At 49.6% G+C, this 128,453-nt stretch overlaps 40 protein-coding genes across 40 annotated transcripts; 17 read left to right on the forward strand and 23 right to left on the reverse strand.

Moving 5' to 3' along the window:
• Positions 1-367: 367 nt before the first annotated feature.
• KD926_000195 (uncharacterized protein) lies at positions 368-2,739 on the reverse strand (the record flags this gene model as incomplete). The annotated part of the gene is made up of 4 exons (XM_053104128.1): positions 368-730; positions 792-1,659; positions 1,725-2,161; positions 2,587-2,739. 4 exons carry the CDS (start codon positions 2,737-2,739, stop codon positions 368-370), a joined length of 1,821 nt encoding a protein of 606 aa, XP_052952528.1.
• Positions 2,740-4,477: 1,738 nt separating this feature from the next.
• Positions 4,478-4,879, forward strand: KD926_000196 (uncharacterized protein; the record flags this gene model as incomplete). The annotated part of the gene is made up of 1 exon (XM_053104129.1): positions 4,478-4,879. The coding sequence occupies one exon, from the start codon at positions 4,478-4,480 to the stop codon at positions 4,877-4,879; it is 402 nt and encodes a 133-aa protein (XP_052952529.1).
• Positions 4,880-4,982: 103 nt separating this feature from the next.
• KD926_000197 (uncharacterized protein) lies at positions 4,983-6,477 on the forward strand (the record flags this gene model as incomplete). The annotated part of the gene is made up of 4 exons (XM_053104130.1): positions 4,983-5,409; positions 5,469-5,716; positions 5,827-6,202; positions 6,275-6,477. 4 exons carry the CDS (start codon positions 4,983-4,985, stop codon positions 6,475-6,477), a joined length of 1,254 nt encoding a protein of 417 aa, XP_052952530.1.
• An 866-nt stretch (positions 6,478-7,343) lies between these two features.
• Positions 7,344-7,758, reverse strand: KD926_000198 (amino acid permease; the record flags this gene model as incomplete). The annotated part of the gene is made up of 3 exons (XM_053104131.1): positions 7,344-7,428; positions 7,481-7,551; positions 7,648-7,758. 3 exons carry the CDS (start codon positions 7,756-7,758, stop codon positions 7,344-7,346), a joined length of 267 nt encoding a protein of 88 aa, XP_052952531.1.
• Positions 7,759-8,812: 1,054 nt separating this feature from the next.
• Positions 8,813-9,317, forward strand: KD926_000199 (uncharacterized protein; the record flags this gene model as incomplete). The annotated part of the gene is made up of 2 exons (XM_053104132.1): positions 8,813-9,006; positions 9,068-9,317. 2 exons carry the CDS (start codon positions 8,813-8,815, stop codon positions 9,315-9,317), a joined length of 444 nt encoding a protein of 147 aa, XP_052952532.1.
• Positions 9,318-10,092: 775 nt separating this feature from the next.
• KD926_000200 (transcription factor domain-containing protein) lies at positions 10,093-14,131 on the reverse strand (the record flags this gene model as incomplete). Its single annotated transcript, XM_053104133.1, has 10 exons — positions 10,093-10,464; positions 10,516-10,861; positions 10,912-11,482; positions 11,535-12,109; positions 12,499-12,858; positions 12,918-13,302; positions 13,350-13,534; positions 13,579-13,799; positions 13,844-13,931; positions 13,980-14,131. The coding sequence occupies 10 exons, from the start codon at positions 14,129-14,131 to the stop codon at positions 10,093-10,095; spliced, it is 3,255 nt and encodes a 1,084-aa protein (XP_052952533.1).
• Positions 14,132-16,309: 2,178 nt separating this feature from the next.
• KD926_000201 (uncharacterized protein) lies at positions 16,310-16,957 on the reverse strand (the record flags this gene model as incomplete). The annotated part of the gene is made up of 3 exons (XM_053104134.1): positions 16,310-16,418; positions 16,502-16,722; positions 16,802-16,957. The coding sequence occupies 3 exons, from the start codon at positions 16,955-16,957 to the stop codon at positions 16,310-16,312; spliced, it is 486 nt and encodes a 161-aa protein (XP_052952534.1).
• A 2,513-nt stretch (positions 16,958-19,470) lies between these two features.
• Positions 19,471-20,898, reverse strand: KD926_000202 (Zn(II)2Cys6 transcription factor; the record flags this gene model as incomplete). Its single annotated transcript, XM_053104135.1, has 2 exons — positions 19,471-20,604; positions 20,749-20,898. The coding sequence occupies 2 exons, from the start codon at positions 20,896-20,898 to the stop codon at positions 19,471-19,473; spliced, it is 1,284 nt and encodes a 427-aa protein (XP_052952535.1).
• A 759-nt stretch (positions 20,899-21,657) lies between these two features.
• On the forward strand, positions 21,658-23,243 carry KD926_000203 (cytochrome P450 monooxygenase; the record flags this gene model as incomplete). The annotated part of the gene is made up of 5 exons (XM_053104136.1): positions 21,658-21,660; positions 21,711-21,873; positions 21,924-21,958; positions 22,024-22,686; positions 22,749-23,243. 5 exons carry the CDS (start codon positions 21,658-21,660, stop codon positions 23,241-23,243), a joined length of 1,359 nt encoding a protein of 452 aa, XP_052952536.1.
• A 625-nt stretch (positions 23,244-23,868) lies between these two features.
• On the reverse strand, positions 23,869-26,497 carry KD926_000204 (putative short-chain dehydrogenase; the record flags this gene model as incomplete). The annotated part of the gene is made up of 9 exons (XM_053104138.1): positions 23,869-24,106; positions 24,160-24,290; positions 24,364-24,674; positions 24,732-24,920; positions 25,068-25,204; positions 25,569-25,592; positions 25,651-25,981; positions 26,049-26,371; positions 26,424-26,497. 9 exons carry the CDS (start codon positions 26,495-26,497, stop codon positions 23,869-23,871), a joined length of 1,758 nt encoding a protein of 585 aa, XP_052952537.1.
• Positions 26,498-27,183: 686 nt separating this feature from the next.
• KD926_000205 (phytanoyl-CoA dioxygenase family protein) lies at positions 27,184-28,235 on the reverse strand (the record flags this gene model as incomplete). The annotated part of the gene is made up of 3 exons (XM_053104139.1): positions 27,184-27,535; positions 27,590-27,965; positions 28,031-28,235. 3 exons carry the CDS (start codon positions 28,233-28,235, stop codon positions 27,184-27,186), a joined length of 933 nt encoding a protein of 310 aa, XP_052952538.1.
• Positions 28,236-28,828: 593 nt separating this feature from the next.
• KD926_000206 (choline transporter) lies at positions 28,829-30,861 on the forward strand (the record flags this gene model as incomplete). The annotated part of the gene is made up of 5 exons (XM_053104140.1): positions 28,829-28,979; positions 29,636-29,869; positions 29,918-30,098; positions 30,154-30,212; positions 30,377-30,861. 5 exons carry the CDS (start codon positions 28,829-28,831, stop codon positions 30,859-30,861), a joined length of 1,110 nt encoding a protein of 369 aa, XP_052952539.1.
• Positions 30,862-32,584: 1,723 nt separating this feature from the next.
• Positions 32,585-33,207, reverse strand: KD926_000207 (serine hydrolase domain-containing protein; the record flags this gene model as incomplete). Its single annotated transcript, XM_053104141.1, has 2 exons — positions 32,585-32,754; positions 32,802-33,207. The coding sequence occupies 2 exons, from the start codon at positions 33,205-33,207 to the stop codon at positions 32,585-32,587; spliced, it is 576 nt and encodes a 191-aa protein (XP_052952540.1).
• Positions 33,208-34,005: 798 nt separating this feature from the next.
• KD926_000208 (uncharacterized protein) lies at positions 34,006-36,107 on the forward strand (the record flags this gene model as incomplete). The annotated part of the gene is made up of 3 exons (XM_053104142.1): positions 34,006-34,406; positions 34,454-35,880; positions 35,938-36,107. 3 exons carry the CDS (start codon positions 34,006-34,008, stop codon positions 36,105-36,107), a joined length of 1,998 nt encoding a protein of 665 aa, XP_052952541.1.
• Positions 36,108-36,242: 135 nt separating this feature from the next.
• Positions 36,243-38,696, reverse strand: KD926_000209 (Zn(II)2Cys6 transcription factor; the record flags this gene model as incomplete). The annotated part of the gene is made up of 7 exons (XM_053104143.1): positions 36,243-36,756; positions 36,802-36,960; positions 37,011-37,191; positions 37,242-37,431; positions 37,480-37,546; positions 37,596-38,441; positions 38,527-38,696. 7 exons carry the CDS (start codon positions 38,694-38,696, stop codon positions 36,243-36,245), a joined length of 2,127 nt encoding a protein of 708 aa, XP_052952542.1.
• Positions 38,697-39,115: 419 nt separating this feature from the next.
• On the reverse strand, positions 39,116-40,372 carry KD926_000210 (CaiB/BaiF CoA transferase family protein; the record flags this gene model as incomplete). Its single annotated transcript, XM_053104144.1, has 1 exon — positions 39,116-40,372. One exon carries the CDS (start codon positions 40,370-40,372, stop codon positions 39,116-39,118), a length of 1,257 nt encoding a protein of 418 aa, XP_052952543.1.
• Positions 40,373-40,631: 259 nt separating this feature from the next.
• On the forward strand, positions 40,632-42,027 carry KD926_000211 (acyl-CoA dehydrogenase family protein; the record flags this gene model as incomplete). The annotated part of the gene is made up of 2 exons (XM_053104145.1): positions 40,632-40,959; positions 41,018-42,027. The coding sequence occupies 2 exons, from the start codon at positions 40,632-40,634 to the stop codon at positions 42,025-42,027; spliced, it is 1,338 nt and encodes a 445-aa protein (XP_052952544.1).
• A 478-nt stretch (positions 42,028-42,505) lies between these two features.
• Positions 42,506-45,428, reverse strand: KD926_000212 (putative C6 and C2H2 transcription factor RegA-like; the record flags this gene model as incomplete). The annotated part of the gene is made up of 5 exons (XM_053104146.1): positions 42,506-43,792; positions 43,846-44,591; positions 44,648-44,857; positions 44,909-45,135; positions 45,382-45,428. 5 exons carry the CDS (start codon positions 45,426-45,428, stop codon positions 42,506-42,508), a joined length of 2,517 nt encoding a protein of 838 aa, XP_052952545.1.
• A 2,810-nt stretch (positions 45,429-48,238) lies between these two features.
• KD926_000213 (zincin) lies at positions 48,239-49,640 on the forward strand (the record flags this gene model as incomplete). The annotated part of the gene is made up of 3 exons (XM_053104147.1): positions 48,239-48,302; positions 48,364-49,450; positions 49,505-49,640. 3 exons carry the CDS (start codon positions 48,239-48,241, stop codon positions 49,638-49,640), a joined length of 1,287 nt encoding a protein of 428 aa, XP_052952546.1.
• Positions 49,641-49,644: 4 nt separating this feature from the next.
• KD926_000214 (zincin) lies at positions 49,645-50,579 on the reverse strand (the record flags this gene model as incomplete). The annotated part of the gene is made up of 3 exons (XM_053104149.1): positions 49,645-49,965; positions 50,018-50,122; positions 50,178-50,579. The coding sequence occupies 3 exons, from the start codon at positions 50,577-50,579 to the stop codon at positions 49,645-49,647; spliced, it is 828 nt and encodes a 275-aa protein (XP_052952547.1).
• A 548-nt stretch (positions 50,580-51,127) lies between these two features.
• KD926_000215 (putative xylosidase/glycosyl hydrolase) lies at positions 51,128-52,687 on the forward strand (the record flags this gene model as incomplete). Its single annotated transcript, XM_053104150.1, has 1 exon — positions 51,128-52,687. The coding sequence occupies one exon, from the start codon at positions 51,128-51,130 to the stop codon at positions 52,685-52,687; it is 1,560 nt and encodes a 519-aa protein (XP_052952548.1).
• Positions 52,688-52,966: 279 nt separating this feature from the next.
• KD926_000216 (lysophospholipase Plb1) lies at positions 52,967-57,828 on the reverse strand (the record flags this gene model as incomplete). The annotated part of the gene is made up of 12 exons (XM_053104151.1): positions 52,967-53,351; positions 53,420-53,629; positions 53,680-53,762; positions 53,809-53,971; positions 54,026-54,131; positions 54,199-54,309; positions 54,366-54,473; positions 54,524-54,672; positions 55,094-55,140; positions 55,781-56,966; positions 57,057-57,714; positions 57,777-57,828. 12 exons carry the CDS (start codon positions 57,826-57,828, stop codon positions 52,967-52,969), a joined length of 3,258 nt encoding a protein of 1,085 aa, XP_052952549.1.
• Positions 57,829-61,919: 4,091 nt separating this feature from the next.
• On the forward strand, positions 61,920-64,358 carry KD926_000217 (sugar porter family MFS transporter; the record flags this gene model as incomplete). Its single annotated transcript, XM_053104152.1, has 3 exons — positions 61,920-62,152; positions 62,412-63,085; positions 63,145-64,358. The coding sequence occupies 3 exons, from the start codon at positions 61,920-61,922 to the stop codon at positions 64,356-64,358; spliced, it is 2,121 nt and encodes a 706-aa protein (XP_052952550.1).
• A 2,017-nt stretch (positions 64,359-66,375) lies between these two features.
• On the reverse strand, positions 66,376-67,149 carry KD926_000218 (class I SAM-dependent methyltransferase; the record flags this gene model as incomplete). Its single annotated transcript, XM_053104153.1, has 1 exon — positions 66,376-67,149. One exon carries the CDS (start codon positions 67,147-67,149, stop codon positions 66,376-66,378), a length of 774 nt encoding a protein of 257 aa, XP_052952551.1.
• A 3,413-nt stretch (positions 67,150-70,562) lies between these two features.
• Positions 70,563-72,561, reverse strand: KD926_000219 (putative 3-hydroxyacyl-CoA dehydrogenase; the record flags this gene model as incomplete). The annotated part of the gene is made up of 3 exons (XM_053104154.1): positions 70,563-71,662; positions 71,786-72,421; positions 72,477-72,561. The coding sequence occupies 3 exons, from the start codon at positions 72,559-72,561 to the stop codon at positions 70,563-70,565; spliced, it is 1,821 nt and encodes a 606-aa protein (XP_052952552.1).
• Positions 72,562-73,650: 1,089 nt separating this feature from the next.
• Positions 73,651-75,104, reverse strand: KD926_000220 (cytochrome b5; the record flags this gene model as incomplete). The annotated part of the gene is made up of 2 exons (XM_053104155.1): positions 73,651-74,966; positions 75,020-75,104. The coding sequence occupies 2 exons, from the start codon at positions 75,102-75,104 to the stop codon at positions 73,651-73,653; spliced, it is 1,401 nt and encodes a 466-aa protein (XP_052952553.1).
• A 563-nt stretch (positions 75,105-75,667) lies between these two features.
• On the forward strand, positions 75,668-77,462 carry KD926_000221 (cytochrome P450; the record flags this gene model as incomplete). The annotated part of the gene is made up of 3 exons (XM_053104156.1): positions 75,668-75,800; positions 75,861-76,697; positions 76,765-77,462. The coding sequence occupies 3 exons, from the start codon at positions 75,668-75,670 to the stop codon at positions 77,460-77,462; spliced, it is 1,668 nt and encodes a 555-aa protein (XP_052952554.1).
• A 4,221-nt stretch (positions 77,463-81,683) lies between these two features.
• KD926_000222 (SEC14 family lipid-binding protein) lies at positions 81,684-83,031 on the reverse strand (the record flags this gene model as incomplete). The annotated part of the gene is made up of 4 exons (XM_053104157.1): positions 81,684-82,079; positions 82,148-82,513; positions 82,585-82,726; positions 82,787-83,031. 4 exons carry the CDS (start codon positions 83,029-83,031, stop codon positions 81,684-81,686), a joined length of 1,149 nt encoding a protein of 382 aa, XP_052952555.1.
• A 528-nt stretch (positions 83,032-83,559) lies between these two features.
• Positions 83,560-85,936, forward strand: KD926_000223 (Zn(II)2Cys6 transcription factor; the record flags this gene model as incomplete). The annotated part of the gene is made up of 7 exons (XM_053104158.1): positions 83,560-83,708; positions 83,772-84,049; positions 84,107-84,417; positions 84,471-84,551; positions 84,609-85,213; positions 85,274-85,456; positions 85,528-85,936. 7 exons carry the CDS (start codon positions 83,560-83,562, stop codon positions 85,934-85,936), a joined length of 2,016 nt encoding a protein of 671 aa, XP_052952556.1.
• Positions 85,937-86,102: 166 nt separating this feature from the next.
• Positions 86,103-90,997, reverse strand: KD926_000224 (putative cytochrome P450; the record flags this gene model as incomplete). The annotated part of the gene is made up of 17 exons (XM_053104160.1): positions 86,103-86,463; positions 86,522-86,663; positions 87,014-87,139; positions 87,244-87,403; positions 87,794-87,955; positions 88,246-88,754; positions 88,932-89,107; positions 89,163-89,418; positions 89,491-89,656; positions 89,736-89,852; positions 89,914-90,043; positions 90,112-90,208; positions 90,266-90,349; positions 90,401-90,587; positions 90,635-90,763; positions 90,821-90,928; positions 90,992-90,997. The coding sequence occupies 17 exons, from the start codon at positions 90,995-90,997 to the stop codon at positions 86,103-86,105; spliced, it is 2,916 nt and encodes a 971-aa protein (XP_052952557.1).
• A 1,664-nt stretch (positions 90,998-92,661) lies between these two features.
• KD926_000225 (putative SNARE-dependent exocytosis protein (Sro7)) lies at positions 92,662-96,022 on the forward strand (the record flags this gene model as incomplete). Its single annotated transcript, XM_053104161.1, has 7 exons — positions 92,662-92,748; positions 92,804-93,143; positions 93,201-94,781; positions 94,842-95,397; positions 95,461-95,582; positions 95,659-95,943; positions 95,997-96,022. The coding sequence occupies 7 exons, from the start codon at positions 92,662-92,664 to the stop codon at positions 96,020-96,022; spliced, it is 2,997 nt and encodes a 998-aa protein (XP_052952558.1).
• A 1,375-nt stretch (positions 96,023-97,397) lies between these two features.
• On the reverse strand, positions 97,398-98,491 carry asf1 (nucleosome assembly factor ASF1; the record flags this gene model as incomplete). The annotated part of the gene is made up of 4 exons (XM_053104162.1): positions 97,398-97,812; positions 97,911-98,219; positions 98,284-98,323; positions 98,383-98,491. The coding sequence occupies 4 exons, from the start codon at positions 98,489-98,491 to the stop codon at positions 97,398-97,400; spliced, it is 873 nt and encodes a 290-aa protein (XP_052952559.1).
• Positions 98,492-99,154: 663 nt separating this feature from the next.
• On the forward strand, positions 99,155-102,526 carry rna14 (cleavage polyadenylation factor subunit RNA14; the record flags this gene model as incomplete). Its single annotated transcript, XM_053104163.1, has 4 exons — positions 99,155-100,045; positions 100,124-100,555; positions 100,689-101,688; positions 101,754-102,526. 4 exons carry the CDS (start codon positions 99,155-99,157, stop codon positions 102,524-102,526), a joined length of 3,096 nt encoding a protein of 1,031 aa, XP_052952560.1.
• A 1,253-nt stretch (positions 102,527-103,779) lies between these two features.
• On the forward strand, positions 103,780-107,468 carry KD926_000228 (putative eukaryotic translation initiation factor eIF-2C4; the record flags this gene model as incomplete). Its single annotated transcript, XM_053104164.1, has 7 exons — positions 103,780-103,887; positions 104,505-104,690; positions 104,761-104,873; positions 104,931-105,124; positions 105,175-105,323; positions 105,374-107,210; positions 107,272-107,468. The coding sequence occupies 7 exons, from the start codon at positions 103,780-103,782 to the stop codon at positions 107,466-107,468; spliced, it is 2,784 nt and encodes a 927-aa protein (XP_052952561.1).
• A 1,642-nt stretch (positions 107,469-109,110) lies between these two features.
• KD926_000229 (SAGA histone acetyltransferase complex subunit SPT7) lies at positions 109,111-112,875 on the reverse strand (the record flags this gene model as incomplete). Its single annotated transcript, XM_053104165.1, has 4 exons — positions 109,111-109,744; positions 109,817-110,502; positions 110,569-111,710; positions 111,792-112,875. 4 exons carry the CDS (start codon positions 112,873-112,875, stop codon positions 109,111-109,113), a joined length of 3,546 nt encoding a protein of 1,181 aa, XP_052952562.1.
• A 668-nt stretch (positions 112,876-113,543) lies between these two features.
• KD926_000230 (VanZ family protein) lies at positions 113,544-114,328 on the forward strand (the record flags this gene model as incomplete). The annotated part of the gene is made up of 2 exons (XM_053104166.1): positions 113,544-113,568; positions 113,709-114,328. 2 exons carry the CDS (start codon positions 113,544-113,546, stop codon positions 114,326-114,328), a joined length of 645 nt encoding a protein of 214 aa, XP_052952563.1.
• Positions 114,329-115,641: 1,313 nt separating this feature from the next.
• Positions 115,642-117,333, reverse strand: ptpB (tyrosine protein phosphatase PTP1; the record flags this gene model as incomplete). Its single annotated transcript, XM_053104167.1, has 3 exons — positions 115,642-116,484; positions 116,545-116,810; positions 116,946-117,333. 3 exons carry the CDS (start codon positions 117,331-117,333, stop codon positions 115,642-115,644), a joined length of 1,497 nt encoding a protein of 498 aa, XP_052952564.1.
• Positions 117,334-119,188: 1,855 nt separating this feature from the next.
• Positions 119,189-120,432, reverse strand: KD926_000232 (putative transsulfuration enzyme family protein; the record flags this gene model as incomplete). The annotated part of the gene is made up of 2 exons (XM_053104168.1): positions 119,189-120,220; positions 120,277-120,432. 2 exons carry the CDS (start codon positions 120,430-120,432, stop codon positions 119,189-119,191), a joined length of 1,188 nt encoding a protein of 395 aa, XP_052952565.1.
• A 346-nt stretch (positions 120,433-120,778) lies between these two features.
• KD926_000233 (uncharacterized protein) lies at positions 120,779-122,307 on the reverse strand (the record flags this gene model as incomplete). Its single annotated transcript, XM_053104169.1, has 3 exons — positions 120,779-121,478; positions 121,537-122,014; positions 122,067-122,307. The coding sequence occupies 3 exons, from the start codon at positions 122,305-122,307 to the stop codon at positions 120,779-120,781; spliced, it is 1,419 nt and encodes a 472-aa protein (XP_052952566.1).
• Positions 122,308-123,553: 1,246 nt separating this feature from the next.
• Positions 123,554-125,225, forward strand: KD926_000234 (putative MFS multidrug transporter; the record flags this gene model as incomplete). The annotated part of the gene is made up of 2 exons (XM_053104172.1): positions 123,554-123,769; positions 123,840-125,225. The coding sequence occupies 2 exons, from the start codon at positions 123,554-123,556 to the stop codon at positions 125,223-125,225; spliced, it is 1,602 nt and encodes a 533-aa protein (XP_052952567.1).
• Positions 125,226-128,453: the final 3,228 nt, after the last annotated feature.

Consider the following 128,453-nt stretch of genomic DNA (forward strand, 5'->3'; position numbering starts at 1 on the left):
GCCTGCATAGCCTGTCGTTTCAATAGATAGGCTTCATCAGGTTAATAGAATTTTGATTGATTGATTGATTGATTGATCATATGAGATCCTGCAACTCTGGGGTATACCCCTATGAGTCGAAATCTTGTTTACTCTACAACCTCGAAGGTACATACTGGAAAGTTCCAACCTGATACTTTCTGTTGTGATTTCAGAAGGAAGCTTGATTTAATTTTTTCTCATCAGAAAAGAACAAGATATATATACACAGAGTGAAGCCCAAATGGATTCCCAATCAGTCTGGATTGAAACGGAATAAACGGAATCAATTCCGTATACGAGGCCTTATCATCTCTCATGTAGAGCCTCGATTCACAACACTTCCACCTCAATCAGTCGTGCTTCGACAGGCTCCAAATGCATCGCAGTACGAACGAAGATAGCCCGACGTTGACTGGATATATTTGAAACCAGAATAACCGTAGGCGTCCTTGGTCTCTGTATCCCTACAGTAAAATGTATCTTCGCAAAGGCTTCCAGACGGACTCTCGTCGAAGTGCCCTATAACGTGAAGGAAGGGCGGTCCTTCGGGTCCAAATACCCATGACATAAAAGAACAAAGAGAGGATGGAACATGACACCAGCCATGAGGGCCCAAACCATCGTCCCAGTCATCAAATCGCCATTCTGGAACTCGAAGGTGTAGCACTCGAATACTCCCCCTAATGTTGGGCGAGGACAAAAGGGCTTTCTGGGATTGGGGGTGTGGTTAGTGGGCAGCACGTGATGAAAACACAGTTTGTCTGGCGTACCAGTATATCAAAATCATTGCAGCAAATGCCGAGAAATTCAAGGTTTAGCCCAGCCAACGGATTGTGAGAAACATCAGCCGATAGTTTCTCCGCCTCTGATGGTGTAAATGCCATCACGGGATCGCCAAGGGGTTCACTATCATGGGATAATTGCTGATAGACAAGCCTCCGCAAGGATTTTTTATGGCGCAGTGCGGAATCCCAGATCGATAATGGGTTTGAGAAGCTCACTACCGAGACATACAACTCTTCAAGACCTTCGAACGCGTCGATGAAGCTAGAAAGCGCTCTCGCGCTTTCCGTGTCCGTGTTGTCCATATAGGGATCAGATTCGACCAACAAGGATTTCAAAGAAATGGTCGGACTAGAATCTCGAATGGCGTGCAAAAGCTCCTCCCAACCTTTGCAAAGGCGAAGACTCAAGGATCGAAGTGAACCAAAAGTAAAAGTAGAACAAAACTTTTCGTGCGTCAGGAGGAAATCCATGTTAGTGAAGCAAACATATTGAAGGGTAGGAAATGCGATTCCTGGATCTTTGTCACTGATATCTGCAATTTCATTCGCGAGAACCCGTTTCATGAGATTCATAGGCTTGTGATACCAGTTTGAGACACCAATATCCAAGCGAATAAGATGAGATGAGTTATACTTTAGGGCCGAGCATAACTCGCTGATATGATCCCGGTTATCCAGCTCGGGCCATGATATATTCTCCAAATATCGAAATCCTGATAATGAAATCTTCTCGTGATCAAAGCGACAAGAGCCACCAGTCCGGAGACTAATAGACTTGAGCGTTTTCTGCTTTTCTAGAAGAAGGCCAGAAGAACCAAGGAGCTCCTCGGGAACGCACATACCTAGACCCCAACTATTTCAAGAGTGCATTAGATCCTCTCTTCGCGGGGGATACTATTGGGCACATGGTACACTTACATGAAGCTCTCCAGCCTATCCGTCGTGCATCTGGCAATGACCTGCAACAGAATGTTGATGGGGTATCTAAGGCGCCCGTACTTCCTGCGGCCGACCTTAAGGATATGCTTTGATACATTGTCAGATTCGCCACTGAGACTACTGTCTGATTCACTGTCGGGTTCACTGTCGGGTTCACTGTCGGGTTCACTGTCGGGTTCACTGTCGGGTTCACTGTCGGGTTCACTGTCGGGTTCACTGTCGGATTCACTGTCGGATTCACTGTCGGACTTGGTGTCCAAATAGGGATCTCTGTGAAAGCAACCGTACGCAACACGAGCCCGTGATTTTATCTCAATTGTTCGTAGATGGATAAGGGGGTCGATTGGATGTGTGGGTGCTTGCAATATTGCATCAATGTTGCTCCAATCATCAAAGTCCTCATCCTCCTCATCGGTCTTCAGAGTGACGGATTTATATAGGAATGGAACTGTAACGGAGTAAAAATATTTTGAAGCTCGACATAAGCTGTTGAGCTCAGCACGTTCAAGATACTAGTTCGTGCACGTAGATAAATTAGCTGTGAACGAGAGATTGGGCGTCAATCTCCACACCTCAAGCGTAATATGGATTATTTCAATTGGGAGTTTCAAAAGCATCCTGCTAATGATGATATCCAGGTGATAGTGAAAATGGAGGGCAGATTTGCGGCCCACACAGAAGACGGCGCCTATTTGTATGCTGGCAGGTGCTGCCGGCCGATAATTATTGCGCCACCCTCGCTCGACCAGCTTGTTTGGGTTTGTGGGGCCCCACCTTTTTATCCATGCCCTTTCAACATTACTGTTCTGTTTCTCTTCGATGTTAGATTGCTCACGCTCACCCTAATCCTTGCCATTGTTATTTGCCGTGGAAGGCCTCCTCTGCTATGATTTGCCATAATGGCGAAATGAATGACTGCGGTGCGCTGCGGTCCGGGACCCACTCGCCGCAGCGCTTCAATCATAGTATCCTGCCCGCAACGGAACCCGCCCATTGCTGGCTGCCTCAAGCGCACATGATCACCACAAAAAGTGGCCACAGGCCACACCGGTAGCAGGTAAGTCGATGCCTTTCTGGAAGGACCAAGTAAGTCCAGGCAAGCGAACACATGGTGTAGGGGGACCAGTGCTTAGGCTATGTACCAATGCCTATTTCAGCGACCATGCGATGGAGTCTATGATTCTGAGCTGGTGTCGGAGCCACATTAATTTCCGGTGTCATGAGTGGCAGGGTTAGACAGTCTCAGTGCGGCCTGTTTGTTTACCTGACTCACTATCAAGCCGCAGCTCATTGGCCGCTTAGACCCACCTTCTCAGGAGGCGATCCCGCAGCCAATGAAAGTTACTTATGAAGTCTAGCTAATTGGCTGTTAGCTGGTAGAAATGTAGAGTTCTTACTGGGGCCCTCTTCAGAAAGGAACATTTTGCGAATGATTATCGCGCCCAAATAATTAATTCGTACACTCGGATTCGAAACCTGTTTCACCCCCGCAATAACAAAGCTTCTTCCCAAACCCTAATGCCAAGGCGCTAAAGTAGAAGCATATTTACATACAGAACATGATTTCTCAGCCTGTAATATATACTGTATCTGTCTCGTAACAGTATAATACAGTAGGTGAAAATTAGTACCAGTAATACTTGATATAGTTCATTATGTTTGATTGATTAGCATCTGTCAACCGAAATGACCGGATACCGGAAATATAAAGATCCGGATGATCAGCCATGGGTCCTGACGATCATAATTCAACTGTACGAAGTATTGTATGTTCAGGGGATACAGATGGAAATACTTAAGGAGCAAGAGATTGCAGATAGTCAAAGAATTCAGACCCTCATTCATTCGTTTTATGACCACCACCTTTGGTGTGTATGAGAAATACCGATTGTGTTTGACAGCATCTTAATTCTGGTGTCTGTGATCCACAGAACTCTCTCTTCTTCCCTTCTTGGCCTTTTTGGACCTCTTCTTCTTCTCTCCCTGTCGCCCATGATAGCATGATAGCGCTGGCTGGCCAAAATGCACAAGCCGCTACCTCGAGGTTCGAGCAGAGGATCCGCTGCTTGGCGGTGCATCACGTTACTTTACGTTGGGAACCTGGAGGTCTCAGAGGTGAAGTCGTCACACGTGATTCAATAAGGCTTGGCATCACACGAACCCCGCTCGCTCAGAACGTTCTGTGGCAGAAATATGTGGGTCTACCGAGAAGCGTTTATTCAACCAAGGAATATGATCGTTTTTCAACTGAATGAAGGTCTTGATTCAACTAACTATACGATAAAGAAGCCGATATTTATGCAATTTGGGAGGCTTCCTGATCGACAAAACAAACGATATATCACGATAATACTGTCCCGAAAAATGCCGTATAAATGCAATAAAACTGCAATAAAAACACAATGACAATGCAATATTTATGCAATGAATCAATCGGCCAAGAAAGGCGATGATATAAGCGGTTTAGTCATCTCCCGCGGCCACACGTTCTTTGGTGCCTGATCCAAATGTCCAAGTACATAACCATCCCTTGCAGTGTGTGCCCATATCTGCTCCCACGGTTCGATTGTTGGGAATTTTTCTCAGGTACCCAATGTATTTCTCAGATCTTCTGTCAAGTTATGGAAACAACAAGACTGACTCTTAGTCGCATGTTAGGAGATGGACTGGCTTTCCCCATGAATTTATACGTGGCTCGAGTGCAATAGATCTGTTTCCACTCTATTGACAAAATGAACTTCACTCACGGGGACTACACAGTCGCATGGATATGCGCATTATCTCTGGAACTGGAGACCGCAAAGTCTGTGTTAGACAAAGTTCACCTTCCTCTGCCTCCCGCAAAATCCGACGACAATAATTACACACTTGGCGAAATTGGTAATCATAATGTGGCAGTGGCTTGTTTGCGATCTGGTATATATGGAAAGGTATCCGCTTCAATGGTAGTATCGCAGATGCGTTCCACCTTCCCAAATATTCGTTTTGGCTTGATGGTTGGCATTGGAGGTGGAGTTCCCAGTACTGGGTCTGACATTCGCCTTGGTGATGTTGTGATCAGCAAGCCAACAGGCCGCTCAGGCGGTGTTATCCAATATGATTTTGGCAAAACTCACCGTGATGGAGAATCTTAACATAATGGCTCACTTGATAAACCCTGTCCCGAGTTGCTAACCGCTCTGACTCAGATACAGAGCGATGGCTTCTCACGAAAATACCAAGTCAGGGGTATAATCAATGCAGTACACCAAAGGTGCAAGCAGACAACAATATATCCGACCAAATGATGACTGGTTATTCAGAGCTACATATGAACATCCAAATGGCACACCAGATTGTACTACGTGCGACCGGAACCAGGTAGTAGACCGTAATCCCCGAGAAACCGATATACCTGAATTTCATTATGGGTTGATCGGTTCCGGTGATCAGGTCATGAAGAATGCCAATATTCGAGACTCTATTGCACAGGAGTTTAACTTGCTCTGCTTCGAAATGGAAACTGCTGGCTTGATGGATCAGCTACGGCCCCTAGTGATTCGAGGAATTTGTGACTACTGCGACTCCCATAAAAATAAAAAGTGGCAAGAGTATGCAGCTCTAGCTGCTGCTGCTTATGCCAAAATGTTTCTGTCGGGAATCCCTGCGGCCCCAACGATCAACAGTAGGGTTCCTTAATATTCTGTTCAGACTAATATAGGATGCTGCTAACTAATAGACCAGTTGATCTCAAATTACAGGAATACTATGAGAGGAACAATCGTCTAAAGATTAAGCGCCTCTCTGGAGACTTTCTAGACATGGAGCAATGCTACATCAATCTTTCAATAATCGAATACCGTCACAAGGACCGCAATACGAAGCTACAGGAAAAATTACTATCAAGCTTTTCACTACTCAGTCGCATAAAGATAATAGCCGATAGTCCTGAAAGGGAAGTCACATTCCCGACTTATTTCATGACCGAAAAGGTCCGGATGGCCAAATGATCCAGCCAAGGCGGATTCTAATCCGAGGACGCGCGGGTGTCGGGAAATCAACACTTTGCAAGAAGATTGTGCATGACTTCTATCGCCAACAGATGTGGTCGTATGATGGCTGCAGTGATGCTGCAATACTTAGTAAGTTGGCACGAAGGCAGGTGACATGCTGCGGGTGCTTCGCCATGCTTCAGGCGGGGAAATTTTTGTTTTCCCTGTCTCCCTCGCCCACCCTCCGCTCCCCTGTGTCTGCCTGGCTTCGATTTGGCTTCGAACGATGGAAACATGTGCAGGTTCCAACTGTGCAAAGGGGTTTGCACACCCTCTTCAGTCAGATCTCGTTCAGTCAAACCCTACTCAAGCGGATCTTCTTCAAGCGGGTCCTGTCCAAGCCGATCAAGTGGATCCTGCTGAAGAATCACCCAAGCTCCTATCAATACGGTGGGCTGTCGGCGAGCGATGGTGGTACGGCTCAAAGTAAGTCCCTTTCAAGACGTGGCAATAAATGCTGATCAATTAGTTACACGGGTTCTCTCCTTTTCAACACAGGCGCCTTCATCCTGCCAGCAATCTACGGCACACTCGTGAAGATCTGGGTCGCGAATATTGACGCCTCTCTAGTCGTCACAACGGATGTTTATACCTACATTGGAACCATCACGGAAGTCATCAATGAAGGTCTACCGCGCGCAGTATGGTCCACAATCGCCGACAAGGAAGCACGAACCATTTGCCTAGTGGAAGAAAATTAAGGTCAAGGGTTGAATAATGATTTGCCTTTGGAAGACGTTTTCGCTGTAGAATTCTGAGATATGAAAATATCAGAGATATCTGTTGGAACAATATTGTCAACCAGACCAGAGAGGTGGAGTATCCTGACCTAATCCACATACCGCACAGCACCTTGCTTGGCCTAGACTTGGCCTACCATTCCAAATGACATACCAAGGGATCAGGAATGCATAGGTGTAAACAAGTGGAACTATGAATAGCTAGGCAGATTGTAGTTTAGAAATGACACTTCACTTTTACCCACCGAGCATAGTTGAATCGATAGGATATCTGCTTAGGGCAATGACCAAGTCAACCGACAGGTACATTGTTCCTGTGATCAACCTATCTCATGTCATTAGATCATACAAGGCCGTGATCGACTCTAAGACACCTACATATGAGAACCATCGAGGCAGGGCCAACGCTGCAAAAACAACCAGGAAGATAATGAACATGATGATGTGAAGCACCCCAACCAAGAGTTCAATCCAAGGAATCGGCTAGAATGTGTACATATTCATGAGGGCCTCCACGACTAGCATGGCAAACATAATGAGCGTCAAGTGCCAGCGTTTGGGCTCGTAGTCTTCATAGTTGACAGTGGCCAGTCCGTGGATCATCGTAGCCATCGTGTTGGCGACACCAGCCAGTAACGATACCCACGCAAACTATGTGATCCACCCTAGGTCCTTTGTCTGTTGTCGACGCTTTGATAGCTGTAAACGATCCTACCCTGCATCCAAGTGATGAATCTTCTCTGATTTGGAGGCGCGAGATGATGTGTCCAGTGATACTGCGCTCCCGCAATGGGCTGCATCGAGGCCATTTCTGCTAAGGAAGCAGACTAAGCCATGGCGCCGAAGATCACAACCACCACACCCCAGGCTAGAGCCTCAGGGCCACCATTCGTGAGCACGGCATTCAGGTTCCTGGTCGCTGATTAGCCCGATGAGATAGAAAGAATGTTTTATCCCCACTCACAAAGCCTGGTTCTCCCAGCTTGACATGAACGTCAGGGAAAAGAAAAAGATTTGAGTGAAATTGAACAGTCGCTGAAATGGGTTTGGTTAGTCTCTTGCTGTTCAAACTTCAATACACTCAAGACCAACTTTTATTTGTGTCTGGTCAACAATTTCTTTCTATTTGACATGGCTTGCGTCGGTCGTAGGAGTTTGATTCTCCCCACCTCCTGGTGGTGTTTCATCGATAGAAGACTGAGTATGTTTGCCAACATGTGACGTCAATTCGTGCTGTTCCATTTCGAAATCTCTTTTCGACGGAATGAACGCCGATAAAATGCGACAACCAATGCCAGCCAATACTTGTGATATGACCCCAAGCAACGTGTTGACGAAGGAAGAATGAACATGGCTGGCTGGAGTGGAGAAAGAAAACCGACAAGCACGTTAAAATATTCCGAGCCAGGAGGGGAACGTCCAATAAATCAAGTTACAGACAGAGATCAGATGGAAAATACGATTTTCCAGCCCTTTGCCTACGGAGTACGGTGTACCCTTGCACCCTGCATGCGCTAACGAGGACACCGCACACAAATCTAGCACTTAGTTGCGTTTCAGCACCGCTGGGATCAGGAAGAAGCCAAGACGGAATGGAAGATAAACCATGGCTTCGTTCGTACCTTTGTCGACTTAGTGTTGCCTCGATATAACGCGAGCCTTTCCTGTAATGACTGGTCATACCCCTTCGATGCCACGAATCTCCCCGGCATGGCGATGGGAGAGCTACCTAGTAGGATGACAATGCTGCCTCCCCTTCTTCCAGTTACTGATAATGACCATGGCGCTTGGGCCATTGTCGTCGCCACACTCTTGCTGATTCTGGCTTTCTGGGTGACAATAATCGCCTTGATTTCCCGATTTCGCATTCTCCGCAAGTTATCCTGGACCGACATTTTTCTACCAACAGGCACAGTAAGCATCTCCCTTTTACCTTTTTTATGTGTGCTTACTGAGAAATCGATGAGTAGCTTGTTTTTGTCTCCCAGACCGTGTCTCAACATTGCCAGCAGAAACGGTCTTGGGCGTCACAAAGATACTATGGACGAGGAATCTTCCAGAACATATAGCAAGGTCAGCTAGCTAGTTCCAATGACGCTAAAACGAACACTGACCTTTTCAAGTATATCTATGCTAGTCAAATACTCTCGATCATTGTGCTCGCTTGTTCGAAAGCTGCCGTCACACTCCTCGTTGTATCCATCAAGCCTTTCGCTACCGTGCTCATTGGCTGTAGGATTGTTTTGGGATTGACGAGCATCTGGGTCGTGGTTGGGGTTGTTATATTGGCTACACAATGCGGGAGCGCAAATATATTGAGTTTGACACGGGTCAATGCTTGAACCAGGAAGCCCTTTATCTGGCACCTCGTGTCTGCCATATCCTTTTAGACCTTGCGATCGTTGCACTACCGATTGCTTTAGTATGGAGTGTGCAGATGACCGGGTGGAAGCGGCGGCAAATCTCAGCGCTCTTTGCACTCGGTTTATTGTGGGATATCATCATCTTATCCCCTGGGGTTCAGATTGAAAACTGACGATTAAAATTGTAGCGTACCTGCTATTACGATCGCTGGTCTGCTGTCGCTCAAGCCATACTTCCAGTCAATTCCGCGGGACCTGTCATGGAATGCGATCATGCCATCTATCTGGCTACAGTTCTTACAGAGCGTTTCTATCGTTTGCTCCTGCATACCCAGTCTGAAGCGGGTCCTGGCCGACCTGCAAACTGGAATGATGGCTGGAACCATCTCGGAACTCTTCGAGCTCCCTACTCAGTCGAATCTGAAATACCATCTGTAGGCGACACGGGAGGTAGGTATTATGATGCACGGCGCACTGAGTCGAGTCGTACATTGCTCGGACGCAGAGACAGTCTTGCAGATATTAGAGAGTACGCCACTATTTGCACCATCTCACACAGGCGAGAGTCTCAAGGGTCATCAAGTAGTCACGCCTCGTGGCGTATACTGATGACGAATAGAGCCCGGGTCCTGACAGGGCTAAAACTTGACAGGAAACCTCGATGAACTAGCATCAAGCCATCAAGATTGTGACCCCAAGTTTCAGCATGCAAAAGTACCGTTTCTGCGATGTATGTCGTGTTAACAGACAATATCTTCTGCAGTTAGTCAGTACTTTGGTATTATCCTTGAATCGGACGACAAACATTAACTCCTGGATTTCCCTTTCCTTAACTCCTTCCTTCAGATCAGCAGCGAGATTTAGAGTATCTCCCGTAGAGAGGGGATATAACAGGGTAAAACAGATATATCCCAATAAGATAAGGACAAAAATCTCAAATAGACGCAGGATAAAAAACACAGACAAGAGTTTCTGGAAATTGTGCTCTAGAAAGCTAGCCTGTTTAAAGGTAACTTGCCTGCCATCGTATGTTCCAACATATAAAGTTTAACCGTGAAGCATAAGAGACCGGTGCCGAAACAGATATAGTATCTATAGGCCTCGGTCACTGACTACCTGCTTCGAGGTTGTTGTTCGATTGAGATAACTGAGAAGACAGTAAGCGTGACGCTGATAGAATTGCAGTCACAGCTCCGAGCAGTTTCTTATATGTTCAACCTAAATTGGGCCATGCCGCATCGAATCCCGTATCGAACCCATGGAACCATGTTTCGTCAATGAAGGGCCATTGCAGCATTTCCGCTTCCAGATCATAAGAATCAAGTATTCCGTGATGACCTGGTGCAATATTCGGTTGACTATTGCGGATGATTCTCGGGTCCTCCTGTCCCGAATCAATCGCATCGGAAGACGCTGTCTCTCGCCTTCGCATTGATATGGATAAATCATGCCGAGGACGAGACGAACGGATGTCCCCATATTCATCTAGAGTTCCAGCGAGTGTGAGATGACTGGGACGCTCGCCGGAGAAGTGATTACTCTTAGCCGTTCGATAAAACTTATCCGCTTCCCGCACCGTTCGCCACTATGAACGCATTAGCAATTAAGATCGGGATATTGAGACTTCCAAACTTACCCAGCTTTGACCAACGGGCCAGTACTCGCAAAGACGTTCCAGATACGAAAAATTCGCTTTTCTTTCTTGTTCCGCCCTCTCACGCCCACCGGGATACCGAAGCGGAGAAACGGTGCCGTACATATTGATGTGGGCTGCCACAAAGACACTGAAACCAGCGTAGGGAGTGATCACTGGCGTCTCAGATGCTTCAAGCGCGGTTAGGACGCCATTGATATTTTGAGCGGCCTCGAAAAGCTGGTCGATGGCCTCTTCGCACCCGGTGAAGTCTCCAGTAGCGTTTATCCCTCGATCGGCGAAGGGCTTCGAACCAGAGAGAACGGAGTCACGATGGAGGAAAAGAATACTGCAATCATGTTTTAGCACCTGTTGGCAATGTGATCGGATAAAATCTACCTCATAAAGTAAATCAGGTTGATATAGGCGAAAAGCTCACCGTACCCTAAAGCAACATGGGCCTGAGCGCTGGTTGCAGGGTATCGAACTGTGATATCTTGCAAGGACCTCCATTCGTCAAGCTCTTCTTTTAGGGTCCGCCATGTCAATTGTGGTGACGACAAGACACTAGGTGATGATGTGCGACCTCGGCGGCTTTCGTTTGCAAACCGCAAAATACGGACGAAAATATCAAACCCACGAGTCACTATCGTCAAACCTCGATCGATCGTCAAGTCCGAAGAGAGCAGCGAATGTCGATTCATATTTGCTGGCATTAGTCGAGACGTGGTACGGCGGCCGAAATTAAAATCCTGGTCGCTGATGGGGAGGGGAACGGAGATTTGGCGAAATGACAGAGCAAAGTGCTGACGAGCACCTGAGCTTAGCTCGCAGTCCTGAGCAAAACAGCACCAGTACGTCCGAACCAACTGCTCATATTGGATTTGTGACGCGTGGAATTCTTCCGGGTTATGTTCCATGCTGTCGTCCGCGGTCTTCAAAAGGGATTGGATCATATACGTCGCCATGCCTGGAGAAAGTCAATCGCCGTCGATCGGAATGGTTTAACAGCATCAGCCTACCACTGTACATCCATGCTTTGTAAGGACGACCTGAACCCCACTCATAGAATGTGACCATGACCAGAGACTGAGCCAGGTATAGTGACGGTGCCTCGAAGACTCGACTTGCCAACTGAGTGCGCGCATAATCAGCGTAAACACTTTCCGGCTCAAGAGGATGGCCTTTCATGAAACGCGCGCACAGACACAGCATGGAGGCCACAAAGACCGGGTCCACGGCTGCCACATTATTTGACACATCGGCAATGAGCGTAGGATAATGGAGGAAATTGGCGACGGGGAATTTCTTCCGGTAGGTGTCACAGGCGCTCACGACAGTGGCTGCCGGAAGGGAGGCGATGGGGTTGGCAGGAGCACATCGGCAGGTCTGCTCCGCAGAGGGCTCTGCAATTCTCTCTGGAAGGACTTCCGTCGATCGCGATGAATGGCTCTCTCTTCGTTGAACCCGAAATGAATCTTTCTTTGGCTTGAGTGGAGAAGATCGTGGATCGGTCAGGACGCAGGACGATTGACCTAGACGGTCGCAACGTCGACAAGGCGGGTGGCCCTCATGGACGCACTTGACCTTGGCTTGTCTAGCACAATGATCAGCGGTGATCGTTTACAATGAATGGAATCTCCCTACCGACAGGCATCACACGAAATTGACAAGCGCATTATTGTCCATTGGATCTTCGGTCGGGAATGTCGGGGAAAGTGCGAGGGAGCGTCGGGAATGAGCGGAAATAACAGGCTGCTTAGTCATGCCAGTCACCAAGGGCACGTGCCACTATCCATTTTGGGAAGTATATCCATTGGATTCACATCATCCGATCAGGTTGCATACTGCAATTGAAATTATCTCAAATAGGCCTAGCACTCTCATCTTGCCCACCAAGTCATCTTGTTCACCTAAATGGTATACCGGAAAAACGAAGCATAATCGCCCCTCTCCCTCTCTGCCATTCTCTCTTCCTCAGTATACTCCCCCGGAGCCTTGGGGTTCTCCCGATCACGCCTGGCATTCTCGCGGCGCAAATAAATCGTCATAAAAAGACACAAGACGGTGCTCATTGACAGCGTGGCAATAAGAGTTCCGTGGCCCGGGTAAAAATGCGGCGAGTCCTTACTCTGGTAGATGAAGCTGGAGACGACGCCACCCAGGTTCCCGAATCCAACGTGCATCGCGATTCCTACGCCGCGCTTCACTGAGCCTCCGATATTGTTGCCGTTCCATGCTACACCCTGCGGTACGTTGGGGTAGATGCCGGTAGCCGCGAAGAAGGTACCAGCGTATTTCACACCAGTGTTGTTAGAGGCGATCAGCATTATGAAGCCAATGATTCTGGTTCGTGGGAGTTAGTTTAGGGCTTGGAAACGAGTGCTATAGGGTGAGAGACGTACGCGACTATGTTGAAGAATATCATGTATATTCCACGCTGGCCCTGCCGATCAGCCAGGAACCCGCCTCCAATACAGAAGACGCAGGCCACGGCATACGGAGGCACGGTCATCAACTGGGCCGTGGTATTGGAGTACCCAAGGGTCTTGACGATAGTGGGTAGGAAGAGCGAGAATGAATAGAGAGGCGTGTAGATGCCGATGGTGATGAACATGTGGACCCAGATTTTCCAATCGCGGACGGCGTCCCAGAAGTATTTTAGGTTGAATTCGTCGGCGAGCGAGCTGCGGTCTTCACTGAGACGGCGCTGAACTTCGCTTCTCTCTTCTTCGGTGAGGAATTTGGCTGTGTCGGGGTAGTCGTTCATGATGAAGAACGCGGCGATTGCTGCATTTAGGTCAGTTCCAGTTCAAGTCTATATAAAGCCAACATACCAACAGCAAAAGTGACCAGTCCTTCGATCATGAAGATCCAAGCCCAGCCGGCCTTGCCTCCGAGGCCGTCCATTTCGACGATGCCTCGCGCAAGGAGTCCACCAAAGGCACCAGCTGCTGTGGCGGCGGAGAAGAAGATGGCCATGCGCAGGCCGCATTCGTGTCGTTTATACCACATTGTGATGCTAGGAAGGTCAGTGGAGGCCTTGAATGTTAGGAACAAACTGACTAGAATGTAACTCCTGGGAATAGTCCACCTTCAGCAATACCAAGAGCTGCTCTAGCGGCAAGCAGACCGCCGTAGTTGTTCACCAAGCCCATCAGCGAGCAGACTATACCCCATGCCAACATGATGATGGGTATCCACATGGCCGGTCGTGACTTTTTCATCATCAGGTTGGAGGGTATCTCAGCGGCGACGTAGAAAGGAAAGAAGATCGCGAGTGCAACCTGGGCCATCAGCATTGGAATGTCATATGGAATTTCAGACATACATTGTAGTTCAGTCCGGACATCCCCAAGTCCTCTTCCAGCCCAGCAAGACGCGCATTTCCAATGTTCGTTCGATCGAGGAAGCTCAGCCTGTGATGGTCAGTCAAGTGGCATATTCTTTGGCGGCAAGAGTCTCACAGATAAAGAAAGGCAAGCCATGGAATCAAGACCCAGTCGATCTTCCTGATCAGTTGCTTTGTAGCCTTCTGGTCATATCCAACCGCCTGGACGGCTCCGACCTCTGAGTCCTTACTGCTTGCACTCTCAAGAACAATCTTTTTATCATCCATGATGTAAGCGTCAGCGTAAGCATAAGATTCCTAAGGCAATGGATCCCCCATAATCCCTAGACCAAGGCTTCCAATTTATACAGTCCGACTCAGCCGCCCACCAAAGTGGAGAAATCCGGGGTCATCATTCACTCCTACCTGGGAAACAGATAGCTCAATTGAATGTCTGGCCAATTGCACACGAGAGGACTAGCTCGGACTATCCGCTGGAAATTTAGGCTCAAAGGAAGGGATATCCCTTCCACCATAGGTGCTGCCAAGTCCAGCACGCGAGTCCTCCAGGCAGTCTGACCCTGCTTTCCTGCTTATCTTTGGCCTTGGCGAGTTGCAGGTCCTATCGGGCAGTTAGGGCTAATGGAGCTGGGCTGTAGGAGGTGGAGGCTATTGGACGCGCATGTTGCCATCTTAAACCCTGCTTGCTGGCGTTTACGGCCAAGTCTAGGCGGGGTAGGCCAGGTCCGACTTGGAACTGTCATTTCCACTTCTTCCCCTGTTTTATGCGGGGACCCCGGACTTGTGGACTTGGCGCACTTCTCATCGCGATTTGCTTCTGTTTTCTTTGGGACACATAGCGCAACCCCCCTGTCTGGGTTTATTTCTTTGACCCCGGGACATTGCATCGTCCTATTCCTACTAACAGATGAACTAGACATAATTAGAGAACCTGTCCTACGTGAACCCAATACATGCAAACCCTCTCCCGCAAATAACGCAATTTACCGACCCGAATCTCAGTCCGCTCTTGGCCGGAGGCTGAGACCCTTGGCAATCTTGGAAGCTGATGTCTTTGAGCCACGTTCGAGTGTCTTAGCCTAAACCGGTCCAATCAATACTCGATTTAGGGCATCTGATGCCGACAGGCTCCCAACTGCCCACTCGTCCTTTTCCAACCACGCTCAGGATGAGATCGATACCAAGAACACCTACCGCCAATTGTCGCCACCCATTTGTCGCTTATCCTAGAATACGAGGTTCCATGGAGGAGGTCCGGAGGCCATGATGTTTTCAAAGCTGCTCGATATTCCATGTGTCCGCGAAACTTCTCCAGTGTTTTATTGAGCGCCATTGGCAAGGATATGCTCTGTTCGCACCTTGACCATACTACCGAGAATAGAATGGACCTGGACAGTTCGCCTCCATTTACGGAGCACTTGTTTTCTATCTCACCCCTTTTTAATATAAGCGCCTCAGGCCCAATGTATGCACGCCCATGTGACATATCACTTTGCGAAAACTCGTGCCCGTTACACGACGCTAACCATAATAATCAGTGAGAAGATACTTCTTACAAAGACTTGCTATGTATTCCTTTCTACCGAACAAAAAAAAGTTTATAATTCAAGACCAAGCACGGTGGCGGCCGTTTCCTGAGGTCAAAACACGTATCCTTCTGCCAGCTCCCCCTTTCTTGTTCTGAACCTTTCAGAAAAGTGGCTGATACCAAGCCATAATGAGGTCCAATTAATTGGCTTATTAAACCCAACAAATGAAATCTTTATGAAGTTTGACTTCCGGAGGAAAGGATCTATCTGTGTTTGATTGCAATACAGCCCGAATGATAATTACTAGCGACGATGAGAGGTGTGGTCTGTGGGAAAGAATTTGGGTTCTGTTTTCACCTCCCTCTCTGGAAGCATTGCTGATAGTGATGCGGCTTTAGCTTTTAGCAACTTTGTTTGCATGCTCCCTTTCTAGGGAGCCACTGCGCCTGGATGGACTCGGGGCTTTGGATTTCTCTTTTTTCTGGCTTACGATGAGTATTCAGTGAAGATTCCAGATAATCTTTTACAAGATCGACTGTTCAATATGTATTGACCTACTAACTAACTATGTCTACTTGCTCTGAATAAGCCTGCTTATTACAGAAAAACGCATAAAAGTCATATGAAATATCATGTAAGCAACGCACAGTTTTATGCAATATTCGCCTGGTGAAAGTGCCAAGAATTTGTACCCTGTGACAATCTACAACGAACTGCGAAAGACTCCTGATGAAATTGGCCATGTTGATGATGTCTACCCTCCCTTCTAACATACAAAAGAGAAAGCGAAAGCAGAGCAGTTGTCCTGGTTTTGATGTTCTCTGCAAAGCATTTAATTCTAACAGCCGAACAGGAAATATTTTCAAGATCCGCAGTAGTCCTTCGGGATTCTATATTTTGTTTCCATCGACTCCAACTACACGCCACCATGAACGGAAGGTTTCACCGTCCCAGGAAGAGTCCCATTTGCCTTGAAATAGCGCCAATCGCGAATACACACGAAGGACAACAAACCGGCGAGACCACTGCGACGGAAAAAAGTTAGCATATTCATTCCCTTAGTCAAATTCAACAACTGAAGGTGAGTTAGGCAATTCGGGGTCCTTACCATAAAATTATAGTCAGAGTCGCTATAATTCCGCCCAGCGGACAACTGCTCCCACTACAGGAGCCGGCGGTGCTCATACAAGTGATAATAAAGAGGGCGAACCAAAAGATGGTGTCGATGATGTTGAGAATCATATACGCTTTAGGGCTGGCCCATCGTTTTAATCGATTGGCGTGGGCTGTCAGGATCTGGTATGCCATGAAGACAGCCGATTTGACACACTGTTATAGTGGAGTTAGCACATTCTGATCTATTTTTCGCATTGTCTACTTGAGTGCAGCTTGATTGGAATGAACTCACTACTGCTACTCCCCATGTATTAGATCGAGTCGGCGGCGTTCCCTTATTGGCTAACCGTGCAATGATGAGAATGAAATTCAATAGAAGCAGGACACCAATGACTATATGAAGCCGGAACTTGAGTTGAGGGCTGTTGTAGATGGAGAGATCAATCATGGTGCTGGGTCTTTGAGATGAATGCGCGAAAAACAAGTAAGTAGGCCAGGAAACGATAGATGACATGAAATGTATGGCCAATATTTGAGAATTATTATCGCAAAGTTCATTGTTCAAAGACATTGCAGATGGAGTTAAATAGTATTCCCTACCCCGACTTATCTTGTCTGCCTGAACAATCGCCATTCTTGGCCGTACTCGTTTAGCCATACAAACAGAGCAAGATGTCCCCTGCCGCAAGGTGACACACAGCCTAGTTTCGAATAAACAAGCGAATATCGCGAACCGGCTTCCACGATTCGCTATTCACGGGGTTCTAGGTAATGGCCCAAAAATCGTTGCTATCGTGATCCGCTCGCTTTCGTACCTCTATCCGTTTTAGGACATCTGTACGACTATACGAAGGACAGGATCCGAATATAATGGCGGCTTGCCGCCCGAGGCGACCGATCTTACTTCTAGAACTGACAGCTCTCGTGTTCTATCACAGCCGCATCCGATCCAAGGTGTGGTTTTCGCTGGTTCCATGGAGCTTTCGTCTGCTTCATAATACTTCACGACGCAAAGAGAACAACCGACCAGGCCGCCTGTTACAATTTGAAGGGCGTCATTGACATTTTCTAAGAAAAGAACGCTAAACGACTGACATTACATGCGAAGTTTGAAAGACAAATAAGGCTCAAGAACTATAATGGATATCGGACGCACCCCACGACTTAAAAGATCAATTTACTAACCGTCCTCAATCAGTTAATCAGGTCTACAAATCGACCTCATCGATCGCAAAAACTATCATTTTCCACCCAGAAGACCCATGCGGCCACCGTTTGCTGGGCACGAAGCCGGACGAGCAGACTATCAATGCAAACCAAGTCGACAGATGATCACTCCCATTGCTCCTGACGTAGCCCAGCTGCACAAAGATCCAGCTTTATCAGTCCGAACCGTGAGGCAGGTAAGAGAAAGTCAATAAGGACTGGAACCGAAAATGAATTGCTAAATGGTTCGTGAAAGGTCGCGGTGAAGGTTGGCTCAAGAAGCCTACTTAGTCTATCCAGGAAAGATCCAATCGGTCCAAGGCAAATCGGCAGAAATTGACTCTCATGTTTTACAATGATCGCCGGTCTTCGAGCTGTAACGTGGGGAAGCCCTGACACTGGTCTGCATGCAAGAAATCACTCACCTTTATGGATATAGTGAACGTTCACTTCAAACTTGACAGGGGATGGAGAGACATATTGAATGGTGGACTAGTTCAACCACCTTTCAAAGTTCTTAGGTGTACTCCAGGTATTGACAGCAATGATTAAGTGGCATTGACGGCCATTCATCGTTCAATAGCCGTTGTTGCAACACATGTGACATCATACAGAGACATTGAATGCATGCAATGAACACCTGGAAGAGATATAAACCTGCATCACTGAATAGTATGAGTATCCTCGGTGTCCTTTCAACAAGCCTCGAGCAAGAAATTGAAAATGAGACATCCCTCCTCTCATGATATTCTTGACTCCCTTAGCCTTCACCAACGCCGCTCCCTTGAAGAGCGGACCGGTCAAATTCAACTTCATCTCCGATTGGAAAGTCCATGTTGACGACACGGACGCAGCAGAAACCGCCGGTTTTGATGATGATGACTGGAAGAAAGTGACCACACTGTATGCATAGAACGAAGACGACTCGTCAACAACCGCTGGAAGAGTCACACTAAGTGCAAAGTCCGGTTACCTCAAATCGGCCTGCTTTACATTGAAATCCAAACCGTTCAAATGCAAGGATACGTTGAGTGCCCAATTCCAGGAGCTGGTCTCTCTTAGAACCTCTTTCGGGGCCCCATTCCCCCAGGAGGGTTTAATACAACATCGCGCGAATTCGTTGAAGTATCCAATGCCACTGCTGGATCCGACAAGAACAATACCAAAGCCTCGTGCGATGATAATAAGAGAGCTCAGTGGTCCTCGGACGCAAATAGAGAATGTGCCCGGATGAAATATTCATGGGAAGCCCTGGCAGTGTTTCTCGGATGATACTGAAGCTCAATAACTTTCGGAACAAAGAGTACCCCATCGAAGTGGGTGTAGGTGACAATATTGCATGGAAGGGGGAACACCGGAGTCGCTGGGCTATGTGACAATGCCACAGTTGGAGACATCGCCACAACTTCCCTCGGCGTAGATGATAATTTGGGAGTGCTCGAGGTGGAGATGTGTACGCCGGCAAGATAATGGTGCTCTTGGATAATGATCTGTCGAATCAATATTGAGAGCCTTTCAATGCTCAAATACCCAACCAATCCGCTCCACAGCCAGCTATAATGAACATGTAGAATGAATGATTGCATCCCATGATCGTGGAAGTGGTAGAACGTGCATCAGTGCACTGCGAATCATCAATGGCATCAGAATGCGCATTGATGTCTAGGACGAATGCACTGAACAAATGTAATCAAAGATGGGTTGGTTTATCCAGGTGATCGGTGGATGAGAGTTGGAAATGTTCTTTAGACTTGTTCATAGTACATCCCCTGGGCCAAATACTTGGTTGACAGGCCAGCTTATATGCTCTTTCCAGTTCGAGTCTAATATATGCCAAATATCCCGGAGAACAGCACTGCCCCAAGATTGAATAAAGCAGTTTTCACGTGCCATGTGAAGGAAGGCGCAGTAGTGAGCATGAACTACCAGAGCAAAGGGTTCCCATTTCTGCACATTTTCGAGATATGCAGGTAAGGATCTGATAGCCCATCCTACCGCTAAAGTCATAGAGGTGGGTTCAAGATATGCGTACGGCAAGAGATCTTTCAGCGCCTGGATCACGCGTGCATATGTCGCGGTGTCATGATGTTCGCCGAGCCACGACGCTGAGTTCATGTTTGCAAGATGGTTGAGCGCCTCGGTTGTGGCATGGGGAATGTTGACGACAGGGCGAGAGATATCGAAGAGGGGAGCAAAGGTACTTTCTCGCAAGAAAGCCGAAGCAGTGCTTGTAATTTCCTGGACACCCCGGCATAGAACAAAGACATCGTTGAGTGCGCTTAGACTGGGTTTCTCGGGATCGGAACGTCCCGTGAGTGCAGATCCAAACGCAAAGGCAACTACCAAGCTAGCAAAGCCTAACATCGCCTTAGCGTTAGATGCATTGATATCAGAAAAGCTGGCGAGGAAGGGTTGAAGTGCTTGGCCCTTATGCGCCGCGGCTATGCCAAGCCAGAAGGCCTTCTGTTGCTCAGGTCTAGATAGGGAGAACTGCAGCGCGGACACCGCCAGGACACCATGCATCAGGAATGGGGTATGAAAGGCTTCCTCGACTATCAGGTCTCTCCATATATGTTTTGTTTCTTCGTTGCGGGTAAAGAACCGGTGAGTGTCTTTGTTCCATTGGACGATGAGCTCGAGTTGGTTCATGTTCAACGCAGTGGAGGCAACGGTGGGGTCATTATCAACACCAAATCGGTTCAGTATATCAAACGGAGCAGTGGTTGTATCGTACCGGTCTGGCAGACCGGGCTCTAGGGATTCCGTCTGTCTTTGACCTCTTCGGCGCAGCTTCCGCTCGGTGGCCCAGATGAGAGATGAATCGGTGTCATAGTCGCAGGTCTCCTTTCGGTTTTCGCAATTGGAACATAATGGTCGAGCCTCATCACACTGGCATCTTTGTCAGTACAGTATTGACAAATAAATCGCCCTTAATCACTAAAAAAAATAGGGAGCTATTCCATTCTCCCCGCTCTTGGGAACCGGAGAAAGCAGAAACACTAACCTTGACTCTTCGACGTTTGCAGGTCTTACAGCCATGCCGGGATTTCTGGTGGGGTCGGCGCAAAGCCATAACGGGCAATTGACCAATAATCCCTCAGGGATCAACAAGAAAGCATGATCAGCGTGGGACGCGATTTGTGGCCGTATCTGATCATTAACAGCAAGAGAGAGGCGCAGCATCAGTACCTAGGTAGAAAAGGGCGGCGAAGAAGACGACCGAGGGGATTAAACTGCCCGATCTTCCACTCCGCCTGTCAGACCGCCCTGTCGGCTAGTGCGCCTTTTCGGCCTTCATCACTTCCAAACTGACAATAGCCGAGACCACTAGCGACGCCTCGCTCCACCGAAGACCGCCACACCCTATCAGCATTGCACTTTCAAGATCCTTGACCCACCCGTGCAACCAGATCGAAGCCTTCATGCGGGAAACAGTACGAGTACGACGAGCAGACCCACTCGCCCGGTTCCCTCGGCCCTGGAAGATGGCCTCCTACAGCTCAACCCATCAACTCGGACCTCATGATTCTACTCCACAAGGACAAAATCCAGCCAGGGGTTAGATTCCCTGTGGCGCCAATCGTGGACGCGGTCTTTGCCTCCTTCCTCGTGACGCGAACACCTACTTCCGTATCTTTCGGAACACGCTTCCTCGTTTAAATATATATCCTCGATGACTGCCCTTGACAGAGCGCCTGTGTTTCACCACCCTTCTGGATCGTGCTGAGATCCTGTTGTCTTCCCCTGTTGCCACGCCGTGCGATTCTGCAACCATGCCTCTGGTTTCCATTTTTATCGTGGTCGCCATTTTATTGTGCCTGCACATTGGACGACCATGGTATCACAATTGGAGCCTGGCTAGGCAACTAGAGTTACCTTTAATAATAAGCCCTACCTCGTCTGGAGGCTTCCTATGGCGGTGTTTACAATATTTATCGAGACATGGTCTGCTGCCAGACCTCTTGGCAAATCTGGGCTTTATCAGACTATTGCAGCCTAACTGGGCATTCCGCGAAAAGTTTTCGATTTATCAAGAATATGGCACATGCTTCATTCTCGTGACACCAACCGGATGCGAGCTTTTCGTCGCAGACAGGGATGCTGCGAGGGATGTTCTTTCCCGTCGCAATGACTTTCCAAAACCGATCAAGTTGTTGGGTATGTTGATTCCATAACATCAGAAAACGCCCGAGCTAAATTAATCAAAGGTAAATTGGATGTTTTCGGGAAAAACGTATCATCGGTAAGACAGCAACCAGACATTGTTCATCCTATTTAAGAAGCTTTGAAATTGACGACAGCTTTTAGGTCGAAGGCACAGAGTGGAAGCGCCATCGCAGATTGGTTGCGAAAGCATTACACGAGAAGGTCAACGACGCTGTGTGGGCCGTGTCCGCCAAGCAAGCCATAGAAGTCTTGAGTAGCTGGACCAACGCTCAGTCCGTGCATACTACGCAGACCGATATGACAAGGCTCAGCTTGAACGTTCTTTTCAAAGCGTGCATCGATGTCAATGAAGACACTGAAGGCAATTCAGATAACACTGACTCATGCCAGCGTTACCTGACCAACTTTCTGAATGATATTACACGCCCTAAGCCTTTGGGATACCGAGCAAGTCAGAAAATGAAAGCTAACGCAAAGGCGCTTGGCAGTTGCCTGAAGCAGATAGTGGAAACCAGATTATCGTTTTCCAGCTCGAATTCTCAGGCCGATTTGCTGTCCTTCTTGCTCCACGCCGCAGAAGAGAATGGCTTGGCCAACAGAGAGATTACGGGAAACCTGTTTATGGTAATGTTCGCTGGACACGAAACTACTGCTAATGCCTTGGTTTACATCATCTACCTTCTGGCTATTTTCCCTTCTTACCAGACCTGGGTAACCGAGGAGGTTGATCGCTTGTTCACCGAAGAAGGCCAAGTGGACTATAGTCAGTCTTATACCCGCATAGTTAGACTGCGGGCTTTGTTGGTAAGATTGTCTTCATTGCTAACATATCCACGGAGGTAGTCCAATGCTAAGGTTGAAATTAGTACGAAACCCTGAGGCTCTACGGCGCTGTGCCCACCATTTTCAGAGACACGAACAGCCACAATCAATTGATTCACCTGTCTGGAAGACGAATTGTTGTCCCAAGAAATACTCGAGTCAACATTAGTGCCATTGGTTTGCATACAGACCCTGAATTCTGGGGTTCTGACTGCCACGCTTGGAGACCCAACAGATGGATTGATCAGACAAAAATTGCATCGGATCAGGAGACGATCTGCTCTTCGAAAACAAATTCACTGTTTGCGTGGTCCATGGGCTCACGAGTATGCCCGGGACAAAAGTTCTCACAGGTCGAAGTCTTATCGGTTCTTCTCCATTTGCTCCGAAGACACCGTGTTGAAATCGTTCCTCGACCTGGCCAGGATATAAAAGAGGCCCAAAAACAGGCCTATTCCCTGGTAGAAGAAAGCAGAGTACTGCTCACATTACACATTCCACGCGCTGATTCGGTGAATGTTAGGTGGACAAAGCGATAAAATATGATCTCCATTTCCTCTGCGAATATAATTTCTTCCTACTATGAACTGACAGCCCAACTGGGATCCTACTGCTCACTAAAGCCGTTTGTGCGCCACGCTACTTCAATGCAGAGCAGAAGGCGACTCTCAAAAGAAGAGGTAATCGTGTTGTCGAACTAGGTCAGTAGAGCATGTCTTGAGCAAATAGTTAGAAGGTGGTAAAGAGAAATGGGAAGCCACTTACATATTCCATCCACGGTACGTTGATAGATCCGTCTATCTGTTTATCCTTTTCACACCATACTTGGTTTAGAAGCTGCATCATTGCAATATGTTGAAAGCCAGTGGACTTCTTGATCTCAGCAATGCATAGATCGACATATCTCTTCTGATGAGGGATCGAGGTCTCCGAACCGGCAATAAACAAAGGGAACAGAAGGCGCTTAAACCACGGCGACTCAGTTGGTATGGAGGCCGAGGCGTCCAGGATCGAAGTAACAGAGACCTGAATTCGTGGGTCATCGCATGGAATTGCTTGTGTGTCTGGAAAACGTAACACTCGGATTATGCAGACATGGCGATATGCCTCGGCAAGCACCTTCCAGTGACTGGATCGAGTCGGGTATGATGCTTCTTCCGGATTTCACTGGCCGAAGAATGTTTCGGCTTCGTCAAGAGTGGCTTGAAATAGATCCAGCCCGATGGATCCATTCATGAACTCCTTTGCCGCTGCTAGGACGCCGCCGATGTTATAGAGGAGTTCGACTGGGCATCCCACTAGTGTTTCGAAACTAAAATATTCCGTTTCCAAAATAAATTGGCGGACACTATCACTGTACGTCATTTTCTCAGCGCCACTGAAGCCTCGGAGAACATCAAGCCTGTGACAAACAATCAGAATAAAACTGAGAATAGACTGGTAGGTATATCTTACCAAACCAACGCCGAAAGAAGGAATGTGATTCGCGGCGATGCCAAAGCCTCTGGCCGATGACATAGCTTTCCACAAACAAAACCCGCCCCAGTGAGATGTACGCCGTGCGATGAAATCCCTGACTCGCAGACCTGCAGCAATATTAGCATATTGCGAGATATTAATTTGTTTACGTCTGCTATGGTGGCAAGATGAAGGACTCACGTCATGAAGAACAAGTAAAAGAACGGTGGCAAGAATAATGTCTTCTTCCTCACCCGCCAGACACGACAACTCTTCTTTCAACAACAGCGAACTCAGCGACTGTAAAGCAGACAATTGATGCTCTATCATTGTTGTGACACTCAGTCCTGCATGCTTATGACTCCCAGACTTCACAGCATGGCAGGAACTCAGAGCAAGCACCGCATGAAGAATCCCAAGGCTCCGATATGCTAAAGGGAGAATGAAACTCCGAAAAAGATTTTCCACATTCTCTGCGTCGATCACCAGGGCATTACACACGGTCTTATCAACTGTCTCTCATTAGCATCACCATAAGAACGGGGACTTGGATGTGAAGCGACTCATACAATATAGGAGAAGATCCTGATTTTCGCTATCTTCAAGTAGATCACCAATTGTTGTTTCTGCCGATATTCCGGGGTTTCTCGACTTGCTCGACGCAGATTCTGCTTGCTGTTCAGTCGCAACTGGTTTCCGGACTGACCGTTTTGACCTCCTATGGGGTACTCTTGCGATGGGATCTAGAGACCTCTTATCTGCAAGAAAACACGGTTAATGAAAGCGGGCCCTCAGCGAGGAAAATCAATCATGTGGTTTCTTTACTAGGGCTGGCCTCATTAGAGGGACTTGACTCGTTATTTGGTCCAGGGACGCGGGAGAGTTGGTCCTGCATGAACTGGTACCGGGGAGGGTATCCCTCACAGTGCAGTCCTTTGACACGGCACCTTTCGCAGGATGGACGCGCCCGATCACATTTTCGACACTTCTTCCGGCAGGTGCCGCAGGCAGGGTCTTGTAGGAGATTAGATCATACTCGGTTCTGGAGAAGGATCATGTTGATATTGACCTACTTGTCCTAGGAAACATGCCCGACATGGTGTTTATTCGGGACGGGACGCATTTCGCATGTCGAGGAACGGGGAATTGCAACAAAGACGGCGTGGAAGATGTTTCTACTTACGGGACATCGGCTGCTAGTGATGGAGAACCGAGAGGGGATTGCGGGGCCCTAGGTGGCGCCTATTGGCTGATAATAGGTGGTCATATCATATATTGGGACGCTAGGTCTATTGCAAAACTAGGAGTGGACATGTCTAGCATTACGAAGTTCCCGTCGGCGCAAAACGAATGTCTAGAATACGAGCAATCCTCCAGTCCCACTGATAACACTTCCGGTCACCCACCGACTTTCCTCTGAGCACAGAAAACTATCGTGACGTCAGAATTATGATAGCCCGGGTTATCAACATTTTTGATTCAACTAACCTGACCAATGGTGCAATGTCATACACCTCCACTATCCGTGCTTCGGCCGGTGTGCTCTCTATCATGGGCTGTAATGCCTCCTTGAACTCCGCGGCGCTGGCATGAAACTGATCCGTAGCTATCGGACTCGGGCTAACACAGTTGACGGTGATCCCCTTCGACTGGCCCAGTTCAGTGGCCCAGACCCGCGCGAAAGACTCCATTCCAGCTTTTGTCGCCGCATATACCGAGGTTTGGGCTACGCCCATGCGAGCGGCCGCAGATGTGATCAGAACAATTCTTCCCCCTCGTGACATATGGGGAACAGCGGCCTGAGTCAAGAATAGAGGAGCTAGACAACCGAATGTCGCCAACGGTTAGCAATTTGAATGAAATGCCCAGGGCTGCGTGAATCTCACCTTTCAAATTTACGCCCATCTGCTTGTCGAAGAACTCATCCGTGATGTCTGAGAGGTAGCAATCATCCCCATCTCCTGCATTATGTACCAGAATATCAATCTTCCCGCTTGGACTCGCTGCCACTGCCGTGTCGACGAGCTCCTGGCGATATGTCGCAGATGTGATATTAGCCCGAACAAGGATTCCCTTCCCCTTGGAGCCTGTTTGCTCAATTGCATCGACCACATTTGCTGCTGCCTGCCGAGACCCTTCACTCGAACAGGTGATGACAACAGTTGCACCTCTGCGACCGAGCTCTAGACCGATGGCAGCACCGATACCTCTGTCAACAGTTAGTCTCTGAATGTCCTTGAACAATGGGGCGACTTTCTTACCTGGAGGATCCTGTTACGATCGCTGTCTTGCCGACTAGGTTCGTCGACAAACTGGGTGAATTGTTCGACGCCATACTGGTATGTTATGAAGAACGCAATCGGAATTCGAAAATGAAATAAATCTTGTTGAGTGTTCTAACTTTGAGTACAAAAAGATTGTCAAAGATCAAAGCTATTTATACCTGGTGCTGATGTTTCTTGGGCCCTACGAAATACCATGATGATTGGGGATGAAATCAGTTCCCGATTCGGAAAACAACTCAACTCCCCGAAAACCGTACGAGACCCACCAAGTAGAGTCTACCATGGACCTCCCCACTCTCGAGAGAAGATGGACCACTTCCTGTGCGGAGTATGGTTTATCGCATTGAACAGATGCCTGTGAGAGTTCGGGGAGTCTACGTCACCTTCATAGCTGATGCCTCGGCTCAATATGGACGGTGGCTATAATGACTAAGAGTCTGATGATCAATCCAGCATTCAACCCAAGTTGAAGTCCGTTGGAGCTTATCTAATTGATCTGTTTGCAAGCGCGCCACCAGTGAAGCCGAAATTCGTCTCAAACTCTCAAAATGATCCCAAGCAGCAGGAACACCACATTCGTAAACTACATATGGACCCAAGAAACGATACTTAAGGAATTTCAGGCTACCGTTGGCAATCGTATGAGATCATGATTTAAAGGCTGGAGCTACTCTGAACAGGCTGCTTCATTCGCAAAATATCACCAAATATAACGACACACCTAATATAAAGAAGCCTAAAAATCTTTAGGTCGAGAGTCCGTGTTGAGCTCCGGGCATAGATGGTAGATCGGATCCATCTGCTCAACATAGCCGCAAGCTGGATCACTCATACAGTAGCCCATGAATTCTTGGATGTCGCGGTCATAGCTCCGGGCGACGTCTCTCGGCACAGCCAGGAATTGATTCTCTTCCTGGCGCAGGTATCCACGTACAACAAAGGTGGAAAAGAGTGTTCGATACTCATCCGTCGTGATGTTTGACCCTCCTCCGTGGAAGGCAGAGGCTAGCATGAAGAATGTATCACCTTTCTCCATCTCGGCAAAGATGCATTCGTCGACACGAGGAGGCGTCTTTCGATCGGTGCCCCTATCCGCTGTCAGCATTCCCGGACAAGCACTCGGACAGAAGAGTAGCACTCACCATAGATGACTCTTCGGAATGAACTGAGTGCCACCATTCTCCTTGGTAACTTTACAACCAGCCACAAACATTCCAACCGCCGACTCGCGACCCATGTCGCGGGAATCATCCCATTGATCAATCTCGGTATGGTAGCGATGGCTGATATAATCGTCGCGATGTAATGGCTGAGCTTTTCCCCCGGGGCCAATTCTCATGGCAGTGCAAGAATGGACATAGGGCTTAGAAACCGACTCTTTCCTTTCATCCCCCCACCAGAACCAGCTCCTTGTTGTAAGGAAATGTTCGCAGATTTGTTGATACAGTGGGTTCATCAATTGAGTCCTGGTGTATGTAGGGCTGCGCGCTATCAGAGATGGAGCCCGCTGAGTTTGCGCTGCAAATCTTTGTCAGTATTGCTCCCCTTGCTTCGATCACGGTTTCTGCATGTCGATGACCCACCAGGGAAGAAACTCCCGTTCCATTCCACGTCGCTATCCAAGCGATCTTTCACTTCCGAAATGGCCTGATCGACTTTATCCTCCGGAATGAGGCCTCTAACGAAAACGCCACCATCTCGCTTGAGCAGATAAATTACTTCCTCAGATGGAGTGTCTTTGGAGACTTTCTGGACTTGATCGCTATACTTGGACGAAAGGACTGTCATGTTGGATGCAGGTGATGCTAGTATAGACTCAATGAGGTTTCGATTGTTCGATCGGATTGAAAAGCATTGACCTGATTACCGATGCGTGTCGCTTTTATAACGCAAGGCATTGTATAGCGACGGCACGCCCAGAGCGTGACATCAGCACAGACAACGGTTAGCGGGAGCTGCGGCCTTTGATACCCGATCCGGTAATGGTTCCAACCACCCCTTGCTTATCGCCGTGGCAATCTTCTCTCTTCCGGGCTTTTAATGCGGGGCTTTGCATTCAATGAGGGGGCACGCCTTGGGATTGACAAAAGTGTCCAGCCCTTGCTCCTAATTTGGAAACCCATTGTCTAGGCGCAGATAAGCGTTCGGCATTTCTGATTTATGGGGTATATACTTGCCGATTTTGATCAAGACCTGTTATAGGATGAAATACAGTACTATCAACTCTATGATGCTGTCGTTCGGGTCATTTAGTATCTACAAGGTACTGGTTTTCTTGCAGGGTAACTACAGAATGAGTATAAAAATACTGCTGTTTTCTGTGGACAAAGGGTCCTAGATACAGGCCCCGTGCGATCATCAATCAACTGCGATGTATCATCATGTCCCCAGAGAATTTGGAACTTGAAAAAGTTGAGCCGAAGCCTGCTGATACGCAGAGTATTCGTCTGGGAGTATTCAAGAATGCTATAGGTGATGACTATGACGATGATGCCGTCCTTCGTGCAAATGGCCATGATACGGTCATGCCTCGTCAGTTCAACAGGATATCTGCCCTAGGGCTAGGGTTCCCTATTACCAACTCCTGGATAGGTTATCTGGTGGGCTCCAATACAGGTTCTGAGTGTTTAAACTGGGTTTACCAGCATAAGTGCTTTGTTGCAGAGTTGTTTTGGCCAGAACCTGACCTATGGGGGTGCCCAAGCCTGTATATTCAGTCTCATAGTAGCATTTGTCGCCCAATTCACCATGATGCTTGGACTCGCAGAGCTCGGCTCATCCTTTCCAGTACGCCGACGCATTTGCTCATACATCTTAGTGCTAATGGTGCAACATTCAAGTGGAGGACAGTACCATTTCTGTTACATCCCGAGCCCTGAAAGATCAAAGAAATACAGTGCCTACGTCGTGGGCTGGCTATCGGTTTTGGCTTGGTGGATTGTGACGTATGCGTCTAGAAGCCCCTTCGAACTATGACTGTGGTTGCTGACTTCTCAAATTTGCTCGGGGATCTCCCTCGCGGCCCTGGTTTTGAATGGAATTATGAACTTCTGCATACCCAGCTATGTTACTAATCAGTGGGAGACATATCTGACATATGTCGGGGTGTCCTTAGTAACAGGTGAGTGTATTCCCTCGGTTCCAGCTGATAACTTATGGATCTATCGCAATACTGACTTCTTTTCAAGTCCTACCGGTGTTCACGGTCGCCGGAAGAATTTCTCTTGTAACCCAAGTATCGCTCTACCTGTCACTCGCGGGATACCTGACATTCTTCATTGTCTCATTTGCAATGCACCAGCAAACCCAACATGGATCGTTCGTTGTTGCATCTGGACAGGGTAATAGCGGATGGAACGATGGTACAGCCTGGATGCTTGCGATAAGTAACGCAATGTACGCGTTCGGAGGGACGGACGGAGGTAAGTGCCCAATTCCTCGGTATAGAATGCGAGTCTGACCGGAAACAGTCATCAATATCAGTGAAGAGATCCCGCGGCGGGGAAGAAGAGTCCCACAGGTCCTGATCATGACGATGATCATCGGGCTAGTTACAAGTGTATCCATGTTCATTGTGTTTATGTTCTTTATCTCCGACATGGACGCTATCAGGCCCTCCCCATTGCCAAGTCTCGAGCTGCTCTATCAGGTGTAAGTTGTCCCATCATTCTAATCCCTGGCCACCATATCTCACAAAGATGAACAGAACAGGAAGTCGGAGTGTGACACTTGGGTTATTCGTCCTTCTCTTAGCTGCCTATCTCAGTAAGCGTCAAACCCACCACCTCAGCAAGACAAGACTAATAACGCTCCAGCCTCTCTCCCATCCCAATGGGTCAGCTCTGGGCGGATAGCCTGGGCATTTGCCCGCGACGTGAAACATTCCCCCCACCATGTCCACCAATAGTCCCATGCCTAACCATATCTAGAATGGCTTCCCATTCTCAGCACTCTTATCCAAAGTGAGCAACTGTCTCAACTTCCCCGTCCACACCACAGTAGCCGCCTTCCTATTCAGCTGCCTCTACGGTCTCCTCTTCTAGCATCCACAACCGCCTTCAACTCCATTATCACCTCCGCCGTCCTCTTCCTAAACATCACCTACACCATCCCATGTGGCCTACTCCTCCTTCGCAGCCGAGACACCTTACCCCCTCGATACTTGAAACTCGCCTATATCGGCTGCTACTGTAATATATTCTCCGTTCTGTGGATCGTCGCGCTCTGTGTATTGATCTGCATGCCGCCGAATCTGCCCGTCGAGTTGGGGTCGATGAGCTTCGTCTGCGTGATCCTGGTAGGCGTGATCGTCATTATCAATTGTCTTTGGGCGTTCATTAGACGTCATAGTTTCGAGGGACCGCATATTGATTGGGGATTTTGGCGGCAGGGTCGAAGTAGGAAGGGAGTTTAGTTTACGTTGTCTGGTGCATTGATGTGGATGAATTCTTGTTTGTCTTTACCTATCCTATGGCTACTATTGTTATTGGTTCTATCAGTTAGGTTGAATGGGACGGAGTATTAAACATCAGATGTATGTAGAATCTTATGCATGACACATGACCCGCACACTACTTATCTCGATGTCTTGGAGTTTCCCAACCCCGCAATATTCATCAGATTACACCTGTTACTTACTACTGATGAGCAATGCGAGGAACAGCGGGGTATAATCGAGTCACCAGGATGGATGAGAGTCAGTGAAACACTGAACAGTGCTCCACTTTACTTATCCGGCTTGGTTTGTTGAGGGATCTCATGCACTGATGATCATCTATCTCGGTCAAGCGGATCTACGGCTTTGTTCACTGTCCTGGGTTGGGATGTAACCTTGAGTAGGAAATAGGCCTAGCAAGAGAGGGGTTTATTTATCAGAATCTTCAGAGACAGGATCGGATGGAGAGAAATGTAAAGGTCAGATTTCCGAGACGGATGGTAACTAAATCAATATTCATTTCCTCGGCTATTCTGGTTGACGGAGAAGGATGTACAGGAAATAGTCACTCATTATGAAGCAGGATAGACATTGTCAATGACCCGTTCTAGTTGATAGATGCCCAGAACAGAGTCTAGCAGATAGTCGCTGTGTTTTTAATTTGAAGGTTTCTACGAGATAGATACATCTAATCATTCCTAGCATCAAGAGCAAAAGCACATATCTCGTGTAGAGCACTTATTCTTAGTCTAACCCCTTTTCCAAGCCTCAGACACGCGCACAACCAGTCTAATCCTCTCCCATCCCCCAACATCTCAAAGCGCACTCCTAATACCTACCCCCCGGCTCTCATAAACCAACTTCTCAACCTCACCACAAAGCTTTACCACCTCATAATCCAAAGGCTCGCACGCTCCGTTAGCTCTCTCATTCTTCATACAAGAAAAATAAAAATAAAAATAAAAAACATTCAATAGAACGTACCACCATACGGCAAGACCTGCGCTGCAAAATTCATCGCAATCCCAGACTCCCGATCCGCAAACCAATACAGATTCGCTAGACTCTCCCAGGACGCCGACCCGGCCGCTCGTCCTGTTTCGCTCCTCTGGTGGCTCAAAGCAAACGTCAAACCCAGCCATCGGTCGGATTACCCGGTTTAGAAATGATGGGGCAGGGGTTGGCGAGGTGTGGTTTTGCGGATGGACAGGGGTAGTTTTGAGAGATTGAGAATGTGGGAATTGGTCGGTAAACATTTCTTTTTGAGAATGGGCTAGGTTAGACTTGAATAGTTCCGAGGGAGAAGAGGCCATACGTTGAATGGTTTCGGGTTTGAGAAGCTGGGTTTGCGTCTTGGGACAGGTCCCGTTATTGAGAAGGACGGAGAGAACTCCTGGGTACAGAGCCCAGCACAGTTCAAAGAAAGTGTAAAGAATTGTTTACTGACTTGCATAATCCCTCGGGGTGCCGAAACATCCACACCCTCCCATAAAAAATACCCTATCTGATTTTGCGTCTGATACCAGAGCATGTCGCAAAAGATGATCAGTCACAGTCAGAGACCCGTCAGGCGCACGCTGATGCATATACCCCAGACGTGATTTCATTTCCTGGGTTGGCCAGAATGTGATATCAGTGATTCCCAGAGGAGCGAAGACATGAGTCTAGAATTAATCCTTCAATGACAACCCCGTGACTCGCTCTATAACCACCCCAACCCAATCAATGCCAACGCCATACTGAAAAGCTGTTCCCGGTTGAAAGACAAGCAGTCGGAACAAGACATCCTCCTTCCTGCCGGAGAAGTCATCCAGCCCGATTGGTCTCGCCCACGCACATAGATCCAGGTCATCAAGGCATATCCGAATCCAGCTACCGCAGTCAGTACACATATCGTATAGTAGGGCCAGTATACTCACACGTATGTGTCATGAGCATTCTGAGCGTTATCGCCCGCTCCTGCGGAACCAGTCTATACCGATCCCCCGAATCCTTTGTCAATACTTTCCGCTCCTTCAGTTCTAGTGCCAGTCTGTCCAGCTGTGCAGCTTCGTCGAGAGCAAGTCGGCCTTGCTCTACTAATTGCAAGCAGGCAATCCCAGTGAGAAGCTTTGTGCATGAGGCGAGCCATGAAACGGTATCGAGAGTCATTGGAGATTGGCCATTCAGACCGACAAAGCCAGATGCATGCGATAGTATAGAGTCACCATTTTGATCCACAACGACACAGACGATTCCGGGAACTTTGGGATTTGGACCGCGGGTGGCCTCATCGATCTTTGCGACGGCGGCATTGAGTTTTCGGGAAGATAGGTTTTCGGCCATAATGAATCACATCGAAGATGAGGTTTCTTGGAAGCTTTCCTTCGTGAAAGGCAGAGATGAGGAGTTGTTTCTCATCCACGCGCTAGACTCTAAAGCCTGATGGAGAGGATGTCTCCCTTCCACACTCATGTTCTGGGTTCAATTTCATCTGGCCACTGAGGAATCAACTATTGATTACCCGTCAGGGTAGATCTCGAATATAGTGGGCGAATTGATCAATCAAAGCACAAGTAACAGAACTAACTTAGATCCACCTACCTGAAGACAGAGACGCTTCCCTCGCCTCCACGGGGCCAAGCCCCCATTTTCGGCAAGAGGAGCATCTCCAGGAAAAGCAAATACAACGACAAAATCAACAGGGTTGTATACAGTGTAGTAACCAAACCCAGAGAAGTCTGGAGCCCAACGTCTCTAGCGGGTCTAGAAACGAGGACCCGCAAATCAACTGCTGCTGGAAGCACTACCCGATTAGGAAACGATTCCAACCCTCTCTATCCCCGTGCGTCAGCACCAAATGAAACAGAAGAACAGAGCTCCAGTGCATGATGACGCATAACCACCATGTTTCCTCGTCTGATTCGAGGGCGCAAGTTTCGACAAATCGAGAAATACAGGCAGCTCCTGTGCCTCGGGATGGAGGCGACGAGGCCCTCGTGCGAAGTGTCGGTCGGGGACAGGATAAATACCATTCCATCCTGCATCCTGCATCTTGCTGGATAGAAGTCGATCTGCACACCTCCGCTACTTCACCCCCGGTCATTCGCCTGTTTCGATTCATCATTTGAGCGAATAGTCGCCATGTTCCACCCACTCGATCCCCTCTCCCCGACCGAACTGCGCACCGTCTCGCAGGTCGTGCGAGCCTACCATGCCCCGACTCCGGTTCGATTCAAAGTCATAGACCTGCTAGAGACCCCCAAGGTTACATTTCTCTCGTACTTCCGGGACAAGACGCGAAGTGTCCAGGCGCCGCCTCGTAAAGGGTACACATACTACTACAAGCAAGGGAGCCAGACGCTGCGCAAAGCAAAGATCAACATTACCACCGGCAAGGTGGAAGAAGATACCGAACATCCGGATATCCAAGGACCGGCGGATATCGATGAGATCGAGCGTCTTCTAGATGTCTGCAGCAAGAGCGCCGAGGTTGCTAGGGAGGTTGAGAAGTTGAAGTTACCGAGGCATTTTGTTTCCAGTCTGTGGCTGATTCATTCATTGGTTGCTAATTCTGAATTGTGCTAAATAGTGCCACCGTCATCAACGATCCGTGGCTTTATGGAACAGACGATGCGAACGAGCGCCGTCGTTTGTACCAATGCTATATGTATATGGTCCTAAATGATGACCCCGAAGCGAATCACTATTCCCTCCCTCTCCCTTTGGCTCCCATCTTCGACGCTCATACACTCGAGCTGCTTGAGATCGAGAAACTACCCCTAGGGGTCGGTGCCGAGTTAGAATCGGAAACCCAGCCATGGGAACCTGCCGCCCCGGTCGAATACAGTCCTACACTGCTAGGAATAGAATACTTCCGAAAAGACGTCAAGCCTCTGCAGGTGGCTCAACCGGAGGGTCCGTCCTTCAGAATCGACGGTCGCCACATCAACTGGCAGAAGTGGTCATTCCATATGGGCTGGACGGTGCGCGAAGGACCAGTTCTGAACAATGTCTACTACGACGGACGATCGCTCTTCCATCGCGTCTCAATGAGTGAAATGACCGTACCATATGGGGATCCTCGCTCTCCGTACCACCGCAAACAGGCCTTCGACCTAGGTGACTCTGGGTTCGGTATCACCTCCAATACTTTGACCCTGGGCTGTGACTGTCTGGGACACATTGCCTATTTCGACGGCATCCGGACCACGGGGGCCGGAGAGCCCTTGGTGATGAAGAACGTGATTTGTGTTCACGAAGTCGACGATGGAGTCGGTTGGAAGCACACCAATATCCGAAATGGACATGCTTCCATGGTGCGCAACAGGCAGCTAGTGATCCAGTGTACGGCCACGGTCATGAATTACGAATACATCCTCGCCTTCATATTCGATCAGGCAGCCAACCTGCATGTCGATGTGAAGGCCACCGGCATTGTGTCGACCATGCCGATTAGCAAAAAGACCCTATCGCCGTGGGGAACGGTCGTGGCTCCTGGAGTGCTCGCCGTCAACCACCAACACCTATTCAGTGTGCGAGTAGATCCAGCCTTGGACGGCGTGCGAAACACGATTGTGTATGATGACATTGTCCCTGTGCGGGGCGAGCCCGATCTCGATCCTTTTGGTTGCGCTTTCCGAGTAAACACCACGCCCATCAAGCGACCGGGCCCGTATGATCTGGACCTGACCAAGTCCAGAACCTATCGAATCATCAACCCCGACCACATCAATGCTGTGTCTGGCAAGCCAGTCGGCTATAAGCTGCATGCCCTGCCGAGCCAGATGCTGATGATGGGACCCGAGACATTCAACTACAAACGGGGTCTGTTCTCGAGCAAGCCCATCTGGGTGACCTCGTACAAAGAAGGCGAGCTGTATGCTGCGGGCGAGTTCACCAACCAAAGCCGAGAGGATACGGGCTTGGGAGTCTGGGCCCAGCGGAATGAAAATGTCGAGAATGAAGATGTTGTGCTGTGGCATACATTTGGTGTGACCCACGTAACGCGACCGGAAGGTAAGAACCCCTCAGGGCTCGATGAACACAACCAGACACAACGCTAATAATGGACAGATTTCCCGGTGATGCCAGTCGAGAAAATGTCGATCTCTCTTAAACCAACCAGTTTCTTCGAACTGAATCCTGCCAACGATGCTCCTCGATCAAGCCAGAGTCAGAGCCAATCTACCTTGGTCGAACATTCCAGTGTTGCTCCGGTCTCATGTGGCAAGTGCAGTTTATAGATTGCGATCGTCATCTTAAGCGACGTATGTGATTACCAATAAAAACCACGTTCGCGAAAGACTTCAGTGTAGACTGTATTGCTGGCGAGCATGTTTGGCGTCGTAGTGCGGTCAGAATTTGTATCAATTCCAATGCTATAGAAATCGATATAGGAACTGGAGATTCTGCAGGTTGAGAGACTCCTGTGACTGTGGACTTCCGAGAACATCCGTAAAATCGTCTGTGAAATTAAACAAGCCGTACCAATCGCTCGGTGCTGCAAGATCTCCAGCGGGAGCATATGGCGACGCATGAAGAGACGGCGCAAGCGTAGGGTCATTTGAGTTGGATGTCATCATAGTATTCGGCGTCCTGGGCTCTTGCTCATGGTTCGCCACACTCTCTCCATTTGTTTGGGCTTCGGTTGTCTGTGTTGGCTGAGCCGGTGGGTTTATAATATCTGTCAATCGCAGTGTGCGGGCCGTGCAATCGTCCAGGCAGCGGAAGAAAAGATCTAGGACCCAGTTCTCCAAGTCCCAAGTCTTTTGCAGTTCCTGTAATCCCAGCAGACAAAGCCTTGCGCGGTGTTCTGCCAACTTGCGGGCTGTTCCTGTGGTTCGTCGACAGTGGATGGTTTGAATGCATAAGGCGGAGAACGAGTGTGTGATTCTGTAAAATTAGTACTTGCTTCGCCTTTTATGGGGATATACTCACAGATGTGTTGCACCATGCTGGACGAGGTTACAAGACAACATGTCCTCGATAATTCTTGTTGTCTTGGTGGCAGCATTCAATGCAATCTGGCCCAGTTCGTCCGAGGCCGAATTGGGTGGGTGGAGAAATAACGATCGGTAGAGTAGAACGTAGAGATAGCTGCAAGCTGGTTAGTGGTGTCATCTTCAATACCAGCAAATGCCTCTCACTTATGAGTCGTATGTAGCAATCCCGTTAAGAAGATAGCTCTAGGGCTAGCGGTATTCCCGAGCTTGAGAATAGACGGTATATTCGATTCCCATTCTGAAAGTTGCTTATGAAGCTCTTGTCGGAGAGATGTATCGACAGAGGCTTGAATAGGCAAATATTGCGTAGAGACAATCGTGCGCACTATCATCGTCAGCAATGTAAAACCCAAATCTTGATATGTCAGGCCGTACAAATCCTAGCTAGTCGGGCCATTTCAACCGGATACGGCACATCTTCCACGTTCTGGGTGCCAAAGATTTCGGGGTTCTCTACAACCTCGTCTTCCCTGATGTCGCTTTCTTCAAGCATGGCCACGTCGCAATCCTCATCACGTATTCGAGCAGGTAATCCAAGGGCCGAGGCGCTTTGTTGGTCACGAATCTGGAAAGTTAGTCCTGGTATCTAATTAATCGCATCGCTCGAACTCACATATAAAGCCCACCATATCCGTTTCCATAACTTCTCTTCCCGCGATGAACTGAAGGAAAGCTTCGACCTAGACCCGTCAGCCGTATGAACAGACCATCCCGACAGGAGACACAAACATCATATGCATTCCGCGCTTCTGAGCCAAACTGATGGCCACGCCGAGCCAGAACCGCGTGTCTTGCTCCTCAGAAGGGCCTCCGCGCCAGTAACTCAACAGAAAGAGGGCTTGCAACTTAACTGTCTTGTTCGACTCCCAACCCGCATCATAAATTGCTTTCGCCCGACTATAAAACAGGAACTTCGCTCCATAGCGGATCTCAAACCCGGTTCGCGCGAACTCATCATCCGTACAAAGACTTACGCCGATAAACAGCATAGCTTGTAACAGCAGCGGCGAAACATTGCCCTCAGCAAACAACTGCTGAACGGTGGTGCGATCCAGGATAGGAAAGCAGGGATGAAACCAGGTGAAGTAAGCGCATAGCAGAGTCTCGATGGTCTCGGTCGGGGGGTACGAAAAAGCCCCGTCCGCCGTCAATTGGGCCTCGAGCTTTGTCCTGTGCGCCCGGAGCGCTACATCTCGCGTACTGCTGGACTGAAGTCTCTCAGGAATCGGATAGTGAAGACGCGTCTTTTGCATCACATTGCCAGACCCCTTATCAGGCGATCGTCGTCCTTCATCAATCACGCACGTCAATGGACTCGACTCTCCCAGAAACACGCTAGTCGAGTCCCCCGGGGTTAACCATGGGGCACGGGGGCTATTGACATGCGGCTGGGCCTGCCACGGTTTAGTCTGCTGAGAGAGGCGCGAGACATCCGAGTGCCTTAACGGCGTGTCACCATTTCGGGAAGCCGACGAGACGGTGGAGTCGGGGACGACTGGCGGAGAGATCGGATGGCTCGCAGCTCTCGGGGTAGTGGGCCGGTGGATATGATTGTTGTTCTTCTTGCGCGGGTACCTGCAACGACGCTCGTGTTGGCACTGATCACTTGGTCGGTCCAATTCTCACTCAGAAAGCCTGCATGGCCTGGATATTTGCTTACTTTCCTCTCTTGGAGACTCCGACCTCGCAGGGTACGCTCATCGCGACGCAGTTCTCGCAGGGGCGCTTCTCCAAGACATTGCAGCGGATGCGACGACGGTTGCAATGAAGGCATGCCTGTCTTGCGCGAAGTCTGGTTTGGCGAGGGCCTGGTTCTACTTCGGGTGTCATTTTGGATGATTTGATCGGACTTGAAGGGTCATTTCCGAGGGAGGGATGTTGAAGGGAAAAGAAGAAGCCGAAGGAGGACGCAAGTCGGCTATTTAGTCTTGGCATTTCGCTTAGTCGGCTTTATGATTCCCTGTCTTTCTGGATCACACTCCACCCTTCACTCGCCCGAGTCTTCTCTCTCTCTTCCTCCTTTTTTTCTTTGTTTCTTTTTCCTTTTCCCTAGCCCATTAATGCAATTATTCGGTATTACATTAGACGATAGAGTCTAAGAATTTCATCAACAAAATTAGAGTAACTGATCTGAGTAGCTGGTTGTTACCGAAAATATAGTTCGCCTACGATGGTGAGAGCAGTTCGAAACATCAACATGAACTTGACGACATAATAATTGCCCTCTAAACGCTATACATAAATCAAATCTATTGAAAATCCTCAATCCCAAGCTCCGCCAATATCGCGTCATTATGCTCCCCAACATCAGGCACAGCATCCATCCTCGCATCAAAACCACCTCCCTCCTTCTGCATCCCCGGCGGCAGCAACGCAGGCACAGAACCAGCAGGAGTCTCTACCTCCGTCCAGCGACCCCGAGCCCTAAGTTGCGGATGATCCCAAACACCCTGCATATCATTAACACTAGCATTCGCAATGGCCGCCGCATCCAGAAACCGAAGTACTTCCTCCGCCGACCGCGTCTTGAACACATCACAGATGATCGTCTTCAACGCATCTCGGTTCTTGACTCGTAGCGAATTATTCGCAAATCGCTCGTCCGTAGCCAACGCCGGCTGACCGAGGACCTTATCGCAGAACTTGGCCCATTCGCGCTCATTCTGGATACCGAGCATAACGGTTTTCGTCCCGCCTTCTGCCTCAAACGGACCGTAGGGATAAATCGCGGCGTGAGAGGCTCCGGCGGGCGTCGGGCCAGCGGCATTGTTGTATGTGTAGTACATCGGGAAACCCATCCACTCGACCATGCTTTCGAGCATGGACACGTCGATGTTTGAACCGGCTCGGTTGGGGTCTTTGTCACGCTGGATCAAGGCAGCGAGGATGTTGGAGTAGGCATAGCTACCGGCTGCGATGTCTGCGATCGAGATACCGACTTTGGCAGGCTCGGTACCGGTCCCTGTGACGGAGAGCATGCCGGCCTCGCTCTGTATAAGGAGATCATAGGCTTTCTTGTCCCGATAGGGCCCGTCGGGTCCATATCCGGAGATATTGCAGACGATCAGCGAGGGATAATCGGTCTTCAGAGCGTCATGCGATAGACCGAGTCGTGCACTAGCACCGGGAGCGAGATTCTGGACAAGAACATCAGCGCGACTCAGCAGACACATGAGGATGCGGTGATCGCGAGGATTCTTCAGATCAAGCGCAAGGCTTTCTTTAGACCGGTTGGTCCAGACGAAGTGGGAAGCGAGGCCGTTGACGCGGGTGTCATAGTTACGTGCAAAGTCGCCAACGCCGGGTCTTTCGACTTTGATCACCCGGGCGCCTAGGTCGGCGAGTTGTCTGGTGCAGAAAGGCGCGGCGATGGCTTGTTCCAGACTGACTACTGTGACGCCGAAGAGGGGGCCTTTTGTCTTGGTTGACGAGACTTGAGTTGAGGAATACCGAGGGCTGGGGGCATGATGACGTATTGTCCGGGAGAATGATCTGAAAAGACTCATATTGTAGATGTGTACATATGCAAGAAAAAACACATTCAATTGTTAAGTTGTCTCTGTGAGTTCATAGTAATAAGTAAGTATTCGTCAGGGCTCGAGAGTCATACCTCGGAGAGACGCGGGGGTGGAGATGCCGGCTATTTGCCGGTTACTTGACGGGCTCTTGCTGTGCTCCACGCCACGGATCGTCACTACACATAAAAGGCCCCTTCGATTCCCAAGAACAATCCTGCTAAGAGCACTACAGCCAAATCAATCCAGAATGTCTCGCATATACACCCCACGAAACTTACGTCATGGACTGCGTCCGGTGTTGTCGAGAACGCGCCCGGTGACGTCGTCATCGCGAGTGACGCCGCGGTCCGGCTTCTCCACCACCGTGCAGCGACCTCTAATGGAGCTGGCAGGGTTCACAGAGGAGCAATTGACCGTCCGCGACGCCATCTCGGCGATCTGCTCCAAGTTCCCAAACACATACTGGCAAGAATGCGACCAACAAGAGCGAGATCCGAAGGATTTCCACGCCGCTTTAGCCAGGGACGGATGGCTAGGAATCGCACTCCCAGAGGAGCACGGCGGAGCGGGATTAGGTGAGTTGAAGGTCACCAAATTATCTTCAAATTTAGAGCAGGGATTGATTTCGTCCAGGTATCTCGGAAGCCACCATGATGATGCAGACCATCACCCAGTCCGGTGCCGGTATGGCGGGCGCTCAGTCCATCCACGCCAACGTGTATGCCACGCAACCACTCGCCAAGTTTGGCACCAAGGAGCAACTCGAAGACACCATCCCCAAGATCATCAATGGCACCTGGCGAACGTGCTTTGGAGTCACGGAGCCCAACACAGGCCTGGAGACACTGAAACTGAAGACCCTCGCGCGGAAGCACGCAGACCGAGATGGTTACTCCGTCACCGGCCAAAAAATTTGGATTACTTGCGCACAAGTCGCCTCCAAAATGATCCTCCTAGCACGAACAACACCTCTCGAGGAAGTCCAAAAATCCAACCAGGGGTTATCGATGTTCTGCATTGACATCGACCGAACCAAGCCGGGGCTAGACATGCGGAAGATCAAAAAGATGGGCGGCCGGGCCGTGGACGCCAACGAGGTTTTCTTCGATAACTACGACATCCCATCCAGTAGCCTGATCGGCCAGGAAAACGACGGATTCAAAATCATTCTGCACGGCATGAACGCGGAACGGTGTCTGCTTGCCGGCGAGGCTCTGGGTCTGGGCTACGCCGCGCTGGAACGGTCTGCGGAATACGCTCGCGAGCGCGTGGTTTTCGGACGACCGATCGGACAGAACCAGGGGATCGCGCACCCCCTGGCAGACGCGTACATGCAGCTCGAGGCAGCTAAGCTAGCGACGTACCACGCGGCGCGGCTATACGATGCGTCGAAGACGGACGAGTCGATCCCCTTCCACTCGGTTGGGGTGGCTTGCAACAGTGCAAAGTATCTGGCAGCGGAGGCTGCGTTCAAGGCCTGCGAGCGTGCAGTCCTCAGTCATGGCGGTATGGGATACGCGATGGAGTATGACGTGGAGCGTTATCTGAGAGAATGTTTGGTGCCGCGGATCGCACCTGTGAGTCGTGAGATGATTCTCAATTATGTGAGCGAAAAAGTGCTACAGTTGCCTCGTAGCTACTGAGAATATTGGGACCGTTGATTATTGTACATAGAAGAGTTGAATAAGAGTAATAGACGGTCGAGTAGCTGTGAGTGCTGCCTGAAGATTGGGGCATCAAACGATATATTGCGATGACGTAGACCTAGTCGGGGTGGACTTGCTTCTCTCCATTGCTCGAATGCCCAAGATTAGACAACAGATTCGACGGAATATTGGGAAGTCAAATTTCACCCAAAGCAATGGAACCAAGATACATTTAAATCGTAATTACAACAAATCCGATACTCGGACTCCCCACTCCCAAAAAAGCACTTCCGATGTACGGAATACGCTAGTGGTTGAGGAGGGGACTGAGGGTTATTAGGCTGGGTATAGTTGGATGGAGAAGGAACTGTTTCTGGTCCACACAACGATCCTAAGTAGTCTGATACAGTATATTGGTCATCTCGTATCCCCCATGGCAGTCATACAATGCATATCTTACAGACACGTCTCAACCCTACCCCACAGCAGTGGATCTCGCGGCGTTCCCCAAGTCCCCCATCAACTGACACAAACTCTGCACTAACGGCGGCAGGGCGTCATGCGACGCCTCAGCACGAAGAACCCCCCGCGCAAGTGCCATTGTTTGACTTGGGTCTGAAACCAAAACAGGATCCTGCGGGCCCTGCAACGCCGGACACCCACATCCCAGCGAGATGAACTTCTGAACATCAGTCGAGTCGCTACCATCCAGGAACACGGTTGGCCATCTCCCGCCGTAATGTCCCTCCGGTGGACTTCCTGCCGGCTTCTTGGCATTTTTGGCCTTGTAGACAACGCTATATGACCAGAATGCCAGGCTGGCATAGTACACGCCAACAGCAAAGAACCCCGTCAGAGACCCTGACGGCATAGTCTTTGCAGCGCGCAAAACCTGCCCGGCATGCCAGAGCGCACGACGGGAATCGAGACTATTGATCCACTCGAGGGCGCTTTGATAGACACGTCTGGCTTCTTTCTTGTCCTCTTTTCCGGCAAAGAGCTGCAGCTCTTCGAGGGACATGTAAAGAAACATGGAAATCATTTCGTAGATAAGAAGGATCTGTGGGCTTGGGATCTCGGCGAATTCATGGTATAGCATGCGGAAGTGTGATAGAATCTGGGATAGTTCTTGTTGGCGGGAGTTGATGACTAGGGCATTCCAATGTTTCGAGTTGCCCTTGGAGATGAATTTGAGCCGGTGATATTCGTTTATAAGAGCGGAGAGACCATGTAGTAGGACAAGGGTAGACAGATGTAGGTCAATGTAGCCGCGAAATGCAGATAACTCCGACATATCATGCAGTGTATCAACTAGAGAAGGCAGCCGGCTGGGGCCTGCTCCAGTCCGCAGGTATATGTCGCGCCATGCATCGGCAGACTTCGCGTCCCAGAGCGCTCGGACGGCGGGGAATGGAAGCTCCAATTCAGCGTAGGAAAGAATTGGGGTGACATTGAGCATCATGGCGGATTGAGCGTCGTGGAGAAAGAGGTGATGAGCGAGCCTTTTGAAGGATTCTTGCTCCGTCCAGGTACGCCATTTTCGCTCGAGTGATTCCGACGAGTCCTCCATGCTCGGAAGAATATTCGAATAAGCGGATCGTCGGAAACGTAGAGAGCGTCGCATCATCGTGATGAGCGGGTTTTGAAAGCTTTCAGCAATTTCCGTGCGCCGACCGTTCCCGCTCCAAATACCAATCTCCAGAGTCAGAGCGAAGGTCTGCGAGGCGCGCAAGTCTCGCGTTGTGGAGTTGTCATTTTCATACTATTCACAGCTGGGTTAGTTAAGATTTGATGGGTAAAAGATGCCTTCCTGACCTTTGAGGATAGCTGAAGTCGAGCAACTTCCATCAGCGCATATCCTAGCTTCCTGATTGTCGGAATGGGCGATCTGATCGCGCCCGCAGCGGCGACAGCGGCCAAAATATCAGGGGTCTGATCGTTCGGCTGAAATGTGGGACCATGGATCCAAGAATCGATATTGCAACTCTGGAAATCAAAATAATCCTGAATCAGGCTGTCCAGCAGCTCTGTGCTCGGGAATGACTTCATGATGCGCGTCAGATTGGCTTTCGTACTGGTTTGGAGAACCATGCCAAAGATCAGATCGCGACTCCCAGACGACAGACGTTCCGAGAGGATCTGACGTTCCGATCGCATGTTAGCTTCTGGGCTGTCAATTGATTTCGGAACAGATAGGTCTCCTTGGTTGGCGAATGCGGTATCTTCGTGAGCTGGTGTCCAGTTAGATAATGACGACCGCCGATATGCTTCGGCACCTAAGGCAATGCCACTATCCTCGGACCGATCGGTTGATGCGTCGGCGATGCCTCGGGTATTGAAGAAGTCAATTAACCCAAAGTCCACGTCGGTAAGGTCAAAGCCAAATTGCACATTATGGTCGAATACATCGTGGATGTAATCGTGAGGTAAGTTGGTGGAAGTGTGCATATCATTGCGCGCGAGGGTTGGTATTAATGAGTCGGGAATGAAGTTGGGAAAGAACGTGCCGTCGATGCTGAAAATGCCGCTGTCATGGTCCATTATCGGTGAAATCGTTGAAGCTAAAATTCACAAATTAGGTTCAAGTGTCAGGAAATAAATGAAGAACCATGTTTACCATCATAAGTCATGGATATGGTATCATCCGGAATTGAATTTATCCCCGTCGCAGGCAGATAATTATTTATTGAAACATCAGGGGAATTGAACTCGGCAGGGTCAATAGCATCGGGCATATCGGTCTCGTCGTCATGGGTTGGGGATGTGAGCGGGGGCTGCGCGAGTGCCTCGTCGAGGGAATAGTTGGGTTCGTAATCGCTATGCGATGCTGAACTCAGGTTATCAGCGCTCATCCGAGAGCATCGATCATACAAAATACCTTGCGCGGGAGAAGGCGACGTATCATTCCCGCCATCTGGCCAGTCGCACACAAATCCCTTCTCCTTGCACCGTTTACAAGGCTTCTCTTCATCGCATTTCAGTTTACTCTTCGCACAAGCTGCGCAGGCCTGAGAGACGCGACCATTTTTCGGATACGGCGGGGGTCGTTTTCGCTTTCCTTCGTCTGGGCTGTCATGGCCTGCCGCATGGCGCTTCATCAAGTCACTAGCCAGAATTAACAGATGTGTTGAGTGTAAGCCAGAGCGGTACTAACGGCCTAGCGAAGCCTTTGTTGCAAACATGACACACGTAAGGTTTCTCTCTTGTATCTAAACACTCGATTAGTTTCCTGCTTTCCAGTCCGGGATCTGACCGTGGTACTGACGAGACCGGACGTGCCGAATCAGATGGTCTGCGCGAACATAGCTCTTGCTGCAGCTGCCACATTTGAAGTACCCCTTTGCCCCCGACCTCTGCGGCGACGTGGGCGACGTGGTAGAGGGAGATTCACCAAACATGGCGAAGGGGAGGGGTGGAGAAGACGAGTGAAGAAGGAAAAAGAGCAGAAGCACCGGAGCTCATGCAGAGGGTCGGAGTGTGGGGAAGAAATGCGGGGAATACAATCCGGAGGCCGATTAATATCATGATACCATTGGCTCCTACCGCATCCTGCAGCGTCTCGTTTTGGGATGAGTTGGTGGAAATTAGTGGCGGGATGAGGAGAGATTCAGGGACATAAATTGTCGCGGGGCCCTTTCGAGGTAGCATCCTCATCCCAAGTCATTCGGATGCCGGATTCCACTGATCTACGGCTTGCATTTCCTGCTCTCGTCGTAAGAGATCTGCATTCTGATGGAGTGTTCCAATCATGAAGTATCGTCGCCATCCACCGGCGCAGGGAGACGCGGGTGACTCAGCGGAAACGGACCGATGCGGAAGACGCGAAGTGGCGATTCGGCTTGTGGTCCACTTCCCTTCCGATGCGCAATTTCCAGGAGGCACGTTGCAAGAGGCACGCGCCAATCAACGTATCCTTGTTTTGATTGAGGCATTTGCAATTTTGAGTCCAGACCTCGTTGTGCCTAGTATTAAAGAACAACGCTGAACATTGACCAGGGCTAGGGTAGGGGGGAGAAGTTGGGGGTTCCCCTTACAATATATATATTCATGCGGGGGGGAGCGTGGCATGATGCGACGGATTTAAAGAAACCAGCAAACAAATCTGCCACGTATCAGGAAGATAAAAGATCACCTTGATGGGGACGATGAAAGAAAATGGAATGAAGATGGGGGCGTGGTGCAAACAGACTAGGCCAAACAAATAGCTACAGTCACCTGACACTTTACCTATATTTTGAGGAAAGAAGGACCCGATGACTTCTCTTTCCTCTTCTAACTATGGAATGTCGGGAAATCCGCATTATACGTGAGTAGAACAACATTTGGAGAGACAAACTATTAAGTCTTACCGTCACTAGCAGAATTATACCTCTTAATGGGAAAGTAGGGCGATTGGGCTTTACTATGAAATAGTCCGCGTCCAGTGGAGGATCTTAGGCCCTGTATTGTAATCAATTTTGCGTGGTTTCTTAGGCATAGCCTGGGCAGGTATTCAACCCATTTTCGAGCAGGATTCAGGACTATAGTAATTATATCAGCGGAACGGGTGCCTGGATGAATTTTTCTGTGAGGAGCAATATGTGTTTGTCGTGATTGATCACTGGAGCCATCGCCTCGATGATAGTCCAGTGTATCAACCACGACAGGCCCTTAATAATAGAACATCTCTATTACCTGTTTGACAACATAAAAAACTTTTTAGGGGGAGTTATTTGCGAATCTGTGGGCTTCTGATACGCTACCAGTGGCTAGTAGTACAGAATGCTTGGCATCATCAGCATTTTCTTAACAGGTCCTATTTCCTAAGACAGTTTAATTAGAACGAGAGCCCTATCGTGGAGTAGACAAAAATGAGGTTTTTCTAGAAGGCTAAAAAAAAAAACAGGGTACAATGGGCCTCAATTCTACCTAGCAAACCCCAGTCCATCACTTTCTAGCCAAAAACCCCCGAAAATGAAACCCAAGCAAAAACACGCTACAAATAGCACACTAACCGCCGATCTCAGGATCTCTACTACACAGTGTAGACCAATCTACCCAATCAACAATAATCCAAATCCCCGACAGTAAGAAGAAGCCCATCTGGAACCATCGAGGCTTAGCGCCAAGAGATAAACTCGTGGGGCGCCGGTCAGCAAGTTGCAGACTTGCAGTGTCATCCCTCGGGCGGAATCCCGGCCTTACACTTTTAACCCCGACTGACATGGAGAGACATTGTGATATAAACACGTAGATTGCTGGCGGTGATGTCGGCTCTGGGGGCACGGAGCTGTCTGTTGAAGTGTTTCGTTTCGTTTCGTTTCGTTTAACTTTGTACATACGTTGTCAATTTTGCCACTAAGATGGCACCTTGGCTGTTGCCTCTGATTCTCTTAACTCTTTACGCCGAGGAGATGTTGTCGAATTCATTAGACGAGGAGGGGGTTGAGGGAGACAGTGAATGAGAGACAAGAAATTTTCATGTGACGAATTTTTAATCTTGTTGGAAGGCGTTGAAATCTACGGATGTTTTGACGAGTCATTTATTAAAGGCCTTCTACATTGATCGGTAAACCGGGTTCATTTCTTGATAACGAGTAAGAATCAATAGAATAGGACTTTAAGTATGATACTTACGGGCAAACACTGCGACTCATACCACCGTCGTAAGTAATCTTGTGGAGTTAAAACAGACAACACTATCTGAAAACAGAATACGTAAACTACCTAGATCACAATCTTCCAGAATAATTCAATCATCAATATAGTAGTAAAATCCATCGTAGAACCCTACGAAAAATCCCAAGCACAGCCACCAATCTTCCCCTCCCCGCGACTAGCCCAGTCCTTGGCACCGATATCCCACCAGTCGGAGCCCAGAAAACGACACAAGTTCCAAGACATCGAGCCATGGGCGGCTGTGCTTGGACGTAGGGCTCCGGTATTGACACCGGCCAGTGGAGCCACAAACAGACCGTCTGTCAGCATTGGCGGGTCTCAGCGGATGACGAGTCGGTCTTGGCTTGCAGTCTCTTTCTGGCCTCGGTGATGGAAAGCGATTGATTTACTTTGATGCCTAGATGATGTGGGTCTGGGTTTTTTTATGTGTGCAGAGTGATTAGAAGGCGATGTAGACTGGATTGGATGGGTGGAAAGGGTGGTGGGATGTATAAAAGGGCGGGAGTCACAATGCAGTGGTTATCTGGGCTACACTTTGGAATTGCAAATCATGAGATTCTTGATCTTTAATCTCGTTCTGGCATATATTTTTTTGCTACTTGGACTGGTTACAGGTACGATCATCTATTTTGTTTGCGTCTTTGATTTGCCGAGTTCGCACACTTACGTTAGCAGGTTACTCAGTACATTCTTATACCACCTACGAATCAACCACACTCGAAGATGTGACAATTAATACCCCGTCCCATAAAGTAACACTGCGGACGGAATTCTCTCTCACATTTCGGATCTCCAACCAAGATCCGGAGTTCAAACTACACCTGGAACCTAACCATGATATCTTCGTCCAAGCCCCGCATATTCGCCACCTGGACGCTAGCGGCGAGATCCAACACACAGAAACGCTAGATGGCACGCAGCATAGAGTCTTCAAGGGAACGGTCTGGGCTCGCTTCGGAAATCTGGAGTGGCAGAAGAAAGGTTGGGCTAGAGTATACGTGCTTCAGGATGGAGAGAATCCCATTTTTGAAGGCGCGTTTATGATCTTGGGTCAGCGGTACCGGGTTGAGGCTATCTCAGAAGAAGAAGATGGGGGTATGGAAGACGGCCTATCGCATATGGTCGTGCATCATGATGCGAGAAGGGGCTTAGACAGCGTGGGAGAGACATGTGCAGCTGGTCGGATGCCGTCGATTCCCGGGACGAGTGATATCCTCATGGACAACATCGGCATGATCACTGGCTCCACGGACCAGCACCTAGGGAAACGCCAGTTTGGTGGTTTCAACCCCGGGGATCTGACAGACAGTATCGGAAGTGCAGAGGGATGTCCGACAACGAGGCGAGTAGCGTTGGTCGGAATCGCGACGGACTGTTCGTACACAGCGGCGTTCAACTCGACCGAATCGGTGCGTCGAAACCTGATCAACATGGTAAACACGGCGTCGGAGGTATTCGAAAGTACATTCAATATCTCACTGGGTCTCCACAATGTGACTATCAGCGACGCGAGCTGTCCGAACAGTGCATCGGACTCGACGCCGTGGAACGTCGAGTGTTCCGAGGGAGACATGGACTGGCGACTGCGACAGTTCTCATCCTGGCGAAGATCGATTGATGACTCCACCAATGCCTACTGGACACTCATGACGACTTGTCGGACCGGCGGAGAGGTCGGAGTGTCATGGATCGGGCAGCTGTGCAACTCGCGAATGAGCACGAATGTGGTGGCTCGAACGTCCAACGAATGGCAGGTCTTTGCGTAAGTAGTCTATGACTTTCCTCGTATCATGGGAGAAGACGATTCTAACATCAGCATTACGGCAGCCACGAGTCCGCCCACACATTCGGAGCCGTCCACGACTGCGTCACTTCCACATGCCCTTCGTCACGAGGGCAATGTTGCCCACTATCCGCGTCCACGTGCGATGCAGACGCCCAGTACCTCATGAACCCCTATTCCAGCTCATCCCACTCTGACTTCTCACCCTGCACCTTGGGAAACGTCTGCTCCGCCATCGGATCCGGCGACGTGCGAACAAACTGCCTGATCAGCAACGACGACGTACCCACCATCACTCCAGGAGAATGCGGCAACGGGATCGTAGAGGCGGGCGAAGATTGCGACTGTGGAGATAACTGCGATGGAAACTCCTGCTGTGACGGCACCACCTGTCGATTCCGAGACAGGGCAGTCTGCGACGACGCGTCCGGGCCGTGCTGCAATGACTGCCAATACGCGTCGTCCGACACCGTCTGCCGCCGGAGCTCTGGGACCTGCGATCTCGAGGAGATGTGTCCGGGGAATTCAAGCAGATGTCCGTCCGACCGACATGTTCCGAACGGCGAGAGCTGTGGCAGCGGCGGAAACAGCACCGATTTGTTCTGCGCCAGCGGCGAATGCACCAGCCGCGATATGCAATGTCGGGAACAGCTGGCGTCAAATAGCACCAGTATTTCATCATGCGGTGACAGCAATTCCTGCATACTGAGCTGCAGCGACGGTAGCTCTGATTCTGGGAGCTGTATGAGCACCGGTCAACAGGTTCTTGACGGCACGCCGTGTGATGGAGGCTCGTGTCGCAGCGGACGGTGTCGTAGCGGAAACGAGCAGGACGGGGGTGGTGGTGATAGCGTATCCTCGTGGGTGGATCAGCACCGGAATCTGGTAATTGGTCTGGCGGCAGGGATTGGAGGCGCCATTCTCCTTGGATGTGTCGTTTGTTGCTGTTGTAGGCGTCCGAAAGTGAGGCCACCGCCATCCGTACCACAGCGGCCGATGGCGGTGCCCTTAGCTTATCCACCTCCTCCGCCGTATAGAGTGGCGGAACCTCGCCCTGTGTTACCGAGATATGCTTGATGAATGGGGATATATATGTTATGGCGTTCATTATGAGTTGCATATAGCCAATACTTTGTTTTTCTTTTTTTTTTTTTGCTTCTCACTCCCTCGTGTCCACAGAGTAGAACAACACATACGAAACCAGACCCAACGTATAGACAATAAACATCACGAGATGGTATCTGCACCTCTACTTCTCACAAAATCTCTCATCAGGCCATACAACAGCTCGCAAGGAACTAACAAACTAAAAAGACGCCCTCCGCACCGCCAAGCCGCGCGAATCCGGGAACCTGACTCCATAAATTCTCCACAAACTGCGTCCATGTGGGGAGAAGAGTTTATCCCCTGGAAAATTGCCCTTTCCAGTCTAAAGAAGGGCTTTTGGAGCTTGCACGATCAGACTAGCATGGATCTGGAAATACTCCAGGTGGTATCTTGGTTCTGTCTGTGGAGAAATGTCGTATGCCAAGGCGATATCGCGAGATACCCAAGGCCGGTGGGATAGAGAAGTGACATGAATAAATACTGCGTGGAGGTAGGTCCGATTGAAGTTAAGCCAAAATCCCATTGAATAACATACATACAGCACAAAGCATGCGGTGGACAAGCGTTCTCGCCCTGCTGGGCATGAGCGCCCTCACCTTAGCACAGGATGGAACGTTCACCAACCCCGTCCTCTGGGAAGACCTGGCCGACATCGACGTAATCCGCGTCAACGACACATTCTACTACTCCGCCTCGACGATGCACTACTCCCCAGGAGCCCCCGTGCTACGGTCCTACAACCTCGCCGACTGGGAATACATCGGCCACTCCGTGCCCACACTAGACTGGGCCTCCGACTACTCACTCGAGAACGGCAAACGGGCATACGTGCGTGGCATCTGGGCCTCGACAATCCAGTACCGACCCAGCACCCAGACCTTCTTCTGGCTCGGCTGCATCGACTCCAGCACGACGTACATCTACACCGCCGACACAGCGGAAGGACCGTGGAAGAAATCCGGCACCATCCCGACCTGCTACTACGATGCCGGACTGCTCGTCGACACCGACGATACCATGTACGTCGCCTACGACAAGTACAATATCTCCGTCGCGCAGCTCTCCGAGGACGGACTCAGCCAAGTCAAGAGCGAGGTCGTGTACCGCGCGCCCGCTGACATCGGATACCTCGAAGGTGCGCGATTCTACAACATCAACGGCAACCATTACATCTGGCTCACGCGTCCCGCAAGCGACCAGTTTGTGCTGAAATCTATATCTGGGCCCTTTGGTCCATACGAGCTGCGCGAGGTCGTTATCGGAGTCGACGCCCCCGTCGCGGGAGGAGGGAGTCCACACCAAGGCGCCCTGGTCGACACCCCCTCAGGAGACTGGTACTACATGGCCTTTATTGACGCGTATCCTGGTGGTCGCATTCCGGTACTCGCGCCGGTGGAATGGGACGAAGACGGCTGGCCGAGTGTGACACTAGACAACGGCGCCTGGGGCTCTTCATATCCATTGCCTTTCGTATCAACCGACAAAACGATCACCCCGATCCCAACTTCTTACACATTCGAAGAGTCAACTCTCAGCGCAGAATGGGAATGGAACCACAATCCGGACAACGAGAAATGGTCTCTCTCTGGCGGCCTGATTCTGAAAACAGCAACCATGACAGACGATCTCTACTCCGCACGAAACACCCTCACACGACGGATTCCCGGCCCGAAGTCCAGCGCCACGATCCATCTCGATATCTCGAAGATGAGCGACGGCGATCGTGCCGGACTGTCGCTGTTCCGGGACACGTCCGCGTGGATCGGGATTCGGCGCGACGAGGGAGGGTCTCGAGTGAGCATGACGAGTGGATTGTCGATGGATTCGAACTGGAACACGAAATCGAAAGGCAGCGAGGAGGCGGGCGCTGGCTTCTCCGGGGAGGGGATTTGGTTGCGCGCGACGATCGATATCACCCCTGGGACTGAGCGGAAGGGGTCGTTTGCGTACAGCACAGACGGATCGTCGTTCACTGAATTGGGCGGCGAGTTGACGTTGAATAGCGACTGGCCGTTCTTTTTGGGATATCGGTATGGAATTTTCAACTATGCGACGGAGGAGCTTGGGGGGCAGGTTACGGTGAAGAAATTTGAGTTGGGGTCTGAGTGAGGAAGTCTTGGGTGTATAAAATGTGCCTGTAGTTAAGATCAAGAGTGAATATAAGTCGCAGATCCACACACAGAGTTAGAAATAGATTTATATCCCAAACAACAGAACTCATGCAAAGCCAGCGGACATTCATTCAAAAAGCCCATTAAAAGCCCTTGCGACCCTCCCTCTCTTCTTCGCCACAAAACAGGCCTCATACGCATCAATCTCTGCGTTCAACCCATAGAGCCCTAAATCCGCCATCCTAGGCGAAACATATTTCGACCTACGCACCACCTTCTAGAACACAAACGCCACCACAAAGAACCCAATCATGGTATAATTCAAATAGGTGATACACGTGCCGAAGTAGTTGAGTAGGTAGCAGGCGGTGATGATGCTGACGAGCCAGTTAAGGACGGTGGCGGAGCTGTTGCTCACTTGGAGGAACCCGAGGGCCGAGAAGGCCATTGTGCAGGCGACGGCGTAGTAGGGGAGCCCGGCGCGGCTACAGCGGGCCAGGAAGGCCGGGGCTTGGCCTTCGATGGCCATGCCGAGGAGAATGCGGGCGCCGGAGAACACGAGGTTGTTCCCGGCGGAGAAGACGGAGGTCATGATGAGGGCGTTGACGAGGGAGGGGAGGCCGTGGATGTTGAAGTGGTTCATGGAGATGACGTAGGGGGACCTGTCTTCTTTGTTAGCTTGGATGGAAATATGCGCAAGAGAAAGAGAAAGAGGGGAAAGAGTACGCACGCTGCTCCAGTACCACTGCCCTCTCGGGTGCCATCTAGGGTTGCGGCAAGCACGGGATCGTCGTATGGAAGAACAATACCCATGCAGAGAGCGCCGCCGATGAAGAAGAACATCAATCGCCAGACAAACGCGGAATATGCCTTTTTCATGACGGTTCGAGGTCGCTCGGCCTCTGCGGCTGCCATCGAGATGTACTCAGGTCCGACCATGCTGGAGTTCATTAGCGGTGATAGATTATAACTGATTCCGTTAGATCGTACGTGAACGATGCTTGCACCATGCTAGCCAGAATTCCACAGAAGCGTCCAGTATCTCCTGGGACAAGATACGAAACAAATGCGCCCTGTTCTCAATCAGCCCAGTCCAACGCTCTGTCAGGGATCACAAACCGGGTTCCGCCAATATCGAAATCCATATACATCGTGCCTCGAGTTACCGCCGATCATGGTGACGAAGGTGTACATCATCAAGCCTAGCATGAGAATTATCTTCAAAATTGATAAATAGAACTCGGATATGCCAAAGTATCTCACAGTTAGGATATTGAGGAACCTGCGTCTCATAATTAACATGAAACATAGGGGATACGGTGGGAAAAGACCATACGCATATAGAACAATACATGCTACTACCACAGCAGCCACCGGGACATTGTCAGTCCAGTATGTCAGCAGGACATTGATTGCGACAATCTCATACGGAATTCCCAATGCTGACAGCGTCAGTAACAGTAAGACTAAATTTTCAACTTTCATCCCTGAATACTAGACGGAACTCACCGAGATTGAGAAAAAAGTTCCATCCCATCGCAAAACTCAAGGCATCATCCACCCAATGACTTGCTAATCGGACAAAAGGCGAGGGGACCGGAAGGTAGCAAACCATTTCCGCTGGAAAAATTGCCAACATTCATCCCGGACTCTTTCAAATCTCTACAAAGTCTCACCGAAGCATTGATTCACACTCAAAATAATACTCGCGTAGGCGACAAACCCGAGGAACAAGCCCGCTGGTCCAGCCTTGGGCAGAACGGCAGCCATCTGCACGAACAGGGCTGCGTATATCAGCAGACTGTCCAATCGCGAATAAGAGCATTTGACTTACATGTACCTATAGCTCCCCCAACCGCGAACAGCTGGACCTCTCGACCTCTCAATCGGCGTTGCAGGTGCTGCGATCCCGCTGAGATGAGATCTGGCTGATCTTGTTCCTCAGAGGGCACGGGAGTGGCATTGTCGCTGGCCTTGATAGAGCTGCGAGACATGATCAGTCGGAGCAGTCAAATTGCACTTGGATGACAACTGATGCAAATGTGTAAGATAATCCAAATTCTGATCGAAAGCTCAACTATCCGGGAATGAGACCCAAGTCATGCAGCATCCAAGTCTGGCTGCGATCGTCGATGACATGCATGAAGCACGGGTAAATTCTCCTATCAACATCCCTGCTTCGCAGCGGTCGGAGTGATTTGTGCAGTGTTAGCATGATCACACCCCTCTCTTAGCTCCTATCACCCCCCAGCATGGATACTTGACAAGAAAAGCTGCAGTGTTAGGCATTGTAGGGTAGCTGCAGAGTAAGTGGCGGTCTCGTTTACCCCTCTTTGATGGCGATTCGAGATCGTTCGGGAATTTTAGGAGGACCCCGTTGAGGTGTCGGAGATACGACACGTACTTTATATCGCTGCGAAAATGGGCCATGGGCTTATTTGCTCCATTAACCTGGAAAAGAAATGTGCAAGAAGATATTCAGAACCAAATCGGGCATTTCGTGTTCGTTTCGTCCTTTGTGAATCCCCACTTCGCTAGTTGACCCATAGTCCCACACTTTGGTACCTCCTCCAACGGTGTACAGAAAGAGTTGGGTTTTTTTTTTTTTTGGTTTTTTTTTTTTCCATTATTATAATTGTTATGTTTTTCTGTAGCCGTTATATATCACAATCTAAGAGTAAGTCAGGGAAATGAGCCGACTTGAAAAAGAGGCGTTAATGGTAGAAAAGATGGAAATAATATTGCTCTTCAGTTTTCGCGCTAAGTTGCTATAGCGAACATTGGATAAGCCAAGAGCAAGAAGAAAAGCAAAATACCAAGACAAGGAATGGGAGAATTATGACGGGAGTTGAAGCAAATGATAAAAAAGAAAGATAGATCAATAGAGCAAAATCAAACATTACAAAGGAAAAGGAATGCAGCGAATGTATTAAGAAAAGACACAATGTATGAGGGATGAACGAGGGGGGCGCCTATGAGACGTGGCTGGTATGTGCAAGCAACGCACGATGTTGGGATAAAAGGGGCATTGGTACTTTGGCAGTCCTGAGGATAATAATGTAAGAGCCAACTAATATACAAATGCAATCACCATGGCCATCAACATGGTCGATAACCACTGAGAAGGGTAGCTGAGCCCAGAACCAGAGTTAGTGATATCCTCTTCTTTGAGGACCATTTCCGGGTTGTAAGAACCCGGCTTGCGGCTGTCTGTCGTACCATTCCAGCAGTAGCGATTAAAACACTGACCACAGATGCTGGGCACCGATGTATTCGTGCGCTCAAAAGAACGGCTTAACACGGCGCATCCAACGCATGTTGACCAATCCGAGTCCCGAGTCGAATTTCCCATGGTAGCGACATTGTACCCATTCATGATGATGGCATCCCGTTGGGTGTTGCTATACTTCCGGTCGAACGTAGAAACATTAGAGTGGGTCATATAAGGAGAGTTGGGAAGGTAGACGATCAAAGGCGCGTCTCCAGCGGTGATGTTGGAACTGTTGCAACCAAAGAAGGTCGGATGTGTGTTGAGGCCAAGATTAATAAACGTGTTTTGATCGGGAATCGCGGGGAATGCAGTGCCGTTGTTAATCTTCTGATTCAGGCTTCGCTCGTAAGTGGCCACAAGCGAAGTTCCGTCGGGCCAATTGTTGTTATCGGCCGATGAGTCCACAGCAAAAATCACGTCAACGTGGCGCTCAGGCTGGATGAGTGGATGCAAAGGGAGGTTCTGCAGATCTTCACCCCCATCTACCACGGCGAGGAATTCTGACTTGGCGTAATGGGACTTCGACTCGGGATAGAGGTAGAATGGGTTGGTGTAGTTGGCAATATCCTTTTCTTCATCGTCAACCAGCTCCAGGATGCCCGTTAAAATACCCCTGGCTGCCTCCGGTATATCCGTGGAATTAATTTGGAGCAGAAACTGGTTGAACAGGCTGGAAGAAGTCCCCATGATGAATCCCGCATTATCATAACCCCGAACACATTTTTCTTTGCTCGGTAGCTTGCCACCGATGTATCGCGATCCCAGATACTCCAATGACACAAATCCGAAGAGAGTGGGATCAAACGTGCCGAACTCCCAAGGGTTGAATTCGTATACAGTGGCGTTGCCGCCAACATGGAGCTCTCCGGGATTACGGCCGTCAGCAACAAGGATAGGCATGGGCATATTGGCTTCCTGGAAATTGTGTGACTTGCCGATCGAAGACCAAGTGAAGTCGATGCCTCCTTCGGATGCGTGGATAAGCTGGTATGCGAGCGCGCGACCCCTTTGAGGAATGTGCTTTTAGCATTGATGGATATTCCAAGGCAGATGGCAGCCTAGCCTAGATTTAATGTATAAAATAGAAGAGACTTACCAATAGTCAGTGATAGTAGTCGGATAACCAGCTTTCTCCTTTTCCTTCACAGCATCTCGAATCTGTTCCAGATACTTCAAAGTAGACGTCATGAGCGGGCCACTGCCATCGGGTCCTTTTAGAATTGAATGCTCAAGCTGCCAGGGAGCACCCTCCTTATCCCTCTGTAGGGAAGAAACAGTGGTGAAATTGTTCATGTAGAGAGAGCCCAGTAGCCAGCCCCCACCACTGAGACCAGACAAATAAGTCGCAGATTGAAGCAAACCTCCGAGATGCCCGGACGAAGTAGAGTTATCAGTCCTACTGTCAAACGCTTTGAGTCCACCGGCGCCATTCATCAAAGCGCGGTATCCTCCACCGGAAACAGCAATGCCGACGTTTGGCACATTATCCATATCATGCCCGGCCTTTTCGAGATAGGACAGTGCGTCGAATTCTTTGATCTGGACGTGGCCGAAAAAGTCTTTCATGGCGTCAAAGGTTTTCTTCCGACGCTGGGTGAGCCATTCTGTTTCGTGGGATGAGAGCTTTGCTGCACTTCGAACACTGGGGCGGCTGGATGGGCATTCGACTTCGGTAGGAGTATAGCCATCCGGGGCATTGGGAAGAGAGCGCTGCTCAACAGATATATGATCATCTCCGAGCAACGATGAGACACCTTCGATTCAAAATATCCCAGTTAGAATTTGCACGATTCTTCATTATAGGGATTCAACCCACCAGAGAAAGCACCAGCCAGTGCGATGGCATTGAGGAAGAAAGAAGGTTTCATTTTGGAAGAAATGCTGCCCCAACTCTATGACAAAGGAAAAGAATGTACGGGCAAAAGCTGCTACATCGCGGAAAGATGGGTTTGCATTTCTATCTTATAAAAGTGAACCGAGTCTACCGTAGGTCCTCAATGCAATAGATCTCACTGAGACATAGTGGGTATGAAACCAGGCTTCAACTTTTCCATATGCACCTAAATTCCACTACAGACCAGGGTAGGATATTACCACCCATTGGCATGGATGAATGGTATGCTTTGGGTTAGCTTATACAAAAAAGATCATTCATAGATCCTTCCATAGCCCTCTCGATTAATATGGCAAGTCGGGATATTCCGTCCGATAGTCCTCTAGTGCCAAATAGCGTGTTTTTTTGTAGCCCGCCCTCTTGCCAAGACATATAGGACTAGGCATCAGGAAAATTCTCAAAATTCTCGAGGAATACGGCTACGCCACATGTACCGGTGAATAATTCGGATGGTAGACAACAGGGCGTAGGGCGTGGGCCGCAGGTGGAGTTTTTACTAGGGCTAGCGGATGCTTGAAACTAGCTAATTTGCAGAGGTCCCTTTTAGGAAGGCATGCTTTAAGTTATGGAATGGTGCGAATTTTATCTTGTCATTGACATAAGATGTTAATGCAATGGATGTGCCTTGTTTTCCTATCACAGTGTACGGTTTATGCGGTGGGCTTGAGAATAATACGAATACTTCAAGTACTTGAAAGATTTACCAAAATTTTACAATAAAAAATGAACGAATAGAACGAATACGAAAAATCAATTATTTGTTAGAATTATCGGTACAGAAATATAACAACTCATGCCGATTATCTTCGTGGATATGTCATAGGAAACGTCTGCTGATACCCTTCTTGAATGGACCGGACATACCGATCCGCCTCCTTCCCTTCCTGCACCAAGGCGCAACACGGACAAAAGCAGGCTGCAACGCAATCTCCGCAGCAAGAAGATTTGATGTTCAACTTGCTTACCATAGCCCTCCGTTTGCACAATTGAAGACAACCACAGCCGAGAAGGAGGTTGCTTATTGTCCAGATTATACACTGTACGAACAGTCGTCAGTATCAGTACCACTGAAGTCACAATAGTTCCGTATGTTAGGCTTAGAGGGTACATACATCTGAATTACAGCAACTGTAAGATGGTTTGTAAGGGTCCTTAAGCCGGGCTTGGGTTTTTCCATATTGTACGCAGGGACAGAGCCAGCTGCGTAGACCTGGTCGTATGATTGATTAGCGGTATTCTCACAGGGAGGAAGACCAGAAATTTCAGTCCATGAGAAGAGGCGAGCTTACATATACCAATAGGAGAGCAGCATGCAAATAGAGAAAAACTCCAATCCCGGGGTTCTAATGCTGACGGCATGATGTATGTGGACAATAAGATTGACTGTCGTGCTTGTCAATGTTTTGATTCAATTTCGCATCAAAAAAAGAGCAAGGGTTCAATATTCTAAGTAGCTGGATAAGGAATGGTATTTACGATGCTCATCTGTCTGTGCTTTTTAAACCATAGTATCCCATTTTCCATTCTGATATAGTAACAAAGGCATGGGAAACTAGTTGAACGCAGGATCATCACTCGGCGAATCCGTCGATATCCACGGTCGTTAATCAATAATCACGTTGCCTAGATGTAAATTAAGGGAGCACTAGCCACAGTCTCCGTTATGAGTACGAAGTGGAAATGTTTAGTGCGTTTGCCATTTACTAGTCAGGATGAATCGGCAACTATTGCCGTTCGAATATTTCTTGGTGTGTCAAATCCTCACAATTTTCTTGCATTCCGCTGCTTGCTTCGATTTTTTTTTCAGGCCATTTGACGGTAGCCTAAATGTAATTTCCTGATGGTTGTTGGTCGAGCATTGATCTAGTGCGTGGGGCCGCGGAGAATTGATCGATTAACCTTGGTGATCTACCTCGTAAACACTTCAATATAAGCGGGACAAAGTATGGTCAATCTAGACTGTATTGGTAAAAAAACATTCTTCATCCATTTCGCGATATTCTGTTGTTGGTATTAATTTTTCTAGGGTTCTTAATGGGTCAATCGGCCACATATACTGGAACCGATACTGTTCGCTTATCACTGCTTGAAGATGTTTATTGTCGCGCTTCTCGAACCTTCTTCCTAGTGATACTTGTCCTGGCTTGGCCAAGTTTGGCAAACATCGAGTTCAAGAACTTATGATAAATAGAACAAGTCCGATAAGCGTGTGTGATTATGCGCCATTGACTAGATATTTGAAGCAGGGATTCAATCAAGTCATGAAACTAGCAATGAACCCAATTTGCATCGTGAGAAGATGATCTCGCAGTGAACCCGTTTCACTATTACGGATGAAAACAGTGTCTCCCAACGTATGTGAGGTTATACAAAATGCGTGGTAGGAAAATGCCAGGGTATCAAAATGCCAGACTCTTACGTTTGCGACAACGGGTTCCCTGTATAGCGGCGGGCCGGGATCTCGGTGGAAGGAGGCCAATGCTAAATAAGGCAAGCCCTATGAGATATACCCTGAGATGATATATTGTCCTAAGATATACACAGCCAAGAAACATGTAGCTACTAAAGGCACACGAAAAGATGCACGAATGATGAGGAAATTCATGATTCGAGTGGTCCAAGAGACCTGGGCAGCAGAGCTCTGCAAACGCCAGTTCTCGAACAGCTCTGAGGTTTTGGAATATATACTGTTAGCATGATTTAGGCTGTACTTAGTACATGAGTATCGATAGCTCATAGTGAAGACAGTGGAGTTCCTTACTCGACCTAGAATGGTAATACATATTTACCGATCGTGTGAGAAGATGGATCAGCATGCTGGGGTGAGCTACGATGATTGGGTGTTTGAAAGGGAAGAAAAAGGGGCAGAGCGGACATATAATGCCTACCCCGAATATGAATAGAAGCAATGACTGGCCGGTTGGCTATGTAGAAGCTCGGCTGTCCTAGAGTAAGAAAGGAGAGAGCTGTCCACCAAGACGTCAAGCGCTCAGGCAGTGGTAAGCCCGATGACCACGCCACAGACCATGGGGCCCAGGAAAAGCGTATATCGAGTCATGGAGAAAATATAAAAATTGGCGCATAATTATAATATCCCGCATAATAAGGAACTGTAGGAAGTGGGCCTTGGGGGCGATGTAGGCCGCACAGTCACAGTTTACTAAAGAGATATCATTGAAACGTCGATTATATCGGTTTTCGTGGTATTACTAGAATGCATCTAGTTACAAATCCAGGGAAAAAATTCAAATAAGAAAATAAGAATAGACAGGATCGTCTCATACCCGACAGGTGGTTTCCCAGCACGTGTGAATGGGGTGTAGATTTCGGGCCAGAAGGCTATACGCGCTAGGAGAAGGATCTACTAGGTGTTTATTCCCGGAATGGATACCACGACAGATGACATCAGAGTCAATAGTGCTACTCCAAATCAGTACAGGATCTGCTGCGTAGGTCAATGAAGGTGTGGTAGGCATACGAGTGACGGTTCGGCGGATTCCAAGCCTCATGCGGAGCGAGAATTGTACGCGACAGCATTTGCCTTTATTCGAGTCATACAATTGCACGCGTTCGACACATCCAGAGTAGTCGCTTGCTTACGAGCTGCAGTCAAACAACAAGTAATACCATTGGTGTTTAACACGGCCGCGTATTGCTCCTCGTGCAAGGATGCCGAGACTTGGCTACACTGTATCATAATCAGCCGAGTGAGCAGATCGTAAGATGTTGATTTGATGATAGAGAGCGCTAATGCGATTGAGGGAAGATCTTTCCAAAGAGCAGGTTCTCGGAAGATATAGCCCATCCCCTTTGAGAGGTGACAATGTTTCCAAGGCAGCAACTGAGCAGCGACCAGAGAAAATCACTAGTGCGGTCTGTCTCCCGTGGACTCTCGTGTATACGTCCGTCGATATCCAGACCGTATCCAGCATATTTACTTGGAGATATTAAGTCGCGTGAGAAACGCGCCATGTGGTATGGCCATTCGGCAATGCCCGGGGTGGTGTCCCTCGGGCGGCCATACGGAACCCCCGGGCGCTCTTGGAGGGTAGCCAAACGCTGGAAATGAGCAAATTTCCGAGAATATTCATGAAATGCACCACGTATGCCGCGCGCTCGGTCGGCTTGAAAACAGGTAAAATGACATCGGCCGTGCCAGCGTTCTTCAGCCCGAGCGAAGTTCCGCGCAGGGCTGGGGGACTGGTGGGGTGCGGGCCAAGCCTTGGCTGCCGCTCGGACTTCCCAATGCGGCCAACCCGCGCCCTCAGCGCCAAGTCTGTCATGGCGGAACCCGGTCGGTAAGTCTTGGCGCTCGGGAACCATCTCGGCTGTCGTCGACTTGAACTATGGAGTATGAAGTTGCGTTTGGGGGATTGGAGCCAAGCAAGAGAGAATCTGTCTGCCATGCACTCCTCCAAAGTCCATGGAGTGGTACATGGCAGGCCGTCGAGCCTTGATCGTCGGTGTATAAATATGGGCCCCTTTACCCCAGATGAAGTTGCTCTCGATCTGGGGTAAAAGCTGGTTTTTGTTTCTCGCTGAACACCACCAAGACAGACACGGCGTTTATTTCACCATGTCGAATTCATCTGTGAACGTGAAAAGTGGAGGAGACCTCTTTCCCCACTCGCAGCACCTGCAAGATCAGTCGTCCGATTCTTCCCCAACACGCAATGCCAGTAAGAAGGAGCGTATGAAATATGAGCATCGGCGTTCCAGAAGTGGTAGTGCAATGGACAAGTGGTTTGGATGGATGCAAGAGCTCCCGGAATGGAAGTACCGTGGCAAAGCCTTGGCTGGCAGGACACTGAACTGGTCTATTGGATTCATTGCCAGCTGTGGTTTCCTCATGTTCGGATATGACCAGGGCGTACTCAGCGCTCTCCTGACTCTAGACTCATTCCAAGAGACCCTATCTCTCATGACCCCACGAGAGAAATCTAACGACCTCTGCTGGCTGGATAACCCGGAAAACACCATTCCTCATCCCGATCATTGCAAAGGAGATGCCAATACCCAGGCGGCTGGAGTCGCCATCTATCAGATTGGGTGCTGGCTAGGCTCGCTGGTAATTCTGGCGTATGGAGAGAAATGGGGCCGGAAGTCGTCCACTTTCTGGGGATCTTTGATCATGATCATTGGAACTATCATGCAGGTGGCTTGCTTCGAGTACGGGTTGTTTGTTGCTGGCCGTGTTGTTGGCGGCATTGGGAACGGCATGGTTACTTCCAGTGCGCTCTCCCTTCCTCACAACATATCTCACGCAGCCAATACTAATTATTTTAACCAGCTATTCCAACATGGCAGAGCGAATGCGCTCGCCCTCACCAACGTGGCGTTCTGATCATGCTGTCGGGTGCCCTGATTTCCGCCGGTATCATGATCGCCTACTGGGTGGACTACGGCTTCTACTTCTTGGAGGGCTCGGTTAGGTGGCGCTTCCCTCTGATGTTCCAGTCGTTCTTCACGATCATCGTTATGATCGGTCTACTCTATCTCCCCGACTCTCCCCGATGGTTGATCATGAAGGGTCGTCACACTGAAGCCCGCGACGTGACCGCTCGTCTAGTAGACAAGCCAGAGGACGACCCGGCCGTCGAGGAGGAACTACGCAACATCAAAGACGCCTTAGAAGCCCAGAGTCGAGACGGTCCCTTCCGGTATAGGGAATTGCTCACCAACGGACCCTCACAGAACTGCCGTCGAGCAGCACTAGCCATGGTGGCGCAATTCTTCCAACAGATCTGCGGAATCAACCTGATCACATACTACGCCACGTTCTTGTTCGAGAACTCCCTCGGCTTCGGACCCGATATGGCTCGATTACTTGCTGCCTGTAACGGGACTGAGTACTTCCTAGCCTCCTTAGTAGCGCTGCCGCTCATCGAACGAACCGGTCGCCGGAAGTTGATGATGATCGGGGCATTTGGCATGATGACTTCCATGTCCATTCTCGCGGGCACGGTGTCCACCGGTACTACACTGGACAACGGCGCTCCCCAGCTCGAGACACGCTACGGCATTACAGCTACTGTCTTCCTATTTGTTTTCAATTCTTTCTTCGCCATCGGCTGGCTTGGTATGACCTGGCTATATCCAGCGGAAATCACCAATCTCCGGATCCGCATCCAAGCCAATGCCTTGTCCACCAGCTCGAACTGGATGTCCAACTTCCTGATCGTCATGATTACGCCTCCTGCCTTCGCCAACCTAGGCTACCAAACCTACATCATCTTTGCTGTCTTCAACGCCGCCCTGATTCCCTGCGTCTATTTCTTCTTCCCTGAAACAAAGGGTCGCACCTTGGAGGAATTGGACGTCGTATTTGCCAGCGCCAGTGCACAGGGTATCTCGCCAGTGAAACAGAGTGCTCAAATGCCTCATCTGGTGGGACAGGATCTTGATCGTGAATTGGCGCGCTACTTTGGCATCGGCAGTGACGAAGAGACCGTCAGATCCACCGAGAAAGTGGAGGGTCCCACCCACCACGAAGGATTGCGTTAATATTGAAGCCTTGTAGATATTGATGCATTCACGTTAGAAACCGTTATCTTCACGGAGCTCTGATACCCAGTTTGACATCACCTTTTCTGCATTCGGCAAAATTTCCAGTTCTTGGTTTTGCTTTTCTTTTCTTGTTTGCTTTGTTTCTTCTTTAGGCTTTCATTCTATAGAACATCAGACATTTTTTCTCAACTTCTCAACTAGATATATAAGTTTCAAATCTACTGCAACATGATTTGAGGTTTTTGAATCCTCGTTTTTCACCACCTCGCCTCGGTGAATAAGAAGGGGCTTGCTCAATCCCCAAGAAAAAATTGTCGAAAGGACTGCGTAGGCCATCTGCCATTTACGTGAATTTGCGTATCCTGAAGCCAAATTCACGTCTGGCACCACACGAGACCTGAATCAATTCCGTTGCGAGCTGAATGCATATCGTAACCTGTTGCAGTCAGAACTTTTTGACCTGCTTCACTCGTTTCTCCATTAATTCTATAAGGTCTTCCCATCTTTCACACTCGTCGAAATCCGATCATTCTGTTGACAACGCTGTTGGGGATATGAGTGAAAGTATGGGGTCCGTCTTCAACCCCTTATGCAGTATGACTGCTTTCGTTTGCAACTCATCAGAGAGGGCCCACTCCCCCACAACGGCATCATCTGGGCGATTACCGGTATGACTATCATTCACGGTGGTTTGCAGTGGATTTAAGTCTTGCTGACTTTTACCCTCTTATGTATTTGTCACTCAAACAAGCGGGATATACTGGGATCACCAACGGTCGAATACCATGGGCTATCAGGAAAGAAAACCCCCTGCTTATGAGGGTGACTGAGGCTCTCCAGCATCAGAGAGAGGAAGACGAATCCATCTCCCTTTGTGTCGTTCAGCCTACGAAACAATAAACAAGCATGCAGCCCCTGTATCATCTGCTTTGGCTATCGTTTGCCTGTCGCCTTCTCAGAGACAGATGATCTCGTTGCAATCCTGTTCTATCAGACTACAACGGGAACCGTTACCTATTGGCTTGGAGACTCACTTATGCTATGCGGCGAGGAACGGGCACGGATTCATCCATGGCTCACAAACCATCATCCGAAAATCAAATATTGGGGTCATTCAACATCATATTTAGCGTTGACAGATGCGAAGGGCGCATTGACAATCAGAACTGGAGACCGAATGGGAAGATATTCTCGCCATGGCTATTGATGAAGCCATACATTATCGGCTCAAATCTTGCCAACGATATATTTGCTGTGGGAATTTCCAAATGCCTGTCTACTTGGAGAAATAGGGCAAGGATCAAGCGACCGGCCATACATTACCAACTCGCCGTCGCAGAAAATGCAGAGAACAACAACCAAAATGTGGAAGCCCACAGCGCCGCGGGACCTTCAAAGATATAAGCATGACGGAATGGTTAGATGTCATTTCAAACAAAAATACTGGGCGCGAACAAGAAACAGAAGGATAGTCGGTACAATAGCTGCTCTGGGATCAGGAGGCTACACTGCGGCCTCTTAGGAAAAATGAACATTGGGGAAACTGTATCTCTGTATCCTTCCATTTTTTCAAGCACTCTTTGCCATGAGACCTCACTCTGGACATAATTTGGCCACCATGGTTTACTTGGCGTGCCAGTCGGTGGGATAAGCTGCACTTTGACACGACAGACTTCTCTGGGGAAATTTACGACTTGACTCCGCTGGAAAACGTGATTTTCTGGCTGATGTAGGGATTTTGGAAGACGGTCGACGGAAATTGCTTTTACCTCATGAAGGGCAAAATCAAGCGGACTCGAACCTCACAAGGGTTAGAACAAATCAAGGACAGATATACAGCATCAAAGGCGAGAGGCAAAGCCTTCTGAGAGTTTGACTTTCAGTTTACTTTCGTTTTCAATTGCCGTTATAAGCACATTGTCAATCAATCAATCAATATTCTACCTTCCGTTCGAGCCTGGGGATTGCGGGCCTTAATATGGCGCTTCATCCAACCGAATCGAGATTCAATGCGTTACAGTGTTTTTGGTGACTTCCGTAAGATGAAGCCAGCCCAACATTTAACGCCCTCCCAGTGTCCACGCATTGCTCCAACCATGTTTGGGTCTTCCGGGATACCCTCCTGTATCTCCAATAACTCGAATCCCCATTTCCCTCCCTCATCCTTCACGTCATCAATGGTGTGTATGTGATCGTCGCTCCAGAGACGTTCCCCGGTCTCGGGGTCTAGAAAGCTGCCGTGCGATATCTTCGCCAGGTCCGAGTGTGTATTGGTGATGAGCAAGTATCCACCTGGAACGAGCATGTCGTCACACATCTTGAAGAATCCAGGCAACTCCAAGTGCACAAGCACCAGCGTACAGATGATTCCCCGGGCTTGTTCAGCGGAAGGTGGGATTCGGGAACCCTCTTTTAGCGGGTTATAAACCTCGAAAGATACAGTCTTGGCCCTGCGTTCGGCTGGAGTGGTGGCGAATAGATCCTGTGACTGCTTTTCAGCGACATCTAGAAGACTCTTTGTCGCGTCGAGACCGACAATCTCGGAGCCAGGTAGCACGGTCGCTAACTTGAAGGTGTTGCGTCCGGTGCCACAGCCGAAGTCGACCACTCTGAGAGGCTCGGGGAAGGCACTTTTCAATAGCGAGATGTACTTCGGTAGAAACGTCTCGAGCTGAACATCGTCGAGACCCTGGAGATTGTTGACGCGACCTTGGTTGTAGCCAGCTCCCCACCGCGAATAGAGGTCCTCCACAGGGAGGGATCGGATTTGGGACTCTGTGCTCGCCATTATGAGGTATCGAATAAATGGACAGACCCAGGCGGTGGTCTTTAATATGTTACACCTTCGAGTAGCTTTCACGATACAGGCTTATGGGTGGTATTGTTTGGGGCAGCTCTTCATGAAACGCTGTGTTAGAAAGGAGGGAAATCACGTCCGCCATGGAGAGTGAAAATACGCTTTTTATCTGCTTTATCAGACATAAGACGTCATAGGGACTGAACGAGATCCTCCTGCGGAATTGTCTGCCTTTTTGCGACAAACAAACCGGTCTTCCCCGCATTTGCGACGTCGGTAGGATTCGGGTTCCACCTGGTCTGGCGAGTATTTCTGAATTCTGACTACTTCTAACAGTGGAGGGATGAAAGACTCAGTGTCACAACCTTGGCTTTGCATAACTTCTATAACAGGCACTTCTAACATAGCAATCTAGTCCCGCTGCCTTCACAATGGCCTTGCAGCTGGTTAAAAAGCCCCAGTCTTGAACTCGCAAATTGCTTCCGCATACGGCGAATTGTCAGCTTCACAGCCACACTTCAGCATGATAGTATCAAAATCTTGAGCATGGGCGCCAATGCACTGATCGGTGGTGACACCTGCAAATAGCAGGGTGCGAATCCCGTCCGTACTGGGATACTGGTCGAGCGCAGAGCTCTCATTCCAGATTCCAGAGTTGCGACTCTTACCGATCCAAATGTCCGGTCGTGTCCGGTCGGATCGCCTTCTGGTATTTACGAGCTCGCAATCAAGATGGATGCCGTTCTCTAGCTGCTCCGAGCTAGATCTGCTAGATGTGTCGAGTCCGATTAATCAGGTGATCAAATCCAGATATTTTCTTTTGCTTCAACAAGGGTTTTCTGGAGAGGAGGGCTCTCGAGGGACCTCACCGCTGAAGTGTTGGTCAGTTTGGTGGCCATTTTCACCTGTCAGGGTCTTGTGTCGTGATCAGTTTTGGAAGGCTGCGATATTCGTCGATGGGGAGAGAGAGAGCAGTTACATATGTACTTCAATTGATTTTCTAGCCAGGTTGACAGCTTTCCCTTTCCGTTTTGGTGCTCACCCCTCGCCGCTTTTTGCTCGCTGAGTAGACCTGAGCACGGGATGAGCGGAAGACTGAGTGCCCTGAGTGAGTAACCTCAATAAACTGCACCCCAGCTAGCGATCTCCCCCTTTCCCGTTTTTCCACTCCTAGTCCACTTTTGCCCGCCACACTCCCCAAAAAACCCAGCATTGCCATCAAGAAAATGACGAATAAGGGAAGCTATTTTTCTTTCTGATGACCACGACCTTTTCTCCTGTAGGAAATGCCGTACTACCGCGCTGTACCAACATCGCAAACTTTTTTCTGGGTTTTCTCCGTCAAAAGACAGCACACGCCCAGATGTTCATGGGAGGAACCCTGGATATCCTAAGAGTCAAGAATCCTCGGAACATCAAACAGCTGATAGATATTTTCTGAGTTTTGATCCTAAATACCTACATAGTAGAATGACATGCCAATGTTTCCTCATCAAAAGGCATACTACTGAGGATCAATGATACTGATTAAAAGAATAAGACTCGAAAATTAGGACGTAGTGTTGATTATTTGTGGCTATCCTGGTCTGGAAGGTTTGTTATCTACAGTATAAAGACATAACAGATTCATTCTAATCGGGGTAAATTCCTTACATAGAGCCCTATTCTTTCTTGTCCAAGCAACCTGTAGACATAGCTGGCATGATAGTCGATACGTAGTACATGTGTCAGTAGACGTCATATCAAAAATTCGTACGGAAATCACACAATGTTATCATAGCTTACGCATGGTAGTATAGAGGAATCGTAGATCTAAGAAAACCCAAACTGGCTCTTGGGATCCTTGCTGGGCTCCAGAACCTCGAACACCCTTGACAGACTCACTGACTGCTTTGTAAACTAAAGCACTGAAATTGAAAGACAATGCATTAAGACTACTTAAACTTGCAAAAGGCTCCCTCATCTAGCAGTCTCGGTCAGTCGCTCTCAAGTGAAAAGAACCCAATTACATTCAATTTCTTCATTAATGGCCCGTCGAAAGAGAAATACTTTGGAGTACATTGGAAGATGACTTGCGGTTAGATGTATTTTACTTGATCGTCGCTTCTGGTACAAGTTCGGGGCCTTTGTTTTGGACGCGTCTTTGATGTCTGTTGCACAAGGTAAGTGTAATCAGAGTAGACGCAGTAACTCTATTTTGTTAGTTTCGTTCATTCTCACAAAATTTATAGACGATGCGGGAGAATGATATGCCCGGTGTATCCGTGGCTACAGGTTGGGAGCTGTGTTCTGGATCAAAGAGGTTAGTTTAACAGAAACCTGTGGTCCCTTGTGTCGTCATAACCTCAGTTAGTTGGTGGTTTAACTGAATTCATGCGCTAACTTGTTGTGTCTAACGGCAATATTCAGGTATCTACTCTCGCTATATAGGTTTTCTAGACCTTACATGTACCACTTCACCAGGGAGAACTTTGAACCTCGGCGAGGCCAATAGTGGCATTTGTGCCTGGATTCGCTTCCTAGCCGTTCCCTTATCCGGCGGCTGCAAAACTTAGCTGATACTGCTGCGCTGTGTTGCACAGCTTCGTAGGCACTCCGTTGATAAGAGCTATTACGCTCTTTCCTCTTCCCTGATTGGTACTTGCCACCTAGCTGCGTTCGTGGTGCAAATATGGTGGGCTTGCAAATGAGACGAGTAACAGATAGAGCTCAGCTTCGCAGAACCAAGACTGCCACGTTCACAGTGCAAGTGGCAGGTCTAAAAACAGGGACTAATAGGGTAGCTTTATAGGCTGGCCGGTCGCTTTCTTTGGATTTTTGAATCCCACCATTGGAATAAGGTAGTATACTTCTGTAGATCTACTCTGATGATTGACGCTGCAGCTGTCATTATTTGAGCAATCATGATTTACACTTCGGCAGCTGCTCATGGATTAGTTGAAAGGCTACAATTTAAAATCTGAGCTAAAATCAACATGCAAAACGATTGTATTATCTCTAGGTGCTATAACAAGCAACAATAACCTTTCCATTCTTGAAAATATTGGCTATTACCTTGACGATGGCTTCAAATATAAAGAAATGATCTATGCCTTAACTAAACTCCTATCACGGTCCCCTGCCCTGACTGCCTAATTGACCGATTATTCTCAAATACTGACCTTGATCCTGTTCCTGACCTTCGAGCTGTGTCTTTTTCTTATCTATGTACCTGTCTGATAGCCTAACTCTGTGGCTTGCCCATGCATTTACTCTGTTGCCCTGTTCTAGATATATCACTGAGCCTGCAATGTATATATCCATTATGTATCTGGTTTCACTATATCTATTATTACCTAAGAAGGCTAATATTTGAAGCCCAAATCAGAGATCACCTTCCGCGGACACTTTGACAAACCTGGCAATCAGGCAAATGCAAGCCCCGTCAATGCCCTATTTTCGTCGGATAGCAACTTGACCCTGTGTTTTCCGTCATGGTTGCAACGATAGAGATTACCACCAAGATCGGTCAAATAGATGCTGTTTTTGGAAAGGTCCAATTTCAAGCCAATGGCTTCGTTCAGATTCCTGTTGAGCACTTCGTATCCCAGACGGGACGGGCTAGGCAGGGGAAAGCCGAAGTGATCGAGGCAAAGTCGGTTCAAGGAGTTTCCGAACGGGAGTTCCCCACGGTCTGTCCAGTAAAGCGTGCGAGTGTCTTCGTCAATCTCCAGGTCAATCGGTTCCGGAAGTCCCCTCAAGATGATCTGGATGTCATCTCTAGTAGACACGGACTGTCCTTGCGGTGTCGTGATGCTGGCGGAGAAAATCCTCCCCTGTCCGCCCTTAGATGGGCCTTTTTGGGTCCAGTAGAACTTGCCGAGTCTTGGGGCTACAGTAATACCAACACACCAGTTCAGGGCATCTTGAGATTCGACGGCATTGCTGGGGTCCCCAGCTTGAACCAAGACCTCAAACTCCGAACCATCGTAATTACAACGAATAACACGGAGCCCCTCACGGTCACAGAAGTAGACTTTCTTCGACGTTAGGTCCAGTGCCAACTGTTTGGGAGTGTTGATGGTCCCTGGCGCGACAACAGTTTGGATATCAGTTCCATCCAAGTTGGCCGAGAACACAGCCCCATCGTCCTTTCCAGGAATGCCCATGTTGGTCCAGAAGATGCGCTTGTTGCTGGGGTCTACAGCAATCCCATCCGGGAGAGCTTGCCCCGTAGCAATGACTTTCTGCACATTCCCATCCAGTGAGACCTGAAGAATTTCGCCTGCTTTGAAGCTCGGTTCTTTCGATGACAATCCAATATCAAGAACTAGGAGACTGGGGCTCTCGATATCAGGTTTAGCGATTTCTGTGGGTGGGTAAAGGCCGCCCTCGGGGCACTTGGCCCCGAGCTTGCCTTGGTCCAGGTAGTTCTTTTGGAGAAAGTCGACGGTTTTGTCAGCTGAGAGGCCTCGCTCGGCGATGTAGTGCTTCTCGATGAAGGCCACGGTGTCCAGACCGACGCCTATAGAGATAGTATGGTCAGAATTAAACCCGAAGACCGCGAGAAATTCATGCTACGATTCGAAAAAAGCAGTAGAGCGAAGAGTGCAACTGGGGAGGCAGAGAGGTAAAGGGAATTACATACTGTCTATGCCCTTGCAAGGCAGAACCGATCCCTTGAGAAACATATCTGCCCATATCGAGTCAATCTCGCTAGGCGTAGAAACGTCCTCGGCTAGGATCGTTAGACACTCCCGCTTGACGGCCGCCCATAGGCGGTTGAAAATAAACCCAGTAGACTCCTTTCTTGCAGTGTATGGCTTGGTACCTGCTTCCTTCGAGCGCTCGGTCATGAACTGAAGGATGGATGGCTCGGTAAAGCCATCCGTCATCAGTTCTACAACCATCACCTGTGGAGGCATGTAGTAATGCATGTTCAGGATACGAGGCTTGGTTTCATCTGACACCTTCTCAAGCATCTCCGAGGACTTGTAGGAGGATGAATTGGATGCCAAAATACAGTCCCTCGGAGCAAGCTTGTCGAGCTGAGCGAAAGTATCAATCTTCAGTTGGATTTTCTCTGGAACAGCCTCGATAACGAGCCAGGCATTGCTGATTGCCTGCGCCAAATCCTCAAATGCTGCGATTTCGCCGGGTTCCGCTCCCGTGTGCTCTGCGTACGAGGCGACATGTTGGTTCACATAGGCGACGCAGTCTGCGCGCTGTTCCGGGCTCGGATCACGGACATAGACATCGTATCCTGCTGATGCCCAAATGCAAGCTGCGAAGGCTGTTAATGCAATGGATTGCGAACCAACTTGGACGTATTTACATACCGACTCGACGTCCTAAGACTCCTGCGCCAAGGACGACAACAGGACGTTCGCGGTAGTCCTTAGGTGGCTGCCAATTTGGGCTCATTTTCGCAAAGATGATGTGTAAATTTATCTGACTTTAATAGAACTTGTCACAAGTTCCGACGGATTATATGAAGTAGTATGTACCAAAACAGCGTCAGTTACCTGGCAGTTGTAGATTCGCATGGTCGTCTGGGTTTATGTAGTTTTTAGAATGCATGCAGTATTTCGGCACGGAGTATCCTTTGCTACAGCTGCAGCAGGGATGATTTCGGGCCGCGCAATGTTGGAATCTGGATAGATGGCGGCGAACCGAACTATCCGTGGCTTCCTAGAAATCCGAGGATACTTTTTCTATAGGGCAGTTTCCAATTGTCCTCGGTCCCTGGGACGATCAATCCGCCGGGGCTACAGTATCTGCATTATGGTTATCTTTACACTTGCCGCAACAGCCGCTGATAGACCTCCAGGTAAGATGTTCCTCATTATGAGACCATATCCCTGAGGAGGAAGGATGGCATGTATTCCGATTGGTCAGAACCCTGCTGCAATCCATCTCCGCATCCCGTACGCTTTGCGGCGTGAGACCTTTACGGTACCTCGGACAAGTCGGTAAGTGGAACCAGTATTCCTCGGAAGACACTGGGGTTTGTGTCGCGGTCCTGGATCAGTGGTCCCACTGTTAACACTAATGCTCTTCACGGTAAGGATTGACAATAAGCTATCCTGGACTCCTTGGGATAACGTGAGCCCATCGTTCGCTCTCGAACAGTCATATCATTTGAGTGGCCTATACATCAACGCTTTAGTTAGGTGAAATGCCGCCTGCCTGAGGCTAGTGATTAGATTTGACTATAAGGCTGCACCATCGCTTATGAGTCCTGGCATAGAGCAGGCGATGAGACTATAAATTGCAACAGAAACGAAAAGGAAAAAGAGAGAAAGAAATTAATAATTTCTGTTGCAACATATGTTATAGTGTTTGGTCAAACTCACAGATTTACGAATAGGGCTAATAAATAAAGCGCGTAAATGATACTATGCGAAAGACAGTGCTAGACTAAAGATCTCTAATAACACAATCGAAATTACTCCGAACCAAAGAAAATAAAAGGAAAACAAAGGCAAAAAAGTCTAGGTAGAAGGCAGAAATTTAGAAAGAGAAAAGTTGGTCTGTCATTTTGGACACTGCCCCCGGGGCCTGGAATCCCAGACCAACTAATCCCTTCTTTGCTGCGTTGACCATGCCAGGAGGGCCACAAAGCATGACTTTGCTATCCTGCGACGGCCCAGGGAGACTTTCACGCATGACCTCAGGCGTGACATAGCCCTTGCCATACCGCCAGTTCTTAGGTGGATGGTCCAACATGTACCAGATCTTAAGCGTCCCCGGACACGAGGAGGCAAATGCATCCAACTCGTCCCGCAAAAGAATATCTTCTTCGGAGCGGTTGGCGTAAATCAGCGAAATTTCAGTAGTGTCTGTCTCGTCTTCACAGATTGCACGAATAAGCTGGTACATGGGTGTAATACCAGTGCCTCCAGCAATCATTCCCAGTTTCTTACACAGACCCTTTTTGTATCGCATCGCGCCCTTAGGGCCCCGGAATAGGACCTTATCGCCAATCTTGAGATTGGCAAGGTACTGTCCGGTGAGCAGCCCGTCTGGGTAGCACTTGATCACAAGCTCCAATTTGCCTAGATCGAGATTGTTTGACGTTGGAGTGTATGACCGGGCCACGGATTGGCCATTGATTGTTGCTTTGATGGCAACGTGTTGACCAATGGGTAAACCAATGACATCGGTCTTATGAGGGAGCTGGAAGACGAAGCGATAGACATTAGGAGCCAGAAGGTTCTTTGCAACCAGGGGCAGAGTCCTGTATTCCTTTGGCTGAAGGAATCCCGGAGTAAGGTGAGGGTCTTGCTTGAGGATGGTGCTTCTTTTGATGCGAGGGGGATATTTTGTGAACCCCGAGTCAATCTCAGTGAGCTTCGAAAGACGGGATCCGACCACACCACCTAGTATAGCACAGACACAGGCAGTGGCGGCAACTCCGTTGACAAAGCCGCCATGAGGGAGATAGACAGAAAGCTTGCTCGATGACAGGTGAGCTAGGTTGGGAAGTAACTTGGCCAGGTCATGGAGGTTCAAGTATGACCTGATAGAAGTGACGGCCAGGTAAAGCGAAAGGGCCGAGCAAGTAGTGATTCCAAGGGTGCGGACAGCGCCCGAATCGGTCTTTGTGGGTTGTTGCGCTGCAGACTCCTGGATAACCCGGATTGCTGGAGGAGCCTTGTATTCCTCCGCGTCTTTCAACGTGCCAACCAGGAAGGTTTCTAAAATCTCGTTCGCGTCCTCCGAGTGTCCCACATCTTCGTACGCCTGCGTTGCGTCTTGCCCAGCAACATCGACCAGTACATCAATACCACCAGGATGGTCCTTTATGTACTTCGTCACGTCGTAGACTAGGAATATAAATATTTAAAAAGTTGCAGTATGGGGGAAGTAATATGCTCACCTTTTCCGTGAATCGCAACCCACAAGTCGGTTTTGCTCTTGTGTGCGTTAACGTCGTCCAGGGTGAATTCCTTTGTGGTTGTCATTGTCGCAATCTTCAGATCAAGTTTTTGCTTTGACGTAGAATAGATGAACAAGGGTAATGCTTTTGGTATTCCAAGTTTAAGATATGTAAAAAAATCCACGAGATGTGGCTACATCTGTATGCGAACATCTTATATAACGGCCCAGGCAATGAGGTAGTAGTACTGGCTTTAGAAATTGACGAATAGGATGTTTTCAATTTGACTTTAGCCAGCCGAGGAAAGCCCTTGCTGGTTTTGGAATTGCATCGGATACTGAAGCGCGGCATTCCGAGACCTCGGAACTGTTTAGTAATACCAAAGTGGAAAACCCCCCCCGAGGAACAGATACGGTGACAACATCCAGACGTTTTACCTTGAAAGGCGAACTCCTTGCGTATGCCGAAACTTTGTAGACCGAGGAGCCAAGCGGAAAATGGGCCGGAGCGTCACTGGCTATCCTCAGGGCTGCCTCCGGGAGAGTATATAAACGTCGAGCATCATAAAACTTGCTTCTCGTACAGCCAACCAATACCTACGGAACTATTTGGCGTTGTTACAAAAGCTGAATCGCCCAGACACATATCATGCCTTCGCAAACATTCTACCTCCTTGGACAAAGTCCATCCTCTGCAAAGGAAATCCAGGTAGATGCTTCCAACACCATCGACGGTCTGAAACATCTAATTGCTGCTCATTTTGCCATCGTGCAGCCAAATGGTTTGTAGTCCCGACAGCAGATCCATTTCTCAATTATTTTTTCTGACAGCGCGCACACAGGAATCGGTTTCCAGGGAACGAATACTGTCCTAACAGAGGTATCAGAGGTACTGGCAGAAGCGGGTCCTGTGCCACTGACAATTGATGGACAAGCGGTTCGCGACCCTCCCTGCCCCAAGGAATTGCCCTTCGTCGGCACCTTCTTCGAAGTTTACCCCGATCATCTTGGAAACCATCAGCGCCTTTTCGACATGTACGGGCCAGTCATAAAAACAAATAACTTAGGTCGCATCACCTACCAGACCAATGATCCGAATATTGCTGCTATTGCTTTCTCTGAATCTGATTTTTTCACCAAGAAAATCAATGAATCCCATCCTCTGTACGCCTTGAAGACTCCTGCTGCTGGCGTTTTCCTTGGCGATACCGACACCCCAGAATGGAAGGTAGCTCACAAGTTCTTGCCTCCTGCCCTCGGCCCCAAGGCAGTCCGACACTACGCCCCAACGATGCAAAAGACCGTGGAGGACTCTTTCAAGGTGTTTGATAATTTAGACGAACAGGGTGAGGCTTGGAACGTCTACCAGTACATGCTGAAGATGGGCTCTCAAGCTGTTGGCAAACTTACACTTGGGATGGATTTTCACCATTTCGAGACACCTGAAGCCCCCATCCATGAGATGGTCCACAACATTGCTGAGATCCTTGCTCTAAACAAGAAAGTCACCTCCAAGGGCGATTGGTACAGCGCTCTGCCATTTGGTGACCCAAAACGACTAAAAGTCCTGAAGGCCCGCGTCGAGGGCATGGTAGAGGAGTCGATGAAGAACGCTTCGAGAGCAGGAGTCGAGGATCTTCCTTTACAAGACGCTGCCTTGACGGCAGGCAACATGGTTGGTATGTATCAGACACCGTTCTTTGGTGGCCAACCCTTTGGGAATACTGTCGGGCTGACCTTTCACAGATTATGCCGTTCGTGCGACCGACAGCAAGGGCGAGAAATTACCAAAGTCGAGCGTAGTCTGGGCCCTAGTCGTGGCTACCGGTGCTGGCTTCACTACCACCAGCTCTCTCCTATCTTGGCTTATCTATGGTCTCTGCATGTACGAAGGCATGCAGGAGCGCCTTCTCCAAGAGTTGATTGACCACGGATTTGATGAAAACACCGAAATGACGGCGGATTTCACCGACGAACTGGAGTTCCTCGACAAGTATATCAAGGAAACTCAGCGTCGCCACAACCCCTCTTTCCAACCGGGCCGGACGGCCAAGGTTGATCTGATCCTACCAGGGGGGTATAAGCTACCCAAGGACTCAGTTGTAATTCCTGCACTTCACCACATTCATAACCATCCTGATCTTTGGGACAATCCTGCTCGGTTCAACCCTGACCGTTGGGATACTGCGGAAGTGAAATCCAGACACAAAGCGACATATATCCCCTTTGCAATGGGGCCTCGTATGTGTATTGGGTTCAATTTTGCACTTCAGGAGATCAAGGTCTTTTTGCCCAAGCTTATCTACCGTTACAAGTTCTCCCGAGAGGGTAATGACCCCATCCAGTACGACCCAATGTTCCAGCTTATCAGACCCAACAACCTTTACGTGCGCGCAGAGCGGAGAGCTAGATGGCCGGGCAAGTCGCGAAGTGCCACTGCTTAAGGCATATGACTTTTTGAACAAATTTAGGAGTCATTCTTTGAGGAGTTCATATGAATTGTATAGCTGCAGTTCAATAAATGATTGTTTCCCACGTTTATTTAAGGCCAGTGGTGTTTTATGCGCTTGTTAAATACATTGCAAATTAGAGGTATATTACAACAGGCAGTTTGAAGGCTATCCAGGCACGCACTGTGTGCAAAATGAATATGAAAGTTTTTTCCTCTAGGGTTGTACTTCTCAACAACACAAAGCTTGGTGGAGGTGTGTGATGCACGTCGCAAGAAGATTTTGAAAGTTAGGAAATATGACGTTACACTGCAGGCAAAATATATATACAATTCTCGGTCAAATGTCCGACTATGGCCATACCTGGTCTAAGTTAGAACATTGCACGATAAACACGGGCTCTGGGATCTGTTTATAAACCGTTTCCTGGAAAAGACTCGCTAAAATCTGGTATACAGTCACCAATACCAATATTGAGTCATTCCACCAAAGTTAAGCCCACATGTGGAGGAGAGTCCAGTGATGGCCCATCTGTTTCCGGTATTAGTCAGAACGTATACTACCAAGTTTGTTTCATAAAAGCGGCATCCAAGTGATGCCAATTATTGCCGGGATGATGATATAGTAAGCTTTTTCTATTTTCATCGTATTCCCTAGGACACCGGCCCGTCCTTGGTCGCTAAATCTGCTGTGGGTATATTGCTGCCACAGAGGAGATAGAAACAACAAATCAGTCGAAGCCATGACAGTAATTTACCGAAGTATCCAATGTCTGTCATAGGGCTTCAGAGGCTTGATGACGCGAGAAAAAAAAAGGATGGCGGGAGATCGAGCCCATAACATCATTTGAGATACCTGTAGAAGACTCCTACGGACCCGTGCCAGAAATAGTAGTAGAGGGTCAAGCCAATTATAAGCCATGGTGCAAATCTCCGTAAGCTATAGAATTCTGCTGTAGCGGTGAATGCTGAGGGCCTTATATTGCCCAGGTCAATACTCCCCTATAGTGAGCCAAAACAAAGTACCGAAGCGTATCAGCTCGCTAAATATTGAAATTCTGACCTGTGGGGGCGAGGAATAAACAGGGATGTGCACAGAAATGAAAGATGTGGCCGTTCTCTCAGTCCATAGCTGCATTGATATTAGCTTAAAGGGAATCTATTTCGGCTAATTGGGGTGCAAAACAGAATATACCAATAGTCCGGATGGTGATCAAGGCAGCTTTCCTGAGAGGTAAGCCACCTCGTGGGAAATGTATAATTCTTGTATGTCTCGTAAATGAATCTTGGTATACATAGTGGTTCTTCCCAGTCCTCATGTGATAAAGCAATCTCTGACCGTGGAATTTAGTGGAGATAGTCGTCATCAAACAGCAAAGCCAGAATAGGGGTGGAATATCTGCAGGAGTACCAATAATGCGGAAAGTCAATAACTGTGAAACTGGATGTCCTTATAACCATCTTGGATAGGTGGCTATTTGCGGTTTCCAGATTGTCTCGAATTTCCCTGTCCGTTCGCACAGGCAGCAGCCACTTCTGGTATCTTGGAGACTGATATATTTACGCCCGAAACGTCCACTTCATTATTCTCTTTCCTTTCGCCTGGGTACCTTCACGTGTCAGCCAGTGATTACCCCAGCCTCGTAGACGAATAGTGCCTAGAATCTAGGCACTTCAAAAGGGGAACTGGGCCACGCGGGAGTAAGGTAATCTTAATGCCACTGAGGCTGTTATCAAGCATGAATACAAGTTCTAGGAAGCCGCCGAAGGGTCACGAAGTATAGGTGTTTTGCTAATATTGATTGCTTATTTTGCATAGGATACATAACCTTGACCTAGAAAAAGAAGAACCAAGGTAAGAATGCACGTGAAAAACACAATAAAGAATAACAAAATTCAGCTAAGGTAGGGTATGAATAGAAACTGATGATGTCCTGTCCACCTCAATAAAGTCTCTGTGGAACCACATACCTCCTTCCGCCATGAAACTTCTTCCAATACATAATGCAAAACACTTCATCTTCCGCAGTATAAACAGGCTCCGACAAATCGGTTAAATTCAAAGCACATCACGTTTGCATGTCAAGCTCTGGCCCACAAACACATTTACATTTATCAGCGCAGTAAATCCACCCGAGTCGACCAATCGTGAAACTCTTCCGCCTCCAGCAGAACTTGCTCAACCCCATCGCAGCAATAATACCCGCACGCCACTTCTCTCTATCCGTCCCATCTTTTGATTTCTTAAAGCCTGCAGTCCACATAAGTGTTTGCAGATTTAACCCATCAAAGTTACACCGATAAAAAGTGAGTCCACTTTGGTCAGAAAAATAGAGCATTTTCTTCGTTTCATCGAGAGTGAGCCACTTTGGAGCATTGACCACACCACTAGACGCCACGACCGTTTGGATGTCGCTTCCATCGAGACTGGCTGAGTAGATAGCGCTATCCTTTAGACCTGGCACAGCCATGGAGGTCCAGAATACGCGCCCACTGACTGAGTCTATCGCTACACTATCGGATAGCACTTGGTTGGACGTAAGGAAGCTTTGGACAGCTCCACCGGGGGCGAGCTCGAGGATCTGGCCTCGTATGATGGTGGGTTTGGTTGCTTCTAGGCCAATTCCGAGGTTAAAGACTCTTGTGGGAGATGGAACTAGCACTTGGTGGAACTGACAAGGTAAATGCATTATGCATATTTGGATTTGTAGTATTTCCAAGATAGAAATTGATGAAGGAGGGCAAACCCTTGCAAGTGACTGCTATGAGGCTGAGAAATTGCAGTTGAAAGGGCGTCTGGGCAACGCCTTTTCTCGCCCTTTGTGATGGTAGGGAAACATGCTAAATTATGACTGAGGTTTCCGAGGTCTTGCTTTTTTGGATATATAAAATTGCATACCAAGGCAAATCCAGTGTTCTTTGTGATGTGCGCTCAGACAGATACTTGATGCGCAGATTGCCTAAATTGTCATTCCCGAGGTCTCAGCCGCGGCATACCGAACAATAAGAGTGGCGGCCAATCGGAACTCTGGAAAGGAGATAGAAAAAATCCACTTGCCGAGGTCCAGGGTTCATCCAATCACCTAATAAATCGGAATGCTCTTTTCCATGCATATCGTCTCTTGGTTGTTTCTCCTGACCGTAACACTAAATAGGGGTATTTGACATAGCAAGATAATTCATCTAATAAGACTGCGTCATCTTTCTGAAAGGGACGCTCGGATTGACGCTGAAGTAGCCTTTGCCCAGCCGACAGCTTGGCGAGACGTGTGTAGGAAAATGTGCTGTCCCAGATCGTGCAAAAACAAAGATTGGTACTGTTGGTAACTGAAACTCATGGCGGAATTAGTGGAAGATGGCCTTCTTTTCCTTGACAGTCATGATGATGTTCCTAGTGAGATTCATGCACAACTTTATGCAAATAACGTTGTAAACGGCGTGAGAAAGAGCAGAAGATGTCGGGACAATCCTTGGTTGAATTGGTAGCCAATGCGATGAACATCAATTCCTACCCTCACAATCCCTCAACCATCGATGCTGATTATACCAGCCGGTAGCCCACCCTTGTTGCCATAACCAATTTCGGAACCCATTAATCCCATAATCTGTCCTGACCTTCCACTGGATGTCTGTGAGTGAATATGCAGATTGGCAACAGTCGTGGGTGAATTCTCAAACGCTGAAGGATAGCATCGAAAAGGCAAATGACATGGCTTTGACAAAGGGTCTCGATCTCAAGCAGATAAACAAAAACAAAGACGCCAATTCTTTACCAAGCACGGCATGATAGCTGGGGTGGCCCGTCGTCTTGATGACATTCTGCTTGTGCAGATACAATCACTCAAGAGTGGCTGCTGAATGGTTCTGTTTCTGACCTCAAGGCGAAATCTGATGACTCCCTCATGTCCACTTTCTGCAGCCCAGAATAGCGGTGTTCGACCATACTTAGAACCCTTACAATCCATATTCACCTGGACTGAAAAACAGTAGGATAGTTGATATATGGGCGCAGGTGTGGGTCAGCTCTCAGTGACGGGTATCTGACTGGCGTAACTCACAGAGCCCCATGTGGGGAAGAGGGACATACATCTATCTACAATATACACTTTCGCTTCAAGCAAACCCTGTTGTTACACAGAGCCTTGCTGGTGGGACCAGCACATATAAATGAATTCACGAATTAGTATGTACATAATGCAGAAATAAGCCATCAAGTTCAATCATTGCTCAGATGCCCCTTGTCCCCAAGAGGTATGACCCGCTCTCTTCTCCTCCCCTCCACCGTTCCCACCACTTCCATCCCGCCTCCTCTCGACCATACAACCGGCCCCTCAACGAATACTTCGGTCTGACTACCACCAACCTTCTGAAAACTATATAATCCCCCCGCTAACGCCCTCCCGGGCTCATCCAACACCGGCATATCCCCCCATTTCCAATCCAGCGTACCTCCATATTCCACTGGGATACTTGTCTCAGGCATGTACTTGAAAAGGCAGCGCTGTTGCATTTCCGCCGGCGAAAAGATACATATTTTCGACAGAGTCTCCGGATCTAGCCACTGCTTGACGAATCGCCATGCGACTCGGAGCGCTGGCGGTGCGCCTATAATCTATACTCTTCGTTAATAGCCACTCAGACAAAGACGAATTGGATCAGCTGCGGCAGGATGGGACACACAAAGACACGCCCGAGCGTCTCGGGGTAGTGAGCAGTTGCTAATTCACTGGCGGCTTGCAAATACCGTTTTATATCGAGGAATTGTTTCAATGTCAGCCCCGTCATGTCGATTATATGGGTGGAGGCTGTGATGGGAACCTCTGGGTGTGGTCGGGGGAGGCGGCTGCAGAGTGGCAGCACGAAATGTAACAAGTTCTCGTACAAGGCGTGGAAGGCCACGAGAGGGCCGGGTATTTGTCCTGACGCAGAGGATGATGAAGACATCTTGGATATATAGGCGTCCATCTTCTCCTTGGTCAGGTATTGAAGGGGGAAAACATAAACTGGAAGACCGCGATGATCTCGTCGGCCTGTCCACTGCGCGAACTGACCGGGTGAACACGTTAGGCGCATTTCACTTGTCGCAGGATTCTAGGGGAACTGGAGGTGTAACCAACCATTTTTCTTGACTCCTCATAACAATCCACATCCATGCGTCTGTAAACAGCCTCGATTTCATGTTCCGCTCGCGCCCGGCTGACTGCTTGGAATTGATCTACCGCGTCGTGGAGTTGGAACTTATTTGCCCGGAGGAAGCGCCTGGCGGAAGTTATACTCGTCAGTTTACATAGAACCGCGCTGAAAGGTTGAGTCACTCACAAGAGCATCGCATTATCAAATTCCTCTTCATCTTGGTCTGTTCCGTCGTCGGGTACGCAAAGCCCTTTGAGCTTACAAAGATGCTTGAATTCGTGGAGAGTGCACTCTTGCTTCTGGGTCAAATGGAACAGCTGTCCGCGTAGCCAGTCGCTGCCGGGCTCCTTTTGCTCCATAGATTCGATTGGCCCTTTTCCTTGTAGTGGAACTGCACTGTCCGACTTCGTAACCCCGAACCAGAACACCATGGCTTATATAGTAACGCTTCGTGCCAAAATTCTGTAGCCAAATAATAGACAAGAACGAAAAATCGTTGCCAATTCGCAGTTGGCAGCTTTTATTTCTCATCCGATGCAACATTTTCAAAAGAATAAGATTTGGTCCACAGGTAACGGTTGCCACCGACGTCTTTAGTAGACAGGATATATAGTCGCCATACCTCGGGTTTCTAGGGTTCCGGGCTACCGTGGGAAACCAAGATACCGAAGTGTATCTGAGACTCTGCATCAATCTGAAACCCCAAGTTGACCTTTATTTGTCCCAAACTTGGGCTTAATTGATCAACCAAGTACAACTACCACTTGTAGTACACGGACAGGTGGTGTAAGAGACGGATGGGGAAACGAACCGAGGAACTGCGGGGATTATGTAAGCCAAACTTGCCGAGGAAGTCTGGACATGACATGTAATTTGGGGATAGCAGGGTATTCCTCCTCGGACAGTCTCACTCATAAATCATATTGGTCATAATAATGCCCACCGAGCAACGAAAATCGATGCCAAGGCGCCACCAGCGATCGAATATCGCTTGCCAGACCTGCCGGCAGCGCAAAGTGCGATGCAGCCTCAACATTACAGGAGTCCCCTGCATCGGGTGTGCGCAGGACGGCGCTGAGTGTGTCGTGGACCCGAAAAGACAAGAAAGGTGGGCAACGGCTGATGCGTAATCGTAGCCCGGTAATCGCACTGACAGGAAGCGTTTGTGCAGGCTTCAACGCACCCGGATGGCCAGAGTCCAGCATCCTCCCACGCCTTCCAGCGCTAGCTTCCCAAATTCGAGCCGCGGCGACCGAACTCAAGAAATCTCGCCGCGTGCCTCTGGGCCTGAGCCGCATATGACACCACCTGGCAACGCACTTCCATCTCCGCGCAAAGATGTGTCTTTGCCGCAAGACCCCGTTGAAAGCGAGGAACGCTATGGGCTGGAGATTGCCGCCGCCGCGTTGGGACAACCGCAAAAAACCGGCCAAGTGCCCTTCTACGCGGGTGAGCACCTGCGAGCATGACAAGTTCCAAGCCTGAAGATATTAACTGTCCACATAGGGGGAGGAACCGGACCAACGTCTGCCTTGGATGTTTGCGTTGCCGAGCAGTCGCTCTCAAGCCACTTTCTCGTCCCTTCCAGCCCTTCCGTGCATTTGGCCGAAGAGGACAAAAAATACTTACAAATCAAGGGTGTTTTCACGATACCAGCGGTCCAAACCTGCGATAATCTTTTGCGCGCCTATTTTCGTCACGTTCACCCGATTCTGCCTATTCTTGAGCCAGACAGTATCCTCAATTGCCACCACGCTGGGCGACTGGGGGAGCATAACGTCTTAATTCTGTGGTGCATCTTTTTTGTGGCATCTAATGTGAGAATCGCACTATGAGCCTAGATTACCGATACACTAATGACTGCCTATAGTTTGTTCCTCCTCATGTATACGAACAAGAGGGCTATGGATCACGCAAGGAAATGAAAGCTGCCATGTATGCTCGCGCAAATGTGAGTGGCCAACCCTTACGGCCTTTCGGACTCTGCTAATTTGGAGTGCACCACAAGTGCATGTACAATCACGGAGGAGAAATGGATAAGATTATTCTTCTGCAAGCTGCGCTTCTGATGGCATTCTGGCATTCCGAAGCGGACGAGCACACACAGCCATGGTACTGGATGGGCATTGCAATCAGCCTCTGCCAAATGTTAGGTCTACATCGCGACCCAGATTCGTCAAAGTACAATTCTTCAGTCTCCAATCGCCTGCGACACCTCTGGCGACGGCTATGGTGGAGCTGTTTTTCGCGTGATAGATGGCTGAGCCTGACTTTGGGCCGGCCGTTGCGAATTGATCTTAACGACTGCGATACGCCCATGCCTTCCGCAGACGATTTCCTAAGCGATACTACACGCATGCACGAAACTATGGCATCCTACTTACCAGATGACCTGCCGCATTTGGCCAGACACTGGGTCAAGTACGTCGAAATCAGCATACTGCTAGGAGAGGTTATCACTATGAACTATCAGGTGGGAAAGCCTAGGCCACTGCTACAGGATGTCGAGGCCCTGGAATCAAAAATTGTGCAATGCACCGTCCCAGAACAGGACAACCCAAATCTGTCTCGTGTCGCCATCTTCAGCATCTATCATCTGCAGTTGCATTACCAGTTAAGACCACAAATTCTCCTAATTGAGAAAGAGGCCATGTGCTAATCTTACTTCGATAGTGCATTATCGGGCACCTTCTACCGTCCGTTCGTGAGCGTGATACCCGATGGCCTCGACCCACAGTGCCAGGTGAGTTGGCAACATCGCATGCGGCTCAAGGCCGATGCAGCCGCGTCTCATACAAACACTGTGGTCGAAGCTATTGCACAAGACGATCTCCTTGGCTTCTCCGGTCCGATGACGTACGTAATTGCTTTGATTTCATGACGAAAGCAATACAGGAAATACTTTTACTAAATCTGGGTTTCAATAGGCCTCCCCTCCTAGTCCCAGCAATGCAAACAAACCTCCTAAATTGCAGAAGCGGCGACTCCTTATCCAAGCGTCTCCGGCTGAACAAGCTCACCATGTGCATGCTGGTGATGGAAGAGCTTCAAAAGACATACACCGTTGCCTCGATATACCGCGGGATATTCGCAAAGGCCATCCAGCAGCTGTTCCCAGAGTACACCGAGGGCACATTATTAGGCCACTCTGCTCCCGCTGTCAATAATACCAATGCTACGGCTATACATGCAGCTGGTACGGCTGAAGATGCAACCGAAGCTGAGCCTGGAATCGATGGGTTGGGATATAACAATGTAGCCGCGGACGACTTTATTGACCTTCTGATGGACGAGGCTTCTATCTTCAATTTCTGGGATACGTGGAACCGAGAATGAAGGAACAAAGCTGAACTAATACTGTGAATCATTCTGAAAGTCCGATAATATGACATGGATGAAATGCAGAAGTCGAAAACAATCGAAGCGATGTAAATACGAAGAAACCAGTTATTATGTGGTAGACGTAATCGACTAATACGCGGGTATCTGCCTCATTTGAGGCCTAGTGCTCTTCACCATCGGAAACTATACAAGAGTCTCTGTGCTGAAGTATTGCGAAGCCGAGGGGCGTAGAGGTCGGCTCGCGGGGCGAGGGAGGGAGACTTTGCCAATTTGTCAAGATGTCGGGCTGACTGCAGCTGGAATGTGCGGCTGATGCGTGCGACGAGTTTCCATCAACTTGTGGAGGCACAGGTGCTTTATCTGGATATTGGGTGGCCAACAGTGGGGATTCATGGATCGAGTACGGCAGATCAAGGTCGTCGAGCAGCCTCCGCAGTTCCAGCGCTCCAGAATGCAGGGGATGCCAGACCGGAAGTTCCGGGCTCACAGAAGGCGCGACTGATATAACTGATTGAATCTGACTAGAAAATTATAAGATTATCCAACTATTTGACGGTAGGTAGATATCGGGACACTCACGTCTCAACAACCGGAAACTGATATTGATAGGGAGCAATGTTCATTACCTGCTTAGGCTGCGTTTTCCCTTTAAGATTCTTTCGCTTACTGGACTTGACAACACAGCGTAGCTCATTTCTCCGAGAATAAGTGCACGTACCGCCTAGCTCAAGCATGTCGCAATGGCGCTTCCTGACACTGCACTCGGAACAGGCCCTCAGAGCACGCTTCGTTACTGGCCGGCTCGTATTCATTTGCATCCCAGGACATATCTGGCGGCTCAAATGATCTGTTGGGGTCATTTTTCTTTTCATGAGGGAGTAAAAGGGAGAGAGATGAGCGCGCCTTGAGAGAAAGGATGATTGCAAGTAAATGGGAGGACAGGGTACCTCGGCAACAATTCATCGACACGAGCCAATCGGAACACATGACACTATACCTATAGCCGGGTGGATCTACCAACTGCTAATAGGGGCTAGAGACTTATAGAGCATTACTTCTACAGGACCTTACCGGTATAGATGAACATTGCAGTCACCAGCTTCCACGTCATCGGCTTCATCACGCTCTGCAACGCAATCTGCACCTTCTCATCCAGCCACTTCAGATGCGGGAACGGCAACTCCGGCACCGAGTTCCCTAGAAACTCGCACATGGGCCCTTACCCATGCCGATTTGGAACCAAACGTTCTCCTCCCGAGTGCATTCTACAATACTGGCTGTCCCTCAGCATGCTCAAGCACCCTCTTGCCGGTTTATTGCAAGCACGGCAATGGGTCTCTCGGCACCCTTGGGAAGGTTGATTTTCGCTTTGAAGGTAGTCCGCCTGTCGCTTGTCGTGTAGCCCGGTACGTACTTTGCGAGATCGTCATAGAAATCGACATTCCACAGCATATCGACGTACTGGTTTAAGATTAGCGAGAGAACCAAGCGTAAATGTTGATCGCACAAGCCGCAGGTAGTCTTTGCGGAGCAACCAGCGGAGGCTACCCTGTATATTGCGGGCTCTCTCCATATCCATGAAGAACTCCCTCCTCCTAAGACACCACGTGGCCTTGTTTGACTGGCACCTTCTTACGCTTGGATACTTGTGTCGCCTCCAAGAATTTTGGCGTTGGTGTAACGGACAGTTCTTTTTCTAGGTACGCCGCAACTTGTGTATCAAACCAGGCGAGATATTTTTGTATTAGAGCCATCTTTCTTCTACACGAGGATCCTGAATGGTCATGCCCAAATCGAAAGTGTATATACGGCAGCAGCCAACCGAAGACGGAGGCGCTACCCGTCGAGTACCTTATGCGCCCAGGGTGGGAACTTCTCGAAGACGCACTGAATTGTCTGAAGAAGGACGAGGCTCTGACAGGCTAGGTTGGCGAGGATTTGGTGAAGTGGTTCCTCTCGGTCAAGGATAAAGAGGTCGAGGAGTTTAGCAAGATGACAGAGGAGAAGAGGCAGCTTCGCTTCTTGGAGTACTTCTGAAGTAGTTTTGACGGTGTGACGTTGTGTTGACACTATTTTGCTTTTCCATATAAATTCAATTACGGATTTATTTGTCCAGTTTTTTTATTTTATTTTATTTTTATTTTTTGTTTCTTATTTCTTTCTTTACCGTAATGATATCGCTTATATTTAAAGTCGAATATTCTCACTTAGAAACTTATACACAAATAATCTCATTATAGCGTTCACATACCATCCTTTAGAAATCAATTCGTTCCGAACCCCTCCTCCCTCCTTCTTATAACAACCAACATCTCAAACTCCGCTAATCCAACATCCTCCTGCACCTGAACATCCGCAAACACCTCTGAGTCCCGAAAACACGGTTCATAATCCGCCCAATCAGCTCTCGGACCCAGCCAAAGTATCACCTTGACTTCACCCCCCGTAAATCCATCAAGATACTTAGATACGAGTTTCGGCTCGCGTGGATACACAAACATCCACGCTGCGGCATCTTTGACACGGGGATGAAGGTCCCAGGTCCCGTGGACGGTGTTCATATTTTGTTCGGGGATGTAGCGGTTCACAGTGGAGTTGACCTCGACGCCCTCGACTGAGACATTTGGGTGTCGGTGGGAGAGGAGAGCTTCGAGGAGGCCGGATCCACTACCGATTGATATAGTGAAGGAGGGGACTTGGGGGAGAAGAGAGGCGAGGTGGGATAGTAGGGTAGTGGAGATGGAGAGACAGCAATTTGGGAATGCTGTGGGGGTTGGGGAAAGTTTTTTAGATATTGGGGAGATGTCCATTGCTGCAAAGAAACGGAAGTTAACAATTTGGCTCTTAAGATTACTCCGTACAGATCCTGTGGGGTTGGTTCATTGAAAAAGAAAAAGAAAAAGTTGACGCTGAGAGGAGATCAAAAACAAACACGGCAAACAGAACAAACATATAAACATATCCACCGTTACCGATCACCAAGACCAACCTTTCACTCCCTTCTCTCGGGGTTCGAAAACCACCTTGGTCGCCTTTCGAGGCACCATGTTGGAACGCCAGATATGAAATCGAGGAGCTGCGGGATCTACCAGACTACAGTTATATCCTAGGATGATCTGTGAGAGAACCACCTTCATCACTGCGGCGGCATAAAATCGACCGGGACTTTGCGACGTTTCCTATCAGCGAGAGCATACTGAATGACGAGACCATTACTTACCAAGCCATGCGTCCTGTCCCCCACATCTGCCACGTCTCGCTCACGTCGGTCAACTTGGACGGTCGCGGTTGAAGCGTGTGAGATCCCTGGAGCAAGCCGGGATCCGCGAATCGAAACCCGCTAAATTGCGAAGGCTCTGGGTAGCTGCCTGGATCTAGCATCATCGCGCCAACAGGGGTACACGTCCAATCTCCAGCCGCTAATTTGGTCCCGTCGGAGAACGTAAAACTTTGGACGGCTTGGCGGCGGGTGCTCACTGGTTCTCTTGTTAATGCCTATCCTATACAGAAAGCACGGATTAATTTGAAGCACTCAAGGAGACACCTACAAGATTCAACTGGGGTGAGACGGGCAGATTCTTTGATGAAGCTTTCTAATAGAGGAAGACCCTTTCCGGTATTCTGGAAACCATCAAATTGGCTTTCGATCTCACTTCGGAGAGGGTCAACATATTCCGGATGTAGACAAAGGTCATGAATGGCAAATGTGAGTGTCTGTGTGAATGAATAATTCAATGGGCATAGATGGTCAGTCTCGAACTTCGCAGATCTTGCTCCAGGAAAATTGCCCTACCATTGCCAGTCCATGTACAGAACCAAACCAGATCGCGATCAATTCGTGGACGATACGGGTGGGTGAGTATGACTTCTCATGTGGCGAGTTCTCAAGCATCCACTGGATACAATCGGCCTAATCATTAAAATTAGAATCTTCTCATTCAATCATAATGTAGGAATTCCGGGTGCCGTACATGGTTCTCAATCTCATGGCCTAGCTTGCCCATGTCTCTCTGGCGACATCGCTCTTCGACGACACGGAGTAGGACGTTATACACCGTCTCCTGAGCACGAAATCGACTGGAAATTATACGACCAACCAGACTATGTGATCGTATGTTAGAGAAATACTCTTCCCACTTCCAATATAAACTGAGGCCTGGTACACTTACGGAGCGAGAAACCTCGGCATCAATCGGATCACCTCGGCACCCACCATAGTCTCCTCAACGTAGACCACGGCCGCCTTGAGAAATGAACGGTTTTTCGCTGTTTGGAGTTAGTACGACAGCTCTTTCGCAAACATCAGCTAACACAACGACGTACCTAGCTCGGGACCAAAAAATGACAATGCGTTGGATACGACCACAAGCTCGAGAATCATCTCGTATACTGGGGATTGCCGCACACCTAGCTCTAGTTAATCACTAACTCGGCTCAATTCCTCATGGTAGATCTTACCATTGACTAATGAATGCTCCATCCGGAGATCAGCAAATCGTTGTTGAACTACCCTTGTGAGATCCGGAAGAAGTTGGGGAATGTTGCGTGTCAAAACAGTACGCAAAGCTCGTGCAAGTCCGAATTCAGCTGCCCCTTTGCCATCGACCCAGTTGAATCCGTGCATAGTGTATTGAGCTTGTAGCATCTACAATAAGTTAGCATGATCCAGCTCAGAAAGGAGTATATCCTAACATGGCTTGAGGCGACGTAGAGGGAGAGGACGTTCTCTGGCGCCTTTTCTATCTCCTTGATATGCTTGGGAGATGACACGAACAAATACCGGGTGTCTGGAGCAACAATCTCGAATGGTTTGTCCTTGGCCTTTGGATAATTTCGTCAGTATTTCATTGCGTGAGGAATGGTCTTTCAAAATCTGACCTGGTTATATTTTGTGTGGATCTTCTCAGGGCCGGAGAAAAGATATGTCCATGCCTGTATGTACCTCCTAAATACCGCGAAGGTGCTCATGAAGAGATACCGAGCGTTCTGGTTTGAAGACGGAGGTCAGCATAGCAAAAGAATACTCCTAACAGAGTCGCTAAAGCTCACCATCATCTTTGCTCCTGATTGGCTGGCCTTTTAATAGAAGATGAAGGGATATCAATTCAGTAAATGTTTTTAAGCCTGCAAACACCATCAAAGATTCAAACAGAATGGTAATTGGTATCCTTCCTTCTTATAGATGAGAACCAACAGTACTCTTGTCTGGTATAACTTCATCCTAACCTGCAATCTACAATACGAATTGGGGCCTCATGGATATGAATCCTACTATACCGAGCAAACAAACAACGAAAACGACCAACTACGCCCAGAATACAACCACAACTATTGGGTCGATTCTCGGACTCTTTCCTTATTCGAGTACTGCACATGAGGATATAGTCTATTCAGCCTAGGGGGCCGGCCCTTATGATAGGGCCATATGCTCCGTCCCTTGTGAATTCTTCGGGGTCAAGCAAGAAAATAGAGCCATGTTGGAGCAATTCAATGTTCAGCTTATTGTTGGAAAGACTGGACGGGGAAATCCGAAGCTGTACTTGCTATGTCTGACCATCAGATTTTGCGCGTATCGCCCACACAATCCTGGCCACTCCGGGATCACTCGGGGGCTATCATCGTCACGTCTGTCATGCATTAATCTGCCTGGCGCCAAACTTGGGGGCTCATATTTTCATGCTAGTCAGCCCCTCGCCTGTACAGCTTTGCCAATGGAGGCTCTCGGTCCAACACATTCCAGTTCTCTCAAGTGGAGCAGGAAAGTCGCACGAATCAGCCTAAGAACATACCCTGGTCTCTGGGGCGGTTGGGCTTGTCAGCTACACGAACATTTTGTGGTGGCACTTTCGCGTGCTTGCTAGGATCATCAACCCTGGCCCAAACGATAATCATATGTTAGTTGGATGGGTCTATACAAGGGAGTTTCGAATCTGACGGGGCACTAGGGCCAATATACGATACGTCCTTACGCGATGCAACGGTGTCAAGGGTCTGGGCGCCACACTTAAGAGATCCCCACCTGACCATGAGAGTTCGTCTTTCAACCTCCAATTAACGTGTCCTATGTTGTTGGCAAATCGACTTTTTTGACCAGGTCCTTCTGTAGCTGAATTTATAGAAGAAAAGATCCTCTATCCCTTATTTGTAGAGTTGTATACCTGGAAGGGAACCGACGAAGGCTTGGCATTTGGCACCTCAGGCACCCCAAATGCCGATGGTCAATCACGTGGAAGACAGCCAAATCACGTGATATGTTCCCTCTGTGGAAGCGATGGATGTTTTCTGTAGTTATTGGCCGGTGTGGCCACTTAGTTATCTAAGATATCTAGCTTACTAAGTGATGACTAAGCGAGGTCGAACCCCGGGCCAGGCGGAAGAGTACGTCCCTGTGTACCAACACCCTCATGGAGACTGGTAGGTCGCTCGTCAATCCCTGATCATTCCGCAGAGAGGGGCGCTTGGATAATTGTGAAGTATTTTCGAAGACTCAATGATATTCAAAAGCCCATTCATGTAGAGGTGCCAGGCGCAGTCGTGTGGAAAGCAGCAATGCTCACCGGTCTGTAAACTCCGAAAACGCCAAGGCGTCAAGGCAGCCGCGGCTTTGTGGGGTCTCCGCTCCGCTCCCTACCAGACCTCCCCCTCCTTGGGTTTTTCCTCCTTCTCTTCCTTCAACCTCCTTCTTCGTGCCCGACCACGGAGCTTAAAATCTACCGAAAATGTCGCACTTTCTAAGGGCCAAGCAGGCTGGCATTCAGAAGGATTTCTCAGAGGGCCTGTCGCCGGATCTGTTTGCTCTCGACGATGTACGCCCGCAGGCATCCACATTCCCGCCTACCTCCGTTGCTAACGCGCTCGCAGTTTGCCCGCTACGGCGTCAATTCCCAGATCAGTGCTATCGCCTACGATCCCGTCCAGTCCCTCCTTGCCATCGGTACCAGCGATACACAATTTGGAAGTGGGCAGATCTATGTCTTCGGCCAGCGCCGGGTGTCGGTCACCTTTTCGCTCCCCCGAAAGGCGTCGGCCAAGTTCCTCCAGTTTTGCGCCAATAAACTCATAAGCGTGGACTCCAAGAGCGAAATCTCGGTCTATTCCCTGGAAACGCGACAAACCCTCTTCTCTTATGCTCCTCCGAATCATGTCAGCGCGGTATTGACCGATCCGAGCCTGGACTATGCATTCATTGGTTTACAAAATGGTAATACTACGCCGCAATACGGAGGACCTTTCAGGCGATGCTGATATATTCGTGCAGGTGACATCATCGCTTACGACCTCGACCGCGAGTCTCTGACGCCTTTCAAAATCCCCAACCTCTGGGCCTCGCGCAACCCAAGAGCCCGATTTTGCCCCGTCCTTGCGTTATCCTTCTCGCCCCGCGATATTGGAAAGATTCTTGTTGGATATCCTGAAGGTGCTGTGACGTTCTCTTTTAAACAGAACGTCGCACAGAAATACTTTGAATATGAGGTCCCCCAAGGCGCCTTCGGTGGAAACGGCGAGGTCCCGGCACACGAACCGCGCAGGCCGAGGTTGACCCAGGCCCTGTGGCATCCGAATGGGATCTTCATCCTGACTGTTCACGATGATAACAGCCTTGTCTTTTGGGATACAAAGGATGGACGTAGGATCATGGCCAGATCGATCCAAGATGCCAACATCGACCAGCCGGGCGCTGGCCCAGAACGACCACTCTCATCCGGTGGTGCTGTTGGTCTGAAGGACCCTATTTCTCGTGTTGCTTGGTGTGTCAAGGAGAATGGCGATGACAGCGGGCTGTTGATCGCCGGTGGTCGCCCGAAAGCCGAGTCCAACAAGGGACTTACGTTTTTGGATTTGGGCCCGACTCCCAATTATCAGACGTCATCCTGGGCTATTCTTTCTCGATATTTCGAGACACCACGACAGATTATGAACCTCCCGACTCCACCGGGTGCGGAGGTTGTCGACTTTTGCCTTATCCCGCGAGCCTCTCCTTACTACGCTGGCTGCCATGACCCCATTGCCCTTATCTCTCTACTTTCCTCGGGCGAATTGATCACTATGAGTTTCCCGAGTGGCCATCCGATCACCCCTACGAATATGCTTCATCCCTCCCTTTCATTTGTTCATCCCTTCGTCAACAAAATAGTTTTGACGCCCGTGGACCGCTCTGCTTGGTTGGGCTTGAAGGAGAGGCGATCGCAAGGACCAAAGTTCCTTCTCGGGGGCGCAGAAGCGCATAAGACCCTCAAGCGATTTGAACATCGCAGCATAATCACAACAGCACATGCGGACGGTACTGTTCGTCTGTGGGACGTGGGCCATGACGACGAGATTGAAAATGGCGACGTCATCCAGGTCGACTTGGCTCGTGCTGTTGGCCGAGTCGGCGGGATTGAAGTGACTGAGATGGCTCTGGGTGGTTCAACTGGCGAGCTTTCGGTTGGTCTCCGGACCGGCGAGGTTGTGGTATTCAGATGGGGCAACAATCGAAGCTTTGGCAACGAGGGGCCTGCTGGAGCCAATGAAGGGGCAGGAAAATTGACTAACATCACTCACCGGACCGATCCTGGACTCAAACAAGGAATTCTTCCTCTAACCCTTTTGAACATGCAGCAGGGCCCGGTCACTGCTTTGAAACACAGCCAGGTTGGTTTCGTCGCGGCGGGCTTTGAAGGCGGCAGCTTGGCCATCATCGATTTGCGCGGACCAGCAGTCATCCACACTGCAACCCTTTCGCAGCTCACGAAACCCAGTAAACGGAGCAGTTTCCTCAAGTCCCGTTCTCCGGAGGAAGCGCCCCCAGAGTGGCCTACAAGCATTGAATTCGGTGTAATGACCTTGGAAGGCGAGGGTAAGAATCAGGGCTCAAAATATTTTCCAGTGATGAATGCACGCTAACTATATTTTACAGACTATTCAAGCATTTGCTGCTTTGTCGGCACGAATCGAGGAAATTTCGCTACCTTTAAGATCCTTCCGGGCAGCAATGGAGCCTATGAGGCCTCGTTTGCTGGCTCAATCCCATTAGATGATAAGGTCATCAAGATCAATCCCATTGATGCAGAAAGCGGCGAGCTTGCTCTAGCTACTCCAAATGCGGTTTCTGGCCTGAGGAATGGCAATAGAACCAACGGCGTTGTCCTCGCTGTGACTGTTTCTGGCTGCCGGATCTTCAAACCTGCTACATCCAAGGGCGCCCATAAGTCTTGGGACGATTTTCTGTGTGACTCGGCTGCCGTGGTCAAGATGGAAGGTCGGGGTTATAGCTTGGTTGGACTATTTGGCGATGGCAACACGCGAGCTTTCTCCATTCCAGGTCTCAAAGAGATTGGGTGCAGCGCCATCAACAACATGGTGGATATGAGACGTCTCTCAGAAGCCACTGTTTCTTCCAACGGCACGACCCTGGTTTGGACGGGCCCCTCGGAGATAGGGCTGTTCAGCGTGTGGGGATCTGGAATTCCCTTGTATGAGGCCCCTTATACTAAACTCTGTTCTGAATACCGACCAGATACTGATGGATTATCTAGGAAACGTTCGGAGGATCAACTTTTCAATGTCCAAGCTGTCATTCCCCCACGACCTACTATCACAAACATTCAATGGATATCCGGCACCCAATATGTTTCTCCCGCGGATATGGACATCCTTAGTAAGAAACCTGTCTTATTTCTATCTTATAGTAATTACTTTGGCTGTGAGGCTGTATGCTGACACTGTTCTTCTAGTCGGAGGCCCCGATCGTCCTCTCTCCAAACGGATGCAGGAGCAGATGCGCCTCGATGACCAGGAAAGGCGACGAACCGAAAGAGAAGGAAGATCCGCATCCAGCCAAGCTCCGCAAGGCAATGAAGAGGGGTACTTCTCCTACATGCAGCGCCAAGTGCAGGAGCGCACCGAAAGAATTGGAACGGCCGGAGACCAGATGGAGCGTTTGGAGGAAAGCAGCAGCGGCTGGGCCCGTGACGTCAACAAATTTGTCTCGAATCAGAAGAAGAAAGCCGTCCTTGGTGGTAAGTGATACTCTGATTTGTCCATTTCGAAGCCATACTAATGGATGATCTAGTACTGGGATCTAAATTTGGGTTGTAATTTTGCCCGGGTGTCGCTATTCTACCTTTCTATTTTAGCGCCTAATATATCCCAGGCCCTACTCCTTAATACAATTATGGGAGATGCGTATGTTGTAACGATTTGAGAAAGCAAAAAACAACTTTTTTTCCCGCTACATACCCTGGCTTTCCTGGCGTTGGTTTTGTCTTGTTGAATGTGCTACCTTTTCCTTTGTCCTTCTCATGGAACACGAGTCATTCGGGATCATTACAGTATAGAGGACTGACATAGATTTACCAGACTGAATTCAAATCAGCAACAGAGTATATTTTACAGCTTCACTAGTCTAGACGTAATCACTACTTTTCTTCAATCTTCTTCAGTGATAAGTAGGATTTCTTCCTTCACCACCATCGGACTACAATGAATCCCTCTGACTCTGGTAAGTTATCCTTGATATTCATCTTCAACTAGTATCATACGTAGTGATATTCCTTCCCAAAGACGGAACATCCCTACCTATCATTCACAAAAATAACCCCCTTCCTTCTTGTACTATAGGAGAAAAAAGGGTGCACCCTTACCGAGCCTACTCGCCAACAAATCTCCACCACCAGTCTAGTAAATGAAATATGTTCTTCCTAGTAATCCGTCATGTCTAAATCCCCCCTTTGGTATGAATATCACTTCACCGCAAGAACATCATTCGGTGAACAAGACGGGCGCATAGCCTAGGCAGTCCTAGCAGTGATACCTACAGCATTCTACCGCGGGACTTTGAATTTGGCCCCATCCTCGCCCTGGCTTGCCACTTCATGTGAACTTTTAACTTCACCGCACCGTAGGCCCCGATAGTGGGAGAGACAGCCGACCACACCACGCCATCAAGCACTAGTTGCCGCTAAGTCAATAGACATGCAGGGGTGGAGCTGACAATTCATCGCTCACGCACTGGGGGAGGGGGGTAGTGATTGAGCGGTTTTTGCTTTGGTAGCTTGATCCCATCCTTGCGTTCACTTCATGTTAGGGGTGAAGCTACGTCCTTGAAATTTGCGGACCGTTGGGAATGCACGGAGACAGACATGCGTATATATCCCTGGTTCATTTCCCTTGCTGCGAAGGGGATTCGGTGAAGGAGAAGGGGAGGTTGTGGGATTGGTAGGAGCTGTGTGGTAGAGGAGTGGGAATTTATCGGCAATTTTTGGAAGATGGTATATTTTATTGTGGTTCGAGATTAGACTCAATCTATGTCATAACAACTAGAAGTAGATGCTAAAAGTAAATATGTGAAATAAAGCTGGTTTTGTCATCAAAGCGTTGCAATCGAATCATCAAATCATTCGATTTATAAAAGGGAAAAAATGGAATCAAAAGAAATCAAAATTCATGCCGGATTCGAATCACGTGGAGTAGATCAGTGAACCATGACTTCCGATTGATGGGGTTGCTGGCCCGAAGGGTTGACCTTGCCGTTGGCAGACTCGTCTTTCTGTTCGGAGTCGTCGCCCATCTCCACGTCCTCGTCGCCATCACCGCCATCCTCTTCGTCAAGATCGTCGTCATCGTCATCACTTTCGTCTTCGATGTCCTCACTCTCGCCGTCGGAGATGTCTTCCTCTTCTTCTTCCTTGACGGCGGCGGGCTCGGTGCCCTCCATGTCGTGGTCTTCGGTCTTGGGGGCCGGTTCCTTTTCGTGGTCGGCGAGTTCTTTGACCAGAGCGGCTTCAAGCTCGGCTTCTTCCGCACCGTAGGCTCCACTGTCGTCGTCCAGGTTGTCGGCTTCGGGCTGGTCTGGGGGGTATTCGGCGGGGGCAGATTCCTCCGTGTCCCTAGTAGTAGAGAATTAGCAATGTGTCCACGACAAGTAGAGGGGAGGAGAAGAGGGAAAGATGCTAGAAATCGTTTCCGACAATCACAGGGGTCGTACCATTTGATCGCAAACCGGGTCACTCTGGGCTTCTCAGCAAGGATATTCCGACGGATGCGTTCGATGATAGGCTTTGCGGGCGGCTCGGTGGCAAGCTCCTCCGAGTCGTATTCATTGTTCACGTAGTAACCCACTCGGACGAACTCCCGGCCGTCGTAGCTGCAAGTAAGGAGAATGACCGTCACACCGAGGATTTCCGACGTAGGGATGCGCTTCAGGTCCGGGTGATCGGCTTCGAAGATGAACTTGTTGACACCGACGGGGATGGGTCCGACGAGCAGGGAGTCGAGCTCTTGGTCATATTCGGAGCTGAATGACTGTGTAAGCAGGAGAGAATTATCGTAAGTCGGATTGACCGGGAATTTCAACTTACGAGGTCGCGGAACCGACGTAGGTGAGTTTCCATTCCAAATCTGTCGTCCACGGTTAGCGGGGTATCTTTCAGCTTGGCCTTGTCGTGTCGACCACACACCTTTTTGCAGCGACTCAAGACACTCGAAGGTGATCTCAAACTGATACGGCGAGAGGAAAGGGGCCGGGTTGTTCAGGATCTTGACCCCGAGGAGAGAGACGACAGACATGATGTGGGTGTGAGAGGGGGGTTAACAGGGACACGAGGAGATGATGGCTAGAGGGATGGGAAGAGGGCTTGGGATGAGGACTGAGGATTAGATTGTGATTGGAACAGGCGAGATTTTGTAGAGGAGAAAGGTAGGGATATGTTTGAGGGAAGAAAAAGCGAGTTGCTTGGGAGACGGAAGCAATGCAGAGGGAAAAACTGGAGACGGTTCCCGTAAGGTGCTCAATTAAAGCGTTCGACGCGCCGCGTGTGTCGGACGCATCTCGCGCCCACCGCCCTGGTGTCACGTGCGCAGCCGCCCTGACAGCTGCAGCTTCTAACGGCATCATCCATCGCGGCAATTTCTTTGTTCCAGCAGCCTCTGCCACACCACCCCCCCCCCCCCCCCCTTTTCCCCTTGGACATCACTCATTTGCTTTGGGCTTGTCTTTGTATCGCTTATCCCTCTTCTTCTTTTTCTCATCTATCCTTTTTTCTTTGTGCAAGGTTTAGGTATTTATTGTAGGTACTCTCTGTCCTGAATGCGGATGACTCCCTGACCCCCTCTCTCGCATGACATCTCCGAACATACCTTAGCTGACCAACCAACTTCCGCTCCTAGTATATAGGCTTACTTTTTTCTGATCTGCGCCTCGTGGTCGCTATCGAAACCCATCCTCTTGTCATGGCCGACGATGACGCTGAGAAGGCCTTTTTCCAGTCTCAGGCAATGAATGCGGAATCGGTGGGCTATCAGGCGGGTGAAGATCAGGGGGCAGATAATTCAGATTCAGATGATTATGATCCTTCAAACACATTGCATGACCAATTTTCCGCTCCCTTGCCAGACTCCAACCCAAACGGACACGTTTCTGCCAGTGCTACCCCCCAACCCAACCCTCAAGATCAGACTCCCCAAGTCCCCGAAACCGACCCCAGTCAGCCAGCTGGCAACGCCTTCCCTTCCCAGACACCTTCCCGAGCTGAGTCTCAGGTTTCCACCGCGGTACCTGCATCTGGTACTACTGCACAACCGAAGACCAGAACGATTGGGGGCTTTGTGGTTGAGGATGAGGATGAGGATGACGCGGGTGATGCAGATTATGAGCCCCCAGCTGTACTAGGTGTCGAGGACATGGATGCTATACCTATGAATGTGCCTCAGCACCAAATCTCAGGAAATGCAAATGAAGATACTTCTACCCCTGATGTATCGTTGGATGAAGCTGCGCAGAATTCTGCCGGCGTGAAGAATGTTCCTAATAGTTCATACCCCCCTGCTGTTGCTTCTAAAAATGATGCGTCTATTCCTCCGGGCTCTTTGTACAACTCACGTACGTTACAGTCTGACCATGCGCAAGGAAGCGCCACAGCTACTCCTGCGCCAGACTCTCCGTCCACTTCGAAGGGTCGCTTGCCTCACGATAGAGTGGGCATTTTGGAAGACAGAATCCAAGAAGACCCGCGAGGTGACATCCCCGCTTGGATCGAGTTGCTTAATGAACACAGGAGTCGCAGTAGGATCGACAGCGCCCGGGATGTATACGAGCGCTTCCTGAAAGTTTTCCCCTTTTCAGTATGTTTCTTCCCCTTTTTTTTCCGCGCTGTGCCTGATGAGAAAATCGAAGCTTGATGGACTAACCGTATCTACTAGGCTGAGCAATGGGTTGCGTACGCGACCATGGAATCCGAGCTCAACGAGCTGTTCCGTCTTGAGCAGATCTTCAACCGAACTCTCTTGACCATTGCGGATGTTCAACTTTGGACCGTCTATCTGGACTATGTCCGTCGACGTAATCCTCTGACCACCGACAACGCTGCTCAATCGAGGACGATCATCTCGTCCGCCTACGACTTGGCCCTTCAGTATGTTGGTGTAGATAAAGACTCCGGCTCTATCTGGGCCGACTACGTTCAGTTCATTCGCTCTGGTCCCGGAAATGTCGGCGGCTCTGGATGGCAAGATCAGCAGAAGATGGATTTGCTCCGAAAGGCCTATCAAAAAGCTATTGCGGTTCCCACGCAGGCTATCAACACCATGTGGAAAGAGTACGACCAGTTTGAGATGGGTCTTAACAAACTCACGGTATTTCGAAACCTCCCCTTCGCCTGCTTTAGTCTGCGATTTTTTTGTCTGTCGATCGATCGATCGAATCTTTGTTTTTTCTTCTTTTGGTTTTAGCGTGCGTTGCTTCTAACATCCCATGTTTTCACTTCAGGGCCGAAAATTCCTCCAGGAGCAATCACCGGCATACATGACGGCTCGCAGCTCGTACACCGAACTCCAGAACACTACGCGAGACTTGAATCGTACAACTTTGCCGAGGCTACCTCCCATCCTCGGGTATGATGGCGATGATGAATTTGGGCAGCAGGTTGAAATCTGGAAACGCTGGATCCAGTGGGAGAAGGCAGATCCTCTCGTTCTCAAGGAGGATGAGCCAGCGGCATTCAAGAACCGAGTCGTCTACGTCTACAAGCAAGCTCTCATGGCTCTCAGGTTTCTACCAGAAATGTGGTTTGAGGCAGCTGAATTTTGTTTCCTGAATGATTTGGAGACTGAAGGAAATGATTTCCTGAAGCATGGCATAGACGCTAACCCGGAAAGCTGTTTGCTCGCATTCAAGCGCGCCGACCGACTTGAGATCACCTCGGAATCCGAGCAAGACTCCATCAAACGAGGTGTTCTGGTCAGAGAGCCCTACGACAAGCTTCTGGATGCTGTTTACGACCTGATTGCCAAGGCGCGCACTCGCGAAACCCAGGATGTTGCCCGCCTCGAAGAGGCGTTTGCCAACATGAAACCCGAAAAGCCGGCCCGACGGCCCGACGATGACGATGACGCAAGTGAATCCAAGGCCATGGAATCGCTTAAGAAAGCCCAAGTGGAGGTTCTTCGAAATGCGCACGCCATTCAGATAGGTATCCTCTCTAGGACGATCTCGTTCGCCTGGATTGCGCTCATGCGTGCAATGCGCCGCGTCCAGGGCAAGGGCAAGCCCGGAGAGATGCCCGGTTCACGACAGGTGTTTGCCGATGCCCGCAAGCGAGGTCGGATTACAAGCGATGTCTACATTGCAAGTGCGCTCATCGAGTATCACTGCTACAAGGACCCGGCCGCCACGAAAATCTTCGAGCGAGGCGCAAAACTTTTCCCGGATGATGAGAACTTTGCCCTCGAGTACTTGAAGCATCTGATCGACATCAACGATGTCATTAGTGAGTCTCTCCTCTCGGTCCACCTTGCTGCGCACGGAAATGCTAAACAAGAACTTTCTTTGCAGATGCTCGTGCGGTGTTCGAGATGACGGTCAGAAAACTGGCGTCCAATCCCGACAATGTGCACAAGACCAAACCCATCTTTGCGTTCCTCCATGAATACGAGTCTCGCTACGGAGATCTGGTTCAAGTGATCAACCTCGAGAGCCGCATGCGGGAGCTTTTCCCCGAAGACCCAACTCTGGAGCAATTTGCTCATCGATACTCCACCCCGAACTTCGACCCTACCGGCGTACGGCCGATCATCTCGCCATCTCAGACCAGACCCAAAGGTGCATTCCCGACGGAGCAGGCCGTGTCGCGCCACGGCACCCCGGTTACGAAGTATCCCGATCCCTCCGTCACCAACTCCCCGAAACGCGCGTTGGATGACTTTGACGATGACACGAGTCGGCCACGTAAATTCGTTCGCGCCGAATCACCGCTCAAGACCACGCAACGGCGGCAATTGGATCAGCAAAAGCGCGCCCAGCCGACCATGAGCAGCCAGCCCGGATCTCAGTTCCGGACACAGGGATCCCCTGCCTCGTTGCCTCGAGAAATTGTATACCTCTTGAGCATCATTCCCCCGGCGTCGGCGTACAATGCCGGTCGATTCTCAGCCGAGAAATTGGTGGATCTCCTTCGAAGGATCGACATGCCCAGCTCTATCTCCCAGATTCCATTACCGCAATCCGTCCGCGGACTCGGAACGGGACAAAATCCCATGCAGTCCTTCTCCGGTAAGCTCTTTCGCTACTCGTTCTTTGCCTTTACCAGCCCCGGCAACTCTAGCTAACTGTATGCATTCAGGCATGTACCGCTCATAATCCACTACGAATATAGACACGGCCTTCTACTTGTTTTCTGATGATGACCCACAACTGAATATCCGGACCCCCCTCTGCGACGTGGGATTGTTCCTCCCTCTTTTGTTCTTAATGTCTTTCGATATCACCTCATGGGCCCGGTGTGGCTCGGGACTGTATAGTCTTTCTTGAATGTTTCTTGCATCTAACGAAGCGGCGTTCTCGCTTGGATTTGACTTGACCGCCGCGAAGGTTGTGAGCAGTGGGAGGGTCCAAATTGACACTTCTCGTTCGTTCATCTGCCTACCTCGGGAGTGCGGGATTTTGTACAGTGGCCTTTTATTTTATTTTATTTTTTTATCTTTTGGAGGATTGGAATAGTCTGGACTGGTGCAGGAATCGCGTGGAATTGAATTGAATTGAAACTGATCGAATCGAATGATATTTGTTGTTTCTTAGTCTTCATCTTGCAGGCTGTTTCCAGTGTGGATTGTAGCCAATGCACCCCTTCCAGTAGGTAGAAGGATATCAACAATTCTTCTCTATCGGCCGAACACAGTTCAAGCTTCTCGGTCATAGTCTGCTTTCTTCCTTGCAACCTCGCAGCCCTCTGCCTACTCTCGCTAATCCTGGGCCTATCGATCCTGCATTGGTCTTCCTCCATTCACCTCCCACCTACCTGGCAACGGTTGCTTTGATTCTTCCTCTTCTCCCACGTCAACATTCATCCCCTCTCATCTTCCTTCATCTACTCCTTCTCTTCTTTTCATCTCTCTTCACCTCTTCATCTACTTCACCTTTTCATATCTCCTCTTTTCTTCGTTTCTTCACCTCTTGAATCCTCATTATCACCTTCATTCCCACCTCACTATTGAATCCATCTACAACCACCCTTCACCTCACCTACCTCAGCGGATTCCATCACCTTCATCGCTCCTTCCAATTTCCGACACGTCTCGCGTCGCCTCATCTCCCATCCCGCTTTCCACTTCACTCTCCCCCTCTTGACTACCTTCATCTCTCTAACATCCTCGATTCCTTTTCTACCATTCATATACCCATTCATCCTGCCCGACATCCCGAGAATTCAATTCTCGGCCTATCGTCCTCTATCACCTTTCTCGAATTCCCTGTCTTTTCAGGAAGTCTACCGCGTCCTGACAAACGCGTTTTCAGTGTCACAAACCCCCGTTCTACCAGCTACAATATTTCTCTCGCCAAATTCACCATCGCAACCGACATCATGGCGAGCGAACATTTTGGCGATCCGGCTTTGGATAGGCCCAAGTTGAAGACCGACATGTGCCGTAATATCGACCTGCCTATGGGGGCTTATAACATTGACCATCTGGTAAGTTTCTTTCCAGCATTCGTAAATTGTGCCTTGGTCGAGTTCTTCCCGAGTTTCTGTGAATGTGCCATCCCAAATATTTTGTCTCCCAAATCTTTCCATTCGTTTGTGTGTGACATGGCGTCGTTTCGTCATTCCCTCCTCGCTATGAAGAACCCGTTTGCCATCCTCCTATCCCCTCTCCCTCATTTCCCTAGAAATGGCCATTTTTATTTTGTCTCCCCTCCTTTGGTCAACCCTGGCCCTTCCCGGGCCAGTTACCATTCACCTTGGGCACCGGTCAAACGGGGTCTGCAGATTGTGGTCGGGATTCACACGCCATAGGCCTCCTTCAATGTAGGAAGCCGATATACATCCGCCTGTCTCACCATTCCCTGGGTCACAACCAAGGCTTCACAGCATGCATTTCCCCGCGAGATCTCCTCTATATGTTTTTTCCTCGATTCCCCTCGTCCCACCGCATCTTCTTCTTCTTCTCTTTTCCCCCCACCCAATTTCCCCTCTCCCCAACTTCCTCTTCTTTCCCGCTCCCAATCCTTTTGGTTTCGATATTCTCCGCTTCTGGCATCTTTCCTACTCATTCTATTCTGTTTGCAATCATGGAAAATCTCGAGCAGATCGACAAGCTCACCGGTGGCCTTCGCCATCTTCGCCTTCGTGCTGCTGACGAACAGGAAAAGTGCTCGGTCCCCGTCGAGACGGTTCCTCGTCCTGGCTTCAACACTACCGGCAAAGAAATCGAAGTGTCGATGAACGCATACCCTATCGTCAAGTTTCCCAATAAGAACGTCTATCAATATGATGTAAGTTCCCGTGTCTGCTCTACGGGTGTCCTTCCGGTGCCTTTGCAACTGCCGTTAACATAAGACCCAGGTCCAAATTGGCTCCGGCGCTGAGAAGAACGTCGTGATCAAAAAGGTCTGGGATTCGAACGCCAGAAAAACTGCCCTGAAGCAGATTGTGTTTGATGGTCAGAAACTTGCCTGGTGCGTCCTTTCTACTTCCCATCTCATCACACAAGACCCCCGACTGACGAACTACAGGTCCATGAATGACTACAAACAAGGCCTGAATGTCACGGTCGACCTTGATCACGAGCAAGGCCGTCGCCCCAATGCCAAGGCCCCCAATACCTTCCGTCTGCTTGTGCGTCCGACCAAAACTGTCAACTTGGCGATTCTCAACGCCTGGCTCTCCGGCAAAACTTCGATGACCGAGGCCGTTTTGGAGGCTCTGAGTAAATTTGCTTCCGCTTGTATCTTCGAATCAGTCGGCTAACAATTGAAGACTTCCTTGACCATGTCCTTCGGGAATTTCCCAGTACCAAGTTCCTTCCGCTCAGGCGCTCCTTTTTCGATGCCGACGGAGAGAACAAAGACTTGGGTAACGGCGTTCTTGCCTTCAAAGGCGTTTACCAGGCTATCAGACCTGCTATCGTAAGTTCGTTTACACTCCTTGCAGAACTGCAAAGCTGACAGAACTCTAGGGACGTGGCCTGATCGTGAACATCGACATTTCCAACTCTTGCTTCTGGGCACGAATCTCTTTCATGGGTGCTGCGATGGCGGTGCTTGACTGCCGCGACCATCAACATTTGGCACATGATCTGAAGCCCGCTCCTGACGGTCATGGTGGAGTCACCGAATCGGCTAAATTCTACGAGGCCCATCGGCGCTTGAGAAAGCTTCAGGTGCAACCTCATTACCGCGGCTGCCCTGTTTCGGGTACCAATTTCATCGTGAAGGGTTTGATCAACGGAAATGCCCGCCAGTACCTCATCGAAATAAAGGACAAGGCAACCGGCAAATCTGAAAAGATCAGCGTCGAGACATACTTCAAAAGGAAGTATAATCTCACCCTCACCAACTGGGACCTTCCCATGGTAGAGATGACCAAGAAGGGAGTCGTCTACCCGATGGAAGTTCTTACGATTCATGGACTTCAGAAGTACCCCTGGAAGCTCAACGAATCCCAGACGTCCCAGATGATCAAGTATGCGGCTGCAAGACCCTGCGACCGTTTGCAATCGGTTCACAATTCCAAGGCCATGCTCAACCACGACGGGGACCCTGTTCTCAAGACATTCGGACTTCAGATTGACCAGAACATGATCCGCACCAAGGCCCGACTGTTGCCGAACCCCGACATCCAATTTGGTGGTAATCAACGCCTTAATCCAGGCACCAATGGTCGTTGGGATCTTCGAGGCAAGAAGTTTTATCAGCCCAATAAGAGACCCCTCGAGTCCTGGGGTGTTGGGTTCTTCGTCGGCAAGCGCAATGCAGTGAACAGAACTCAGGTGGAAACATTCGTTGATGGGTTCATGAAGGGTTACGCTGGTCATGGCGGTCACGTCCCGCAGCGCCCAATTGTCGTCGAGCTCAAGGAGGACATTGGCGAGGCGATCAAGAAACTGTACAACGCAACTGGCGTCAAGTTCCAGAAAGATCCACAGATCCTTCTTATAGTGGTTCCTGACAAGAACTCGTTCACCTATACCCGGATCAAGAAATCGTGTGATTGCCGCTGGGGCGTGCCTTCTCAAGTCATGCAGTCGCTCCATGTGGCTAAGGCAAACCCACAGTACATCTCTAACGTCCTGATGAAGGTTAACGCAAAGCTCGGTGGTACAACTGCTCGAATCATCACTAAAGTTCCCGAGGCTTCCCTTAAGCCTATGTCGATGATCATTGGAGCCGACGTGACACACTCTCCTCTTGGTGTGTGGTCCCCGTCTATGGCCGCTATGTCCGTGTGTATGGATACCTTCGGGGGTCGCTATTGGGGCGCCTGTGAAGCGAACGGAGAACGTATCGAGATCATCGCTCGTGCTAATATGGACATCATGTTGACTCCGCTGATTCGCGAATGGATGTCGACTGTGGGCCAGGGCCGTGCTCCTGAGCGCGTTTACTACTTCCGGGACGGTGTGTCGACGGGCCAGTTCCAGCAGGTCCTCAATGATGAAGTCTTTGCTATGAAGGCCATCTTTATGCAGTTGACTCAGGACCAGTGGAAAGGAAAGTTCACCGTGGTGATTGCGAACAAGCGTCATCACCTCAGGGCGTTCCCCCGGGCTGGTGATCGCAACTCCGCCGACAAGAACGGCAATCCGCTTCCTGGCACCCTCATTGAAAAGGACGTCACCAGTCCTCATGATTGGGACTTCCTTCTCTATTCGCACATTGCATTGCAGGGAACTTCTCGCCCGGTTCATTACCATGTCATCTTGGACCAGAACAAGCACCGTGCCCAGGAGCTTGAGAACATGATCTACGATCACTGCTATCAGTACATGAGGTCGACTACCTCGGTCTCATTGTGTATGTCCTCTTCTTCCCCTCTTTATCCTTTGGAATCTACTCCTAACATGACTCTCTTTAGTCCCGGCTGTTTATTATGCTCATCTGATCGCGGCGCGCGCGAAGCACCACGAGGACGTTCCTGCCAGCTCTGGCCCTCAGAGTGGCCCAGAAGTCAAGTTGACCAACCCCAAGCCGAAGGGCAAGCCTCATGACCCGCGCCTGCTGGCTATCCACGGTACCTCGAACCGACTGCCCTTCGGCATGTGGTACATCTAAGTACCGAAATGCTTGAAACTACGAGCTTTGTGTCGTCTCTCTTTCGACAATTTTCCTTGTTGTTTGCTCTTTTTTATTTCTCTCTCTTTTCACGCTGGACAACCACGTTTAGCACATGGATCTGAGAATCTCCCTGCTTCTTTTATGTGGCTGTGTTACGTTTTATCACTGATTTGGTTCTTTGAATTTGCACGCTCTCGAAATGATCGGATGGTGGGTTTTGGATTTCGGGCTAGCGAAGGCCAAATCGACCAGTGCGAGCTGGCTCGAGGAAACCAGATACATCTGGAAGATCGGTGATTGCGGGCAAGGATTTCCTTTCTTCATCTTATGATAGCTTCGTTTTGCAATATGATATTACCTTTGCTTGTCTTTACAAATATCCCGTAGACCCTTGTAGATTTCCGATCGCGGTTCAATGTAGTCACCCAGATCCGCCCGATAAAACCAACCGAATCGAACTCTTCTCAAGAAACCAATGCAAGGCGATAATACACTTATTCAAATGTTTATTTGCGAGAGAAACTAAGAAAATAAGAAACACTTGATCAAACAAGACAGAATGGCAAAATAAGAAGAAAAAACATATGTACGAACTATTCAACTTTCTTCTACCTCGCTCAGCGCGTTTCCTTTCCATAGATGAAAGACCAAGACTAAGGATTATGCGAATCAGGAAATGGGAGACAAGATAGGATGAGATGAATAGTTGGTGCAGAAGGGCAGGGTGGGTTATAGATGTGGATGTAGATGGAGGACTTGACAAAAGACGTATGGGAAAATATGGAGATGGAATGCAGAGATTGACTTGGTTTGCACACGCGCCGGTATAGGATGTCATTCCGAAAGAAGTGAGAAGGTAGAAAGTACAAGGATGAGCAAGATGAAGAAAGATATTAGTATTTAAAAGAAAAATTGATATGAAGAAAAAGTAATTGTAACAATAGCACACAGAGACGTACATACACACAAAAGGATAAAAGAAAGTAAAGAGAAAGAAGAAGAGAAAAGTACAGCTTGAGAGAAGTAGATAGGAAAGAAACGCTGGAAGTTGTCAGGGCAGATCAGGTTGCAAATACAGATGGATCAATCTTTGCAGAAACAGGCTGCTGCTCTTTGGTATGTCTCCACTGAGTGGATCAGAATCAGAGAGCTCCAGACGTCGAAAAAGGTGTTTAAAAATGAAGAAGCGAATAAACAGCATTATGATCAACAAGAAGTTAGCATAAAAAGGGAGACTGTATCTTTCCCCCTCTGGAAAGTCATGCCATGGTGCGCCGTCCATATACCCGACCTTTTTGTATCACAAATCCCAAATGCAAGATAGTAAGTAGTAGAGAGAGATCCAAAGCGGAGGAAGAAAGAAACATGTTGGGGAAAAGACCATCACACCAGAATCCTAGTTCATGCAAAGCCCTTGGGTATTAAATCCGCGAATGAGATCTCCAGTAGCCAACTCCCAAGAGGTATCAGGCAGAGAGGGCGCATCTCTTCATGGACACGCACTATAGCCACCAAGAAAGACTTAAATGGAGGAAATGGGGAAGGAAGAATGGAAGACCAAGCCAGGTATCATCGTAAACTCTTACAGTACAGGTATCTCCAAAACTCGGGGTGAATAGCTCACGTTGCGACTCGTACATCATGACGCATCGCCCGCAGTCCCGTTTGTCAGGGGCACGTTGCTGTCGTTACTCTTATTCGGGTCAAGATTGGAAGCGCTAGTCGGATCGCTGCTTTCTACACCAGCAACATCGGTGTCGAGGCTTTTCCCGCTGCCAAGGTCTGTGGCCGAGGCGGAGGTTTCATCGGCGCACCCATCCTTATTCTTGAGGTTAGTCACGGCTGGGTTCGAAGCCTTTGTCCCGTCGGCGTTCACGGTAGTCTCATCCCCCTCGGCAGTCGATCCGGGGAGGCCCAATGCAACTCCACTGTTCTTCTTGACCTTCTTCTTACTAGGCTCCGCAGTTCCTAATTTGATGGCGCTTGCCGGTCCGGTAGCCGTTGGCGGGAGTGGGCGCTTCTGAGGACTGGTCGTTGGTCCCGTCGGTTGAGAAGGAGCCGGGATCTTGCCTGATGCCGGCAGGCGAGGACGGGCGGCCATGGGTCGCTGCTTGGGCGGCAATTCAAGATCTTCAACCAAAGGCTCGTTGTTGTTTGCTTGTAACTTGGCGCTGAAAAATTGTTGAACCAAGCCGATCTGCGATCCCAGCGTCTCAGCAGTGATACGTGGGAACGCGGGAGGCGACGGGAAGACAGTGACAGCTTGAGTGGAGCTGGTAGAATAAGGTGAACGGGTTAGCAGGGAGGGTTCCAGGTTCTTATCCGAGTAAGTTGACAAGACGTACCTTGTATTTTGTGCCTGGGCAGCGTTGTACATCCTGTTCTGAAGAAGATGTAGAGGGACACTGAGGGTGGCAAGGCCAAACTCTCTGTCCAGACCAAGTTCCTTGAAACCAAAGAAATCTTCATCGATATCTTCCGCAAAGTCACCGCCAATAAACTGCTCGCTTCCATCGTTGAAGGCGTTGGAGCCATCTTCGCCTCCGTCGGCGAGAGCAGGCCGCAGGAGCTCAGACAGCAACGACTTCAATCGATCATGAACCGTCGCAAGCTTCGATCCGAGCCGTTCCACGTCGTCCTTAATGTAGGACTCGAGCGATTCAATGTCGGTGCCAACGGAAGAAAGAGTATGAAGCACGATCTCTGGCTCCGTATATGCCGACTTCCACTGAGAGTTCGAGGTGTTCTCGACCGAGTCGGTATCCGTCACTTTGGGGGCTTCCATGTAGGACTTCATGGTCTCGCCAATCTTCTGGAAAAAATCCGAAGCGATGTCAGTGACTGCGTCAAGAGACGACGGTTGATATTCCTCGAATCCAGTGTGGTAGAAGATCTTCGCAACGGAGCGCTGCAAGGCCGCCTTGCAAGCCCAAGGCGCAATGACGGGCCCCTGGTCATTCAGTACGTGGGGCGGGATATCCTGCTCAACGAACGGTTCGGGCTGGTATTTCTGGAATTGGTTTTGGTACATCTACAAACAATGCATTAGATCATAGACTTAAGCAAGGCCGGGGTAAGAAGGGTTGGAAAAACCTACCTGAGACTGCAACTGCATCTGCTTCACGATGCCAACCTTGGAGCAAACCTTCCGGGTCTCCTGCATTTGGCGCATGTTGGCATCCATCTTCCGCGAGAGCTTGCTGTCCGGCTGAATGAAAGAATTCTTGGGCAGAATGCGCAGGAACTCTTCCGAGGCGTCGACAATGTTACCGTCGGCGTCTTCTCTCCATAGCAAGCGTGGAGGAAGGTCAGGGACGCCGGACATCACGTCGTAATAATCCGGTATCTCCCGGTCCTCCTCCCCTTCGATACCTTCCGCCAGACTCTCGCCCGCCGCATTCAATTCGATGCCTTGTGCATTTGCTTCAAGAGCCTTGTCGCCTTCTGCATTCACTTGCATGTGGTTTTTAAGCCACCTTCTCATCCCAGCTTTTGTGCGAAGTAGGGCGGGCTCGTCCGAGTTCAGCTTGTCACCCTTGAAGAGACGGTGTCGTTCGGCTGCAATCATCGCTCGATCTTTCTTGGTGACCTGCTTCCAAACTTTGTACTCCGGGTCCTCGAGTTCCACGCCCGAGGCCGGCAGCGCGCTGGAGGCACTGCTCGAGGGTGCCAAGCCATCGATATCCATCGAGTCACCCTGACTCCCCGGTACCCCGTTTCCAAGACCTGAGGGGTCCGACGGCGTTGCAGTTCCGGGCGGCGGCGGCGTCGCGAACCCATTCTGGGTGCCTTCCATGAGAGCATCGGAGTCGGAACGGACAGGGGCAGGGGGCTGCGAGGACGAACCAGCGGGAGGTTCTGATCCGCTGGGGGTGTTTCGAGTCGGCGCGGCACCTTTCTTGGACGATTTACCGGGAGCCTTTCGACCTCTTGACGACATGATCGGCTCGTCGTCGCTCTCCTCCGCTCCGTCCAACTCGGCCATCTGCAGTCTGCGCTCTTCCGCCTCAACTTCGGCTCGATCTTTGATCTGAATGTCAGGGATTAGGGGGACCAGTTTCTCCGTTTCCTTTTTCATATACATAGCGTGTTTGCGCATGAAGTGATCCGGGTGTGTATTGTACTTGAAGCAGTTGGTCCAAATCAGATTAACATCGTCCACGAAGTCCTGTTTTGATCGGTACTGCAGAGCTTTGAGTTTTTTCGTCATAGTCCCCAGGTCCATGGGATGCTTGATGACTATTATCGATTGTCAGTAAATTTGTCCCGGAGAATATCCGCATATGCTAAATGCGTGCGAGGATTGGGTTAGAGGCATACTCGTATAGTAATCGGGAGCGTCGCGTTTATTGACACGAGTCAAGAAAGCCGAGGAGTGCTCCGTCATGGCTTTCAGCTCACTGAGGACCTTCTCGGCAGCTTCGTACAGTTCTTCCTGGCCGATTTTATCCTCACTCGCCCACTTGCTTCTGTTCTTGCGAACTTCGCTCATCAGACTGCGCAGTTCCGCATCCGAAGCTTGCACCATGGTCCGCTTCATGTCAATTCGGGCGATCAGGTTCTTCAACGTCAGGCTGGAGGCTCCAAGGTTCGCGTTGCTCAGCGAGCCGTAGCCGTTTGAGGCCGTGTTCGCGTTGGCGCCCGAGTTGGCCTGGCCCGACATTTCGGCCTCAACCTGCCGCTCGGACTCTTCTAGCCGCTGCTGATCTAGCATGGCGTCTCTATCATTCTCCAGGGTATAGAACAGGGTGTGAAAGCTTCGCTTGGCGGCATCCTCCGTCGCCTTCTTGTCTTCCTCTAGCTTCTTGCGAATATCCTCGAGCGTTTCTTTCTTCGTCTCCTTCGAGGTCTCTGCCGCGGCCGGGGTCGAGCTGCTGGGAGGGTGACTAGGGGAGGGTATGCCGCTGGCCTCCTGTGAAAGGGGCAAGGGCTTGGGTTTAGGCAGGGAAGCCGCGTCGGCATCGTCCTCGTCGTCATCGTCATCGTAGTCGTCATAGTCGTCGTCGTCCAGCTTCCGGGCGGGCTTCTTGGGGGCAGCCGGGGGTGGAGCGGGCTCCTCGGCGCGTGGCAGATCGGCCTCAGGCACGTCAGGGAGCGCGCAGGCGGAGCTGGTCAAGTCCTCGGCGGCTTTCTGGTTGGCAAACAAGTCATTTATCTTCGCCTCGCTGCGTTTGTACAGATCGCGAAACGTGGCGATGCGTGGGTCCTCCTCGGCTGCAGCATCAGCCTCCGATATCAAATTACCCGCGTGAGCGGCATCGGTATCGACGGAGGCGCGCATCAGGGGGGTGCGCGGACCGGACAGCGATTTGGAGTAGCCATTGACGGACCGCACGTCGTGATGATCATCGGGAGGGCGCAGATGGCCGGGGGGCAGCCAGGCGTGGTTGTGTCCGAGCGACATGCTCGCTCCAAGACCCCGGTTCTGGGGGCGGGCGAGGGGGCTCGCTTCTCCACGGTTATGTTCAGGATCGGGAGGGCAGCACAGAGGGGGGTTGCGGGTTGGAAAAAGACATGAAGAGAAAGGGCAGGGTGAGAGGAGTTGAACGCCGATATTTCCGGGGGACGAACGATGGTCCGAAGGGGGGAGAATTGATGGCAACTTTCGGGCTGAGGTTCTCTGCGCGGATGAGATGAAGTCGAAAGGCGGAACGGCCGCAGTTTTCAGACCAACCGCGCAGTTTGTCGCTACTTTTTACTAGTCTCTGGCGGTCGCGATGCGATCCGTTTTCCTCTGGTCGCATGGACCGGGGAATTAATGAATTAATATATTAAGAGAAGAATGCGATTCGCCAGACCAGTGGTCGAAGGGAGTGTCTGACACACAAAGGGTCTTTGACAGCGAGACGGGCAGAAGAAGACAAGGAGAAAGAAAGTTGAATTCCTCGACGGTCTTCGGCCGATGGGGCCAGGCCAGCGCTGCACATGACGCATCCGTCGACGTTCTCTTCTCTACTCTCTCTCTCTCTCTCTCTCTCTCTCTCTCTCTTTCGCTTCCTCTCTCCCTCTCTCCAAACCTCAACGACTAATCCTCTCTCCCGATATCCACTCCCTCCTCCAATCCCTCCCATCATGCGAATCCGCTATCCTTTCGCGGGTACGTTCTCCCCTCCTCCCCCAATTCCCCTCGCACCTCCGCCCGGGGAAAGCTGGGTCGGCCATACCCGCAGATCTCCGATCGATCGGTTGATGCTATTTCAATTAGAATCAGCTAACCAAACCCCCCTCTCAACGCAGGCGCTTTCATCTTCCTCCTCATCCTCGCCGCCTACATCGGTCTCCTCCCTCATGGCTCCTACGGCAGCGTGCCCGTCCAGCTGCAACCCAACGACAAGTTCCTGCACGTCATCACCTTCTTCCTCCTCTCGCTCGTCTTCTACTGGATCCCCGACACCACCCGCCGTCGCACCCTCCACCTGACGCTCGTCATCTGCACGCTCGTCCTGGGCATCGGCTCCGAGATCGTCCAGGGCCTCCTCCCGAACGGCCGCTCCTTCGATCCCTTCGACCTCCTCGCCAACCTCGTCGGCAGCGTCGGCGCCATCGGCCTCTGCAGCTGGTACCACCGACGTATGCTCGAGCGGAGACGCAAGGCCCGCTTTGGCGCCATGGGTGACGGCGCCGGCGATGACATCGAGCTGGGCCATCCCCTGGAGCACGACGACGATCTCGGGCCGCAGGAATCGGGCGTCACGACGCTGGAGCAAGAGGTCGATAACTGGGATGAGAATGCCGTCGATAACTGGGATGCGGAGGATGTCGAGGAATCTGCTGCCGGGACGCCGGCACCGCGGGACGCAAAAACCTCGCCGTCTGCTGTCAATGTCGACGACGAGGGGAGGAAACGAAGCGATTAAGTACGTCGTGGGACGTAATCTCCTTCAATTCCGGCCTTGAAATCTTCAGCAGAAAACGAAAGGAAACAACAGCAAAGCAACGCAATTGCGGCGCGGCTCTCCCTCTCCCTCAAAAAAAAGGCATTAAACACCAGAAACCTCTAGGCATTTATATTGATCTAGATCATTCTCTCTCTTTCTATCATCCAGACCATCACTCTTGATCTCACGACTCATCTGCTTCCTATATCACCTCATATCATGTCTTACGCTTATCCTGACGTTTCATGTATTGTCTCTCCCTCCCTCCTCGCCCCACTCACTCACTCACCCACCATGACTCAAAAAGTCGAATCGTTACGATAGTTTACGGTTTACGTCATTCTCTTTCCTCTTCTCATCCCTTCTCTTCACATTTCTTCCTCTCTCTTTGGTCTTATATACCGGGGGCGTAGGGCTGGTTCCGGCATGCTTTGTTCCTGCTTCTGCTTCTGCTCCATTTTCAGCATCAGCTTCACTTCACGCATGCGCTTTTCGGCGTTGTATGTACATACTACAGGCGGGGGATTGAATTGAATGTCTTAGCGAGTGGTTTAGCTTATTTAAGTAATGTTTGTCATGAAAGAAATGGAATCACTTGGTTCGTTCGTTCCTATTTGTAGGTAGATGCGTTGCTATTATTAAACTATAGTCAGCACTAGGTATGAAATTGAAGCTTCGGGCACGAAATATATAAGCGCACTAACTACGTGAAGGGGCACGCTACCAACGATCAAAACACCAAATTAATTCAACTACCAATTGACACCACACCCAAAAGTAATGTATCAAAAGAATTTGATTTTCCTAGGTACCTCTGTATGCACAAATAGCCATGCATGGAAGGTAGAAAGCGAGCTGATCATGTCTGTATTATTGGAAACCTTGATTTATGAAACCAGCACCAGGAGAACAAATAAAAACAATGCTCTAGATGAAATAGTTACTATGAAGGTGTCGAGAAGAAAATATTAGAAGCAACACAGTAGAGTAGAGTAAGTAGCATGGGAGACATGAGTATCATATATTCAATATTCAAACAAGATGACACGCAGGATGCAAGGGTAACAGATCCACTGAAATCAATGCAAAATAGGGGAAACTCATGGTTGGTCGTTAACGAAGACAACAACAACAAAAAAAGATGCAACGTAAAGAAACATCAGAAAGCTATATCAAAAAAAGGGCCATATGTACGCGAATGGGTAAATAAAGAAACAGAATACTTCAAAATGGGGCTGTGGTCTAAGCCAATAATAGCAGCCAGCACAAAAGAATGAAACCCTTCAAGCAGACTACTCATTGTCTGAAACCTCGGGCGTTCCTGACCAGCTCCTATTAGGCGTCGAGCGGCGATCGGAGACGAGCTCCAGCTCCGGTTTAGCTGATGGCAGGTAGTCGCTTTGATCGGAAAGTTTGGCCATTTTCGTGGTTCTTTCGTCGGACTTGCGTTCGGTGGCACTGACGACCTTTCCAAGCTTCACGTCCACTTGCTCCCGCAGGACCTCGTAGATGAACTGCAGCTGCATTTCGTTGTAGACCATCATCATGCGTTGTTCTCGCATCTGATTGACGGTTTCGAACACCGGATCAGTGCTTTCGTCAGGCACCTGCAACAGTTGCTCCGACTCCAGTTCTAGCAGAAGATGGTCAAGAGCAATGAACGTGCCTGTCCGGCCGACACCGGCGCTGCAGTGCACGACGCGAGGATTCGAGGGTGAGCACTTCGAGCCCGACAGTCGGATCAGTTGAAGCAGCGCGTCGCGGTCGTCGCCTTCCGGCTTGGAGTAATCCGCCCACCCCGCGAATAGAAAATGCCAAACGACCTTGGATTCATCACCCACGGTAAGACGCAGCTTTCGGATCTCGGAGCGAGCTTTCTCATCCCAGGTGGTTTCGAGCAGTGCGACCTCACCGATGAGGTGGTCGTCTGTCTGTTGTTGACCATCTTCGTTTATGTAGGGATGGCCTCTCTCGACCAAAGCCATGGCGGGAGCCTCCTCGTGGATGGGGAAGTATTGCGAACATTTCTCTCGGCCCGCTTCGACGGTTTGCGTGAGCATGACGATCACGCCAACTTCAGTGGATTCGTGGAAGACCATCTGCCAAAAGTGAGGGATGTTGCCGATTTTTGGTCCCTGTGACATGGAGACGTTAGACAACCCGACCGACCGACAAACGAAGAATCGCATACTCACCTGCGTCGCAATATACCTCCGTTCCTCCCGAGACACCGAATCCTGCAGGACGATCGGCGAAGCATTTATGAAGTCACATTCTCCCTCGGGCACTGGAAGATGAATGCGAGAATTTGCCCAGGCCTGCACGTTGATGTATCGGTTTCTTGCCTTAACCTCGGGATCGGCCTCCAGCGCCCAACGATGAGACGAATCGTTGGCCAGCATGCCCTCCGCCAGACGAGACCGTTGTATCCATTCGAGTTCTTCGAATTTCTGGTGGATTTCTAGCGAGACAGGGTTATCTTAGCGAACGGTAGATGATTTTGGGTCGTGTTTGTTTTGATTGCGAAAGCGAGGAGTGATCATCCGGATGAACCGAGTAGAGGGGTAAGGAAGAACAGAAGGGGCGCGAGACCAACCTAAGACAGACTGGCAGAGGAAAGGAGGAACCCGTTCGTTATCGCCGGCTTCCAAGCCGGGGTTGTCGTTGTCGGGCCCATCCAGGATGTCGAAGCCATCGTCAGGATCCTCGGGGAGGGCCCGCTTCGTCGCCTGCACGCTGGTATCGATCTTGATGGTGGGATGAGCCATCTTGGCCGCAGCAATCCTCTGGAAGGCCCGAACCTTGCCCAGGACGCCGCGCGCCTTCTTCGAGACCCGCTTCCTAGTCGAGTCAGGCCGTCGGGGTCCGCTACGGAGGCTGACGGTGCCGGGAGATGGAGAGCGGGATGGTGGTGCAGTGATAAATTTCCCCTCCGTAAAGCCGTCGGGCGGATCGTCGCTTGCGCCGCCTGCGGGTTGCGGCAGGGATGATATCTGTAGCGTCGATAGATCGGGACAGCTGTGGAAGCTGTCCCTCGACGTAATTTGCTTGGCCAGCTTTAAGGATCTCGAGATGTCTCGGGGAAATGGTCGACGATGGATTCGTAAATTATCGAATGCTCTATAAATGAGAGGGAGCCTCCGACTCGGCGCAATCGTTCTGGCTGCTGCGAACGGCGCAGTCGCAATTATGACGAGTGACGGAATCAATTCTCCGCAAACAATTATGATTTAAAAAAAAGTATGCGCGACCGGTTGATTTCGGAAAAGGAAGGAGTTGAAAAGACAGGTATTATAATTATATAAAAGCAAAATAGGGAAAGAGAAAAATAAAGAATAATGTATCAGAGCCCAGGAGAAAAGGGTCGCGAAGGCATAGATTATGACCGGACGGTCTTCCCGGATCGATCAAACGGACGTGACCAGCAAGTCCAAATAACCTCAAACAAAGCGAGGCGAAGGAATGGTAGATCAGACTGGGAGAAGACGATCCGGTCAAGGCGAGAGACGCTGGAGGGAAAGACGAGAAGGCAGGACGAGGACGAGAGAAGGAAAGAATGGAAAGGGAGAGAGAAAAAAAACAGGGACGGACGATCCCAGTGGGAACGCGGCGATGTAACTCAATCTAGGGACGGGGGAAAATTAAGATTAATATTAGGAATGATATAATAAATATATAGTCCGGAGGGCAATAAAAGCAATAATGGTCCGGAGACAATTAAAATAATATAGAGTTCAGGGAACTTAAAGTGCAATTGTCCTGCAGAACATCGATGGAAGCTCCGTCGAAGCCTTTTCTGCTCCACGCGAGATGAGAAAATTGATCAGCGGCTGACTCATCTAGTGGGCGGTGAGTTGCTCCTCTCCTTGGAGAAAGGAGTCTTTTCTCTCTCTTCCTTGTCCACTTGCCCACTTGTCCACTCCCACAACCATCGTTCCCAATGTCCGTGGGAACCCGCCATATCGTCAACCACAACAATACGCAGTAACATTCCGCTGATGGACTCGATGATGTCCAAGAACCACGTCTGCAGTAAATCCAACGACGCGTTCTTATATCCGCCAAATCAGCACGACAAATTCTGCACCCTTCACCACGCGACCACACAGGGGAAGAGCTACGGAGTCTCCGGCAGTCTCTTACTTAGCTTGTAAACCATACACTTTTCTCATACACGAACCGGATACAGATTGGGTTGTATCTACATTGCGCCGTGAGATGCGTCCCTCATTATATCCGAAGAAGAAAATTGTTCCTTTCCGCTTTGCCCGGTCAATCTTCTTTTCGACCGTTTGACTGGGCGTTGAATTTGGAATCATACATATCTGGATAATATTGCGTAGTTTTGAATTGAAGATGTCTATCTATCTAGGTTTTTTTTTTTTTTTTTTTTTTTTTTTTTTTTTTGCCGCTCGTTCAAACTTTCGTTAGACGTGTGTATTCCTGTAGTCCGGCGTACGATGGAAGAGCTTTGAACGATTGACTTACTAATGTGTTGGATCGTCAGCACTATTAGGATACTTGCACCGTTGCACGAGAACGAGACTGCCTGACGATCTGTGGCACCTGCATTGCAGAAACATGATATATCATTCAAGATACAGATCCCGAAGAATGATACCTCAGATCCGGTCTTTGCAACGTTGCGGCAAGGGCGTTGAGTTGGCCTTCCATGCTAATAGCACAAGGATCTGGTGTCGGGATTGAAGACTATTCTCATGGGTCGGCTCAGCCTGGTTAGATCGGTGAACGTCCAAAGGCTAGTTATTTATTACTTAAAATGAACAAATTGGTCTTTGGTTTATTTACTATCCATGTCTATAGTGGATATAATATGCATTATTGCTGCTCCACAAGCGCCCTGAACGCCCGCAGTAAGTCGTTCTTCAAATCCTCCCAGTGTTCCAACCCAACGCTCAATCTCAACAACTTCCGATCAACCCGAGCGTCGGACAGCGCACGCCACTCGATCAGAGACTCGACTCCGCCGAGACTCGTTGCGTGCTGGAAGAAAGCCAGCTTGCTAGGCAGCACGCGGGCGTACTCCTCCTTCTGGAGGATGATGGAGAATACCGGCCCGAAGCCGTTGGGCATCTGCTTCCGCAGCCAGGGCTCGTCCTGGAGACTGGCGTGGTGGATCTTTTGAAGAACTGTTTGAATGACCGCCTCGTCGCTGCCCGGGGCAGGCGATGAGGTATCCAGCGCACTCTGCAGCCATGAGACCAAGTTCCCCGTGGTCTCGCTGGCGCGTTGCACCCGGACTTCTAAAGTCCGGAGGCTGCGGACGCCCAGCCAGCCCTCCAGGTTGCCGATGACGCTGCCAATGGCGAGTCGGTCCTCGAGCAGCTGCTTGGTCCAGTTCTTGCGCTTGGTTGCGAGAACGCCGCAGAGCATGTCGCTGTGGCCGCCGAAATATTTCGACCCGGAATGCATCACGATATCTGCACCCCAAAGAAACGGGTCCTGCAAGCCCGGAGGGCCGAATGTGCTGTCGACGATAAGGTATGCGCCTCTCGAGTGGGCCTTCTGGGCGTATGCCTCGATGCTGAATGCTGTTCCGTACGGGTTCACGGGCGTTTCGAGCAGAATCACATCGCCTTCTCCCAGACTGTCGGCAGGGCAGTCGAGGTCGAGCTTCTGAAGTCCCGACAGTCGGGAGATGACGCTAATCACTTCGTGGCTGCCGTGATAGCCCTGCCCTACGGATATCCGGCGGGGATTCAGGAGAGTCAAGGCCGCATGTAGAGAAGCCAAGCCAGTAGCATAGCTTACAGCTTGACCACCTAGCAGTGAGGAGAGGATTGCTTCAAAGCGGGTCGCATTCGGGGCGAATTCTCGGGAGTATATGTAGTTCTTGCCATCGAACTCGTCCTACGGGGAGTGTTAGCCTTGCTTTGGTCGCCGCCGGTGGTTATCAAAACACGTACAACAGGATCGACAGATGGGACCAAGTCGTCGGGATTGCCGGGGAATCTGAATGTCGTCGACAAATGGATCGGGGGTGCGACATCGGTCACCAGATGTAGACGGTCATCGGCATGCAATGCACGAGTCGAGGGATGGCTGTTGGTTGATGGCGCCATTGTGTTCTGGAATCGTCGAGGAAATGTGAGGTGTGAGTCCAAGGAAATATGTAAATATGTCCCACACGTCTGTGCTTATAACCCGGCTTTCAGAAACTGCTTGAGACGATAAGATGCGAGGGCATTTCCATCTCTTTCTTATCGAGGCGATCCCCCCCACTCCAGTCAAGTTCCTAATCCGGATGTGATTAGATCATGATCCACGGAGCTCACTCTCATTGGTGGAGACTGACCCACTCCCGTCAAGTTCCTGAAACGGTTAGATCCATCTTCACCCCCCGTGATGTTCATGGCCTCAGGTGCTGAGGGGAAAGACGATAAAAGTCCTCCAACTATCCCCATATCTCTAGACAAGAAGCCAGTCCCGACCTAGATTGCCGATTTTGAATATCCACTGAGGCGAAAACGGCTCCTGCTGTCCCTCTTGTTGCCAATATGTCTGCAGGATCTTGGCAGCATTGATCGTGTTGAAACATTTAGTGGCGGCCCAGAACTTCTCTAAACAACCAACGAGGAAATCTCGCTGGGCTTGCCATCGACATTCCAAGCCCGCAACAAAGATTGGCCACAAGATGCACTTGTACACTTCATTGTCCTCCAATGCACCGATCAAGCCAATCAATTCACACACCAGCTCATCCTGCGGGGAAACGTCGTTCGTAAGTATATCGAGGACACGCCGTCCATATATGAGAGCACTGATTTTCCACGACTGGGACAGTATACAAAGATTGTTCAAATCTCTCGTGGGGGATTGCGGTCGTGGTAAGCTTGAAGCCCAAAGATAACAATCGAAGTTTTGGATGGACTCGAGAACAGACGCGATTTCTTCTACACGGTGGTAGGTTTCGGTTTCCATCAGGGGATCTAAGCCCAAGACGGCGTCTCTCTGGCCCAGAATGTACTGTATTGCATCCAGGATAAACTCGGGACATCCAACGAAGGACTGTTCCACAACTTCTGAAGGCTGCCGATCTAGACGATCCACTGAAATGAACTGGGACAGCAATCCCGGTCGTACAAAGGTTGCTCCGAGTGTTTGGATCCTTACTGGCAGTCAGTCACTCGTTCGCCTCATCTCAGTGTCCACGCCTGAAGACATACATATAGATTTGCCGCGTGATGAAGTCACGAATTTCCTGAACAGTTTGACCGGGCCCTTGGTTGACCCCTATGCTTGAATTTGGGGATGGCTGATCTAGGGTGATCAAGCTCTTGGCTCCTTCGAGATGAATGTTCCACTTATCGCTCCCCGACTCTATGAGATCCAAAAATATTAAAAGGAAGGCAGCAGCCACCGTGGTATGTTTCTTATGCAGTGTTGTATCATTTAAAGCACGTGAAAGCCCCTGCACGGCTTGATATTTGAAGGCCAGAGCATCCCGATGAGAATCGGCTAAAGGAGAGGGTGTCGGTTCGTCAATCTGGTAGAAAGAGCGGCCTGCGTTGGCTCTATGACGAGCAGCGAGGGCCAGAGAGGCCTTCAAAAGGACCGGGTCATCTAGAGCAAGAGATATAAAGCTTCTGAAGGGGTTCCTATCGCTGTCATATACGATGAAGAGCTTGCATATATGCTCGTGGTCTGGAATGCGACGTTAGTGTAGCTGCGGGGTCCAGCAAGAGAGCATGCTTACAATAATCTAGATAGTATTTGGAGGTTGCATCTAAGTTGGAGGTGACAGGGTCTCGAGGTACCAGTGGTAAGCTCAGAGAAGCTCCACTATGGGTACCTGAGCTATTAGTTTTCGCATTCATTCTTACACCTGCTTTTGACGCATCTGGGGTATCTTGAAACGAGACTCCCCGCATCTTCCCTCGGATAGCCACGCCTTTGACCCATCTAGGGGGCCTTGTCGCGTAGCATTCTACCCCCATTTTCTGGCACTTGACGCAAGGGATCTGCGACCGGTCGCATTGGATGCGCCGGCGGCGACATGTGTAGCATGGGTCAAGCATTGCATACTGTCCCAAACAGAGGGACCAAAACGTGGGCGGAATGCACGAGGGAGGGGAGGGGAGGTCGACTGACGTCACCAGCCACAATAGGGTCAGATTTAAAGTATCTGGGGCAGTGCTCTGTACAGGGCCAGAATGAGGGTGTCGAATGGTGGAAGAAGGAATCTGAGCGGAGGAGCGGGCAACCCCCACGGGTCGTCACATGACTGAGTGGACGCCACACGGTTTGCCTCGGATGGTCGAGATTTATCAATCTACAGTGTACTCCGCTACCACTGGTTCTAGAGCATTCTGTCTCGATTGAGGTAGAATTGCCCGGGATGCGAGTAGTAGCCAATATATATCGCCAACATGCGAAGGGCATCCGATGCATACAAGCAATCTAATAATCCGATTGCACATGAGGTATGCGGAGCCACATGGATGAACAGAGAGACACTTTACCTATCCTTGACAATAATAAGTAACTGACCAACAGCCAACTCCCAGAAACCACCATGTGTCAAGCACGGAAGAAACAGTCACAGTCTCGGCCACTAAGGAGGACTCAATACTACTTCGTACTTCAATGCACGATGGGAATTGGCCCCACCAATTAAAATAGTGAGTCGACCGATGGATGCTCCACTACTTTGAACTTCCCAAAAAGGCAGCCCAACGGAGAAGCAAACAAGCTCACTACTCGGCCATTCTTAGCTTTGCGGCTCGATCCTTGACCATGGGAGAAGCGATCTCCCTTCAATTTTCTTCTTTTCCCCACCGTCTGGCTTCTCGAAAAGGTAGTTATCGGGAGATGGCCGCCCATCTGGCAGCGAGGAACCTTGGGGAAGGTAGCAATCATGACTCCCCTGGTTCCAATTCGCTGAATCCTGCAGGTCCAGCTTGTCGTTTCGCTTGGTTAGTACAGCGCGGCAATTCTAGTGGCTTCGGGGCTAGGTCAAGGGAATCTCTCGGCGTCTTTATAAAGAAGAAAAAGAAAACTCTTTTCCTCCAACCGCATGAGTTGTTGACGCCGGCTTAGAAATCGCTGTCTTGCCTCCCAACAATATGACAAGTAGGATCTGAATGATATATATTCCAGCTCTTGTCCCGTCAACAGTTTTCTGTATGGATAGCGAACGGTCAGTTGCTTTCAGTTGCCCGAGATCGTATTGGAATTGGGACCATGATCTCGACAACACCTACACCGGCGGCGCTTGAAGCCAACGAGGAGAAATCGACCAAAGCCTCGTCGCCTCTACAGCAATATCCAGAGCACCACGCTGGATATGCAGACGATGCTTACATCGAGCAACTGGGACGACAGCGACCGCCATGTTTCGCCAATCTATTCTCGGAACTGGCCTTCTGCTTCTCCATCATGATGTCTCAGATCCTTGCAGTATGTCTTTTCTTCAGGACTTCTGTCTTCAAACTTTCATATAAAGAAAATACTAATACTTTCCCTCTAGGAATACTACATCTCCGGCTCGAACGTGCTTCTCCCTACCTTGGTCAAGGAATTACACATCCCCGCCGCTTCGACGATCTGGCCGTCGACCGCTCTATCTCTCGTCGTTACGTCAACGCTGCTCATCTTCGGCCGTCTGGCTGATATGTATGGCGGATACATTCTCTACGTCGCCGGGTTCACATGGATGATCATCTCTTCCATTCTCGCCGGCGTGTCCGTGTCCTGGCTGATGTTGCTCATCTGTCGAGCGCTGCAAGGCCTGGCTCTGGCTTGCTTTTTGCCCGCCGGGATGATGATCCTAGGCAGTACGTATCGACCAGGGCCGCGAAAGAATCTCGTCTTCAGCATCTACGGCGCCTGTGCGGCGCTGGGGTTCTTTGCGGGGATCTTCTTCTCCGGGATCTGCAGTCAGTTTCTCACCTGGCGATGGTACTTCTTTATCGGGGCCATCCTGTCCGGCATCACCACGATGTCCTCGTATTTTTACATTCCGAACGACTACGCGGAGAAGCGGAAATTGGGCATCCAGATGGACTGGGCCGGGTGCTGTCTTTCGGTGCCGGGGGTCGTGCTCCTCGTGTTCGCCATCGCGGAATGCTCGTATGCACCGCAGGGATGGCGAACGCCGTACATCCCCGTGTGTTTCGCGCTGGGGATCATCCTTCTCGCCATCATGACCTACGTGGAGGGATGGGTGGTCTCGAACCCACTCCTGTCAGGCGACATGTTCAAGGTGAAATACATGACGGCGCTCGCCATCGCCCTACTCTTCCTGTACGGCAGTCTGGGCACCTTCCTCCTCTACTCGGTGCTCTACATGTCCGACGTCATGGGCGCCGGGCCACTCCAAATCGTCGCGTGGGCGACACCCATGGGCGTAGGCGGTCTGATACTCTCCGCCGTCGGCGGCCTCATCTTCCACAAGATCTCCGGGACGATCGTCATGCTGATCTCGTGCCTCGGGTACCTGGGCTCGGGTCTACTTTTTGCGCTCATTCCACTCGGCGGGAATTACTGGGCCTTTGTCTTTCCGGCCATGATCTGCGGCACCGTCGGCATCGACATCAGCTTCAACCTGGCCAACATCTTTATCACCACCAGCATGCCCAAGGCCAGACAGGGGCTAGCCGGTGCGCTGATCAACTGCACCCTGCATCTGGGGATCGCCATCATGCTGGGCTTTGCGGATATCGTGCAGACGCAGACCAAGGGACTGGAGTTGTACAAAAACTACAAGGCGGTGTTTTGGTTCCAGACCGGGCTGGCGGGCACGGGGATGCTGATTGTGCTGTTCTTCGTGAGGATACACCACGCGAAGAGCGAGCTGACGGTAGATGAGCGAGAGGCGTTGGCGGCAGAGGCTAATCGCATAGAGAGGGAATAATCTTTCCTTCTCTTTCTTTTCATTTTCGGTTAGATGTACAGATAGTTATCACAAAATACTAATCCATCTTGTAGCCTTGCGGTGAACGAGTCACATTTGTTTAAGTTAACGCTAAGGATACAAGCTGTTGCTGTAGAATTGAATATACTAACGCCCCCGTGAGAACACATCTATTATCATCAAACTTACTGCCCCCAGAGTGAAGGGGAACGCCCCTTCACCATCGAGGTTCGTCTTGTCCCTTCTAGATTCACCTGTTCTACCCTCTTCCTGCCCTGTAATCTCTGCGTAGATAGTCTTCCGTCATCTTCCCTTAACTTCCCATCGCATCTCTCCTGTATAGACTGCTCCACACGTCCCTTGTGCCTTGCTCGCTCCCTGGTCCTCACAACCACGAGCAAGCCTGTATATGATATCTAGCGATGACATATGGAAAAGGCCGGAAACGGGTGGCTCTCCCAGAAGAAACCCAGTCCATTGGGGTTTTCACTGCCACGGAAACTGATTCTATGAGTCAGAAGTTACGTGTTTCGATCACCGAGGAAGTACAAGTCGTGCCATCCAAATCATCATCAGATTTCCATGTGGATGTTCGGCATCGCACGTTCCTGAAATGGGCCGCCGTATGCCAATATTCACAAGGGTGCGAAAGAAACCCGACCTTACCATTGGATTTAAATGGCGATCACCCTCCCAAAATCAATATCCACCGTCAGCAAGTCCCGACCAGGCATTTCCTATCACCGGAGACGTAGAAACCGCATTTCCGATTTTTACGTTAGAGGCGAAAACAAATGACCCCGAAAGTCAAAGAAACCCAACACCTGAGCAAAAGAAATTGATGAATAGAATGAAGGACCTCTAACATGGTGCTGATCTCGCCTCAGACATTCTGATGTTCGGAATGCAAAACATAACCGAATTCTAGCATTTCAAGAGCCTGTATGCCTGTAAATTTGAGGTCGCCAAGCGTTTGGGTAAGCCTGACCCCTGTATCTAACAGCGGTCATTTCACTAATTTATTCTAGAAGTCAACGACGTCAAACTTGTTTTGAATCTCCTGAACGATGTCGCAAATCGTCGGTTACTGCGCCATTTTCAAAAGCAGGTGATTTCCCACAGTCAGGTATTAGCATTCACACAGGTTATGTATTGTCTCGAGAGCATTTACCCGAAGCACCCTATACCTAGTGAGTTTGCAAACTTGTAAGCCTGCTGTGATGCATATCGAGAGGCTCATGACCGAACAATTGATGCCTTGATTGTCATCGTATCATTAGGCAGTGACATCCTAAGCCATGGAGAGGCAGTTCTTCTAGCAGGGAAGCGGTGGAGGTCTAGAGGTCCTCAACTCAACTCAAAGAAGCAAGAACGGACAAACCACGTGTGTGGCATTTGTGGAGAGACGGAAACTACAGAGTGGAGGAGACATCGGATGGATAGAACCCAGATCTCCTCAACGACAATTTCGGGATTTGCAGAAAAAGAACGTGGAACTCGAAGCTCAGTTGGAGGCACTCCGTAACGTTGCCAACCACGCTACCGGTGAGGCCTTGGGAAGCTACCCGTCGTTCACTGCGTGATGCCGAAACCACAGCTGCAACCCTGCAGGTCGAAAAAGAACAACTCCAACAATCTGTAACCGACTTACGCCAGTCCAGAGACAACCTGCAACATGTCCTCAACGTTACCTTTCTACTTCATCCCGAGCTGTGGATCTTTCCTATTCACTGAACGATTCTTTGTTACAACAAAGAATAGGGATACGGGCCGATTAGGTAGGAAGGGCCGAGAGGAGTTGTTCCTGGTCTTTTCCTCGTCTCCCTGAGATAGTCTCAATAACAACCATCCATTGATTTTATTGAAAAGCTTCATTATCGCATCAATTTCATCATTTTAAGCTAGTATTGCACATTTGGAGCCCGAGCCGCGGATCCTGTTCGACAATATAATTTTACCATATGGCTTGCCTCTGTTGTTCAGGACATCCGAAATCACACAATCGATGAGTATTTCTACGCGGACTAGAAGTTAGAAGACCAGGAATGCTTCAACTTCAGCCACTCAACACCTGCCGAACGGCGACGAGCTTTTTAGTAAATTCAATACTAATGCGACTCTGAACACCAATGCTCGTATATGCTGAGCATCGCCCCACCGGACAACCCCTACAGACTGCCCGCACCTCTCTCCAACAAACGAAGGCTCGAACCATCGCTCTCCCCGCTAAAAAAGAGCGACTCCAGCAAACTAATCAGGACCTCCGAACCACTCGAGATGCTTTACGACGAACTTTGCAATCCTTCTTCCTCCTGCATCTGGACCTGTGGATATTCGCACAGGGATAGAGGCTTTCGGGAAAACTTCTTCGAAGTTCTGGCTTTTAGCTCAGCCACTCTAGAAGAGCTTCCAAACGGGAATTTATTTTCTTGGTAATACCAAGGGTTGTAAGATTCTTGAATGCGAATCCCATCTCACGCATATCCCCAAAGAGATAGAACATGTCAACTCCATCGGGCAGCCTGTGCATAAAAGCTCAATCATAGGAATGTCCGCATTGCGAATGTCGATGCCACTAACGACCTGGCTTACACACGGCGTAAAATATGCAGCTCACTCTACTCCGAACGGCTGTTATATCATCTGTTAATACAGTACGTTGATTGTTTTTTCTTGGAGGTGCCCTGCTGGGAGGCCTGTTTACACCAGGTCGTAAGATATGCCACACGCCCCCTGAGTTGCATGCCACCAAAACAGGGCAAATAGAGATCAGGGTTACATTGCAAGCAAATTGTTTCCTTCGCTGCCGGGTGATAGTTCTTCTTCTAGAGGCCTTCAGGCTGGACTTGAAGAGACAAACGGTTGCGCCTACACGACCAGGCAGTTACTGCGGATTTTGAAAGGGCCAGGCGAGAAAAGTACCAATCTTTCCAACGCAAAAAGACAAAACTACGCAACCAATTAGACGCTTGTGCAATAGGATTCTGACAATGGCGGAATTGTTGAACATAAACGGGCAGCATCACGGTGTATAACGTATTCCACAAGTGAGTGGCCACCACAAGCGAGCGGCCACCTCCCGTATTCCATATAGAATGGCGCTTTTTAGGACATTGATATCTTAACAACAAAGCATCTAGAACTCTTAAAGGCTAAGATATTAGAATAAACGTATACTGTACTTATATACATTAAGTAGACTGCTTCTTAAAGTACAGGGTTCTCCAG

The sequence above is a fragment of the Aspergillus affinis genome (assembly GCF_023601865.1).
Source record: "Aspergillus affinis strain CMG 70 chromosome Unknown NODE_105_length_128453_cov_87_050859, whole genome shotgun sequence".
NCBI lineage: Eukaryota > Fungi > Ascomycota > Eurotiomycetes > Eurotiales > Aspergillaceae > Aspergillus > Aspergillus affinis.